The 121,896-nt window shown below is 26.1% G+C and overlaps 13 protein-coding genes, 2 non-coding genes and 1 pseudogene across 23 annotated transcripts; 4 read left to right on the top strand and 12 right to left on the bottom strand.

The window, feature by feature from the left end:
- Positions 1-706: 706 nt before the first annotated feature.
- LOC113550602 (double-stranded RNA-binding protein Staufen homolog 2) lies at positions 707-9,718 on the bottom strand. 2 transcript variants are annotated; one of them, XM_026952541.1, is made up of 13 exons: positions 9,527-9,718; positions 8,958-9,127; positions 5,582-5,742; positions 5,292-5,499; positions 5,028-5,217; positions 4,872-4,941; positions 4,596-4,791; positions 4,359-4,528; positions 3,845-4,168; positions 3,640-3,783; positions 3,311-3,565; positions 1,182-1,280; positions 707-1,007 (listed from the first exon to the last, which is right to left on the bottom strand). In XM_026952541.1, the coding sequence occupies exons 2-13, from the start codon at positions 9,079-9,081 to the stop codon at positions 873-875; spliced, it is 2,076 nt and encodes a 691-aa protein (XP_026808342.1). In that variant the 5' UTR covers positions 9,082-9,127; positions 9,527-9,718; the 3' UTR covers positions 707-872. The 2 variants fall into 2 exon arrangements, with proteins under 2 accessions (XP_026808342.1, XP_026808343.1); XM_026952542.1 differs by having other exon boundaries at positions 708-1,007; positions 5,301-5,499.
- Positions 9,719-9,881: 163 nt separating this feature from the next.
- On the top strand, positions 9,882-12,822 carry LOC113550604 (cilia- and flagella-associated protein 20). The gene is made up of 3 exons (XM_026952544.1): positions 9,882-10,494; positions 10,566-10,859; positions 12,530-12,822. The coding sequence occupies exons 1-3, from the start codon at positions 10,219-10,221 to the stop codon at positions 12,554-12,556; spliced, it is 597 nt and encodes a 198-aa protein (XP_026808345.1). The 5' UTR covers positions 9,882-10,218; the 3' UTR covers positions 12,557-12,822.
- On the bottom strand, positions 11,944-18,159 carry LOC113550603 (THUMP domain-containing protein 1). Its single transcript, XM_026952543.1, has 6 exons — positions 17,728-18,159; positions 13,161-13,322; positions 12,974-13,084; positions 12,813-12,901; positions 12,500-12,738; positions 11,944-12,159 (listed from the first exon to the last, which is right to left on the bottom strand). The coding sequence occupies exons 1-6, from the start codon at positions 17,902-17,904 to the stop codon at positions 12,029-12,031; spliced, it is 909 nt and encodes a 302-aa protein (XP_026808344.1). The 5' UTR covers positions 17,905-18,159; the 3' UTR covers positions 11,944-12,028.
- Positions 15,331-16,105, bottom strand: LOC113550606 (UDP-N-acetylglucosamine transferase subunit ALG13 homolog). The gene has a single exon (XM_026952545.1). It carries the CDS (start codon positions 15,820-15,822, stop codon positions 15,331-15,333), a length of 492 nt encoding a protein of 163 aa, XP_026808346.1. The 5' UTR covers positions 15,823-16,105.
- Positions 18,160-20,923: 2,764 nt separating the features above from the next.
- LOC113548526 (disks large 1 tumor suppressor protein-like) lies at positions 20,924-30,289 on the bottom strand. Of its 4 annotated transcripts, XR_003404891.1 has the most exons (20): positions 29,807-30,272; positions 29,437-29,568; positions 29,115-29,230; positions 28,494-28,574; positions 28,351-28,425; positions 26,840-27,091; positions 26,526-26,765; positions 26,316-26,403; positions 26,154-26,247; positions 25,872-26,085; positions 25,636-25,796; positions 24,688-24,937; positions 24,520-24,625; positions 24,309-24,392; positions 22,643-22,786; positions 22,407-22,579; positions 22,163-22,272; positions 21,998-22,089; positions 21,745-21,929; positions 20,924-21,667 (listed from the first exon to the last, which is right to left on the bottom strand). XR_003404891.1 is itself a non-coding variant. In XM_026949461.1 (19 exons), exons 1-19 carry the CDS (start codon positions 29,826-29,828, stop codon positions 21,820-21,822), a joined length of 2,535 nt encoding a protein of 844 aa, XP_026805262.1. In that variant the 5' UTR covers positions 29,829-30,285; the 3' UTR covers positions 20,924-21,819. The 4 variants fall into 4 exon arrangements, 3 of the variants coding, with proteins under 3 accessions (XP_026805262.1, XP_026805261.1, XP_026805263.1); XM_026949461.1 differs by having other exon boundaries at positions 20,924-21,929; positions 29,124-29,230; positions 29,807-30,285; XM_026949460.1 differs by having other exon boundaries at positions 20,924-21,929; positions 29,807-30,271.
- Positions 30,290-33,869: 3,580 nt separating this feature from the next.
- LOC113548699 lies at positions 33,870-35,394 on the top strand. Its single transcript, XM_026949714.1, has 4 exons — positions 33,870-34,186; positions 34,246-34,417; positions 34,477-34,602; positions 34,699-35,394. The coding sequence occupies exons 1-4, from the start codon at positions 34,068-34,070 to the stop codon at positions 34,954-34,956; spliced, it is 675 nt and encodes a 224-aa protein (XP_026805515.1). The 5' UTR covers positions 33,870-34,067; the 3' UTR covers positions 34,957-35,394.
- A 1,883-nt stretch (positions 35,395-37,277) lies between these two features.
- LOC113560789 (AMME syndrome candidate gene 1 protein) lies at positions 37,278-40,042 on the bottom strand. The gene is made up of 4 exons (XM_026966857.1): positions 39,437-40,042; positions 39,084-39,194; positions 37,770-37,975; positions 37,278-37,633 (listed from the first exon to the last, which is right to left on the bottom strand). Exons 1-4 carry the CDS (start codon positions 39,661-39,663, stop codon positions 37,467-37,469), a joined length of 711 nt encoding a protein of 236 aa, XP_026822658.1. The 5' UTR covers positions 39,664-40,042; the 3' UTR covers positions 37,278-37,466.
- A 2,783-nt stretch (positions 40,043-42,825) lies between these two features.
- LOC113560282 (very long-chain specific acyl-CoA dehydrogenase, mitochondrial) lies at positions 42,826-48,553 on the top strand. The gene is made up of 8 exons (XM_026966050.1): positions 42,826-42,905; positions 44,229-44,430; positions 44,498-44,716; positions 46,546-46,667; positions 46,732-47,302; positions 47,370-47,726; positions 47,785-47,997; positions 48,077-48,553. The coding sequence occupies exons 1-8, from the start codon at positions 42,826-42,828 to the stop codon at positions 48,212-48,214; spliced, it is 1,902 nt and encodes a 633-aa protein (XP_026821851.1). The 3' UTR covers positions 48,215-48,553.
- Positions 48,554-54,543: 5,990 nt separating this feature from the next.
- Positions 54,544-68,397, bottom strand: LOC113549605 (androgen-dependent TFPI-regulating protein-like). 2 transcript variants are annotated; one of them, XM_026950989.1, is made up of 5 exons: positions 67,850-68,397; positions 62,662-62,802; positions 58,825-59,042; positions 55,972-56,140; positions 54,544-54,747 (listed from the first exon to the last, which is right to left on the bottom strand). In XM_026950989.1, exons 1-5 carry the CDS (start codon positions 68,021-68,023, stop codon positions 54,727-54,729), a joined length of 723 nt encoding a protein of 240 aa, XP_026806790.1. In that variant the 5' UTR covers positions 68,024-68,397; the 3' UTR covers positions 54,544-54,726. The 2 variants fall into 2 exon arrangements, with proteins under 2 accessions (XP_026806790.1, XP_026806789.1); XM_026950988.1 differs by lacking the exon at positions 54,544-54,747 and having other exon boundaries at positions 55,728-56,140; positions 67,850-68,023.
- Positions 68,398-76,262: 7,865 nt separating this feature from the next.
- On the bottom strand, positions 76,263-76,466 carry LOC113550747. The gene has a single exon (XR_003405056.1). It is a non-coding gene; the product is annotated as a small nucleolar RNA U3 (small nucleolar RNA).
- A 4,797-nt stretch (positions 76,467-81,263) lies between these two features.
- On the bottom strand, positions 81,264-86,605 carry LOC113557040 (clavesin-2-like). The gene is made up of 5 exons (XM_026962725.1): positions 85,911-86,605; positions 85,125-85,311; positions 83,124-83,322; positions 82,617-82,953; positions 81,264-81,906 (listed from the first exon to the last, which is right to left on the bottom strand). The coding sequence occupies exons 2-5, from the start codon at positions 85,300-85,302 to the stop codon at positions 81,757-81,759; spliced, it is 864 nt and encodes a 287-aa protein (XP_026818526.1). The 5' UTR covers positions 85,303-85,311; positions 85,911-86,605; the 3' UTR covers positions 81,264-81,756.
- Positions 86,606-88,530: 1,925 nt separating this feature from the next.
- On the top strand, positions 88,531-97,975 carry LOC113556279 (annotated as a pseudogene).
- On the bottom strand, positions 89,056-89,259 carry LOC113550746. Its single transcript, XR_003405055.1, has one exon. It is a non-coding gene; the product is annotated as a small nucleolar RNA U3 (small nucleolar RNA).
- LOC113554269 (procollagen-lysine,2-oxoglutarate 5-dioxygenase) lies at positions 93,436-103,789 on the bottom strand. Of its 4 annotated transcripts, none has more exons than XM_026958411.1 (16): positions 103,409-103,789; positions 100,125-100,213; positions 99,925-100,058; positions 99,687-99,853; positions 99,352-99,528; positions 98,765-98,964; positions 98,546-98,677; positions 98,345-98,463; positions 98,168-98,269; positions 97,983-98,108; positions 96,544-96,682; positions 96,304-96,486; positions 96,128-96,232; positions 95,591-95,740; positions 94,153-94,281; positions 93,436-94,069 (listed from the first exon to the last, which is right to left on the bottom strand). In XM_026958411.1, the coding sequence occupies exons 1-16, from the start codon at positions 103,506-103,508 to the stop codon at positions 93,914-93,916; spliced, it is 2,208 nt and encodes a 735-aa protein (XP_026814212.1). In that variant the 5' UTR covers positions 103,509-103,789; the 3' UTR covers positions 93,436-93,913. The 4 variants fall into 4 exon arrangements, 3 of the variants coding, with proteins under 3 accessions (XP_026814212.1, XP_026815031.1, XP_026816142.1); XM_026959230.1 differs by lacking the exon at positions 95,591-95,740 and adding an exon at positions 95,910-96,056 and having other exon boundaries at positions 103,409-103,784; XR_003405402.1 differs by lacking the exon at positions 93,436-94,069 and adding an exon at positions 95,863-96,056 and having other exon boundaries at positions 94,154-94,281.
- A 3,203-nt stretch (positions 103,790-106,992) lies between these two features.
- LOC113554914 (guanine nucleotide-binding protein subunit beta-2) lies at positions 106,993-113,750 on the bottom strand. Its single transcript, XM_026959015.1, has 7 exons — positions 113,531-113,750; positions 110,303-110,448; positions 110,029-110,162; positions 109,594-109,759; positions 109,080-109,284; positions 108,766-108,982; positions 106,993-107,703 (listed from the first exon to the last, which is right to left on the bottom strand). Exons 1-7 carry the CDS (start codon positions 113,597-113,599, stop codon positions 107,597-107,599), a joined length of 1,044 nt encoding a protein of 347 aa, XP_026814816.1. The 5' UTR covers positions 113,600-113,750; the 3' UTR covers positions 106,993-107,596.
- LOC113554906 (nucleolar MIF4G domain-containing protein 1 homolog) lies at positions 113,615-117,902 on the bottom strand. The gene is made up of 12 exons (XM_026959004.1): positions 117,684-117,902; positions 117,209-117,600; positions 116,610-117,112; positions 116,397-116,537; positions 116,174-116,339; positions 115,844-115,968; positions 115,107-115,300; positions 114,801-114,988; positions 114,541-114,719; positions 114,298-114,462; positions 114,098-114,229; positions 113,615-114,035 (listed from the first exon to the last, which is right to left on the bottom strand). Exons 2-12 carry the CDS (start codon positions 117,591-117,593, stop codon positions 113,766-113,768), a joined length of 2,448 nt encoding a protein of 815 aa, XP_026814805.1. The 5' UTR covers positions 117,594-117,600; positions 117,684-117,902; the 3' UTR covers positions 113,615-113,765.
- Between the last annotated feature and the right edge of the window lie 3,994 nt (positions 117,903-121,896).

Below are 121,896 nucleotides of genomic sequence, written 5' to 3'. Positions count from 1 at the left end.
AGGATGTGTGTACAGTATTTAAAAAAAGGTTTAAAACCATAAAGTTTGACATCTAGCCATAGTATAATGCCCAATGTTATAGTGATACTATGCAAATACTATTTCACAATGTTAAATAATAAATAAAAATACATTAAATAGTAAAAGTGTTTTAATGATTTTACACTAAAAGCAAAACTAAAAAAAATAAAAAGAGGACAGTAACAATTTACCAACGTTATACAAGCATAATGGCTGTAATGAATAATAAAATAAACAAATGTAATATTATTGTTTTTATCTTAAGTATGTATAATACTCAGGGAAAAAAATGCTTAATAACTGTAATGATAACACTTCAAAGTCACATTTCAAAATATACTTGGAACATTACACCTACTAGAAAATTAAAAAAAAATTAAATATAATGGAAATACTTATATGTAAATCAATATGATTCAAGTTATACCAAAAAAAAAAAAAAGATTATAACAAAAATAAGCATAAAAAAAGTTAAAAATGAAAATTCTTATGATAATTAGAAAAAAAAATAATAATGTGACAATAACTTATGGTTTTATAGAAATTATATATTCAAATAAGTAATTGTGTAATATTAATACACATAAAAAGGCTTAAAATTTATAAGTTTGAGTCAATATAAATTATTTTTACTTAAGTGGCCAAAACGTAGTTTTAAAAATTTAAAAATATTTTATCATATTATGGTTAAATAATTATTTTTAAAAGTACCTGCTTTTTCAAATAAAAAAATCAACTATAACCAATATTTTTTAAAATAACAAATTTAACATAATATCAAGGAAACTACGTTTTTACCAGTTAACTAAACAAATAAACATAACTAATATATATCCGAGAGAGGAGAATGATTAACTAAGCCTAGTTATAGGATTGCTATTGTAATGATTTTGTTGAATAGAAAATCCATTCACAGGTCCTTGTTGTTGTGTTGGTTCTGCTGGAATATTAAGGTTTACCAAGGAACTGATGGCATTTAGCGCAGCCTAAATTAATATGAAACAAGATCATAAATTAACATGGTAGTAATTTTTTTGTGGAAATTAGATTTATGGTTAGTAAAATATTATATTAATAACTAATAAGAATAATTTTATAATAAGTTATCATTTATCTCTTGATAAAGTTATATAATATTAATTATAACAGGATATACTCACAGCATTACGAGAATTTTCCAAAGTAGAACCAGAACCTTGGCAGATCTGAGGAGGCATGGTTGATAGGGATACTAATGTGAGGTAATCCTTGTGGCTCCCCTAAAATTATTTAAGTATTTAAGAATAAAAATAAAATTATAACTATTTAAATGAGTTATAAAAAAAAAAAAAAATAGATTCAATATCACACATGCATCAATAATTTATTATATTATAGCCAATGTGTTAATTTACAATTATATAGACAATTTATTATTATCCAGGCATAATCTACACAATTTATTAAAATAATATTTATGAATGTATTAGGTTATAGCATAATTTAGGTAAATATCATAACTGTTAATCAAAGTTGATTATTTTAGATTAGACAATAATAAAGAGTATACACAGTGTTTTAATTTTTTAACAGTTAGAAATGTTAAAAACATTCATTTTTTTTTATCATAGTTATAGCTATGAACAAAGAAAAACAATTTTAGTTATTTAAGAATATTAGTGAATACTTCTAACTTTTATTATGTATTATTATATTTTATATACACAATGACATTTTCAAATGTAATGTTTTAGGCAAAAATTTATTCAACCTACTACATGATTATTAAGAAAATACATTACTTTAATAGCAATATAAATATATTAAAAAATATACTTAGTAATGTAGGCTGACGGACCACATTCGCTCATAATAGTTATTTGTATGCAATAATTTACTATTAAATGTAACGCTAATATTATAATGATTTATTCCTCACTAATAAGGTACACTCTACGCTTACTAAACAACAGAGCGGTTACCTATTTTTTCCTAATATAAATTTTTATTATTTTATTATGTGATAGAAAGCATAACAAAAAATATTTAAGTAGCATGTTCATTAATCTAAACTAAGTTTAGCTAATATATTGTAAGATTCTAGTATGATTTATTTTTGCTTTTAAATAGGGTTGGGGACTTCTTGCTTTCACATGTTTTTTTGTAGTGGCCATAGGTTATTCTAGGTCAGTTAAAAATTTGTTTTATGAAATGGCAAAACTAAATACATAGTTTAAATTTGCATATTTCGTTATATTTTGTATTTTTTAAATTTGTATGTATGTAAAATTGTCAGAAAAAATCAGAATTGGAAAACATTCAAAAATATTTTTTTTAAATAAACTAAGATCATAGTCTGTTGTATCTTACTAAGATAGTTTCTTTGTTGCTTAAGAATCAACCTTTATATCGACAATTGTTTAGTTGTGGTAAAACCTAATGACATATAGCCCTTTCAGTACCACTGACACGTCTTGTATGTTTTGTTGCTGTTAAATTTTGGAAACCAATGTATTTTGTTTCAAAAACCTTGAATATCTTACAATAAAAAAATGAAAAAAAATAAAAACAAATTCAAGTTCCGAACAAAATGAATACTTCCAATAGTTTTAATTTTAATTTTTGAACACATTGATTTTATTCAGTCCAGGAAGGTAATAATTAAAATATGCATATGGTACTGAAAAGGCTAAATTCTAAATTATGCGACAAAATGAAAAGTAGTATGTGTTCATTTGTTAATCACGGTTAAATGATTGCATATCACTGGTTTACGTCATTTCTTATTAACTCAGTATGTGTGCCAGTTTCTTTTGTAAATAATAAATTATAATAAATTTGTTTTTTTTCACAATTTTTATTATGAACCTACCTAATATTAAAAATTTTATTTTTATAATTATACTATGCATTTTCAAAAACAAAATAAAAAATTAGCTGCAGATTTTAATTATTTTGATTACATAATTTTAAGTGCAATAAGTCCCAAATCTTACTTATAAATATGGTATAATATGATCCTTCACTTTAGTATGTAAAGCAAACAAGTGTCTAATATTTTATTTCTGTACACTAATTTTTAGTATTAAGTTGGTCAACATAAAATTCCAAGGTTGACTGATAAAACTTGGAAATCATGTTATTCCAACTGGTATTGGCAAATAAAGAAAAGGTTGAAAAAGTAATCTTTTATGTATTATAATACTTATTGGTTAATTTTATAGAAAGAAATTCAAAATTCATTAACACTAATGGCTATATTCAATATTTATAAGATTAAAATCAATATAAATTTTAATTAAATACCAACCTTTGGGAACTCAGAATACTGCACTTTAAAACCTAACATTTGTGAAAAGTAGTCCAATTGTTGAGTTGGCTGGAAATTAATGACTGAAAAATCACTGGCCATGTTACTAGCAACTGACACTAAAGGAACTCCATCGTTTCCTTGACTAGGTTTATTGGCTATTGATGTGTCAGGTGATACAAGTAAAACACCAGGAGCAATTTGCCGTCCATTTTTTCTCGGGCTGTCAATATTTGCTTTGTTTTCATTACTTGCCTAAAATTAAATTAATTAGTAATTATTTAATACTCATATTATAGAACATAAGTAAGCATAACATTAGAATTTACCAAAGGTAAATCATTATTTTTAATAGAACGTCTTTTAAGTTCACTCTCATAACCTAATTCCACTAATAGGTTTTCAGCTGCATTACGTTTAGCATCTTTTTTATTAGGTCCTTTGCCCAATGCGGAACTCTGTCCAACTGAAACCTAAAATCATCAATAAGCGAACAGTTATTAAGTTTTAACACTTTTTTAAGTATATAGTTACTTCAAAAATAAATTCTTTTTTGCGATTTGTATGAATGATGTCTTCCTTAAGAACGTATAATGGTTCCTTTTCTTTTTTTGTTGCTTGTATTTTAAAAAGTTTAGCAACTGGATCAGTATCCTCTGTTTTATAATTCACAGGTTCAATATTTTCCGAGTTTGGTTTTGTTTCCTTGATAAGATTTTTATTTTTTTTCCTGGGCATTTTATAACGGTTCTTTGTTGGTAATGGAAGTGTTGGAGAACTATTGTCATCTTCTAAAAGAGATTCATTTGCTTCTTTCAAAGTTTGAAGCATTTTCTCTGCTGCGCGACGTTTTGAAATCTATGTAATATAATATAACTTAATTTCTCTGAATATATTTGCATAATAAATTATATTACTTAATAGCTTACATTATTTACATTTGATATTTATATTGCTTTCATTAATAATAATTTTATTTAAATAACACTTTGTAAGTACAAAGTATCGATTGTTCTAGATAAAATAAATGTATAAACAAAAATATTACCTTTTTTCCGTTTCCTTCACCAGTAGCATTGTAAGTACCAACTGTACATTTAGTGATATAGGTTTTCATGTGTGGTAGTCCATCTTCTTTCAAAACTTCAAATTTGATAGGTAGCTTCATTTTTAAAGCCACTTCATAAACTTGCGAAATTACTGATTTTGAATCACCAGCTTTAAAAATAATTATCGAAATAATGTTTAATAAACATAAAAATATTAATTACATTTTAAAACATACATTTTAAAACTTCTTTGATGTTTTCATTTTTTTCTTCATTTTTAATTTGTGTTAAAGCTTTTAATGCAGCATCATGTCTTGCTGCTTGATTAGTATTGCCATGTCCAATAAACTCATGTTTACCAATTTGAAGTTTAACCTTATAAACTCCTACAGGTTTGACTTCAGGCTTGATATAAGTATTTGGCGGAGGTACCTACAGTAATATGAAAATTAAAAAAGCAGAATAAATGCAATCATAATAAAAATTATTATTTTTTTAATAACAAAAATTACCTGAGATACATTGAAGCGTGGATTATAGAAATTTGGTATATATGGCATACATCGTGGTCCACCTCTAGTACTGTAAGAAATCAGATATATTTAGAATCATTTGAAGTACATTTACTAAATTTTTTAATATTGTGTCTATTCAAAATTTGTTTTTACACTAAATTATTGAAGTTATTATAAGGTCCTGTTGTTCTTGTATGTGAGTAAATTTCTGGTTTAAAACTATTAAACTGGTTAGGAAGTTGTGGCGTTGGCAAATATTGAGGTGTTTCAATAACAGTGTAAACTGTTTGTTCTCCACGTTTCATTGCCAATGCATTTAGCTCCACAGTTGGAGTAATATTATCTATAAATAGAAAAATTAAAAGTTAATATTAGTTATTTTATAAGCACTATTTTTGGCAGTATAATTTGTATTACTATAATGACCAGAAGCTTTTAATTTCATTTTAGTCTGCGGTTGATTATAATTGGTTTTTGATAAAGCTAGAGCAGCTGCAGCATGTTGAGCTTTTTTAATGCTCATTGCATCTGCATTGTACTCTTCATTTCCTAACTGTAAAGTAACAGTAAATTTTTTTTTATGTGGTGGCCCTTGTTCATTAGTTAGCTTGTATTGATGCTTAATCTGTTTAAAATTCAAAAAAATATGTTAATATTTTAAATTATGACTAACAAGTAAAGATGCATCAATAATAAAAAATTGATACCTTATTAAATCTTGCTAACTCATTTACAAGACACATGGGGGTTTTATCTTTATCAATGGATGTACTGTTTTCTGCTGAATAATCATTTTGTAACAATGCATTCAATTGTGAATATGAATTTCTATCTGAGTTTAGTACTAGTGCTCCAGCCATCAGATAGCCTGTAATATTATATGATGAAAAAACATAAATCATTGAGATAATAAATAAATTCACACATACATATCAGATTAAAATAAACACAAACATGGATGCATAGCATATTTACTTATTTTTATATCATTAAATAAATCTTTTATAATCAAAAATAATCATACAATAATTTTATAAACATACTTAATAGTTAATAATAGGTATACCTATCTGAAATATTCTTAAGTATAATTTAAACATAGATTATTATTTCAAAACAATAAATATTTTTTTTACATTTTCCAAATGTATTTAAATTTATTTTTAATAAAACAAAATTAAATACCTACTAAACTTCTTTTTTTTTTTTACATATACTAATTAATATATTATACCTATATACTTTTATTTTAAAATCCCAATATTTAATTTTTAACTAAATAATTTGTTGATAATTAGATACATAATTTATGCTTTTACTTATTGACCAATATTATTTGATAATAAATACAATATTAATTTATTAGAAGTCTTTAATATTTAACAATGAGTTAAGTTAAATCTAAAAAAAGACAGTGACAAGGTATACTCGTCTCTTACTGTATAGCAAAATGCATACCTACTTCTCTCCTTATTTTTCTTTTTACCAGGTATTTTACCGGCAATCTTTTATTTCTTTTAATCCTTCAAAATACTAACTAGATTAAGTTTTCTATAAGAAATCATTCTCAATGTCATTTTAACTGACAGAATAAATTATATAATTGTAAAATCAATGTATTTATTGGTTCTACTTAAATCTTAAAGTTTTATGTTAAATAAACAAAATAAATAGTATTAAAATAAAATTATATCAACAACAAATAATTAAATGTTAGTGATGTTAAATCAATGAATATAATCCAAGCAGTAAAGCAACAGATATTTACACAATGTTACTTATATTTTCAGTATTAATCTCCTCCAATCACAATATAAATAACATTTATCTTTATACTTCTATGACAGTGAATTTTTCATTTTGCTTATATTAGATTAAAATCACTAATTATCAAATTAAAAAACTGTAACTTAATTTATTTTATTTTAATAGTACCATGACAAGTATTGTGATCTTCTATAAGTTTATTTTAAATTTATTAATTTGAAAACAAGGTTCTTTCAATCATAAAAGGCTCATTATAGCTCAATAAATTATTTTTTAATTTGATAATTGGTAATTATGCTTAATATTTTAGCTTTAATGAAAAAACTGAACAAGATCTTCAAGGAAAAACAATACATCAATATGGTACAACATTTTTATACATACATGAACATCGACACATATTAAATTAAATATTAACTCAAAAGCAGAACACTAATTTTAACTTATTTTTTATACAACTACCCACATTTGAATTTTATTTCAACAAATATTGAATGTACAAAAATTAAAACAATAATACACTATTTACCTACTATTCATTCAATATGATATGAACAGAATCAAATTTTTTATAAGGGATGAAACTGGATTAAAAACCATCTTTACTGACTGGATTAACTATTCCAATCTATTCAGATCATCCTCAAACAAATAAATCCAATACACAAACCTGGTTATGATTCTCAAAATCTATTATAACGATAATACAGAATAACTAGGGTCTAGGACTAATACATAGGTACAAATTCAATACTATTAGACCAGAATAGAATACAATTTTATTCTAAATTAGGATAAAAAGAATTCAACAAGTTAGACTCTAAAATAAGATAGAAAAATATTGTGAATTAGTCAAAGTATAATATCAAAATTGAATACCAAATCAAAGAATAATTAAATCAAATTAATTTTTAAACTATATTGCAATATTATGAATCTCATAAAATTGATTATAAGATCATAAATTGAACATAGTAATACATACTTATATCGACGTTCTAGTAACATTTTATAAAATTGTTATTACCAAAACAAATATTATACTAGGATATGAAGATTTAGCTGAATATTAAATATTTACTATGCAGATACAAAAAGTTACCTATCTAGTTATCAATTAAAAAAAAAAAAAAATAGGCAATGGAAAAATTTCAATTAAGCAGATATTAATTATTATTCTTTCAATTTTATCAGAAAATTAATTTTAAAAGAATAATGAATACGTAATTATTTGGATAAAATCAAGTAGGGATAGTTATTGTCAAAATACTAACTATTTCACAATAAACTCATCACTGAAATAACAACTTATAATTACGTACATGTACATCCAATAGAGATTTTTTTCAATGATAAATAAATTAAAAAAATTGATAAATTAATTTTATGTTTAAATATTAAAAATATTTGAATTATATAGTTCCTAATTTAAACATTATATTACAAATTTACATTAAGTAATAACTGTATAATCTAAATTAAAATAAATTACTTAAAAATTTTTTTTATAAATAATAATTGTTTAAAATAAAATTATAGTAAATTAAATGTAATTTTAAATTATTCGTGGTTCTTTAAAATATTAAACCTAATTGAATTTTATACATAATTGGTTAGATTTATTATGCTTTTGTATGATTTTCAATAAATTAAGCCTAAGAGCGTTTGAGCATAATAATTCTACAGATATACCTATAATTAATACAAAAAATATACCTAATAACATTGATTATAAATACTAGTATTTATACTCAATGCTAATAAGTATTGGAATTATGTGAATTGTGAAGTTTGATAAACTGATCAAATGACGAAAAACAGATTAGGTAGGTACCTAACCTAACCCTATTAGATACATTTTGTAAAACTTGTACTCAAAGTTTTAGATATAAATCAAATGAAGAACAATAAAGAACAAAAACAAATATTAGTATAATGATCCCTGTAATATATTTTTAAACCACAAAATGCAACATAATTTTTTTGATATTGAACCATTCACTATTTTAAAATGTTTATTGATTTTTATAACAAACATTTAATTAAGTTTTTGGTTGTTCACTGGATGTATAAATTAAAATGATTAAAATATGAACATGTATAAAATTTCAAAAAAAAAAAATTATAAACGTTACTAAATCATAAATACTGTAAGACATTATCTAAAGAATGGTTCATTAAAAAAAAAATAGATGAATTAAATAGACAAGCGAAATTGAACAGTCGTTCAATTAAAAAAATTACCCGCAATTTCAAATGCTGTTTAGCTCAGCAGACACATACAGAAGAACCAAGCATGGTCATAGAAAAATTTACCTTCAACGCAGTTTGATAAACCAAAAATATCTGTAAGCTCTTCTAAATCAATTAAGTCTTTGTACATCAAACCGCTAGAGCTAGCAGCCAGTAGGACATGAATAATCACTACTAACCGTTTCATTGTCTTGTCAGTTGTCACTAATACGGTGGTGTGTAAACTGCTCAGCCTATACAGAGAAAAACGCATAATACTTGTTGTTACAATCAGTGGCGTACACAGAAATTTCAAATGGATTGGAAATATGTGCGTATATGTATGGATGTTCTATAAAAAGTTTTCGGTACATAATAATCAGTGATAAAAATCCAAGGGTTTGAACACCCGAAACCCTTGGAGAGTGTCCGCCACTGGTTACAATAATTGTGGGCGACCTTAAAAACAAAAGGAAAATCTTTGTCTCATCCGATATCAGCACTCCATACGTTCGGACCTGTTACGCGCGGTAAGTAGCACACGGCGGGGCACTGCCCTAGTTTCGCGTCCGCCGCAAAAACGGCCGGTGCGTATCCTGTAACGCGGCTCCGTGTAATGGCGCGGTGCGCCCATAAACGGTTTTCACACTTACCTAGCACGGAAGTCGCTGGCAAATGGATTGGTTTCGTTCGCGAAGTGTCGCGGCCTGCGCTAACGCAGATGGTCGAGGTCCGGACAAAAAAAAAAAAAAATTCAACTGAACGATAAACCCGCGATAAGCAACGACGGGACACGGCAGCTGTAGGCGTCTGACGTGCGTTAAATAGCGGATAGTGACTGACTGGCGAGTACTCGATGATTCTGCAGCGGAACCGCGTAGGCGTTCGTTAACGATAGATAAGAAAGGAAAAACAACACCGGATTGGTGACCGCGATCCTGGTATACCGCTGTTTATAACAGACAATACAATAATATCACCGCTTATCACAGTCGGCTACATTTCAAAATATAAGAAAATAAACAACATTACTTACTTATAAGTTTTAGGCTATAACAGTATAAAGGTACGACAATACAATAATTTAAAAAAATATTAAGTATTCGAGTGACGTTTAGAATCAAGATCGTTTATCCTGCCAGACTTCTACAGTTGTTTCGTGACCGTGAATCAAGTTTACTATTAAACTGCGTCCGTTTTTCTTCAAGGCACGAATCGTATTCGGACATTTTTGAAATGTTACCTTAGCAACTGTTATGTTTCGTTTGCATAAACATTGATCTAACTTTTTCTTCTTCTACTGCGCGAGTGATAATATCGTTTTCTGTTTAGCGTATCCGTAAATATGTTTAAAAATACATTTCAAAGTGGTTTTCTGTCTATACTCTACAGCATTGGCAGCAAACCCTTGCAGCTCTGGGATAAAACTGTTAGAAATGGACATATTAAACGCATTACGGACAATGATATCCAATCTTTGGTGTTGGACATTGTAGGCACAAATATCAGTACGACATACATTACATGTCCGGCCGAAAAAACCAAAACTCTGGGTATAAAACTACCATATCTAATTATGATTGTCAAGAACATGAAGAAATATTTCACTTTTGAAGTGCAGGTTGGATAGAATGTTAAACAATTCCAATTTTATTATATTATATTTCTACTTGTTATATTTTATTGTTATAGATTCTTGATGATAAAAATATTAGACGTAGATTTCGAGCCAGTAATTATCAATCAACGACTAGAGTTAAACCATTCATTTGTACAATGCCAATGCGTCTAGACGAAGGTTGGAACCAGATACAGTTTAATCTAGCAGATTTCACTAGACGTGCTTATGGTACCGGATATGTAGAAACATTGAGAGTACAATTACATGCCAATTGCAGAGTTAGAAGAGTTTATTTTAGTGATAGATTGTACTCTGAAGATGAATTGCCTGCAGAATTTAAATTATTTTTACCTGTTCAAAGTAAAGTAAGTTATTAACTTTGAAAATGATAATATATAAAGGGTAAATCAGGATATAAAGTTTTTATGCTTAGCTTTAAAAAATAATAATAATAATTTAAGTATATAAATAAAAGAAACTTCTTTTGATAACTAAAATATATTTATTCCTAATAATCAGTATGCTCTTGATTATGTAGATGTTTCTACTGAACAAGATTTTTAACATCTAGTAATAATTACTCCTTTCTTTGTAACTAATAGACAATATATTAATATATTGTAATTTATAAAAAAAATTTAATCATCTGCTCGGTGATGAATACCAACAAAAAATAATTGGAATTGCTGTCATCTGGCATACAATCCATTAGAGATCTTTTTTATTAAGACGTATTTAAAATATTACCAATCAAATATTTATTGTTTGAGCTTTTCTTATAACCCACGTTACATAATATCATTAATTTTGAAGCATAATGTATAAGAAATAATTGAGTCGACGCATTAATATATTTTCCTTACCTTTTTTCTAAATTGTTGATAAATAGCAAGTTTATGAAAAACTAAAATAATACAAATTTGTGTATTATATCAAATAATTTATTTAAAAAACAAAACTTAGATTATATTTAAATGAAATTAAAACATAAATAATCTCCCTTTGATATTGCAGATAAATCCTAAACCAGTTCTGAATAAAATAATGATTAAATTAAATATAAATGCATGAAAAATGTTAATATAGAATAATAAGTGATATATACATAGGTATTAGAACGAAAGTAAAATTAATAATTAGAAATTATTAACAGCCAACAATCCTGTTTCAAACTTGAAAACTATGAATACTATACTTAAGAAAAAACACTTATTATTATACTACAAAACATTTTTAAATGCCAGAATATGGGTTTAAAAAAATGTATCTGGAATAAAATAATACATAAAGTAGGGTATAATTAATTAAAATAAAATTAATATATTTACTGAAAATAACTTTGTGAAATAATAATGTTTTACTTATATGCTTTAGCTTTTTAATAATAATTATTCTGTGTTTACTTTTTCATTTCTGAAAATACTATTTAACTACAAAAAATTTATAATAGAAAATTTTTTTTTAATTTTTATAATAATAAGCAAAATTCTTATTGATGCTTTTTAATAAGTAAACAAACATAAATAATAGTAATTTAAAGTTCAGATGTTTCATTAACTTCTTCCTCGGGTTTACTTTTTGTATTTTCCTCTTCACGGTTTTCTTTTACTTGATCATTCTCCTCCTGTTTTTTAACTTTAGGCGAAGAAGTTTTTTCACCATCACCTTATAAACAATAAATTAATATTTCATTAATAGATTTTTTTTAATAATATTCAATAAAATATATTATACTCTATTAAGAATGAGATCAGACCTCGGTGGCAACCAGTTTTTATCCACGGTGGTTTGATGCTTTCCCCACATAGCTAGCTCATAGTACCAGTACTTAGGAACAAACCCATTCCCATTCGCACAAGTTGGATGCCGATGTCTGATCTCATTCCAAAAGAGTATAAATACAATATTTTATATTTATTTAGTCAATATTTTATATTCAAAAAAAAATTATTTAAATCTCCTAAATTTATATTATTTATTTATTGAATGTTGAAGAAATGTTTACCATTTTCACCATCTGCTGTTCTTTTTTCAGGTCGACCACAGACAGAGAGTAGATTGAACTTGCAGAAGCGCCCATAATCTCTTACTACTGACAAACAACAAACAGATTTCACCACCTCAACAATAATAGTCATTTTAGCTCCACCAGATAAATCCACAGTATGCTGTCCAAAACTAACCACTTGGTTGGCCAATTCCTTAATAACTTCATCACGCCGCACTGAATTGTTATATCTGTGGCTATATATGCCATTCAATTAAAATAATTTAAGGTTTTTGTGTGAAAATTGTATTTAAATAAATATTTTTTTTACTTGAACATAATTGCAAATGTTGTTGGTTCTGTAGAAAAATACTTAGATAATAGATTTGTGCAGACTGATTTTATAGATATTAAATTGGCCTATGAACACAAGTGAAAAAACAACAATATTGTAGTAAATCGTAACAAAATATAGCTTGATTTTTACATTACTTTGCAAGTAATTAAAATTGGAAGCATACGTAAAAGAAATTTTGTCTTCTGCACTTTGGTTCTTTCTATGTCTTCGAGTATTTTATACATTAGGTCACATGGATCTTCAACCTAACAATAAATCCTCAATTAATTGTAATAAATCTATAAAATGTTTGTTTAGTTTAACACAATATAAATTACTCACAGTAGTGCTGATGAAAATACAGTTTCCAACACCTGTAACTGATGGATTAAATTTTTTCCAATCAGCATTATCTTTCTTGGACAAGCTTTCCAATTCAGTATCTAATGAGTCCATAATATCTGTAGATTCTTCTACAGTACTAGAAATATCTTCAGATGATTTCTAAATCAAAATTAATTTAAGTAGTTACATGATTTTGTAACAAAAATACTGTATGGTTATTCATATGCATTAACACAAGCATAACATTTATTGTTAGAGTATACAATATAATTCATGCACCCAAAAAAATTTAATTTGTTCTTACAAAAATAAAATACTTATTGACGAGTTAGAGTAGACTTAACTCCTATAACGATTGTGAACTATTTTATTTGTTTATAACTTCATTGATGTACATTTCTATAAGTTTTTTAGAAATTTTTTTTAAAAATAATGAGTTTTTTAAGACAAAAATGCAAGGGTATATAAATAAGTCTTGAATTTTAATGCAAAGAAAACAAAATAATTAATAAAATATAAGTATTGGATAAACTATATTAAATTTAAAAATATGTTTAATAAATAGTAATAATTTAAAAAAAATTATCATAAGCATGTTGGGGAAAACTTAAAATGTTGGGTATTAAAAATCCCCTTTTAATATTAATAATATATTTCAATAATAAAATAAAATATTATACATTTCACAAATTTTAAATTAATGTTGGAGAGTTGGAGAGGTAAACAAAAAAAGAATCAATAGAAGGTACTTTCCAAGACTACCTATTATGATCACCCGTGTTATCTCGACTACCGCAATTTATTAAATAATAAAAAAGTATATATTTTAAACTATTCTGAAACACGATAAAATGCAATTAATAAAAATAATTCGGAGTGTCCGAATTGGTTCCCGAGTTGTTAAAAATTGTAGCTTTATAAATAATTTAATTTAAAAATATAAAAAAAATATAATAAATATAGGTATATCGTTTTTTTAATTCGTACATTTTTTTTATAGTTATTATTTTCTATTATTGAGGTAAAAACTTATAACAAACATTTAAAAAAAATTCAAATCTATTGATTTTGTTATTTTAATAATTGTCCATTTCTGTTTTTATGAATATTTCCTTCTTTTTAGACTTCAGGTTTTGTAGTTTGTTCGAACTTCGCAATTTTATATAATTTTCAATTTGAACTTCCTTTAATACATCCATAAATTGAAATATATTCAGATGTGCAAAATAAAAGCAACCGTTGAATTTGCTGTGAAATGTTTCACAGCAATTAGTAGTTCGTTCTATTCGTATTTTGCTTTTTCGTAAGTCTTTATCGGGAACCAATTCGGATGCAGCCAAATAATTAATGGATGTAATAGAATAAAACATTTAGTTAGGTTTAATAATTTTTTTTAGGGGGAAATAAGTTAAATATCTATTAAAATTTTGTTAAATAGTGGATCGTTTGTAAGATTTTGTCGCCAAACAAATTCGGTCAGGTATGAATCCAAATGATATCGAGCTCTTCCCCTGTTTTATGTTTCGCCACTTTAACGATCCCCAAAGGCGTTCAATCGTTTGAGTGAATTAAAAAATTCATATTGACTTGAAGTAGAATAATATGGACAATAGGACGACTGTCGACTGAATAACGAAATAAATACCGACATAAAATGGTCAAAATACTTAAACTAATTGGCTTGTAGTAAATTGTACATCGAAAACAAAATTAAATTGTAAATTACGATGATATAGATTGCAACGCGGAAATATACATTTATAAATAGATTCCTATACGGAGGTAGGTTAAGTAGTCTTGAAAATATTCGGGTAATCGAGATAACACAGATGATTCTAACAGGTAGTCTTGGAAATATTTTGGTAGTCGAAATAACACGAAAGTACACAATAGAAATATAACTTAGGAATAATCTATAAAAAATTATTTGAATATAAATAAGCAAGACCAATTTTAATTTATATTCAAGAGGATACTACACCTGTATTTGTGGCATCCTCAAGGAAGTCATAAATTAACTATCTTATAATTCATAAAAATTTAACAACCGAAAAAATATATTTATAAACATAACATGCCAATATGGTTAATTATGAAGATATGTTCCTATTTTAAAATTGGAAATACCTACATCAATAGAAAAACTAACAAAATATTACACAAGTGTTTATATTTTTAAAAAACATTCAATTTGTTTACATATTTTTTTTGAATTATCAATTTTTACTGAATTTAATAATTTAAAATCTAAATTTTCAATACAATTACATAAATTCTCACAAGTAGTATAATATAAATATTTTTCTTCGCATAATTTTTCTGCCAACTCGTATTGATGGTTGTCCATTAACTTTTCATTGATTACCACTAACAAAGGTTTACCATAGTCTAATGCTTGCATTATGGAACCAGCTCCTCCATGACTTATTATTAGATCACTATTAATCATATCAGGTCCAATATCTGGCTTAAATGTATAACTTGAGATTTCTATAACATCAGAAGATTCAAGAACAAATGTACCGTTTCCTATTTGAAGTATCATTGATGTATAACCATTACGTTTTAGAGCTTCGAGGGTACGACGATCAGTGACAGTATCAATTAGTTCATTAAATTTAGTGGTACCGACAGTGACAAATACTGTTTTAGTAGACATCTCTTTACTTAGAGATGGTAAATAGAATGTCTCGATTTAATAGAAAATAAGTACTTAGTATATATGTATTTACAATAATGAATACAAGAATATTTTAATTTGATATTGTGAAATAAATGATAATAAATAAAAGTAAATAGTAAAGTTTTATTGAAGTACACTCTCTTGTGAAATAATAAATAATAATATAATCAATTTACTATTTAGTGATTTTACTATCAAATAAGTGATAAATAAGATAATACCGCTATGGTCTTAGTTCTACCAAAACCGTAAATACCACAGTGGTAAATAGTGGTTCACAAAATTTTCAAAAACTACGTTATGATAATTTAATAAGATGTAGATTGAAATTTCAAATTTCAATTCACAGAAAATTAAGTTTGAAATTCAGTCTAATAAAAAAAATATTATGATATTTTGTATATTTATCTCTTCTAAATATAAACTGATATAATTTTATGGTCTATACACAGAATAGTCGTGTGGTATATTCTTGAATACCTAATTGGGTGATAGGATTTGATAAAACAAATTATTAATTTACAGTGACAGTACAGAAAAAGTAGATTGTACATAATGCATACTACAACATAACATTTTGAATAGATTAAATATATGAATATACTCGTATAATGTATATTTTATATTTATATTCTAATAATCTAATTATATAATATAATATTACAATTAACAGTACCTAATTCACTGGTGTAATGCAATTGATATTTTTAATTATCTAAAGGAATAAAAGACTAAATAGATACATTAAAGGAATTAGAGCCTTGTTTAATTTTAGTAATTCCAACTGGCTACCGTCAACATTAAAAAAAAAATGTATATTTTTGATTAATCATTATCATTATTTTATCGATTATAATTTTAAAGTTATATCTATATTTCATAAATCTATAATATTTATTGCTTGTATTATTGAAATATCGAAAATAAATAAAAACATATTAATTATTAAAAGGATAATGGTATAATGCAGTAAATAATATTAATTTTGAAATTAATTTTACTAATTTTAATTTTTAGACAATGTACACTCGTCCCAGCAAAAACAAGGAAGGTTATAAAAAGATTGATCGTAATTTTTTTAGTTTATATTATTTTTTTGTCAATAAAGTTACATTTGTAGTAAACAGTAAACACGACTCAATAATAATCCTGCAGGCAACGAAAATCATAAGAACATAGGTTAAGTTAGGTCTACTGTCCTATCATGTAAGGCACTAAGGTGTAACGTAAACTGAAGCTAAACAGTCTTTGATGAACATGCTTAAATATACTATAAATAAAATAAACCTATCTAAATACATCGGTTAGGTAAGAAATAAAAATAAATAATATTATAACTACGTAAGTACTTAACTATTATTTGTAAACAAATTACAATCTATTTATAGGAATTAGGAACCTACCACCTACTGGACCTATTAAGATTATTAAGATAGCCTATAATATAATATTTAAATTTATTTATAAATAATAAAATTAAAAACATATTACGAAAACAATCCTGATAACGGGCTCGTAGGTTCTGAATAATATTAAATCAAAACAATCTTTGAAAAACAATTTGGACTCGGTACTTTCACCAATAATTTAAAAATTAAATTAGCCTTCCCAAAATTTTATAATTTTTTACACCAATGTCTAAACCTCAACTGAATTCATTATCTAACAATAATTACCAAGTACCAACTAGCATCTATAAAACATATAATTCTCAGGTTACAACTTACTGAGCCTCGCATACCATTAAACCAAGTACTAATATTATACTGTCCTACCTCATAAGTTTTTTTTCCCTTTTACTACTTCACCTAATATACTACAAATCAATGTACAATTTGAATAACAATATTTTCAAAAAGATTTTAATCCAATCCAACTTACGTCTTTTTCTTCGCTGTATTCTCTTAACAAATTTATCGCTTCCTTCTGACAGTCTTTTTCTCCGTAATTGCATGTACACAAAAATCCTTTCATATCAGGCTGGAGTTGATTACGACTGTCTTTAAAATTGTACTTCTTTTTACCGTAGTACGATGATTTGGATGGACGAGCTGCCATGATTTTAAGGAAAATGTTATTGTTTACCAATATATAATTGTTCAGTTTTTAACGATCAAATATCGCCAGTTTTTAAATAATTTATAATAGAGCTATTTCCTTAGAATGTGTAATTATAAAGTATAGATAACGTATAACTACAATTTTAAATCCATAGATCAAATTTACAATACACAATAAGCAATAGGTTTTGACAATACGCACAACTACACGAGCCGTAAGCACGTGCCGAAATGACAAATTATTAATTAACTTTCCGATTCCGGCACAATTACTTTATCATTGGTAAATGATAAGACGTGATTAGATCTCATTGGTAATATCACAGAACTTATCTGCTAATATCACGAATTAAGATGTATCTATGTATGGATATACCTATGTATATCTTAGTTCGTGGTTAATATGTAACCGCGCTTCTTAGTTCTTGATAGAATTTAAAATTAATTAAAATTAATTAATTAAAAATTTTTTTTATAACATTGATGATTAAGATTTTTATCTTTGAGGTAATGAGGTCCATGGCTATTTAATTATTTAGCCATGATGAGGTCCACATTCCTCAAATTGTAGGTATTATTATTTATTACAGACTACGATGTAGAAAAGATAATATAGTAACACTGCTTTTGTATATTTTATAAATTATGTATTGTAATGGAGATTTCAGATTTATTCTATATATTTGTATTTGTACAATGCCAAATAGCTAACTATAATAAATTAATATTAAATCAATACAATATTGTAATCTAAGCACTTCTTCTTCTTCACCAGCTTGTCAGCCCATTAAGGGCCATCGCTGCCATATCTAAACACTTACCAATAATAATTAACAATTTTAGTTTTGGGAATACAATTGTTCTATTTTATTGTACAAATTAATGTTATAATAACTATGTACAATAAAAATAATAATTTTTATACTGTAATAGGGTAAGGCGTTTAATTTTTAAATTTATATAAAATATAAATGTAATTTTTGTTTTAATATTAAAAAATAAAACTGTTTTATGTCTATGGACACCTATTTTAACCTCCAAAAACATCTTGAGCGTAACATTGATATTGTTAATATAAAAAATAAAAATATTTTTGGAAACTTATAAACATTTGTATAAAATACTTTAATCAAAAATAGGTTAGGTTAGGTCAGTCCCTATTTTTTTGTTAATTTTGCAACTGCGCATTTTACCAGTTTCTGGTGTAAAGATCTTTTTGAGGGTTTTAACTATAATTATAGTAAACATAAATTTTTTTTCGTCTATTTGTCATTTACTACTGCACACAAAAATAAGGACTGGGTTAGGTAATTGTAATACCTACAATTCAGTTTATATAGTAATGTTTTCAGTAATTAACCAAATTTCAGTAGTTCATCACATCTATAAAGCTATAGTGCTAAAATATTAGTTGAAATTTAAATTAATTTAATATTATTCAGTTTAATAGTACATATACAATAACCTATATTTATTTTCTCGGAATCTAACATTGGGCATAATATAAACATTAAATAATACCATTGTTACTCATTGTAAAAACATTGTTGAATAAAGTATTACATGATTTTTCTGTATTAGGTATGTAAATTATTATTCATGACCATACATTTTAGGCTTTAGGCCCTACACAAGTCTTCTCAGTGGGGCCCAGTATTCATATGTATATTAATTTAAATTGAATAAAAATTTGATTGCAATATGTATAGAAGCTATGTGGAGAGATATCAATTTGATCTCCATTAACATACCACTAATACGTTGTATGTGTTAACATGACACATGTATTGAAGGATAGTTGTGAATAAATGACTGAGTCTCAGTAGCTGATAGGTTGAGAGGTAACTCAAATCTCCAGATGCCATATATTTGTAAGGAATATATTATACATATTATATAATAAATTAATGTGAAAAGTGAACAAAAGACAGAAATTCTTTTATGTTACATTCTTGATAAATAATTTTATCGTTTAAAAATAAAGTATAAGTTACACTTGAAAGTTGATAAATATATTGTCTAAAAACTTATAAATATACAATTTTACAATAAATCATTATATTTTTAGTACATTTTAACAAATTTGAATATAAATTACTTCAACAGTTTAACAATGACTAGAATAGTTATAGTAATAAATCTTGATAGCAAACCTAGTTAAATATAAATCTTAGGTATTGATTAATCATTTTTATTCACTAAATGTTAAATAAATAAAATAATAATAAATATCTATTACTCAATAATAAGTTAGTTTCTAGTAATACTCATAAGTTCTGTTTAAAATATCAAATAAATTCAATTGAACTACCTTTTATCCTGTTTAACATCATAAATAAGATAAGATACATGCTAACTAATATTACAACAATGTATATTTAATATCCGATGAGTGTAAATCAGTAAAAAGTCATAATTTATTTAATATTTTCTTATTTGAATGATCAAAAATAAAATTAATACAATAATCTGAAAAACTATTATTATTAGTTTTTTTAAAAAAAAATACAATAATAAGATTAATCTATGTTGTAAGTTATATTAGTTAATATTAATTTATATTAAAAACCAGATATTTATCATCAGTTTTAAAATATTTAGGTAAGTTACGCATTTTAGAATTTAGAATATTAAAATAAACATTTTTTGTTTATGCATATAAACATGTATTGTTTATTTTATTTTTTTTCGCACATGTCGTCTAAAGGCCCTGGAAAGTTATAGTTACTTTTTACAAAAGAACACTTACTTATAGTGGTATATAAATAAAATGAATTTATCTATGATATATTTTCAAATAAGGACCCACAAGTCACATAAATTGTACTTAAATAATTTGGTATCATCAAACATTCCTTATGTGGTTGCTCCATAACTAGAGAAGTAATAACAGATTAAATTAATTATTAGAATAAAATAAATTTCATATATGTTTTAAATATATAAATATTATGGTCTATAAGTATAAACATACAATGAGTGGTCATTCGGTAGATGGAAAAAAATGACTTACAAAAGTTGACTAGTATAGATATATTTCAATCTAAAGGCAATGATGAATCATAAAAACAGTTCTAGTTAGAACTTTGTTTACCTAAAAATAATCAAAACTAATATTAGCTTACATTTCTTCAACACAATTTGTTGTTTCCAAAATTTCTTTAAAGGTAAGACCAGCTCAGAATCTAAAAAACACATACTATTCACAACCATTGTTAAATTATTAACATCTTTGCTCATTTCTTCTAAACCTAAAATTTACTGTAAAAGTTTTAAAAAAAATACAATTATTGTATCTATACTATATAATTTAATTTAATCATTTTCAAATCAATGAATTTTGCTTTGAGCAACCACTGAATAGTTATTAGCAACCATATTATTGGAAAGTTTTTGGTTTTCAGAGATTATAGTAAAATGATAAATACAATTATTTCAAATGTGGCCATTATAAAATACTTTTTTAAAACTATACATACTTTATAGTTTATAATAAGTAGTGGAAGATAATCATTATATTAAGCTGCCTAAAACAAATCACTAAAGTAAGTTTTGTAAGAATTAGTTTTTTTTAACTAGTTTCAACTTAAATTCCAGAATTCCACTGGTATTAAAATATATAATTATTATTTTCCCTACTATATTTTTAATTCTGTAATTTGTTTCTTAGTAGTAGAATTAATGAACAAGTTATGTGTACATGCCGAGATTGAAATAATGTTTTTCTTTTGTTGTGCGTGTATGGTTAAAAGAACCTGTAACTGTTACTTGTATTATTATTATTATTATTTTGTAGAATAAAGTGTAGTTTAAATGATTAAATTTGAAAATTCTATACCTAAACACATCTAAAGTAATTAGATACTTATGCTTTTTTCAATTACAATAATCACTACTTTCTAGTATGATCATTTTAGATAGTTAAATCTTTATTTGGTAACCACACATCAGGTCCTGAATGTTCGTCGATAACATTTTTTACTTTTTCAAAAATGTCTTCAAATGAATCACCTTTTATAATAGCTATAAAATTTATTAAAATATATTCAATGAAATAAATATATATCTGAATATTATTTAAGTCTGTTTACCTGTTAAATATTCATTATAATCTTGTTCAACTTTCATTTCTTGATCATAAATTTTCTTTGCCCGGTCTTCAGTCATTTTATCGCTGATTTTCCTGAATGATTTAAAAAAAATTTCAACATTATTTATATTTTATAAATTAACAAATTAAATATTTAAATACTTACATAATAAAGTCAAGAGAAGATGCTTTAATAAATATAGTAATAGGATACAGGTCTGCTGCTTGTAAACGTTTAATAGCATTGGAGCTTACGTCAAGAATGCAATGTTTGTTCTATTTACATTTAAAGGAAATAATTAATAGATAATATAAAATGTATAATTCATTACACTTTATACAACAATATTGTATGTATATTATGTATACTATATTGATATATTACATATGGTATAGAATATTAATCATACTTGTTCAGCAACTTCTTGGACTGAAGCTAGAGATGTTCCATATAAATTATCATTAAACTGGCCAGCTTCAATAAATAAATGTTCTTTAATATCACGCTCCATTTGTTCACGTGATTTAATAAAATGATAATGAACACCATCAACTTCCCCATGCCGAATTTCTCTCGACGTGTCTATAAAATTGAAAACATTTTATAATGTGTACAAACAATAGCTAATAATTTATAAATTATTACGAGGTACACATGATCCAAACTCTTCTGGATATTCTGATATTAGATGATCATTTATTTTGTCTTTGTAAATTCCAACTACAATGACAGGGCGACTATAGTTCAACGTTTTCTTAACAACAGATTCATATGGTAAAGTTGGTTCTTCTAAAATATATACATAATATTCAATTAATATCTATCAAATAAAACAATTTCAATTTAATGTAAATAAAAACAAATAATATTGTATACAGTGTTTCACTCAAAAAAATAGCTTAATAAATTTCAGCTGGATTACCTTAATTGAAATGAGAATATTTTAAAGATAGATAATATTAAAATATTGGTTCTGGGTCAATTTTCAAAATGTTATCTCTTTTGGTATTTGCATACACAATAAATCTTGTACTTTTTTTATATAACAATACATATTATTTAAGCAAAATTTAAATAACTCAATTTTCAAGCAATTTTGATGATTAAACTTTTTTTCTATCTTAACAATTGACTCGCGGTAGTTTTAACAGAACCACATTTATTTTGTCATATTTTATTAATTTTAGTAATTAAAACACATTTTGTAAGAATTATAACCAGAATTATAAAAACAGTTATAGTATGCAGGACAACAGTGTTAGTATTATTGCCAATAATCATTCTGCTTAAAAAAAATAGGCTTCTTTAATTTTTTTAAAAATTAAAAAAAACCCATTTGTTTAGGACAAAACTATTATAAAGAAGGGTTTCAACAGTCCAAGTCTTTTCATTGAAATTGTGGTCCTGGCTTTTGGCTTTTGTTGGAAAAAATTGTATTTATCAAAGTTGTTTGAGAAGAATAGGTTATTTGAATTTGGTAATAAAAAAGAATTTTTTATTGCATATCCATTAGCATGTATCCCAAAATGATTAAAATTGTTAAAACTGGTTTATATATTCCTTAAAAATTATAATTTCAATCAAAGGCTATTCAGCTGAAATATTTTGTAAGACTATTTGTGTGAAACAAACTGTACAAGATACCTAAAAAAGAATACAATTTAATAAAAAAATTACTGATGAAATAAAATATTCTAAAGATAAAAGAATAAAATGTTATATGTCATAAATGTTGATGAATACTACTTTTAATTTAAAATATTTAAAATTTATTTAATTTATTATATCAAATAAATAAATAGATTGTTAATAATCTAAAAATAATTTCTATACAAAACTACCTATTTTTTTTTAATTTATTGAGATATTTCTAAGGTATTTTTTACTTAATGACAGCATAATGCAATATTGCCAATATTCAAGTTGAGGTTAGAAATTTCGTAATATGATTTATTAACACATTTGACCAATGGAATTTAAAAAATTTATAACACGTACAATTTTATTGTATTTGAATATGAAACGTAAACCAAATAAAATTCTACATATTATTATACAAAGGGGAAAAAATTAATATTAATAAAAACTAGGTTTCTAAAATGGATTAATTGTTGTAATTAATGTGTAGGGAAAATATTTAACACATGCTAACTGCCGTTATCATGCAAATAGATGGGCACTATTAGTTTTAAAAAGCATAGTATAAGAAAAATATTAAATTATAAATTTGTCATGCTGTTAAATGGAAAATAATAAAAAATGGTTATGAAAGGAAAGAAAGGATGTATATACCTAGTGAAATATCTCTTACCAACAAGTAGTTCAATTATGCTTATGCTGCTTAAATTAATACCTTCAGATGTTGGATCTTCATGAGTGTAACAAAGCATATAATCTGTAAACCCAATGTTTACTGTACAATGTGTATAAAAGGAAGAGAGAAGAATAATTCAACCAGTTTCAATGGGGAATCATCTTAAACCATTTTTAAATCAAATACTGGAAGGAAAAATAATACTTACGATCTTGGTCTGTTCCAGTGCATTCCAAACGATCTGCTTTACTACGCATAAATGGAAACATTCGACTTAAAGCAAAATTTTTCTTTTTCTTTTCCAAAGTGGAAGTCTAAATAAAATAAATGTATTGTAGCTTGGATAGAATAGCAGAATATAGTAAAATGGGTTTACTTTATCAATAAGAACTGGAACATGTCCTTGAAATTTAACTGTACGATCCCTTGACTTTTGTTTTCGTTCCCAGCGCTTTTTTGAAGGTACAATACCAATACGATCCTCTTCACCAGCTGGAACCAACTTTTTAGCTTGCCACCATTCGTCGTCATTAGCATTAAGTATGTGTAGTATGCTACCATATGTAAATGATATTCCACGACTTGGTAGGCCATCATCTCGGTTTGGATCGTAATCAAACAAAGCCCTAAATGTTTTATTTTTTATAAGTTAAATGGCTAGTTATGAAAGGTTATTTCTTAATGGAATACATATATTTTAGTGTGCATAGACTTAAAATTAATTATAATCCATGTTTTTTTATGTATATACTGAGTAATCTACCATGGACGCTCACTCTTTTTTTTTCTTTAATAATAATAAGTTATTTAAAATCTGATTTTTGAAATTTTTAAATATATTTGAAGATCATATTTTCAAATAATTGAAATGTCTTGTACCTCTCAAGGATGATCCTATGGTAATACAAACTTTTGTTTCTTAAATGGTAAAACTTAACAACAAAGACGAGGTGAAAAAAGCTGCAATCACAGACGACATCTTTCTATGATGAAGGAATACAAAAACTAGTGTCTCATTATAAGTGCTTAAATAATGGTGGCAACTATGTTGTAAAATAGCTGAATATTTGTACTTAACATTCCAATTACTTGTTTTATTAAATATACATTTTACTTATTTTTATTTCTTAACAGAATTTACTTTCTGGACATACCTTGTAATTCAAAATATAAATATAACTGTAGTTGGGACAAGTGTAAAAAATAAATGCCTATACATTTTTTATGGACCCGTTTCAGTTATGAACATAAGTAATAAGTATACAAGTAACGGAAAACTATATAAAATATTTTAATATTGTAACTTTATTTTGAAATTAAATACCTGACGAATAACTGTAATTTTTGTGAAGGTCTTGGTAATGTGCTTGAAGACACAATAGCTTTTTTCATTATTTGTTCTTTAATATCTGCTAATTTAATTTGGAGTCTATGATATTCTTCAGGCCGTTGTTGAGCTACAATAGTAACAATCGGTCCATCACCCTAAAATTTAGATTTACATTTTTAAAATTATATTTAACTAATTGTTAAAATTCTATATAAAGTAAATAATATTACTTTTAAAGCTATAGCAGCATCATCATGAGTGGCATTTAACATGTCAATTGCATTAACACTTAAAATACGATCACCTGGTTCTAAAATTCCATTTTGATCAGCTGGACTACCAGGCGCCACATAAGAAATAAAAATACCTTCTTTATCTTCCCCTCCAACAATGTTAAATCCTAATCCTTCATCAGACCTTCGAATAGTGGCTACTTTTTCAAGCCTAAAAATCACATATTTTATTTATATATTATTCATGATAAAATTTGTTTAAACAATAATTAAACATACATTAATGATATATTTTCACTGCTTGATTTAGACGAAATGCTGGATTTAATTGGTATTTTTGGTTTTATATAACGCATGCTAAGAGACTCTTTCACTAAAAGTTATAGTAATAAAATTATAAGCACAAAAGTATATATTACAAAAACAAATAAATTTACATACCAATGACAAGTGTTACTTTATCACCAGTTTCTTTAAGTGCAGCAACTGCTTCCTCGTGAGTAACATTTTCTAAGTCTACATCACCATTCTATAAATAAGTACAATAAATAGTCATTCATAAATAATTATTATAATTTTTGTAAAAGAAAAATGTTCAATTAATACCATCGATTATAAATATTATAATTTATAATTAATGTTAACATTTACCAGTGTGTTTTTAACTGCAATCAATTTATCACCAACTTCTATACGACTATCTTTATGAGCTGCACCACCTTCTAAAATCTTTGTAACATATACTCCACTATCCCCAGGTAAATGAACATTACCAACACCTCCAGCTATTGTGAAGCCAAAACCACCATCCTCTTTTTCTAGTTCAATCTCTGTAACTGTATATGATTTTTCTGGTTCAACAAATGCATCCTTTTTGCGTCGTTTAACATGCTAATTGTTTATAAAGTTTAAAAATTAGTAATACATATTTGATAACCAATTAATAATTTAAAAATAAAACATACTAGTGTAACAATATCTCCAGCATTTTTAAGAGCAGCTACAGCAAAACTATGAGGAACGTGTTCCAATGATTGATCATTTACTTTTAAAATAATATCATTAGCACGAAGACCAGTTGCACCGATATCTGGACTAACTCGAGTAACAAGGACTAATGATTCTGAATCTACACCACCAGCAATGCTGAATCCTAGGCCACCAGAGCCCCTTTCAACTGTTATTTTATCATACTCCCAATATTCAGTTTCATCATCCTAAATAATTATTAGAAAATTATTTTATATAGACACATCTGAGGTAATAAATATTATAATAAAAATAACAATAATATCCTTTATCACGGAAAAATAAATTCTGATTTACACGAAGTAAAATAAAAATTACTGTTAAATAATTGACTATAAAAATTGTTTAGACCAATCACAAATAAAAATATAAATACATAGGTAAATATTAAAATATTCTTGTTAATTGAATGAACAACTAATAAAAATAAAATCGATATCATTCAAAGTTTTAATGCTAGACATCAAATATAGGAAAAATAAGCACATAATACAGTTTTAAGAAATATTCAGTAAATATACCCTTATTTCTAACACTCAGTAGATTAATTTAAAAAAAATAAAACGCTCAATTAATCCAAGATAATAATTTAATAATTTATGCAAAAATACCATGCACAATATCATAACCAAAATGGGAGTTCTTTGTATATTACACTTCAAAGATAATAATTATAAAAATAAATTTTAAATTTTTGAGAGGCATAGTAATTGGTTTAATGAGCTATTTTGCCATAACAAACTTTTTTAAATTTTTTTTAAATTTTTACTATCCTAAACAATATCATTCTAATTAATACTAAACTAATAAAGTAATAACATTCCGGAAATTTATTTTATTGATTAATATTATCTGTTTTTTTGGAATTCCTATTAATATAATTTCAAGAAAATACTATTGTTGTATACAATATTTTTTATAAATATTATTCCTCTTTATGATATCATTCCTAACAAATATTTTCCCGAAAAAATACTGATCCCTTTAATATTTTTTCTAGTTAGTATATGTAATCCCAAAATAATAAAGAGGATAGGAAGACCAAATGAAACATACATTTTGTGTGAGATAAAATTTCCATACTTTACATTATTAATTTAGTCAGTTAAAAATGAACTAAACTACAAAAGAAAGTAATCACAAAACCTATAGTTAAGTTATAATAATTAATTAAGATTTATTCTATCAAAAGCCGTATTATTATCTATATTATGTGGTATTAAATATAAAGGTTTTTAACAATAATTTATTTTATAATAATAAGTACATAATTTTTTAATATTTAAGTTTCTAGTATTAAAACTAAATAGATTAAAAACAAGGTAATGTTTTAGGTCACTGCTTTCTAAAAATTAACTTTCTGTAATCTCATTTCAATTAATTTATTTTCTAATTTATTAAAGTTCTCATAACTAACAATTATTTAATTAAATTAAGATACACTTACAGTTTCAAGATTAGATTCTTGTTCAGTAGCATCTCCGCATGACTGATTACCAGTATGTCCACTCAGTCCATTAATCTAAACAATAAAAATAAATATATATATATTTATAAATAAACACTAAATACTATTTTTTAAGTACATACTTGACAACTTATATCCACAAATTCTTTCTTTTTATAATCACGTTGACATTCAGTTTCCAAAGGTTGAAAATTAAGATCATTCTGTTACAACACATATTTAATAATTAGAACTATTAACATATTTTAGTTAGGTATATAAACGTGATATTTTTAATTTTAAATAAAATATTTAAAAAATATTTGATATTATCAGGACTTTAATAAAATTTATTAGAGTATGTTTAAGATTTATGATGCATTGATGCATGTTTAAGCTGGTATATGCAACAACACTATTTAATAAGTAATAACAATGATTGTTATCTGTGCGGTGACTAAAATTATACCCAAATACCAAATAATTCATTGATTGTAATTTTTAAAATATTGAATAATCATAAATTAAAAGTATTTTTTTTTTTTTGAGTTCATTATTTTAGAGATCAATTTTACTCTATCACCTAATAAACACTTTGAGCTCATGTGGACTACTTAAGGTTAAAAATCTATCATTATTCATTAACAATATTTTCTTTAGATGCAATTATGCTTGTCATTTATTTATACACATGAATATATTTCTAAGAATAAGACTGAAATCTCATTTTTTTATTGTAAACTAAGATGGTAAGTTGTAATTACCAAACCAACTTTAGCATCAAATTGATCCATGATATATTTTTGTGCAATTGATATATCTTCATCTGTTACAGAATGACTTTCGTCTTGAAGTGCCAATTCATAAAATTCTTGTATATCTAAAATAATAAAAAATAATATAAGCAGAGATAAAGGATCATTATTGCATGCAATGCCCACGTTACCCCGCTTATCACAACTGTTAATATATTTATCAGTTTTGTGAACAAATGTTTAGTTAAGTCATAGACTAGGTTAAGTGTAATTAAATAGTATACAAATCAATTGTAGTTGATGTGTGGTTAATATCATAAAAATAAATTACCAACGAGAGCCTGAAAAAGCCTAGACTTAAAGACGCTGATCACAATTTTCATGACGACTTGAAGATCATTGTCGGGTACGGTGGAGAGTTTTGCATGATAGTCTTCCAGGAGGGCTAAAGCCCTAAGGGTTTCTGTGATGAAAAAAAATAGAGAATAAATAAATAAAATAAAACAGAACCTTATGATAAAAAAATCATCAAATGAAGAAGATTTATAGTAGCATAATATAGTACATAATATTATATTATTATTGTTGTATTTCACGAAATCAATAAACAATAGTATAAAAACATAAAAACATCGACAGTTTATTTATACTTTTTACGAATATCGGAATATACAAATATTAATGACATCGTCAATACTTACCGTCTTGTTTGCAGACTGGCATTTTCGTGGCAGAAGCCTCGTGTGTAATTGTATGTTATTGTTACTTCGCACGGCGGAATATTTTTTTTTTAGTCCTTTGAATAATAGTGCCTTACGAGGCGTCAACGACAATGGCCAATAACCCAAAAAGAATGAAGGACGCACACACACGCACGTATAAACTTAGGGGACTCGATGACGGCGACGCACTAACGTTAAGCGCGAGAGTGCGAGACGTCGCGGAAAAATCGATCGCGTCAGCTGTGTAACGTTAGTGCCTTAGTGGGTCACGTTGGTGAGGGTAACGTTATTGCAGTTACAGCTACTTGATTTTATAACTGTTTTTTTTTTTTTTGTATGTTCTCGAGTTTTTGACGTCGTACACTCGTAGCATCGAATCCTATATGGCCACCTAGATATGACAATAAAAATCTGGTGATGATGATAAAAATATACAATTTAAATGTATGAAAATCAATTGAAAATTTGAAATGTTAAAACTTAAAGTATTATACTAATGTGCCGGAAACGGGTCATTCATCTCATTCACTCTACTGCGATCCAGATTTCCGATGACTGACGAAGTGACGAGAGTATAAACGAAACCTTTATAATTTATAATTTATATAATAAATTCTAATTGTTTGTTTGCGGAAAACTCTTCGGGGTCGGGGGTGTGGCGAATGCTGGTTTCTTAAAATAGACGGCGTTTAAAAATACACTATAGATACATGTTTCCCCCGCCACACGTCTCGTCGCCTTGTCATTATTATCGCCCGTGAAACCTACCACAGATGGCGACGTATAGTGTACTACAGTAGATAAATCACAAAATTAGAAATATACTAAAATATAAAAATAATAAATAATCTTATTTATTTTCAATTTTGAGATTTAATGACTTATTGACATTAGTGGTTTAGCTGGAAAAAACGGTGCCACTACGGACGCTGCGTTTCGAAAAATAATGTACAGGATACAGCGTAGAGTACATAGACACCCGGAGGAGGACAACTGGGGCATTTTTCCCCTCCTGGCTTTTTCAAAATATTTTTTTAAATTGAACTTTTTAAGATTAATTACCATTTACTATGCATATATCAAATTAAAAGTAGTTATATGAATAATAGGTAAACTATTAAAAGTTAACTTTACCTAAACCGGCTATACCTATGTATCTATACTTATAAGTTGTACAATAATAAACTAATTAAACAAATATACGAACATAACAAAAAAGGTTGTTGTTTTAAAATAGTAAAATTATAATAATTCTCCTTAAATACTAACATTGCCTCCCATAGAAAAATTTATGCGGGGGCCTATGGTAGAGTAGTACTTATACCACAGATAAATATATGTATATGTGCGTGTATAAATTATGCCTATACTATAGGTATATTTATACACATATAATTTTGTAGTTTACCAGCCTACTTGTGCCGATGTAATCGAAAAAACAAACAATTTAATCCAGATAGTCAATTCAATTTGCTCAACGATATGATCATAACTATTAGGGAATATAAAATTCGATATACGTATACACCTGACCTGGTAGTAAGAAATTACACCTTCCAAGAAATTAGAAAATAGCAATTAAATTAACTCCAAGTACCTAGATACGAATTTATATAAATAATTTAAACAATATAAAATAATAAAACAAAATAATGTCGAGAATCTCAGCGTCAGTAGTTAAAAAAGAATATTTTATTTCAAAGTTCAAATTTGTATTGTTTCCAACCCATGTTGGCACTGTCAGCAGCGATCGACTTATGTTTAAAACCAATTATTCATCTGACATCTGCATTGATTTACTTTTTATTTATATATAATATATATATATATTAACGATATACCTATTTCATATTTATTTTAGTTGTTTAACACATCGTTAAGATTTAAAATAAAATATTTTTAAGTTATTGAAGTTTTCTTACAAAATCATAGATACATTTAAAAATTAAATCCAAAAATGTTAATATTGGTTCTTTAAGTTTGAAATGATAAATTCTAAACCAACCTTTTCATAGCAGCTCATATCTTTACACATAATATTACACAATTTTATAATGTAATTAGTTTTAATTTTGATTATTAATATAAGCAGTGAAGGATTTATCGGAATATAGATGGTACAATATACACCGAGGCCTCAAGCTTACATTGTTTTAGGGGCGACTTCACTGCTTCAGGTTATAATGTCCCAAGTTTGTTACCTTTTAAAGTGATAAATTATCAATAATATTGTCTATTGAATAACAACGGTAAAAAAATGTACTTATTTTGAGAAATTACTTGCACCCGTTTATTTTCAAACTATTATGGACTTCGCAATCAGGCCAGTCAGCTATAATTATAAATAAATTTAAAAAAAATATTAGGTATGGGAGGGGTTGGGGTACCTACCGACTATATCATTAAAATGTTTTCTTTTTTAATTCATCTTCACTTTAATATCAAATACCAATATTTTATATAATGAATTAAATAAAAAAATAGTATTTTTTTAAGGGGTCTTCAATATTAGAAGTTTCAATTTCAAACCTGCTTTGCGATAGTTGGATCCATCACTGGGTACAGCCGACAGCTGTATAGCCCATATAGGTATGTACCTACTAATTATTTAATTAATATTTTTTGACATATTATTGTTTAATATTATTGCTTAGTATATAGTCCTTTTCTGATAAAATTAAGTCAAATAGATACTTTAGAAATAAAAAAAATTTCAACCATTATGTCATTATGGCTTGGATAGTGAACTAGTGAAGACTTACCGGCGCACAGCTTCGTCCGCTTTTACCCAGTCGCGGCCACTGGCAAATATCAACCATATATACTAGCCACGAACACAAAACCTCTTGTCCTTAAAGACATCGGCCGGTCATAACTAGTCAATTACTATGGTATTTTAACGATAGTATGCTGGTCCTGGTTTCATTTGCTGTATTTCAATGTAAGCACTGAAACATTTTCTTCTGATGTGCTCATAAAAGCTACACCTGAAACAGAAATTTTCTTTACAAGGAAGGTTTTTATAATTCTTTGGTAATAACTATATACCTCGCCATAAAACCTTCACCAATTTTTTGCCATTTTTTTGTACATCTTAAAATAAAAGTGATATAATAATAGACAATAAAACTAACATCATACATTCATACATACTTTGGTCCTAACTACGATTCAAAAGATTTTATTTCTTGTTGATTACACGCTTCAAAAATGTAATTTCTGGCTTTTTGATTTTCAAGATCAATATTATACTAGTTATTATACAAAAGTTTTGAAAAAACAAGATTATTATTGTGATTACAAATCATCAAATTGTATTCTAGATTTTATAAATAATAAAATATATTGAATTGGATAATTAATTTATTATTATTTTCTTTTTCTTAAGAAAACGTTATACCCGCGTGTGTTGTTTCTGTCTTACATACATACATACATACAATATGGACAATTTTCGTTCAGCATAATTCATTTTATGAGCATAGCCACATAATACGTATGAGTATCTATGTTTTTTAATGTTGAATTAAATGTTATATCGCTTTGAACTTTTAAAAACTCATCATCTGATTTTTGAGCAGAATGAAAATATTATATTGTTTGAATTGCGTATGTCTGCAAAATGTGTAATTATATATGCACAAACATTTATTTACTTTATTTACTACATAGCCACATAGACATAGGTATAGACGTATAGTTGCTTTACTAAATATAAATATAAAAATAGGAAAGTAGGCGACTGCTCTGCTGTATAGTAGGTGTCGAATGGAAACCTGTCAAAAGAATAAAAGATATTAAATTGAACAAAAAAAAAATCAAGAAAATATTTGCCAAAGGCATAAATAGATTGTAGAACAGTTGGTTGTTAGAACAAATTCACACTCTAGTATTAATTTTATTTGTACAAATTGCTTTTGGAATAACTATTTTGAAAAACAAAAAGTAGTGATCCTCGCAGATCATAATGGTGATAACGTTATCTGGACTATTATAGATATGAATATTATATGAATGAGTCGCGTGCGACAAGAAGACAGAGAAAAGAGTACCGGTGTCTTGTGTGCGCGCAACAACCTACTGGCTGTCCTGTTCCTGACTGACTGATTTTTAAATTTTTACTGTTTCTCTTTATTTTTGTCCATCATAAAGGACCTAGTAATCGTTTTTAGTTGATAGTAGTTTATTTCGTATTTTTAGTTTTGCCTTTAGTCCGTGCTCTGTGCGCCGTCGAAACATTATGTTTATCGAAAGGGGGAAACCAGAAGAAATCCCCAAGGGGGCCATACGTCTCACAAAAGAGGAGGTCATAGAATACATGACCGACCTGATACATAAATGGCCAAATACTATGGAATTGTGAGTGGCGATCACATTGTATAAATATCTTTTATAGAGCACTATTTTATTGTTTTTAGATGGGCGCTGAAACATGGTAATCCAATTTTATCATCAGCTGTTGTTATATCGAGTTCGGTCATTTTAAATTTTTACCGCAAAAAATTACAACTTAGAAATTATGGACGTTTTACATTGTTCTTACCAGTTGTTCTTATCCCGTCAATTTTTGATCAAATATATCAAACTTCAGTATGTATACTCGTATAATAACATTACAAAGACTACAATAAAACCCTTGTATTTCATAGATTACTACTAGATCAATAATTTTGCAAGAAGATTGTCCTATTTGCATTAATACACAATCAATGTTCATACAATTGGGCACAGGAGTTGTTTATCCGTTGATGAGCACAATTGGTGGAACATACATGGTAAGTATATATTATTTGTATTCGAAAAATCTTTTTAACATTCTATTATGATTTTCATTACTATAAATATTTTACCATAACTATTTATAATTTCAGTTTGCCCAGAAAATGAACACGTTTAGTTTGGGATCCAAAGGACCTGATATTATTAAAGAATTTGCTCAACATGTAATGAAAATAAGTCGTCCACTATATAATAGACTTACAGTATTTGTTATTGGTCATGTACTATTAAGTTATATGATAAGTCATTATCAAATGGAAAATTTTGAATTTTTAAGGATTAAAATGTTGCAACAACAAAATGAAGACATAGAAGCATTACGTAAAAGTAAACAAATTAGTTATAAATAATGAACCATTATGTTACTAGTAGAGTAATTTAATTGTAACTATTATATTATTCTGCTTGGCGAGAGAACATGCTGATTGTGCACATTTCTATTCTACACTCTGTTATCAAGAATGATTTCATTATGACAGGATGTTATCTGGGAATGCGCAGAAGAACTGATTTTATTTGGACTTTAGTGTCTTCTCGCTGTGCAGAGTATTAGAAATTTAAAAAATGTAGAATATTTTTGCTTATAAAAGTGTTTTATGCTCTTTCATATAATATAACAATGTTAAAATTAGTTTCTATATTTATGTGGGGTAATTGTTTATTATTGTGTAACTATTACATTCTAACATATTGTCTATAGAATATATAATATGTACATAAATAAGTATCTGTTACTGGTTCAGATTACATATTAGTTATTTGATCTAAATGGCTAAATGTTTATTTAATCGCTCTACAAAGGTCTTTGTAATTGGTTCCTAGATTAGACTTTATACCCTTGGTATTCACAAAAGAATCTGCACTTAGGTAAAAATGTGTCAGTATATAATGAAATGAGGCGAAAAACAAAAAAATTGTGATTTGAGGAAACCAGTTACTTCTATTGTGAGGAGAAATTATATTTTTAATACCATACATAGTGAATTTAATAGAGTACTTAAAATAAATATGAAGTGATATCATTGTTTTATTTAAATTATATAATCTTTTCTTAAAAGAGATATCTAAATGTTAGGTGTTCACTCTAATGAAGTATTGATCTTAGTAAAGGACACAACTTTTATAAGCCCTAGTGCAAATAAAGAAGAAATAATTGAATATAACGCATAGTTTTATCAGTAGTTTCTATATAATTTTTTAACTCTCAACCAACATATTTTAGTTTTTTTGTTAGTAAAATTTAATGTAACGACTTCTATAACAATAAAAATTACAAATATTTTTTTTTGTATAATAATTGTATATAGTATATCATAAGACAGTAAATACCTAGTTATTGTATATTCATATTAATTATAAATGAAATAAATTAATAATTTTAACTGCAATATATTTAGCAAAATAATATAATTAGTATAAAATAATATAATACTTTATAACTAATGTCAAACAAAAACTATGTTATGATTATTGATCAACTTATAATATAGTCACATTATCTGTACTACATTTATATTAGTCTCCAGCAAGCAACCAGATGTGTTGAGTGGCAGTTAGGCAATGAACAGTTGATCTGCCTGTCATGAAATAAAGCCACACCTCTGCAAACAGGTCAGCTTCTGAAGTATCTTTTAAATTTAGAATATATATACAATTGATATTTAATAGATTAAAAGTATATAATTTAGTCAAATACCATAATTCTTTGAAGTTAGTGAACACATAATAGGTTTTATAACGCATTTTAGAAAATAAAACTATTTTTCTTCTTAAAACGTTAACATTAAAAATTGATATATTCTGTTTTTAATACAACCAAGATTAATAAAATGAATTAATAATATTATCATATATTAACTCAATGAAAAAAAATTTTAAATTGTATAAACATATTAATTATTAATTAATAACTATCATATAGTTTTAAAGTTTAATACTTAAATGACTTTAAATTAAATTTTAAAAGCTCTTTGATTTTTTTTTACTTATTTAATGCATTATTATTAAACTTAAAAATAATTGATATTTCTATTAACAACATTAATGACATTTTAAGTTTTAAATAATAAATTATAAAATTTGAAGGTTTTAAACAAATGTAGTAATAATGGAATAGTTTCATAAATTTACCTAACCTAGTTGAAGAAAGATGCTAATTGTATACCTAAATAATTGTTGAATTTGAATTATTAAAATATCAGAGAACTATTTGTTTCCTTTTATTGATTCATGCACAATAGCAAATTTGTGACGGTTAGAAGTAATCTTGTATTGTTTGCTTTCATAGAGTGATTAAATTCATTATTATGATGATAATATTTAATATAATTCATTCTAATATTAAAGATAATAGCAAAAGATTAGTTCTGCTGATTACAAATTTGCTATGTAGTGTATGGGTTAGAGATAGAAAACAAACAGAGCAAGGATGTTCTTTTAAGAAATTAAATAAATTGTCTGTTACAAGCATAGTTTAAAGTAAAATGGAAATAAGAATTCATTTTAAAATCGTAATTAAAAGTTTCAGTATATTAAATAAATAATTATGTTTTGAATGTCAACTCCAAAATCTTATTCATTATTAAATTATTACACAAAAACCATCAAAAATGGGAAAATAAAATATCTTTTATATTAAAATCACAACAGTTGGGAAATTTTCATAAACTTATTTTTTTTTTACTGGTCATCTGATTTTATATTATATTGGATAGTTAAAATAAATTGGTGATGCTTGTAGTTGGAAATACTTTGATTGTGATAAGGGACGTGAATGAGTTAAATACATGTTTGGGTGTTTAAAAATCGGCAGTGTTGGTATTTGAGGGGCCACTATGTCTTGTTGGCCCCAAAGATGCTGTTAGCAACGTTGAGTCTGCATATGATTCATATAATCTTGAAAACTGACTGATACAGTTTCGCTTTGGTATCTAGTCAATTTTAAAGAGCGACGAGTCTCGGGTGTTACATGTCCTCGATAACCTCCTTTGCGCAAGAGTGAATCGATAGTTTGTATTTTGTCCCAGCCTGTGAAAAAATTAATTTCTTTATAACTATTTTATAGAGAAAATGGAGAATTTATTAAAATTAACAAGTTTAGAACATTTTAGTACAATAAACTTTAAAAATAGGTTTGATTATGCACAACTATTATTTGTATTACCTTGTTCTTCAGCTACTTCTGGTAAATAAGTAGCAGTTCGCCTCATTCCACGTTCATTTTGAAATTCAATGCGAATACCGTGAACGCCGATTTCCCAATCGTTGTAATCTTTGCCTTCCTCGAAGTGTAACAATATCGATATGGTTACATGTAATCGGTTCAATTCGTCGCTTGAGATTGGTTTGAACCGCGAATCTCTCAGTGCACTGTTAAAGAAAAAAAATTAAATTTAGTATAAAAATACATTAATTATTAAGTAAAAATATTGTTTTTAAGTTATATACTAAATTATCCATATTGTAGTTTTTTTATTTTTTTAAAACATTTTATTGTGTTAATAATAGTTTTCAAACTAGCCAGTCAGTTACTTACAACTTTAATATTTAGTCCCTTAAAAACAATAAAATCAACTTTTTTGTTCTTAAGCATTATCATTGATCAACCAGGTAACCTAACTCACAACTACTATGTCTACTAAGGGAAAAGACAGCAACTATAAATTTATAAATCATCAGATTAGGTGATATTAGTTGTATTGTGCCTATAATTTAACCGTGGACATATACTTTTTATCATAAAAAAACTGTTAATATTTTATAAATTTATATTAATACATTATATTTTGTTCTTTATTACCAATTGTTCAATACCTTTTGAACATTCATAAAATACTCAAAATCAGCCTAATGTTAAACTTAATTTCCTGTTAGATCAGGCACGTACACAGGGGAGTGGTTTTGTGTGTTCAAACACCCCTCGGAATATTTGGGTTTTTGTATGGTTGTTTACTTATTCAATTTTAATGTTAATTTTGTTATATCAATGTTTGTATTTAAATAAATTTAATAAAAGTATTGTAAGTATATCTAATTTACAAAAATTTTTTTTGTATAATTATTAAAAAAAGTTCTACTTTTCATAACTGATTTTCAAAAACACTCCCCCCCAACTTTTTTCTGCATATGTCGTTGTGTTAGATTGTATGAAACAAAAAAATAATAACCAGGCCAAAGCAAAAAAAAACCTGTAAATAAATTAAAATTTTTAATTTTTAGGCCTTTTGATTACTAAAGTCATAAAAAAATTTAATTAGCAAAAATGCAAAATATTAACCTGTAATACTAAAAATATAAATAGCTAATAGAATTCATACTAATATTATTTTATAAGCATTTTATATGGGCAAATAATAAATTTGAAATACATTTTATGTTAAAATAAAAAATCTAAATTGTTGGAAGAACTTAAATTATTTGATTTTAGTATTTTCTGATCATGTTGAGTAATCTTTTAAAATTTAATGTTTATAATTACCTTGTTATAGCGTATTCGCGTAAGCCACTGTGTAAAGCAATTGAATTGAATGTGCCGATACACCCCCTGAGTTTCTTGTCTATTCCGGTCTCCCATGTTACAAACAGAGGACTGAAACAAAAACAATCACATTACCTATATAAAAACTAATGATTTCGGAACAATGCCCCTACTATAAACAATAAAAAAAAGCAGAGGAAAACCTAATAGTAACACATCTTTATTGCAACAGGGTATGATCACAGGTGACAGTGTTAATAGCTATAACTACCTCCACAGGTGCACAGAAATGTTACCCAATGTTTTCCAATAATTGCATAAGGTCTAATATTACCTTTTCCCATTGGACTTACAATGGATCATTTGTGAAATCTGGTTTCTTGGGAGGCTCCAAACTGTTCAGATAGGAGTATAGTGTATCAAAACAGAAATACCCCATTGCTGGGGTAGTGATCTTTTGAACGGCACCATCAAGTGGAGCCGTCGATGCACTGCCGCTACCACCATTGACGTCCAACGACACCTGATGATGGTGATGGAGTTTCTGTTTCTTGGTGTTCGTTTCACAAGAACCAGACATTTTAGGCGTGTGGATAGAGATCGTATTAAAAAAAACTACCACACGAAACAATTTCTACAACGATAGTATCGAAGTTAAACAATACTAATCGTTTTAATTTTAAAAACGACTACCAAAGTCGAAACTAATAACAATTTAGTAAAAAAAAAACAAAATTCGACATTTCTAGTAATAAAAATACGACTTTTGTTTTCTACTATTTACTACTATTTAGTATCTACTATTTACGTATTTATTAACTGGAAAATGAGATTTTGGATTATTTTATCACAAAGGAAACAACAGCTGACCGACTGGCTGGTACTAGTAATTACTATTATCATGGCTGGGCTACAATATTATTGAGTAATTGAAATGATATTCCCTGATCAGTTGTTTTCGTGAAATCGTACATTAACCTTAGGAAAATAACTATATGTGAATTATCACACTGTTCAGTGTCCACGACTACGAATTAGCTCTAAATATGATATATATTTTATGGTCACGATTTAGATTTTTTAAACATCGTGTTCATGCTTCATACTCGCATATTGCCATTTTTTTCATTTATTATATTCTAAATAATTAATTCATGACAATAAATACCGAACGAACGGCTGCACTGTACTTTATCGTAAATTCCCAAATGTGGGTCATCTACAGTCTACACTGTCGTAAACTTGTAATTTGTAAATGGTTTTAAATTTTTAACAATTCTTTTTATACATGTATAGGCGCAATTTGAGTTTTAAATTTTGGGAGCTATTATAATTTGCATGTATATACTGAGCGTATGCTCCCTGAACCTGGAATATATTTAAAGGTGGAAGGGGATATATATAAACCATTTGAGGAGCTACGATTGCTTTTGGGGGGGGGGCAAAGCCCCCCTCAAATTGCGCGTCAAATATAATATATAATGAAAATATTATAAACAATATGTATTCCCAGCAAGGAAGTATTATTCAATACAATTATAAAAAATCAATTTTAAAAAAAGTCACACAAAATGACAAAATAAATAATTTTGAAAAACATTTTAATTTTAAAATTCATATTTCATAATATAATTCCGTAAATTTTGTTATTTTCCACTTACCAAGTAAGTAGTAACGAAAAATTTATAATATAAATTGATTTTGAATATACATACAAAAGGGAGATTCAAAAACATTGACATAATATAATGATACAACAGTTCAAAAAAAGATTTTAAACAAAATATAGATAATTTAGATGAAAATAAATTTAATTTTGAAAAAGTCCTTGTTATTGGCGTGATTATGAGACACAATAATAATTCTATGGATTACAAAATGTCAATGGTAATTATTTCAAGTAGACATAACAAAGTAAATTAATATTTGGTTTATACATTTATTAACAACAACTTTACATTTAAATTATAATTAGTAGGTATTATACAAAAAATACATTTTAACTATATTATATACATTAACGATTAACACAAAAAAAAAAAATTACTGTTTGAAAACAAAACAAAAAAAAAATAAAAAACTGCGTATAAGTACTTAATAGACTAGAATAACATGGACTTTTAATAAGAAACTTAAATTTAATTAACAACGTATTTTACGTATTAGAAACATAACGAAAAAAATTAGCCAATTATTCAACATTTAAATTTGGTATTTAGCGATTATCATAATCAACGATTAAAAATCAATCTCTTTTTCTTTCTTCAAAACAGTAACCAACTTTCAAAAATTGAAAGCAAAAATGGATTTTATAAAAAAAAAATTATAGATAATAATAACAAACCAACTTAATATCGACTCTTCTATCTTCGTCCCATATTTTAACAAAACATTAGTAACATACAAACAAATTTTGAATAACTTTGAATATGTACATAAAAAAAGTACAAATTTACCAAAACACTTTTTTAATTTTTTTTTTTTTATAGTGGTGTACTGATGTACTAGCACTCGACTATTAACAGTATATACAATCCTATTTTATAGTATTAACCACGATTAAAGGGGCATCGCCTATTTACCTCAAGTTTACCTAGTATAATTATAATAAAGCACCTAGTATATTTTTTTCTCAAATAATAATAATAATTAATACAATTTTATTTTATTTATAGTCAATAGTACGCATTTTTGAAAAATAATTAATCAAATTAATCATAATAAATTATAAATAAATACATCATACATATCATCCTAATCTTTATTGCACCTACTTAATTAAATACAACTATTAGCATATATTCATAACGCGTTAATTTTTTGTTTTTATAATTTTCAATTGCCTTTAAAGTTTTTTTTTTAATATTGTTTTAACTTGTGCAATCACATTACGCTCGTTCTTTTGACGAAGAACGATACCTAGCTGTATCCGATAACTGAGTACCTACATCTTATAACATAATAAAACTGATATACAACTTGTTTTCAATCTTTCTACACATACACAAACACAATAATTTGTATTTTAAATCTATAGACTTTTAAAAATAACTTTATTGTACGTTACAGGCACGACGTATTTTAAATAAACGAATTAACCAAGTTGTTAATGTAAAATGTTTACGCAGGTAAGTTTGACACAGATGGACTTTCGGAAAAAACATACCTTTTTTATTTTGGCGCAAATGGGTAACCCCCGTCCTAACCAATCTGTTTGCCTGCTGTGTTTTTAAGCCACATCTATGTCCAGTAGTCGGCCGCCGACTGTGTTTCTTATTTTGAATAGACTATATTATCTATTTTCTATGGACTATAGTACATAACACCTGTTAATTAAATACGTTTTATATACGGTTGTAGATAGTACTATCAACAGTATTTATCAATAAGGTCTTATCTTTGTTTTGTAATATTGAATATCATAATCCACGACTATGTTGTTTTTGGCGATTTGACTTGGCCTCTTATTGTTATTATCGTCAACGGTCGACCTTGCGTAGTGTAGTCGTTGTTGCTTGTTGCCTTGGAGTACCAACAACTGTGTTGCCGAGTAGTGACGGAACTTAGCAGTTGGCACAGTGGCCAGTGCGTAATAGCCGTACGCAATACGTGTTAGTAAGAAATTTGCTATTAGTCAGTACTCACAGACGTTTCCTTGTTATAGCTCGCTCGTGTTGGATAGTGGTTGCTCTTAAATACCTTTTTATTTTCGTTAATTTTTTCCCCAATCATCAATTTAAAAATGTTCAAAGTATGCAATAAATTAAACCGTAACCAATTAAAAACACTAGAAGAATATAGAACCTTTCAGAAATCTAGAAGGTAAGTCATTTTTTTATTCTACAATTTTATTGATATTTGTTGCACAACTATATGTAAAATGTATCTGTAGACTGTGCGGATTAGAATGCAGCTAGCATATTAACAATTATTTATAAAAATAGAAAACCTGAATTGGGTAAATAAACAGATATATAATATTGATGCTCTTTATTATGCATTTTTAATTTAATTTATTTTGTTTAATTGTAAATCGTTCTAACAATTATAATAATATAATAGTACTATTTATTATACATGAAAAAATTGATTTATCTCTATGCATATTGAGTTTATTTAATTTTTATGACTAAAGAAAAATAATTTTAATAAAATAGAATAACCAAATACCTAGGTATAATTAAAATTAATTTAAAGCAATTTTATGACTTGCTGCTATTATATAAAAAATATTTACTTTTTATTTTTTTAATACTTATAACAATTTTGGAATATTAAATAATGAGTAAATATAATATTTTTAAGAAGCTTATTAAAAAAAAAAGAAAAATAATTATCTCACTTAATGACGTAACATTGTCCTTTGTACTCAATCTCATACATTGTTAATGATTAATTTGGCTTTGATGCATCTACTTTCAATATAAATAGAACAATGTCAATTTAATAATATTGACATAAGAATCAGGAAGTGAATTAAAATTATTATTTTATTTATAAAAATTATGTTGTTAGGACCTACATAATTAAACCAAGATATTTGAATATTTTAAGATTTATCAATTCATCATTAATATTATAAATTTAATTAAATTTTAATTGTTGAGATTTAAAATTTATTATCTGATACATTTTATTATATTTTGGACTTAAGTACTTAGGCTACACAGAGGCTTTGTTATTTTTTTAATATATATTCTTTTTATTACTTGATGAAAAGTTGAACATAGTTACTGACAATTTTCATATAATTTTGTTACTAAATCAAAATTCTATGAAACAACTGATAAAAAATATATTAACTAAAGAGTGGGTACCTATGTGATAACCTTTTGTTAACTATTATGCCATATAATTTAAAAACATCAATTAAACTGTTTGGTATTGTTTTACCTATATATAATTATTTAATTATTAAAATTGTTTATATTTACAATTGAATAATTGAACAATATTGTAAAAGGATGAAAACAACTTTGAGCTCAAGTAAAATAAATTTAAATTTCTTTTTATTTATATTTTTATTATTGTTATGGTAGACTGCATATTTTCTCGTCAACCACACATTAGGGGATAACCCAATTTTGAATAGTACCTACTTGGATGTTTACTTTTAGTTAATTTATTATTAAAATGTTCAAACAGATTGTTGTCAACAACTACTCCACATTCTGCAGAAAAATCCTCAGATTCAAAAAAAGATGTTAAACAATCAAAATCTTTCACCATGAACTTGTTTCGTGGTCAGCTACAAACTTCACAAGTTTTTCCATACCCTAATGTATTAAATGATGAACAAACTGAAACGTTAACAAGTCTAGTAGATCCTGTGACAAAGTTTTTCAAAGTATTAAGCAAATTAAAATTTTAAAAATTTGTAATAATTTATATTTATTGATTTTATTTTTTTTCAGGAAGTTAATAATCCACTCAAGAATGATGAGATAGAAACGGTAGAACCTAACACTCTTGAAGGATTATGGGATATGGGTGCTTTTTCTTTACAAGTACCTCAAGACTTAGGCGGTTTGGGTCTCAGCAACACTCAATATGCTAGAATGGTAGAAATTGTTGGTGCTCATGATTTAGCTGTGGGTATTGTTTTGGGAGCACATCAGTCCATTGGATTTAAAGTAAGTATTATTTGCAACATATTATATTATATTTGATATGGTTTATAAATCAATGATAAAATAATACAATAACTTGATGGATGCTATCTAGTTGGGATAGATTCTCAAATTCTGAAAATTCTTAAACATCTATAGAAATTTAAAGATATTTGAATAGTTCAAAATACAGTATACTAAATTATGCATATATTATATTATGTAAACACACATAACATTCATTAATATTTTAAAAAAACTAGAGGAAATATAAAGTAACATTTTAGTTATATAATCAACTTCTATATGTATATTGTATAATGTATATTTTAGGCATCTATATTTGCACTTTCTTTTGGACATAGTTTTTACAGTTTACAATTTCCATTTCATTCTACATAGACAATTGATTTCTTTAATATTTTTATTTACTAACCATTTAAATAAATAATATTATGTTTAACTGATCCACTATCCAGTGTATTTACTATATAACTTTAGCTGTATGGCATGTATGTTAGATACTTTTTCAATAGTAGAACTAGGTTGTTCGAGGTCAGCAGATAAATGTTTTTTTTTTTTAATTTACATTTTTCTTATGATAACTAATAAACATACACACATACATAGCTATCTAACAATACATAATATGATAATAATGTTGTGTTCTACAATTTTGTGGTAAAAGTGGAAATTATAAAATAATTTTTATTATTATAATAGTTTTAGACAAAAAAGTGATATTAAATATCAAGTTTTTTATATTTTTTAAATGATGGTATATAATAGTAGAAAAAAAGTAATTAGTTGTATTGAAAGAGTGGGAGATTAAAGACTCATGACAAAAATGTGTAAGATAATTTAAATTGTGAGGTTGTAAACACATTAAAAACTAAAGTTAATACAAATATGGAAATCTTTTACTAATTTATAAATATGTTTTGTATGTGTTATAACAAAATAATTGAGTTATTTTGCTGTGTATATAAAAATAATTGACTTAATACTTTGGTATGGCATGTTTAGCATGACTTAAAATCTAAAAAAAATAATCTATATAAATTCTTTAGATCAACATTTTAAATTGTTTTACATAATTGTAATTATAATAAAAAGTTTATAACGTACAAATAAATTTTCTTACATGATAAATTTATTTTACAATATATTCTAGAAAAAATCTTTATAAATTCTTTCATTCAACTTCAAGATTTTTCACAATGATCATATTGTTTGTTTACTTTTTGATTTCTAATAAACCATATGAACTGAAAGTGTCAATAATATTACTTTGAAGTTAGAAGTTAGAGATGTGTACATAGTATATACCTAGTAAAAATATGTTAGTGATTTCAGTTGAGTAGAAATGGTTTTATTTGATATAGGTATTTGCTTTCTTATATTTTTCTACAGTTATTTTGCTATATTTGTTTATAAACTTCAAAGATATTCTAAAAATGATTTTTAATGTTTTGGTTTTATTTAATATTCAATCTTAAAAAATGTATTGCACTGTTGAACACTTGTAAAATAGTATGGCATAAAAAAAGAACAAATTTATGTTAACTTTTCTATTATTATAAATGATCTGTAATAATTAAATCATATAATATTTTGAGAATTCTCCAATCATTATTTGTATTTGTATATTTACTCTCTTTGTATATTAATTAACTGTTTGCAATTACTATATTGTTTTTTGAGTGTTTCCCGTTTTTATGTAGAAAATAAAATATAATATTATTAAATAAAAATCAGTTCATAATATTTTCAAAAAAAAAATTATCTCTTAAATTACAACATCAAATATTTATCTACTTGAATAATAAAATTATGGTTTTTAATTATAACAGGGAATATTGCTATTTGGAACACCTGAACAAAAAGCTAAGTATCTACCTAGAGTATCCAATAAAGAATTTGCTGCATTTTGTCTGACTGAACCGTCATCTGGTAGTGATGCTGGTTCTATCAAGTATGTTTTTTCAAGAAATTATATTATCTTAATAATATGATATTTTATAATGTTTTAATTTTAGAACTCGAGCAGTTTTATCTCCTGATGGCAAACATTTTATTCTAAATGGAAATAAAATATGGATTAGTAATGGAGGAATGGCAGAGATAATGACAGTATTTGCACAAACTCCAGTGAAAGATGAGAAGACTGGTAAAACAGTTGATAAGGTGACTGCTTTTATTGTGGAACGAGCATTTGGGGGTGTATCAAACAGTCCACCAGAGAAGAAAATGGGTATCAAAGCTTCGAACACAGCAGAAGTGACTTATGAAGATGTCAAGGTACCAATTGAAAATGTTTTGGGTGGTGTCGGTCAAGGTTTTAAAGTTGCTATGAACATATTGAACAATGGACGATTTGGAATGGCTGCTGCTTTGTCTGGTACTATGAGATCAGTGACTGCCAAAGCCGTAGAACATGCTACCACCAGAGTACAGTTTGGTAAACGTTTGGACTCATTTGGGAGCATACAAGAGAAACTAGCTCGCATGGCTATGCTGCATTATGTGACAGAGAGTATGGCTTATATGATATCTGGAAACATGGATTCTGGGTCTGTTGACTATCATTTAGAAGCAGCAATATCTAAGGTATAGAAAAAATATTTATTTTAAGAAATACAAGACTGATAAATAAAGTTATATAATTTGTCAATAGTGCTTTGCATCCGAATCCGCTTGGTATGTGTGTGATGAAGCTATACAGATACTAGGTGGAATGGGCTACATGAAAGGTACAGGCTTGGAAAAAGTTATGCGTGACTTAAGAATTTTCAGAATATTTGAAGGTACTAATGATATATTAAGGCTCTTTGTGGCCTTAACTGGTATCCAGTTTGCGGGCAGTCATCTTAAAGAATTGCAAAAAGCGTTCAAAAATCCAACTGCAAATTTAGGATTAATTCTTGAAGAAGTCACTAAACGAGCTCTCTCCTCAGTTGGATTTAGTTCTGCTCCGTCTTTATCACACTTAGTGCACCCAAAATTATCAGATGCTGCTAACCTTGCTGGCCAAGTAAGTAAATGCTTTGAGATTTCTTGATCAATATAATTGATTTTATTGTTATTTTTAGAGTGTTGGTCTTTTTGGTCCAGCAGTAGAATCACTTTTAATCAAATATGGAAAAGGTATTATTGATGAACAGTTCCTTTTAAATAGATTAGCTCAAGCAGCTATTGATACATACACTATGACTGTGGTACTTTCTCGTGCAACAAGAGCACTCAACTTGGGTCTGCCTACAGCTGACTACGAAGCACTTCTGACCCAAGTCTACTGTTCTGAAGTATGTCTCCTAGACATTTTATGTATAATATGCATTATGCACGTACATATTTTATTTATAATTTATTTTTTATTTTTAGGCGAGTGACAGAGTAGCTAGCAATTTATTGCAACTAAAGTCTGGCAAGAACTTGGATAACTTTTCAAAAATGAGTAATATTGCTGAACAAATGTGTGAAAGTGGTGGGTTAGTTCAACCCAATCCTCTAAATTTGTAAACTGTTTAAAATGGAGTATTATATTCCGTAATTAATTTATATAAACATTGAGTCGCTTAAGTTAGGGTAAGGTGGTTATTTTTGTATATTTCTTGTATCTGAGTAATAGAAATGAATTAAACTTGAGCTTGTGTACAATTTGTTTTATTAATTCTAAACTATATCTTCATTTATAAAAAATACTAAAATCTGACTTGATAAAATTTTAAAATTTGTTAATAAATTATCATTGTTTGTCTTTTTTAATTTATGTGATTTGATTTTTTTTTTTGTTAAGTATTTTATATTTTATATTGTGTGTATTGTAACTTGTTTAATAAATGAATATTGTCAGTCTGGTTTGAAATAATTGATTTAAATAATTAATTTTGTTTATAATTATGTTTTGTAATTGCATATAATATATATATATATTTATTTATTTATGTAGTAGTTACTGTATTATAAAAATAATTTATAGTGTTGATACTTGGTAATTGTATGTACTAAACCCTATATGTTTTATTTAAACTTATGATTATTTTATATAATTTAATTTGTTCAAATTTATGATCTAAAGCAGATTATTTTAATGAGAACATTGATAATCAAATATTGAACAATCAGCAGTTAAACTGTTCATTTATTTTTTCAAATTTATTAGAGCTCTAGAACAAAACCTAAAAATGAATGTAATGTAAAAAGAAGGTATTGGCAGTCATATAATTCACAACTTACATTTAAGTACAACCCATATTAAACATGCCACTATATGTTAATTATACAACATTTTTTGTTTACTTCTAAACCAATAGTGGAGACTTGTTTCCTAAATATTTTATATCATTTTATATTTTTTTTTAACCTAGATTGTTCCTATCGTCACATATTTTATGTATTTACACATATAGAGTGATTTATCTTGAATGATCTCCTACACGTGTTCATTCATTGATTTGTTCAAATTTTGATTTTTGAAGTTGTGAAAAGTTTACTTAAAAACCATGTTTTCAAATAAGTACTTTTGTTAATTGTTATAGAACTAAAAAAGTTTCCTGTGTGGGCGCAAACATTGCAAATTTTTATGTTCTATTGTTTTTCAATGATAACAATATTTTTTGCTGTTTGTTGAGCATATGATTTACTTTTACATGTTAATGTTGCTAAATTGAAATTTGAACAAGCAGTTTCTGAGTTAATACACTTTAAAGGAGCATATTCCATCACGATTAAACATAAAATAAATATTTATATAATATTCAGTCTAGTAAATAGTAGGTATTTGACTCTAGTTCACAATCTAGGAATTTTCATAACCTATTATCATGTACCTACTATTTCCTTAGTATCTAAAGAATAATGCACCATGGTTTTAGGCCACACAAATCGACCATGACAAATTCTGTTGCATTCATTTCTTACCTATTTATCAAAAGTTACCGAGCACAGAAGTTAGGAGGTGATCCGGTGATGTCATCGTAACAGATTTCAAAAATCATTTGACACAAGGAGTATGGACCATAGTTTTCTAATAATGGTGCTCAAGTCTTTAGGTATTGGAAATCCCCTTCTTTCCTGGTTGTACAACACTGGCAGACAACGATTTGTAAAAATAAAAAAATGCTATCTCTGACCTATCAGTGATACCACCCGGTGTCTCTCAAGGAAGTCACCTTAGTCCCCCCTTCAGGCTTCATTTATTCTATTTGTGAACTCAGTTTAGTAAGTGGATTGCAAAGGTTAAATTTCTTCTCTTTACACTTTGCAGACGACATAAAAGTTTTCTTTAAAATGTACATCCCCAGTGGCGTGTTTAGGGGGTGGGCCTGGTAGGCAAGTGCCCATCCACAATTTTATATAAGTACTAGACTAGTATAAGTCCGATGCTCAATGAAAAATGAAAATATGATTTACAGTTAGAAAGAAAATTGTTTTGATTAGGTTAGGTATATTTCAATAAAAATGTAAGATTTAATATTTGAAGAGTTTATGTTTTAATAAAAGGTAAGCTACCATTTATTATAAAAATATTAAAATTAGTCGTTTAGAATAAAAATACTAAAACTTAAATAGATAAAATTATAATATGAGGAGGGGGTAAAACCATTCTGAACTTATCTTTTGTGGCCCATCCACAAAAAAAGTTCTGGACACCCCACTGTACAACCCTAATCAATGTCTTATTTTACAATCTGAACGCGAAATTTTTGCAAGCTGAAAACACGGTACCCAGGTATTGGTTTTAGCTTTAATAAATAATATAAACAAATATCATATTATGGCTTTTTCAAGACAGGAACAGCGGTCTCCTATTCACCATAACTACCTACCTATTATTTTTATTTTAGCACCATATTCTTGACCGTGTTTTCCGTTATAAGAATCTCCGGTACCTATTCACTACACTCATTTATCATTAAACTTCGAGCATTGCATAAATGCACGGCAGATAAAGCTCTAAGATACTTGGCATTTATTAAACGCAATACCATACAATTTTCCTCTGCTCGTAGTTTCAGTACCTACTACCTATAGCTACGTTAAATTAACGGAATACGGAGCGGTTGTGTGGGACATCCTTACTTGGCTATAGATATGTACTGATACGAGCCATGGCTCTAACGTAGAAATTCTTATATAAAATACTATAATAGTTGGTGACACATATTCTGCTTGACAAATTAATAATACAAACACGTGAAGGCCAGAACGTTATCGACAGAACAATGTGTACTATTTAATTTAAAGGATGATCACACGTCGCTCAAATCCGTAGAAAAGTCGAAACTCATAAGACGGATATCAATGTCAGCGACGTGAATCACTATAGCTTATAATTTGCTATTAAAAATACAATTATTTTTAATATTTAAAATTTTAGACTCGAAAGTCTTAAAAAAATTAAATAATTACTTATAAAATTCGTTTTTCTACGTCATTGGACTATTTAAAATGCTGAGGTCTGAGGTTACATCATTATTATAGTTAATACTTACTTTTAGCATTTTTATTTTATAGTACCTATATTGTAATTGTATAATGTACCTTATTATGCACCTATAATATATACTGTCGTAACTGTATAGACGGAATAGACGGACAGACGATTGTTAACATATAATAATACAATATATATTTAGCATAAGGATATAATATGTATCATAATCTATGTTTCAGCCTTTTAGTCACTAATATAGTAATATATAGGACATAGGTAGAGGCCAAGAAGCAAATTTTGCCGAGGAAACACAATATACTCGTATATTATAATATTAATATGTCTTTTAAACGCCATCACGTTGCCATGTGTGCGAAGAGAGTCTCGTTACTTGCAGCTATCAGCAGGAGTGCGAGTGTATGTGTAACAGGCGAATGACTATCTCAAGGGTTACAATAATGTGTAAAGTATTATAAAAATAAAATGTTTGTTTTAATGTAATTTATGTGTTTCCGAGCATATAAAATGTGTATGTGTTATACTTTGCCTTGCGAATTTTAACGTTCAACCTTTAATTATTGAATTAGGCTATACAAACCATGCATATGAGTCGTTAAGGTCTTAAAAAGAACGAGCATAGAGCGATAAACGTAACTACACCATCGTACTTCAGTAAAAGTTAACGCTTGTGGCCAAATTTAATTTTGTGCATGGGTCATAAACTTAGAATGTACTAGGGCAAGACGTTACAGGTTTTAATGCGTATTATATACCTAATAATTACTTATAATCTAGATACTCAATATATAATACGAGTGATAACCCTATACTGGTTATACTATATTATTATGTACCTTCATACATATGACATGTGGATGTGTATAATGTACCTATATATAGCGCTATAGTATAATACATAGTGTATAATATTACATGTAGATACATATAATATTTATAAGGCTTTTGATTAAGTGGTATATAATGATTAATGATTCTATACTATACACACATGTAGTTTTCACTTGTCAGCATAGCAATTCGTTTTTCAAATTATATTAAACGGAAGTCATAAAAATACGAAACTGTTGCATATTGCTATTGACAGTTATATTGTATAATATTATTTGTTTAGCATTTAAGCAATAACTTGACATCAATTCAAAAGAACAATATAAATAGGTATTATAATATAATATAAATATCATGATCCTCAATTATCGACGTTTTCCAACCGAATAATAGATCGTCGTACGCAAAATAAACGAGCACCTATATTATATTACATTAATATACCTATCAATAGCTTAATATCTAATACATAATAATTAATAATAAATATAAATTGGCAAATTCAAAATATATTTGGTATTTATGATATATTGATATATAATAATTATTTATTAAGCACTACTAGTGCATTTTTGCAATTATTTGTATATTAGATAGGTACATGCATACTGCATTGCCACATTGTATTTAGACCATATTATGTAGGTACCTAATACCTACGTTTCCATAATAAATACATGTATATTTTTTGTAGTGAAAAAATTATATTTAAAAATGTATATCTTACATTTATGATTTATTTACAACGTATCTAAGGCTCTATAATAATCGGCAGAAGACTCATATCTGACCTTTTATGTCATATCATGTGATTTTAATTTATACTCATGATAAAGAACACTAACTAGTCAATCGTCACTTTCAATGCCATGCAAGTGCACTTTCTATATGCGTGTAATGTAATTTATCATGATGAAGATATCGCACCCACATATTATGTTTTGACTCTATCTATGTAACGCACAACATATCAATATTTAAATTTAGTAGTTCCAGTTTTATTAGCTTAAAAAATATTAAAGTTAATAAATCTATAATAAAACTTAATGGTACGAACGAACATTATTTGTGTTCTATCGTTGACTTTTTACAATATTGTAATAAATTATGATACTATGTAGAATATAAAAATGTAATAATGTTCATAACTTGTTTAAAAATGAAAATGTTGTAAAAATCCAACGAGAGAACACAGATAATGTTCATACCTTTAACTTTGATAATAAATCACTACAATTAAAAACACAAAACTAGAATACAATAATAATATTGTAGATAATATTGACTGCTACGAACTACATTGTCGCATATGGCCATAACAGACGTATATTAGGTAGGTAATATTGTAGTATAAGCACTATTAGATGCCTAAATTGGACATCGTAATTAATCGGAATATTAAGCTGTAGAAAATCATCATTAAAAATTATTAATTTTCAGATTACTTTATGATATAATACTACTAATAAATACATAATATAATAATAAAAATACATATAGTACTGATTCTGAATCGTCATGTATTAATAGTATATAGATATCAGTTTCAAGTTTGTTTATATTTATTTAAATAAACTCTTAATTGTTGAGTTCGATTTCTATTAAATTAATGAGTTTTAAATAAGTGTTCAGCTATATAGATATAAAGATAAATATAGGTCAATTGAAAGTATTAATCTAATTTTTAATTGCAGGCAAAAAAAATATTCACTGATAAATAATAATACGTTTTACTAATTGATCTCTATCTACTAATGTAAACGTTACTAAACTAAATAAAATTGATATATGAAAAATATTTTTTATTAGCCATAAAGTAATAAATATAATATAATAGGTAAATAATATCAATATTTTTGCATAATATGGTACTTTGTACTTTCATTCATCTAATTTTCTATCTGAAATTTAGGTCGTAGATACATAAGAGTAAGCAAAAAACAAAAATATTGTCTTTCCTCGTTTCAATAAACATATACATTATTATCATTGTATTATAATATTAGCCACTATTAGATTGTTGTTTTATCATTAAGATCGTTAAATATGCTTATTAAAATACCGTTGAAACAATAATAGGCGTTTTATTAATTGTAGTTGATAAATGATAAATCAGATTGTCCTCTCATATATACTTTATAAAGATATTATTATACAAACTTTAAAATTAAAATTTGTAATCAATTGAAAATGACTTATTGACAACACCGGAACGTTCAATTAACAACATAGGTTAGATAGGTTAGGTATACTATACTGAGCGAGGTTACAAACTGCGTATTAATTGTGAGGTATGACTAATAAAGGTAATAATAATAATTATGAATTATGAATTTGAATTTGTCTAGTATGTTGCTCAGTAACAATTATATAAATAAATAATAAAGATAATTAATTTATATATTACACAACCAATAACAACAATTTATTATGAGTTAGTATATAAATTATAATTGGTACAAGATAATTATGCTATAGAGTATAGATCATATCTAACAAGTTAAAATTATTTTGGAACAATGTTAATATGTAATATACAATTTGTTAAATATATAAATATGAGTGCATTACAAAATCAGTCAAACCAAAACATTAAATTAAATGCATGCATTTATAAGCAAATTAAGCGTTGATAAGAATATGTACAACGGTGAAATGGTATTGTTATATAAGTATATAACTTTATTATATTATAAATGTAATGTGTTTTTGATCAACGACAATGAGTTTGTATAGTTAAATCATATTATTGTCGTTTTTCTTGAACCTGTGAACAGATGTAACATCCAAGTATGTTAGAATATTGAATTAAAACGTTCTGGTAAAATCTAATAATATTGTCTTTGACCAATGGAGTACATTTTAATATAACTAATTGGCGTATAATATATGATACAAAGGTGAGCGTTAATTAGTAAAAAAGCTATTTTTCAAACTTTTTAATTCGATTAGTTAGTTATTTTATTTTTATTTTAAACCTGATAACTTACCTAGATTAGTTGTTCATTCTAATAAATAATATTTGTTCAATTAGTTTGAAAAAATATGTATACATTAAATGGAAATCATGTTTATAATAATCTAAAATTGTAGTTAAAATAAAAAAAAAGTTCTTTTAATCATGTCGTAGAAAATATTTTAAATAAAGGAAAAATAATCAATACATTTTGAGTTAATAATTTAGTATACTTAAATACGAACAAGAAATTTGCTTAAACCATTACAATATGCAATAAGAGAAGCAAGTAGTTAGGTTACCGCTTAATAAAATGTTTATAATTATTGAAAAAAATTCATAGTTGCACGTATATTAAAGTACTTTTCTAAATGATAGTAAAATAAATATTAATTTAATATTTTAAAATTTAAAATTTTTTTTTTATAACTTTTAACTTAGAAGTTGTAACGTTTTAAAAGTTAAGTAAACTAACTCTAGCTATTTTTTTTTATTAACATGCCCACCTTTGATGTGATGTATATGATGAACGTGATAAATATAATGTTCATAAATTAAAGGTAAAATTAACAGAAAAATCATAGAATTGAAATGTAATACAGTAATATTATTTTATATCCAATATATATATATATATATATATTATACACACATACACACGTGCGCACATAAGCACACAAGCGCGCGTACACACACACACACACACACACACATACACATACACACACACAAATAATAAAAATATTAATACTAAAAAGACAATAGCAATAAAGTAGGTAATAAAAATAAAATATTTCACACGTCCATACAATATAATAATCACATTATCTTATACAATTTCGTCTTAAGATCCATTGTTGTACAGTCTTGAATCGAAAGATAAACTTTTTTTATCGAATATCCGTCATCAAAAAAACAATCATAGTAATAATTATAAATTACAATAATAATGATAATAATAATAATAATAATAATAATAATCAGTATTGAGAGAGCTTTTCAACTTCTTGTCTAAGGATCGTACTGGTTTTGTACCTTTTGAGGTTGATAGCCCCAGACAAATTTGTTGAAATATTCGCCAACTATGTATAAGACAGATGTGTACACAAATGTGCCCAGGAAGAAAAGGCATCTCAATGGCAGGTTCAGCTGAGTAAGAATCGGATATACCCACATATGGCATTGACTATACACAATATGAATCCTGTAAATTATACAAAAAAGTCTTTTTAATTTATAGGTGTAAACTAAACTTTAAAATATAATAGTAAATGAGTAATTTACTATATTTTCTTAGTCCTTATACAAATAATAATAACTAACTACTAGAGTCTAGATTACTTGTACATTATTTATAAGACTATAACTATTGCAAGCTATATAAATATTATAATATTTATATAATTATATGACTTAATGGATAAAATTATGCAAAATATTTCTAATAAAATACGAGTACTTTACATTATACAATATAACTTAACTGTGCTAACCATAATTTATTTTGTATTTCAATGATTTTAAAGTAAGAGTTTAATTTATTAAACGTAAATACTAAATCCATATCTTATATTTATTTGTAAATTTATAAGTAATATTTAAACTATATAAACGCAAAATAGTGAATTTTTCACATTTTATGAGTCATGAATTGTGATAAATGTAATAGGAAAAAAAATATGAACATGACTTTATTAAAATTTGAAATATTTTGTTAACAAGTACCGCATACTATTTATAGTTTGAAAAACTCTATATGTAATTGCGAGGCAATACACAGGTTAACTTAATAGTTAAAGGGTTAATACCCGTTTATTATACATAAATAAATAAATAGCTTTCTAATATTGACCCTGTTTAAAACTACAAAAAAAAGAAATGTTGTAATCTTATATCTATGTAGTATTATGTAATATATTTTATAAATTATATTCATTTATAGGTAACGGTAAAAGGTTATCTCTAGGTACTTAATTTATGTCATTTCGTGTGAGAATGTTTAACCTTAAAAGTTTTTATAAATTAATGAAATAAAAAATTGGACATTGGTTTTACACTCTTACAGGGCATAGACGAAAATATCAAGGAACTAAGAAGGACTAATCATGTTCTAAAAGTTGTATAATCTAACTCCTCCCCCACCCACAAAAAAAACTGAAGATTTTACATATTTACAATATCTTTTAAGACATATTTTGATGCCGGATAAGTATCATAAGAGTTCAATGTAGACCTAAGCTTTAGCCTCCAAAAATTGTAAATACTATTTGCATCTATGCTTACAAGAATTGCAACACTAACTTTAAAGTTAAAATATTGATTTATTAATTGTTTCTAAGTACCTATCTAATACTACAATATAGGTGGAAATAGAGGCACCGCTTGAAATACTCGTACGTCGTTCAGTATTGTAAAAATATAATTATGGTTAGTGTTAAAAAATTATTTAGTTTTTTTTTAAATTTAATATCTAGGTATTTAAATTTTAAAAATTTACAAATTATTTTGAATTTAAAACGTCATTTCATTTTTAATTTAAATATCTAAGATATGAAATATGAAAATGTAAAACAATACCCCTTCAAATTCTAAAAATTCTAATTGATAAGAGTTTTAAGTTAAAATTGTTCATCTCTTCTTTGCTCAAAATTGTTTTTTCATATATCTACAACGATTTATTGGATTTATTATATTCAAACCCATATAGCGGATTCAAGCTCTCTGAGTTTTATAATGTATTTCTTTATTATGACAGTCGGTTGCTGTTCATAAAGTACTTCAAAGAAAATAAAGAAATTTTTTTATTCAAAATACTTAGCAATATTATCATAGAATTATTCTATAAACATAGTACCCCTCCCCCACCAATTTCGCCATTACACTACACACATTGAGTTTTAAAGTATGTATTTTTAAAATACAATTTTAAAAGGTAATTATATGAATATTTTTAGGTCATGTAAAATCGTTAGTAATAATTCACAATATCAACTTGTTACATCAATGTTAATATTATAGATAAATGAAATATTTATTAGTTGTATTTGTTATCATTCGTTCATATTTCTTGTTTTTTAAATTATAAAATAAATAAACATAAGGTAACAAAAATATAGAAAAAATAACCAGATAACTGGTAAAAAAAAAAAAACTGGTAATACCATTTAGCGTATGCAATAATCACTAAAGCATGGATTTTTATATATTAAAAAACTGAAGTATGAAAATATTTATGTTGTTATTTTCACAAAATATACATTAAAAAATATGTTAATTATTTAACAAAATGTTTTTATTCAACATTATAGTTTAACATTTATAATAAAAATGAAAAGTACCAGTTAAAAATTGGATTAACGAACTATAGAGTAACAGATTATATAATTGATATGGCGATATCAAAGATCGCTTAACTATTTTTCTTATATTATATTACGACGTTCTCTATTACAATTTACGACAGACTCACAGATTGAACATAGGTATTCTTATAGAATCGTGATTATTATCAATATCAAAATACGAAATACTTAACAAAATATTAAAATACTTATTCGTACAACATTTAAGAAAATGTATTCAAAATATGTGAAAATATCATGTTATAAATAATAATGAATACGTTTTATTTTACTTAGAGTATTGAAACGTGCTAATTTTTAATCTGAGTTAATAAATTATGCTGTATTTATACACAATTCAACGCCCTAGTAGTTAAAAATTATGAAATATTTAATACAAATTATGAATTATTTACATTTTTATAGTAGATTATGATTCATAAAATTAATTTGTAATTTCTACCTAACTCTATCTAAGTTATAACAAGTAAATTGAATTTTGCATATTTTACCAGTAGGTAATCTTAATAAAAATTATTGTACTTACCATATTAAATAAGATAACTGCAGACAGATATGTGTAGTCATTCCGAAAATACGGGATGGATATGGTCGGTAAGCGGTGACCATTTCTAAGCAGGTGAATACGAATACGAATGTGTGCATTGTGTGGTTCAGCCAAATTGGGAAATATAAGTCTATATCTTTAGGCATCACCAAACTACGGTCGATAAACCACAAGCTCCAAAAGGTCGTAGACACAAACTGAAATAATTTTAATAATTTTTAATTAGGCTAAATTGTTTTTCTATTATAAATAACATACAGACATAATACAGTGGGATTCATAACAAAATTACAGTATATTGAAAAAAATAATTAAAAAAAAATAAAAATATTTATATTTATACCAATTTATTTCGAAAAATTCGATACTGTATTGATTATAACATATAAAATTATATATTAATAACAATATAATAGGACTATAGTTAATTATAAATATAATATAATATTATTATATGCGATGTTCTTTTGTAAAAATTGGTCTAAATAACAACCATGTTAATAAAAATATTACAAAAATATTAACTACTTAAAGGAATAGAAATAAATATAATTATATTTAAAAATGGAGGAGGCTGGGTTCAGAATTGTTTTTCGTATACAATGATTTAGCATTGAATTCAAAATATAGCGCATAATCTATTACAATGACTTTAGACAATTACTACTTAACGACAACACTCGAAATTAATCGGCTGTATATTGTATAGTACCTATAATAATACAATAGAATTCTTCTAAGTTTCTGACTTCCCATTTTTTTTTAACTTTATGAAATGAGTTCAACGTTCAGCTTTAGATATTAGGATATACCTGCCATTTGGCGTATTATACATTTACACTGTGAATGTTCTTAGCGGAAACAAAGTTTACAATCAGGAATAATTTTATTTTACTAAAGTATATTGTTTTATTATATGTCTAAATAGTATTAATAAAAAATAATTATAAACATTTAGAATGCAATAAATATTGAAGTAATTTAAAATTGGAATTGTTTCAAGTTTGAACTTTCTTTTTCGAAATTAATATATATATATATAATTAAATCTAATATGGAAAATAATAAATAGCTTAGTAATATTTAAATTCTTAATATTCATAGTTCTTAGAATCGAATAAATATTGAAATTTGATAAAATAATGTTTCTAGGTTTTTTTTTAAAAGATTTATGTATGTAAACATCACTGGCAATTGGCAAAAGCACAAAATAAAATACTGAGTATAGTTTGTTTGATTTTATCCTCGATTTATTTTTAAACATATGTATATACACGATATAAATAACTTTTCAATGCTTCGCAACTTAGGTTTCAAACATTACGACAAATTTAGTGAAGCCAATTTTACATCTATTTATTTTTGAAATGTATGTTTCAACAATATGTCACACTTGGGATATTTGCCAAATACTGTGACAATAATAAGGAAGAAAACACTTCCAAAAATTATTATTTATAATCATAAAACTCAAAACTTTAACATGTATAGATGTAAGATGTAACAGCTTTATTAAAAACCAAATGTTTTATTTATGGATACATTTTGTATAAGTAATTATTATTTAAAAAATTGTGACCAATAACCGACAAAGAATAAATTAATAAATACTTTATTAATCATATCAAGATTCAATTTTCATAGTTTAAATTTAGACATTTAGTATATAAACATATGTAAAAATTTTCAAGTCCTTATAACTATGACTATTAGCGGAACTATAACTTTAATAAGTATAAAACATTTTAGTATAATTTTAGTTAGACGTTATATTAACCGTATAGGACAGTAGACGAAACTCAGATAAATTAAAAACACAATTTATGATTGGCCGATTCCAAACAATAGAGAAAAAATTTGAATTAATTTTCTCCGAATCGGTAATACGAAGTAAACATACAAGTTTCTAATGGCCTGAAAACAGGAACCTCCCCAATGTATAACTAGAAAACCTGTGGTATTAATCTAATAGTTAAACACAACAATAATAATGCTATAAATATATCAACAGTAAACATCTAAAATACGATCAATTTCTTAAGAACTGATCTTTATAATAATATTTTTACAAAACATAGTTTTAAGTAAAAAAGTAATAATATAAATTATAATTGTACCTAATTGGCTATTTAATCATCATTAAAAAAAAGATACAACATTTAATAATATTCAAAATCTAAAACTTCAATAGTATTTTATGTAACCACCATATGATTGTAAACCCTTTCCATCATTATTGAATATTCTAAAACTAATAGAGTAATAACCTTTAACATTGATTTTTTAAATTCAATAAAAAAAATACAATACATGCATAACTATAATATATTCTTTGCATATCTGACTAATTAATATTAAATTAGTTATTTGAAAATTTGTATGAAGTATGATGATAACCAAGGTAAAGCGATATTTTCTTATTTTTCTTTATATTATTTCGAAGGACATATAAAAATGATTAATAAACCATAATTAATAAATAATAACCACAGTCCATAACCCAAATAGTCATGAATTCACTAACAAATATTAAATATTTTTACTTAAGATAGTAATTTATATTATATATGTCATGGTTCAATGTCGAGGATTTTTACTTTTTTATTCTTTTATTTTTTACATGTGAATGCTCTGTATTAATTTTTCTTTACTTATTCCTAGGCTCTTAATTAATTATATTTAATGCTTCAATCTATATTTTAGTAGATTCAAAGTAATAAGAACTTTAATACTATACTATCGAATTATGACGTATTATGATGTATATTATTTGACGACGTAAAATTAATAATATTTATTTAAACGCATTTTGTTGTATTAGTCCATACAATTATAGGTCATTGTAAGCTATATAAATGATAAAAAAAAAATACTTTGTAATATACGTCATACTATGAAGTGAATACCTTCATACTTCATCAATTAAAGTTTAAATCATAAATACAAAATACAATAACTATACTCATTGGGCAGGTTACTGTAATTTGAATTCAGCAATAAATCATTGCTTACAAAAAACGATGCTAAACGGAGATTATCTACCAGCTTATATATTTTTAAGGATCTTTTATTATTTATTTTGCTATTAATGATTATTTTTTTGATTAGTTATACACTTTTACATCTATACAGTAAAGTTGAATTAATTTTTTTCAAAAACAAATCGGTTCTTCTGTGTACGAGTAAATAATATGTAGAATCGGCGCGTTTTCTCATTGAACAGAATATGATATTACTTAATAATACTCGTATTTTGTCAATCGACGTACCATGGACAGGTAAGTTAATGGTATAAATAATAAATTAAAAAGAGCTAAATATTTTCGAAATTATATATTAGTTGTTTTTCGTGATGTCAAAAATTTAATTCAAACGCGTATTAAAAAAAATTGTGCTAATGTATTTTTAAATCACTGCAAGTAAAGCTTATTATATAATGGACATTGTTATAGTTTTATAATAATTGGTCAGTTTTTATACATTAATGGTAAATCATATAAACAAATTTTTTATGGTTTAAAATAAACTTTCTAAATAGAACGTACATATATAATATAATCTGAGGGATGATAAATAAGAAGAATCTGCAATGATTTCCATTACGGGAAGATAAAATAAATATCAATGTATAAGTTATAATTAGTATTAACAACATTCATATTTGAATGGCATATTGGCATGTATTTATTGTCGATATGTATATTATGTACTCCTTATCCCAAAATATATTAATAATATTTAAATTATTGATTATTATCTATACAACTTAACACTAAAAATATTAAAATTATGATTAGATTTAATAGTTTTACTTACCATACTTAATGGAAAAGCAACGCTGGCGAAGAAAAAGCTTTTTACTTGAACTAAGGTTTCCAAGATCGATGATTTAGAAGGGAAAATCAACGGGAAAACATCCACGATCAAAGCATATAGGAAAAACAATGCTTGAAAACACTATACAAATAAAATAAATACAAATTAATGCAAAGTAATTAAATTAAACATATTTTGTTTATATCATAATAAAAAAATCGTAATAAGTAATTAACAATTAAGACATATAAAACATAATTGTAAAAAATATATATTTATCAAATTTCTGATATTTAATAAGATTTTTAGATTTTTAGATAAGCAATTTTTATATTTAATGCTTTCAAATGAAAGAGTGCTTAAAAATTTCACTTATAGGACTAGTATAAATTGGAAACTAAGTCTAGGTGGTATATTTAAAATCATTTTTCAATTTTATTAATAATTTATCTAATCTACTGCTAAGTGTGGTTATTACTGAGCTTTACTCCAGTAACGTAGCTTAGTTTTTACTTTGAACCAATTTAAAAGATTATATTCAATATTAATAGTAGTATTAAAGCTAAGTTCTGGGCTATTGTTATTTATTAGTTATAACTTTTCCTATGAATTAACCAACTAAAGTAAATGTATTTTTAATTCAAGGTTTTAAAACCGTGTGAAACTAGAATACAATTATACGATATTATAAACAAAATAGTACATATACGATTGATTTGTCGGAGGTTACGAAAAAATGCATATACTATGTATCTATAAAATTGGTATTCTTTATTATTAGGTACTTATGTTTTATGTACACGTTTATTTAGTATTATACTAAGTAGCTATATGCAGTATTGCAGTATGACGTATTCATACATACGATATTTGTACTGATTACATACAATTTACAAACTATTTTGCTCTATGATGAATAAAAAACACGATTATACTGTAACGAAACAAATTACTTTAACACAGCAATATACGAAGAATTTATATATATATATATATAAATATGTTTATTATATGTACAGTATATCATATACGGCTATACAGTATAACATATATTTATATTTTTTTCGAATGTTATTTTGTAATTCCATTATTTCATTATTTTAACTGTTTTTTTTTTTTTTTTTTTTGTTAACGCACAAGCACCTATAGCGTGCGTGTGTTAATAAGTACACTGCAATTATACTATATTTAACAAAAAAAAAAAATTCGTTAACTTTTCAATAACAATTTAATAAACACCGTGGACATTTGGAATCAATCTTTAAACATAATTTAATCACCAAATAACAATCATTATTTTAATTCTAATACAGACACGCTGCAAAAACCACAACATCGATTAATGATACTAATATATATAATATATATACTTATATTTTTACACTGTCGTCTACTCGTCTGTTATCAAAATTTGAAAAATATATATAATATTTTAGCTAAGTTAGTTTGTGTTTTATAATAATATACTATTATATTGTCTGTGAATCGTGAGTGTGTCCTTGGACATTCTTAAATTCGTAATATAATAATTTGCCATTCATTCGCCTACTCGAAATGTATATATTTAAACATAGACAGTTGTAATGACTGATAAAATACTATTGAATTAGGATGAATAGAATATAATTTACCTCAACCACTACATTTTATTCATTATGATTTATTAAAAATTATGTAATAATATACGCATGAATAATAGGTAAGTAGGTAGATTGTATTATGAAAAATAATGAATTTGAGACATATTTATAAAATACAGAAGTATAGCTAAATAAATTAATAAATAAAGATAAAATTGTATGTAATATTTTTTTTTATCAAACACATTGCACTAGTCAATGTTAAACTTGATACATAACAAAGCGACATATATAAATTAGTAAGGTTAGTTTGAAAATGATATACGACTATACGAGTGTAGTCTTATATTTAAAAGTAGTGAAAATGCTTCATTATTTTTATCTTTAACATTCCTATATTTCTAAATAGAATAATTTTATAATTCCAGATCGATTTTAATGATTTTTCAATTATGTTATTATAAGGAGGTTACTGTACCTATAATAATTTTCAAGTAGGGTTACCGTATGGTAAGTAAAGCTACTGCATATTTGCATGTGTAAATAGATTTCGTTTAATTAGTAGTCATAATAATTGAAATAGATTAAGTATATACAAACCTACATGTGATAGTATAATGAAACAAGTAACAACTGACAACATGGTATATTAAAGTGTTTATATTCGAAAAGTTATACGTACCTAAGCAGTATGTAGATCGAGTATAATAGTACCAACTATTATTGCATTATATTTATCTGTGGGTCATGAATATTTATAAAATTATAGTATCTATTAGTTTTTTACTCAAATATATTCTGTAACAATTTATTTTAAAAAAATAATCAAATAATACACCAAACTTATAAGTCTGATTCTCGTGATCGAAATCAATTCTTGGTGAATCGAGATTAGAAGAATAATGTATGTATTGTATATATGAGTAACATATTATTACTTTCACTACATAGTCGTCTTACTCGTTTTTGCGTTATGGCAGTTGTTATGATTATAAAATAAAACTATTACGTATACGAAGACTGAAAATTAAAAGTATGTTTTTAAAAAGTAAAATCACCATTTAAGTTATAATTATAACCTAAATTCAACCTAAACAAATGTTTAATAGTTGCTTTTAAATTTTAATTACCTACTTAACAATTTATCAAAACAAAGACCAAAAAATAAAATAAAATAATAATAACCATAACATAAATAATAAATATACTAATATACATATTACATGTTATAATCGAACAAAAATTATAGGACTTTTAGTAATAGTGTAACAATTTAAGTATAACTTGATTAAATAAGTTTATCAAAGAAATTTTTAAGAAGAGTATACTTTATATGTCTTTTGTCTACTTATAGTTTTCGAAAATATGTTGATTTCTGATAACCTGTTACTTATTAAGTTTAAGTGCATACCCGACAAACAATAAAACCTTAAATATTACTATAACTAAAATTATTTATATATTTAACTAATATAATACAGTTATACACATACACATAATTTGCGTACATAAACTTGGCTTCAAATTATTAAATGAAGGGTTTGTTGCAAAATATAATAATATAAACTGTCGAGTCAGTTTGAACACCGTATAATGTTGAACAATTTACATATCGTAAGTCATGTTGGACCTTGAAATAGATTATTATAAACCGTAAAATTATTGAAGTCTACTGATTGATTTTCTCACGTGTGGTACATTTGAAACTTATAAACTTATAATTAACGATTTTACATTGTTAACTTATGTAATGAAGCTTGAAATTTTAAATGGGTATAGTATTTACTGTTCATATAATTTCCCTTAATAGTGACCACAACATATTACGGTTCATGATCACGTATCACCACTAATAACTGTATGTGATTGATTAATTTTCAATCTAAAATAAACATAAGCATGCAATATGCATATGTACATATAATAAAGATTTTTGAAACAGATAGTTCGCTTTTACCTCAGATTTTACACATTTCTTCTCCCTTATTACTTTTTAAGTTTTTGCAATATTCCACCAAATAGTGAGAAATTCGAAAATTTAGGTATACATTATGGGAAAAATTGCTAATTTATAAAGGCGCTCAGATGCTTTATGAAAATTTTAAGTTTTTAATATATTATACAGTTCAAAAATTTGATTTAAGTAATACATTTTAAAACGAGTATCAATGTGATTTAAAATCCGTCGATTTTATAATCGACGTGTATATCCAATAATTGTTAAATCATATTAGACTAATGTTTGAATCAAACATACTTTTAAATTACATTAAGCTAACAAACAATGATTTTTCAAAAATATTTACTTAAATAAACAAATTAAACATTTATCGATTAAAAGCCAAGATTTCTGATCTGTATACATGGGATTATTTTAAAAGCATAAAATTTGTGAGATTTTATAAACTAGAGTCCTATATTAATTAGGAAGCGGCTTTTATAAATTATTTGAAATTTCCGAGTTTCTCGAATATAGATGGAGATTATATGAAATATTAATGATTTTTAGTACCTATGTATAGGTATATTCTCGAGGGTATTTTTTTTACCTGAAAAAACTTACCACTTACACTTTTAACAGTGAGATAAAATTCAGTGTTAAAATATTATTTATGCGACTAAACATAATAGTATTAACTTTTGAGTCAAGATAATTCTCATTTAGATCTAAGCCCTAAGACAATTTCCTATTATTAATATTTCAACTTTTTTTTTATTTATATCTGTACGAGTGTCTGTATATCCGTTGATTAAAACAATTAAAATGCAATTAGAAATTTCTGGTTTAACTTAATTTAAAAATCAAAATAATTAAATTTAGAATTGCTTAAAACAAAAAAATATTGTTTTGAATATATACAATATTTACTTGCATTTTTCGTGGTCAAATGGAAACGAATCCGAAATTTATGGTCGAGGGTACCTCTACAGTATATACATTTATATATATATATTAATAAAAACTCACATACACACAAATACCTAAAACTTAAATTAATTTCCTAAATTTCTATTATTAACTCCAAAAGGGTCGATGGAGAGGAATTTGGCAAGGATCTCGGATTCCAGTAAAAATTTCTACCACATTTTATAAATATCTGTTATTATTTCCTTAATCAACCCTATCGCACTATTACATAGTGTTTACTATTAACGTTAATAAATAAATCGTAATCTCGACTCCTGTAAAGATAAGTCATTTAAGGGGGAGGAGGGTTGAAGTGTATGTATTCACACTATTTTGTTTTGTACTATAAAATAGCAAATGACAAAAGACAAAATATAAAATAAGTAAGCACAATATTAGATATGCCTGAAAATAATTTTATAATTATCTGCAAACACGTAAGATCCAACAATTGAAGAACTTAAATGACGCACCAACCCTTATTGTTCAATAATAAATTCGAATTTAAGACAAACGAAACAGTTTCAAAAATTTCTAGTTGAAAAATGAAATGTAGGTACCTACACATAAATGTTTCACACACGATATTTATGACGTTTATGTGCAACAAAAGTGCAAAACATGATGCGTGTGAAAACGGCAAAGGCATTATACATTTATATAAAAGTATAGTTTATCATTATAAATTCGATTTACTTACTCCGTCCAAAAACGTGAGGTATTTGAATTTACCGCCGAACGCGTCGTCGATGGGATTCACGTGCGTGGGTATGTTGACGTAAACGTAATTATAGTAGACGGAGAAGACGAACGTGATAGTGCCGAGCACGTGCACGGCGACATTGGCGATCGTTAGATACGACGTCAGACTCATGACGGCTATCCGTGTTTATCGGGTGTATGGAAAAAAATTGGTGGAGTCGGGTCTAAAGCGTAGTGTATATTATGGATATGATATGCGATTTAATAATATCGTTTGGCCGTAGACGTCGATAATATTATACGGTTACGAGCAGAACGGAATTCACGCCCGTGCACAGCACGCAAAGTCAACGGGCAAGTATGTGATTATTTGGGCCACAAAATCGGAATAATGTACACGAAAATACGATGTACGATCGAGGGAGTATCGCGGCACGGGATAGGAACGAAACGATCGCACCCAACGAACGGACGAATGATCACTAAACAGTAAACACTAAACTGCAAAATGACCGTCGCAACTCGCAACCGCCTTCAAATAACAGTCGTTGGCGAGCGTGCGTCGCGCTGCGCGCGCTCGTGTTTATGTCATGTGTGTGCGTGTGTATGTGTGTGTGTGTGTGTGTGTGTGTGTGTGTGTGTGTGTGTGTATATATGTGTATGTCATGTGTCGCTCGCGCGCGCGCGTGTGTGTGTGTGTGTGTGTGTGTGTCTGCCGTCACAATCGTCTCTGGCGCCGTAATGGTCGGGTGCGAGCGAGAGGCCGCGCACGCGCGCTGCGGGCGGAAGGACACCTCCCGGAGTCCCGTCCGTCTGTCGCCAATCATCTCTTTACGTCCGTTGTAATAATAACATTATTATCGTGTAGGGAATATAATGGAAATTATAAGTTGAATATTTTAATGTATTAATAAATGTAATGTGGCCAATTAATATTGTATAAATTAAATGCTGAAAAATTACCATTTAATAATTACTACTAATTTTGTGTATTGTAATATTATTATTATTATATTACGTATGATGGCAGTGTACTGTGATACACTTAGACGGTATACCATAGACTTCTCCAAAATCATGCCATTGTTATTGATAATGATAAATAATAACTATGATTATAAACCTTTAAAATTCTGTCAAGTTTTGTTGGTGAGCCTTTCTTCTATAAAGAGTAGCATTTTACTAAGACATCAACCCTGCATATCAGCATCCGCATGTTGTCTAAGTTGTACAGTTGTACAAAGTAGCAAGTCTGAGTTTAGCAAAACCAACTTTTGTATTATTATTTATTAAGTATTAACTTTTAAAGGTAAGAACATTATCTATTTGTAACTTTGTAAGTTGGTTTGCGTGATATTTTAATTAATTAAGGTATAAGTAGGTTATTGGTAAGTATGTACGATATTACCATAATTTTGAAATGCTTATAACACGCTTATTAAAAATTAAAATATCATAGAAAACCAACTTTGCAAGTAATTTTCTAATCATTAAGTTAATTAACAGATCAGTTAACTCTAATGTTATAGCTAACAACACAAAATTGGTTCTGTTGATTGCAAATTAACTATGTTGAACGTTTATAAGTTTGAGACAACACAGGGCAGTGGCGCAACTATACCGGTTGCGAGTGTTGGATCACTGGGACCCATATAAACGGACATAACAAGTGGCCCCCGTCCAAACAATAGTTTGTTTTAGTATTGCATTAAAATGTTTACAAAAATCAAAATATTTTTATAACTGAAAAAAAATTACGAAATACGTAAGTCCAATATATATTATTTAATAATAATAAAGTACATTTATCCTAAAATTATAAAGAGCACAATGTAGAAAAATAAAATATAAAATACAAGTAAGTATATATAATATTATACTTAATATATTATTTACTATCTGCAGTGATCGGCAAACTCATATATTATTGTAATATTGTTTATAATTATTGTAGTTAGTATACAGTCAATTTATTGCTAAAAATGTGTGGGTAATCACCAATCGGTATAAGTTATGACTTATGAATATATAATATTATACTATGCAACACCTTTTTCACGTATGAATCGGTGTTAATATTAGTAAAACCTTATACATCATTAAGTATTTGACGTGTAACTTATACTTTGTAGGTGTTCTTTTGAATTTAAAAAAAATCATCATACACAATCATTTAACTGATTTAAAACAATTTACTTTGAAATTTTCAGACATAATTATTTGTAAGATAATGACATAGCATTATATCATAATAAATGTTTTAGAAATTGGAAACAATAATAATTAGTAATTATGTATCAAATTTTTAAATTCACAGATTTGATTTATCACTGCATCAAATTTAAAAAGATATAATATAGGTAGATATACATACTTAATTTATTTTTTTGTTAAAGTCATGCTTCTGGTACTTAAATATAGCATTGCAGGGTAACACATCATTACTTTTTTTACACAGAATGTGTACAAAACAAAAAAGTCATTCAACAAAGATCTTTATAACTTTAATATTATTATATTTACAAAGTAATAGGTACTAATTTATAGTAGTAAAAAAATGTATTAGTATAATATCTATTTACATTGTAAATAAAATATTAGTAAACAATCACCTAAAACTTAACAATAAATGTCGTGATTTTTTTTTTTTAATATTCAAAAAATGTATATTAATTTTATATTATAAAATATGTTAGAATTTTATTAATTAATAATTTATCAACCTCAAATTTTGTTTACACGGATATAAATATAAAATACTAAAAACTTTAAATTAGGGTACTTTATTAAAAACAATACTAGCCTGGGTCCCAGATCTCAGTGGCCCACTTTGACTAGTTATTATACGCCACCGAGTATATTGAAATTATGAGTGTGAGGTATTCTCTAAATACATTATTATCATTATTATTTATGCCTATTGTACATTATTTATTTTAGTTTGGAATAGTTAAGATTGCAAAATTCAAAATAATATCATAAAAAATATTCATCTTATCGCGGATATTATTTAATTATATAAAAAAAAAAAAAACAACAGCACTATACAAATTACGTATATCATTATATTATTATGCGTTTATAATTTTATATAATAATTTGTACTATGATGTCTATCTGTGTTATAATATTGATATAGAAGTACACTGGTTCAAGCCAAAACTGGTTTCATATTTTTACACATTTTGTTTTGCAAGTCCGCAATGTTGTTCAACGAGTTAAACGTGGCGTGATTTATAAAAAAAAATATATTGTATCAATTTCCTGATGTATTTAGCTTATATACCAGATTTCCGTGCGTCATATACTCTTATAAAATAAGCACTTATACTGTAGTCAATAATATACATTATACGTGTATGTTATACTACTTATACAGAATATTATAATACAAAATCTCGATTATAGAGTCTTGGCAACGATGTAAACATAATTGTTATAACTTGTAATAAGTAATAGCCAATAGGTAAACATATTTTGTTATTTGATTATAATCAGATATAGACAAGTGTTAAATGTGAACACGTAAGAAGTATAATAAGTATAACTAGATATTTTGTTTTGCGTCACTTAAAACAAGTTACATAAATAAAGCCACAATGCCGATGGGCATCCAAGAATTATAATCTATAGGAAGACTTATTAATATTAAGAAACTATCGTTTTTGTCAAAACATTTTTTATTATTGTTTTATGGCCTAGCTATTACTTTAAAATAATTCTGTAAATGGATCATCTGGTATTCTCATACACTTGTTGATGTAGCCACGTATAGGTTAATTATAATGGGGGTGATTTCAAATAGTTCATAGGCATTGTATATGTTACCATGTACGATATACCTTGAACTTTTTGATGAATATAGATTTATTATTCTTTTATAGATTTAACATTATAAAATGTTTAATAAATGGTACAGCAATGAATGTACAGAATTTATGGCAAGAATTTAAAATTTCTTGGTAAAAATAAAATTTAGAGAGCTAAAACCGTTTGCGACTTTATTATTAGTTATCCATTAGATGAACGATAGGTATATACTATTAATATATAAATTGTAATTTAAACTAATATTTTGGTGATATGAACATTTATTTGAATCACTAGAGTATTTAAAAAAACACGAGAAAAAATAAATTTATTGGATGTAGTGGATGGACATAATAATATTATAAATAAAATAAAAATAATATAACATATTACTTTACTATAAAAAGAGTCAGGAGATCCTTGGATATGTCAAGAAAGATTCTACTAAGAGAGGCTTACATAGTTTGTCTGGCCTATATAGGTATAATAAGAAGTTATCCTTGACATTTATAGTTGAGATTTTTGATCTTAAGGGCGCAAAATGTCTTTAGTGAATAATAAATAATATATTATATTTTATGTTGCAGTGAATACTTACTCGAAATCAGATTAAATCAGAATTCAAACCAAGAATAACTGGTGAGTAAAGTTATAGGTGTTTGTAAGAATTCGATTTTTCTGTATGGGGACACCTAATTTTTACTAATTGATATACCTACACTAAAAATTTTAAAAATTTTATTCATAGGTAAGTACCTAGTTATTACTAAATTTTCAGTAACAACTAGTTCTTACAAATGACCTCGCAGTAAATACTAGTTTTATTTTTATTTTTAGGTAGATAGACAATTTTATTTATTGACAATTTTATCGAGTATACGAATAATTATATTAGTTTTTATAGCTAGTTTAGAATGTTTAGATATAGCTATAGATAGCAATGACAAATGCAGTTTATGGTCACACTTTATTGATAAATTTAATTAGTAATAAATATAGTAATGTTATCTTTGAATAATTGAATTAATTACTGCTGTATGTGGGTGTTAACTGTTCGGTAGTGATTTGACAATTGATATATCACGTGCATAGCTGGATAAAAAATGTTTATTCGATTATTCGTCGTACAATTTTCTATGAGTTCATCAAAATACTAATAAATATGAACATTTAATTGTAAAGAACGATTTTTAAACGAATTTATAAATATGGAATATTCTCATTTTTTATTTTAATTTATAACCAAATACAACGATAATGAGTTATTCAGGAAGTTAAAAAGGCCAAAAACATATAAGTTAAAACTACAATGCAATATAAGCATAAAAAATGATTCCATAGAATATAGATTAAATATACTATTTATAAATAAATAAAACATTATTCGTGGGTATAGGTATCTAACCTACTTTATAGCTTTCATGTATATTATTTTATATTTTTGATTTATTTAAAAATGTTATCTATTTATAGGTACTATAAATCTATTTTTACTGCAGTATTACAGCATTTGTAAAAATATTTTATTATACATTTTGAATTAGTTAGTGCTGGACATAGGTTGCGGATGTGCGACAACCGTGACCGGTAATGTGACTAATGATGACTGCGAGAGCGACCCGTGCGATGATGTCGCGCACTTGAATGACAGCGGTGGCAACGGGCGATGACGGAAACTCGGGCGAATGCACTTACAGTAAAGTACAACAGCTGGAACGAATGATGGCCGGCCACTCGTGCTCGGCCGACGGGGATGAAAATTTGGTGAACCAGTGCGGTGGTCCGTATCCGATACGTCGTTTACGCCCCGGTGTCCCGCGAGTCGAGTTATTCGAACGATCGACCGTCGATGTCGCATAACGATGCACCCGGAAACGCTGCAACCAGTCGCAGCGTCAACTGCTGCCGCCGTCATCGCTGACATCCGCGAATACCGGTGAGCCGTGTCGATGCCTAACAGCCGGTATCCGTGGCGCTGTCCAATCCTCGTGTCCGTCCCGCCGACAACCAAAGCCGATCACAGTCAAGCGGTTTCGATATAAAATAAATGTCGTCCTGCATCTGCCACAATATGGCTGATGAAAAATATGACCGCGGAAATGTGATCAAATAACATACAGCCTTACACGATTGTGCACTATCGGTCTCCTTCTCATTTTTTATGTCCATAGATCTGAACGTCCGTCAAACTCGACTTTTCTTCGGTTTCTTCTCTAACCCCGATCTCGGTAGCACGGCGTCGCACAACCATAATATAATATGTTCCTAAAGACCTTTCGGAGGAGAGGGTTCGACAGGAACCAGCGTATGTTCTGTTGCGGTTGTACGTATGCCGAAATAAATGACATCGTCGCATCGATGCCCACGAATAACGGACATCTCTTCCTTATCGTCCTCAATCGTGGGCTCGGTTAGGTACCATCTTTTTTGCGGACTCGATATCTGTTGTTGGAAGTTCGAAAGGCTTTAGGCTTTATGACCTCCATCGTCATCGTATGCTCCATGGAAGGCTCCAGCGTTAATGTCTGCTCTTCTGGGCAATCCGATGGGTTTTCTCTGTTTGGCATACATAATATTTCAGGCTATTTTTATTTGACGTGTTTACCAGAACGTTTTCCATAACGGTTTTTGTCTTCGTTAGAAATAAATATAAAAAAAACAAACTAATAACTAAAAACTCTTTTGACAGTCAATCTACCCATTATAGAGTATGAAAAGTAAATAACGAATTAAAAATGGTATCAATGATATATTTATGAGGATATCGCCTTGACATCAATTAAAAATGACATAACAAAATGTCAAAATACTATAAACAGCTAATATAAGTGTAATATAATTATGAAATAAAATACTGCGCATTTTTAAATGTTACCATTCATCTTTTTGAGAAATTTTATTGGAAAAACATTTGTAATTTTGTGACATAAAATGGTGAATGTCCATTCACTTTTATAAATTTATAATAATTTTTTCTTCCCAAACGATTTTTATTTTTTGTTGCAATTGAAAAACAAACAACTATAAATACTTGAAAATTAAAATATTCAAAAATTTTTATATTATCATTTTATATTCAAAGTATAGTTTTAAGAATAATATGATTCTTTTTGAGCTATTTATTGCCATGCAAAATGTTCGATTTTTTTTTGTCTATCAATAAAAAATTACACACTGTGTCAAAATTCTTAAAATGTAATCCAAGATCCCATATACGATGTTTATATATAGTTATATATATAAATATTACAAATACATAGGTACGATTATATGCATTTTAAAAATTTGTTTAATAACAAAAAATGAACCAACTATTTTGTAGTTAAAAATTCATAAAAAATTATCTTTATACATCTAAGTTTTGAAAATTTATTACTCACAAGTCATAAGTAACATAAGTTTAAACTGCAGTCATAAAATCTAAAAAATATATATAGACACTTATTATTTTTTATAACATATTTTAAAGCTTTTTAAATTGATCCGTTTTTAAGGGGTTGAAGATAAGCAATATTATACTATAATTTTGGGAATTTATGTGTGTGAGTTTTTGAGCTCAAACTTGGACGGAATAACTTATGTAAACAATAAATAACGATATTAATAATTGTTTATAATTTAAAAACATTTGTGGGAACTTATAACTTTTACGTGCATAATATTATGAATTGAACTATACTCAATGAAATTTTTTATTAAATTTAAGATATTGTCTATTTAATATTTATTTTATACTATGAACATACTTTTACTGTTTTACGGTATTTACAGAAACATGTTATTACATTTTGAATTAAATTAGTTGATATAATATAGTAGAAATATTTATACATATTATTAAATAATAATTAAATTTTAATAATAGAATAAATTCAACATTTTCGGTAAAAATTATTCAGCTTTAGAATATGAAATTAAAACTCTATGATGTCATTCAAAAAAGTAAAAAACTTAAAAAAAATATGAGAATTAAAAATATAACTTTTTAATTAAAACGTTGTATTTTAACAACTTTAAGCTATGTAAAATAATATTTTCAAAAATATGAATACTTTTTGAAATAATGAGAGTTTTATGGAATAGAATCACCCTTTAAAAGTGAACCATTCAGACTGTTCACCCACCATCCGGTGAACCGTAAGCGATCGTCGTTGCTAAATTATCATAATCGCGGAGCGATAGATAACCAGCCATCTGCGTCATATTTGCGATTTGTTTTACATATAAAAATTAATTCAAATCTATTGTATTAATTATAAAAAAAATGAATCTTATAGCATTAGAACTCCACGATTAATGAAATATTCTTAGAAATATAAATATAGTATACCGATTGACTGCTGTTAGAATAGTTTTTAGTTGTTAGACATGAGGACTGATTTATTATCGAGTTCTAACTAAAATATCCATATTAATTACTGTTATTTAATCAATAACAACAATGTAATTTGACTCTTATAAATTAGTACAACTTACTTCGGTTTCATTTTAGGGAAGTCAAAATATAAATAGTGCCCCCCTTTGATTATAAAGACTAGTAGTACATAATAATCAACGATAATTTCTTTTAAATCTTAAATTAAAAAGGATTATTAAAGTGGACCACTCAGACTGTTCACCCACCATCCGGCGAACCGTAAGCGATCATCGTTGCTAGATTATCATTACCGCGGAGCGATAGATAACTAGCCATCTCACGCTCAGGTGAATGAACAAGTCTCATCATCGTGGCCGATGACGACTCCAGATTTGCACCTGGAGGGGACGATGCATACTACAGAAATGATCCTGTGAAGTATGATCTTAATTTCAACAGCCGATTTGCACGCACTTATAACAAATACCGTCTCTTCGATAAGTCACTCGAAAATTTATTAATCCCGTAGATTAAACATCGAAATGACAGTGTTGTCCATTCTACTCCTTAGTTATATTATGCGTATAAAACTGAATTGGAAAAGTATACAATAGTTTTTTGTTTTCGAATATTATTGAGGTAGAATCACGGATTAATAACGATTTTCAACAGAATATAATAACATTATATAAAAGCGCCATCTGTTGAACGGAAATGTACCATACACGTCAATTGAATAAATTGTTCGAAACCTTCAATTTTTCTTTCAAATAAAATTTCTGTCATTTTAAATCATTATTCGATTGATATAATATCATAAAATATGTCTTGATTAAAATCTTAAATTATAATTCTTGATAGTTTTTAGGTTTTTATATAGTCTTGAACCGATGAGAAATGAATTGGATTTTTTTTTTTTTTTTGTAGTATTTTTTATTCTGAAATCCACTGAAAAGATTTACTCAAAACGTTCATATAGTATCACAGTGTTTGAAATATCAATATATAATTACATATAATGTATAATTATACTATTCTAATAATCATCAGATCACACGTCGGAGTTTAGACATTAGCTGAATAAGTTGTCAGAATTATTTAAGACCACGACGGTTAACAAAATCCTTAGGAGACGGATATTGCACTCGCTACTTTCTGCACTTTGCGCAATTTATTGATCAAGGTGGCGAGGTATAAAAAATATTAATTATTTATCAATCTTCAATAACATCATAGAAAAGAGTAAATTTGTTCTATGTTCTATTATGTGGTTAAAATTTAACGATAACAATTTAACACTGTCTTTATCATGATTTTGAATTTGAAACTATATTACCTTTTACCTATATTATTTACAGTGTACTTTGTACTTTTAAATTATAATGCAGTAAATTGTAATTTGTATTTACCTATTTGTTTCTAGTTGTTATGTTCTTGATTAGTAATTTAAATAATTTAATTGATTAATGCATAGTTATACAATTACATTATTTTTAAAAGAATGCATAGGTATTATTTAATTTTGTGCTGGTATTTCATTTGAATATTTACCCTGTGCTTAGTAAATACTTTGCATAAACTCATTTTATTACTTTATAGTCTTAAACCAATGAGAAATGAATTGGATTTATTTTTTTAGTTAGTGTTCTTTATTCTTAATCCACTGAAAAGATTTATAGACGTTATATTACATTATTCTTTCAATAATTATCAAATTGCTGCCTTTAATTACTATGTAATTTTGAAGTATTGTAGAATTGTATTGTATAGGAATATTATAATAAGTTTATTGCACTAATTAGTCACTATAAGTAGGTATTTCTACTAACTTTAGTTAATGCTTCGCATTTTCGCAATCTACATAATGTTTAACACTTACTATCAAGACAAAATAAAGTATAATTACATAACAATTAAATTAATAATTATTTTTTTTATTATAACATTTAACAGATAATAATACAAATGAAAGTCATGGCGTATCCAGCACGAAATAATTGGGTAGGCGGTAGGCTAGTTTTGTTCTGTAGTGTATGTTTAAATTGTTTATAACTAGGTATTAGGGAAGATTAATTGTTATATCACATGGGATATGATAATAATATTCAATAATAAAATTAATAAACATTAATAATATTAATAGTAACATTTGTATTTTTGATAAAAAAAAAAACCAAACAGTCAAATAAAAATTAGGTAGGCTCGGGCCTAGTCGGCCATCCTGTAAACACGCCACTGACGAAAGAGATAGGTATGAAAAAAACATTATTCATACTGGGCACCTATATTATTAGTGATTCAAAATGTCTACTGTTGAATGTTCATTAATAGTTTTAATAATGATATATAGTTTTTAAATTAGTAGAGGTGTCTTTAGGCTATAACTATTATATTATTGTAATATTATATCTTTTTATTAAAATAGAAGTGAGATATTTACTATTTCGCGGGCTAACACAAAGTATTAACGATAAAACAATGGACCCGATCCAACGGTAGGTCGGAGATGCTCTGCTGTAGTGCAATCGTGGCATTCACATGCTTAGTAGCTTTGTATGGTGCCAATGCTCAAATGATGGATTTACGTCATTAAATTTTTTTTAGTTACTTTAACTGAATAGTTGAAAGATGCTTCTTTTTTAGGAGACTGAACTGTAGCAATACGTCTACATATTTTTAATGTTGGTCATGGATCTTTTGAATAGTTTGAACGTACCTAATAAAAGAGATTTCAGGGATTACTATTATAGTATTATTACAGATTAAATAAAACGATTGTATTTAATCTATGTTAGTACAGTATCTGTATTCTTTAGTCGTTCCGCATTTAATGATGGATGACTTTCACCACACTTGACACACCGATCAATATGACAACAGATATGACCGTTTTTTTGGCAGACTTTAAGTGGTTTTAAATGGATTTTCTGATTCAGCGTTCAATGTAGTGTTTATTTTTAAAATGTCGAATTTATTGGTCAACCAATAGGACCACATACCTAAAAATATGGTGAGAATATTTGATTTTTTTTTTAAAAAATTGTGATATGCGTTTGACTGGTTCAAATAGGTCAGTAAAAATATAAAATGTACGATGAACTTATGTAAATAATGATGTACAAAAAGTTCAGATTTAACTGTCCTAGTCAGACAAAATATTCTGATGAGGCAAATTAAGTTTTAAGGGCAAGGGAATTAGAAAAAAAAAGCTTTTTATGACTATTTTTAGATTGTTATAGGCTATTCTAAAAGTATTATTAAACAACGAGTTAAATGAGAAATATCTTTAATATAATTAAATATTAATAATATTGGTGTAATTCGAATAAATTTGTTGGACACACGTACAGATGAATCCCGACCATCTAATGTGATAACTATAATATAATAATAAGTATTCTTAATAATTTGATATTTTTTTGCTATAATAAATACTTATTATAAATATGAATAACCTATTATTGAAAAATACAAAATTCATAGACAGTTACCACAAAGGATTAATATTATATTTATTTTAAATTTTTATGATTTAAGCTTTTTGTTTAGTCTAGAAAATTGACTGTTGACTCCGATTTAAAATAAGATGAAGGCCGAAGATCGATCGACGACGACAATAGTCCCACCAGTGGTGATTCTCTACACGGGTGAATATTAATTGCGTTAGTCGTTTATGGAACGGGTTTGATCAGAGTCAGATGTAAAATGTATTTGTACATTACGAAAGATGTCTGATTAGTAACAGACACGTTGCAAATTTGCAATTCACGACCGAATCAAAAACGGTCTAACAAGTATACCAATCGGGATATGGTAGAAATCAGGCTAGATACGTGATACACGTGTCTTGGACGTACAAAGGCGTGTGATACTGTGATATACCGGAAGTTTCAGAAATACGTGAAGCGGTTAACACTGAGCACTGGAAAAATGCCGTCGACATCATTGCAGGCGAGAAAGGGGTATGGAGCGGTCAGTATATATTATATATGTATTCGTAATTTTATAATGTGCGCGAACAGTTTTGGTTACATTTTTTTTCATCAATAGTGGTCAACAGTAAGAGTTTCGATGTAAGAAAATGTATTAATATTATATATTTCGATATTCAACTGTCCACCACTAATTTATAAGGTATCCAAGTACTTTTTTTTTCTTATCCCTGTCGAAGATTTCAGAGTAAATCCATTGACATATCTTTTTAGGTCTATGTCTATTATTAAATCTACATTTTTTCAATAGTTCAAATTGGGGAGGAGGCTGAGCCCCTCAAATGATTTGTATTTAAAATAGTTTATTATTGGATAGACATACATGTACATAGTAATAGCCCATCCAAATTGTGCCTATGAAGACCTATAGTTTGGTTTTGGTATATTGATATATGTACACAAAGATATGCAGGTATTTTGGTAAAAATTTTGTTATAAAAATGAGAATACAATTTAATAACAATATTTTGTGCAATAATAAAAATATGTATTTATAAATATAAAAGAAAAATATATAATTACATACAAACATATAAAAATATAATATAATAAAATATGTTTACATATAAATGTCATAAATTATATAATATAAAATAATATCAAGACTCGATAAAATCATAGAGCTCAGATGTTAATGACACAATTTGCACGTAGTAAATTTAATAAATATGTAATTACATACTTTAAAATATATCAAATATTTTTTCAATACTTATATGCAAAAAAAAAAAAATCAATAATAATTATTAATCACAAAATGTATTTTATGTTCTTTAAATAATGCATCTTAAATCCTTATAATAAAAAAAATATAAAATAAATAGTTTTTAATTATTCAGACTTTGTATCAAAGTTAATAAAATACAACACTAAATAGATTGATTTAAGTAAACGTGTATGTATTTTAATTATTTAAAAATTTGCCTTCTTTGATATAATTCTGGTTACACTAATAATATAATCAGCCAAAAACATCTCAGCTCTAGTTATAATTACCAAAAAAAGTAACATAAAGAAAATAAAAATAAAAATCAATTTTAATATGATTTGAGTGTTATCAGAAGGATAAAAAAACATAACAGACTAGGAAGTAGGAATCTAAGTCCTTAAAAAAGGTAACATTGTTAGATAATTTTCTTATTAAATAAAAATTATAATCAATAGAAGATCTGTTTATATTTTAAATATAAATTATAAAAATTATAATATATATTGAAAATAAAATATCTATTGAATATTAATAGTAACTAATTTAAAGCACCTGTTGGTTCATTTATTTAATATTATAATACTGACTTATTTAAGTAATTTAACAATATTATTAACTTATATTTGGGTATCCAAACATTCTTGGAATAGACATACTATGTATCACAATTTTAGCCTAATGTTATTATAAGAAAAATAAAAATGTCTGTACAAAATTATACTCAATAATAAACATTGTGATGTATTAAAATCAGTTTATCACTCAGTAACAATACCTTATAAATATTTTCATATCTGGAAATCAATTAAACCTCCACCTATGTTTAACATTAATAAAGTACAAAGTATAAAATTTAAAATTGTACGTGCAACATAACAAACAGAAACTTAAATAAATTGATAGTTACAGAACAACAATGATCTGTATTAAATCATATAAATATATAATAATATATTTGTAGTATATAGTTATAGATATTTAGTCCTGTCCACACTAAGAAAATAAATGTACATTACGTTTCAGTGTTATAAATAAAATTATAAATCAACACCCAAAGAAGACCCTAAAAGACTTTTTAACCAAATCCTTGAATCATATGGAGGTTGTTCGCCACCAAGTTCTGAAGGCAAAATATCTCTTGGAAAGTATTTATGTAGAGTATTTAAATTCAAACCATGTAAAATTATCTGTGGAATATAAAAATAAATATTAATTAATTAGTATATTCAAATTGTATTTTATTTAGGTAATATTCATAATAAACAAAGGGATTTACCTATCAATCTCAACTACAGTTTTTCAGAATTAATTCAAATTTTGATTTTTAGAATTCTTAAATATATATTTTAACGATCATACATTCATATGTTAAGACTTTTATGAAACGTATAGAATGTACATTATACAAATTTCTTTTTGTAAAACAAGAAAAACTAATTTATTATAAATTGTTAATATGATATTTTTTTAAATCCTGATGTATAAAAATTAAAAATTCAACTTATGTTTTCTAAGTTATATTAGATGCACTAAAGATAATAGATTAAAAGATATGGAAGGAATAATATTTAAAAATAAAAATAAATTATTTATTAATTATTGAAATAATATTTGTAAAAATTATCAAAGTACAATAAATAGGTACTACTAAAGTTTTGATTTAGATGCATTAACATTCACCAGAACATTAATGTAATACCAAATCTAAGTATTTAAAAATACGGTCTTTATGATCAAAAAAAGGTAGTTCTTATAAATATACGTCAGAAAATCAATTTTGAATAAATATATAATTAAAGGAGGATAAAACAGCAGGTTGAGCATGGTTGGTAAATTATACTGTATAAACTATATTATATATAATATTATTATAATAATAGCTCATAAATAATCTTACTTTATTTTTTGTTTTTTCTTTTAAAAATGGTTTAATAACAGACATTAGACCATCAATATACCACGGTTGATTGATAAAATGAACAGCTTTGATTTTTGCAGGAAAACAGTCTTGTAACCCTTGTAGCATAACATGTAACAACCTAGGACTGATGTTCATTGTTTGACGAGCAGTAAAGTTAGTCCAATCAACAATAAATACAAAACCATTGTATTGAGTATTCACATCTTGGATCAAATGTTCTAGAGATACTAATAGTGCTCTATATATAGTTAGTAAACAATAACGTTCAGTATTCCATTGGGAGCAAACCATAAAAAGAACACGACGACTTCGTCTACAAACAAAGAAAAATATGTTTAATAAAATTTAAATTGTTTTTAAGCCAATAACCTGAATAGTTAAAGCTCTAATAAATAAAAATTAAAAAAAAACTTAAATTTAGAGATAAGCTATATTCAAACTAAAAGTTAATATTTAAAAAAGAAAATAATTATACATATTAACCTATCCAAATTTGACAGTACAGAAGGGAAACCATCTTGAATAGCCATTTGAATTTTTGGATCAAAAGGTTCTAATCGACGAAACCATGGATCATGTTCCTTTCTAAATTGATAATAATTTCGAATTAAATCAAATGCATTATTCTCATTCATTTTCCGTGCATATAAGAACATTAATATGAATGCTTCTTTATTATTTTCTAAATAAACATATATGAAACAAACAATTTATAATTAATCATATTTATATTTGCATGAACTATAAGTTTTATATTTTTAATGATAATAATAATAAGTTGTAGTGATAGAATTCCACCAAATAATATAATTAAAATACTACTAGGTACATACATTAATAAGTAATAGATAAAATAAAGTACTATAAAATCCAAAATTTTTTTTTTTCACAGGGAAGGAGGTTGGCGATTAACTTTATCAGAATAGTTGAAGCTTAAAAAATGTTTATTTTTTATTAATTATTAGTTATTACAATACTATCTTTGGAAGGGGGCGATCTTCAAATATATTTTTCCTATCACACTCCCCCTAAATTACGTACCTGTTTTCAGTATTTAATTTGTTTAAAAAGTAATATGTGATACACTGATAAGCCATGAATTCTATTTATCCAATATTTAACAAAAATCATAGTTGAAATGATTATAATTATTATTTTTAATATTATTTATTTAAATATGTTATAAATAAATATATATTTTATAAATAGTAAGTATTTGGTGAATATCAATGCAATTAATTAAAACATACATTCCTGAAATCTATGAACTTTTCATTTATAATTTATACAATTATTTATGTTATAGTATTTATAATGTTTATAAGTTCTAGTTAATATTAACTATTTTTTAACAATATTATATTATTTATATTTAAAATACTTAAAATGTGATTCAGTAAATAATTCAAGAATAACCATGAACATTTAATCTATTTCACTAAAATTCATAATTTAGGTTAGGAGTATTGTTTAATATTATAAAATAAATGTAAAAATTATTATATAAAGGTTATGTTATGCACACTTAATGTTTGTTCATACTATAAAAATTACAAATACTGATAAAAAATTATATAAATTATAAAACCATTAACTTTTAGAGCAATATATATTTATAAATTAATAATAATTAATTATCAAAAAGTTCTTGATATAATATGTGATAAGGTAATTTAAAAATATACAATTGCAATAATAAATATAATATATTATGTTATATAATATAATTATGTGAATCATGATTTCAACAATAACATATTTGACCTATTAAAATCAAAATATTAATTGTTTTACTTTTTAAACAGGCTATAAAATGCAAACTACTACGTAAATGTTACTAGATGTTTTATATCTAGGTACAACAAACTGTAAATAATATTAGAAAAAAACAATAAAGTATTAATATTGAAACATTCATAGATATTTATTATAAATATAAAAATTAAGTTATTAACTACAAATTTAAATTATAATTTAAGATTAATTTTATAACTATAATGTAAAATGTATTGTTACTTAATAAGCCTTAAATTCTTATTCATTTTGGTAATAATTCCATGGTAATACACAATTTTTCTACTAAACTTAAAGTAGGTACTCATACCCTATTCAACAATAACTGAATAAAATTGATGATATTCAATAAGTAGAAATTTCTAAAAATACTAATTGTGAATTACCATTCAATATAAAAGTAAAACAATCATTAGTTATTTATGAACAACTATTTTACATAATCTATAGATTAGTATATAATTAGGGCATTTCAAAAAGTGTACAAATATTGTTTACCTCATTATCTGCATTAAGTATTTAACACTTGAAAGTGTTCAATTATGATTATTATTACAATTATTAGTTTATTAGTAAACAGTAAATTTTATTGTTAATGTTAGGGTAAATTTTAATGCATAGAATTAAAAAAAAATATTTGTGATTGGATTTCATTAATTTGTATAATAGTATATTAGTATTATAGCTTACCAGCTAGAAAAGCAAATCCATTATTCCTGAGCAACCTTTTTAATTTAATCAACGCTACTTCTGGAGTATTTTTCTTGATGACTGGGTTTTGACCGGCGCTTGGGAATAAATCAACACCATAGTTAAAATTTAAAATATTGTCCATGTTATTTTGCCGGTACTCTACGTATTCTGCCATTTTAATCAACTATAAAGTAATAAATATAAATGTGACTATTTAATAAATTCCAAATGCATAATGACATCTAAGCAAACAACTCTTAACATGTTTGGAAAATCACTAACAAAATTATACCATAATATAAAATGAAATAATAATATGACATGATACATTTTAATAATATAATTTAAATAATTATTAATTTATGACAAAGATTTATCGAGAAATATATGTGCGACGTGCGTGGGTATTATTATCAAAGTTGACCTCTTATTTTTAATATGGAGTAAAAACTAATAAATCACATTAGTATGATTATAATATTAAGATTAAATTGTTTTATACATTTATCAAAACGATGAAAAGAATTATGGATACATTTTACAATGTGACGCCATGATGGTCATTGGTTATGCGCATGTAACGTTATTTTTGTACATTCCATATTAGTATAATAAAACGATTAACGAATCAACAAGTGGTTTGACTATTTGACGCAACAATGTTGTAGACAATATACATTACTACAGTGGTAATTGGTGGGCAGTGTGCTTACCTTTACCTATTATTTATTTATGTTATACAGATATATCTGTTAAAGAACAATACGAGTACTTAGTACTTACTATACTTATCCAGGATCACAACAGATGTCAATAACTAATATTATGTCGACATTCAACAGTTATGGATTAATTCATTTAGTCCTACGCGTACGTATCGTTCAGGATATACATTTAGTGTTAAGTTATAAATGTTTCGAATAAGATTCTGCCACAATCTCAAAAGTATAATAATAATTAAATAGGTAATTATTATTAATGTAAACCTTTAAAATAATTTACAAAAAAAAAAAAAATCGTCGTATAATATTGGGTGTGAGTGTGGGATTCACCAACTACAACGATATTGACAATAGAAAAAACCTTTATATTACGTTAATGTTTTAAGTAAACAAGACGAAAAATGTTAACAAAACAAACAATATTTATAGGTCACAGTTTATGTAATAGAAAAAGAATACACGATAAAACCGTAGATTAGACTATATTTTTTAATTCTTTGTTCTTATCATGGGATGTGATAACTCCAGCTGTAGCTGCTGCTGCTGAACGAAATAACATCGTGTATATTGCTGTGACCTTTTTTCTTTTCTATGGCTGTGACTCAGTGACTGAACTACTGTTGTGGTAGTACTCTTAGATCAGTTAGATCATATACTGTCATATAGTGACGGCGCTACACGGAGACAAGGGTGGACAAGTGCCCCCTCCCAATATTTAATGTTAAAAATATATAAGTAAATAAAGAAATTGTAAATCATCATTAATATGTGAAATAGTATTAATTAATTTAAAGAGTTTTTAGACTTAAGTTATATTATTTTAAGTTTGATTGTTATATTCAAATTAAATATGCTTTTTATTAGAAATAAAAATTAAAAGTACTCAATAAAATTAATACTAACTGCGCACTTTCTAAAATAGCATACATTAAAAAATAAAAAGATATATATATTTATAAACAAATAAAAGAAATTTGAAGTTTTACTGTAGTACACTTGTGATAATAATAAACTATGAATATTTTTTGACTATTTAGAAATATAACATATTATACCTAAAACATTTTTAGCAATACTTATCTGAAAATAGGGTATAAACAAATAGGTGATCAAGTAGCCATACATAAATGCTCCCTCTCCAATAAAAAATATCTGGCGCCACCACTGCATAAACATTAAACATACATTATATAAGGTAGTATTGCAGTATAATACCAGTATACTAGTATAGCATAGTTTTTATACTAAAGAGTAAATACTATGTTAATATACTCGATTATGTAATAACTAATAATATCAGAAACCACTAACTACTTACAAAATATTGTATTATATTCAGGACTAAGATTTATATGCATTAAAAATGTATAAAATATGGAGATCCATTTCATAAATATGCAAAATGATTTTTTTACAAATTAATTAACTTTATGATTTTGAATAAAAATATTATAGATACACAATCTAACTAAATGTAGAATATCCACGATTTTCCGACAATGTAAGTTTAGATCTACCGGAATCTATCCTTGGCCAAATTTACCATTAAAAAATCCAATTCGTCATTTGCCGATAACTTTTCGATGTACATTATTATGGGACATGGGTTATTTATGAATTCATGATTGACTTTAATGAATAAATATCAGGATTGAAAATAAAAACACGTTTTTTAAAGATGTTTTTTTTACATATTTAAAACGTGTTTTTTTTTTTTAAAGAAAAAAATATGCAAAAAAAGTTTTTAATTAATCCATATAAATTATAATAGTCAATTATAACCATTGATCATTGTCCTTTAGGTAATAACACTAATAACTAATGATTTTGGTAAGAGACACCATTTTTAAAACTTATTATTTTTTATTGATTTACTTATGTAGTTTTTGACGCTGAAGACGGTGGTCCAATCTAAATATAAAAGGTGGCCAAAGGGTTATGCTTATTTTCAATTATGGAGTTTTGCTTCAATAATTTTTTTGGATGTCGTTGTTTTTAATTTTTAAACTGTTAAAATTGTTGATTTTCAACTAAAAAAGTCATTAAAAAAGTTATCTCACAAAGTAGAAAAAATCCATGGATTATTTTAATTTAAAATTTACTAAAAATACTGTTTTAAACACACGTTTTTTATTGACGTTTATGTATTATATCAAACAAATCAAAATCTTAAAAAAAGAAATCATTATCATTTTATAACTATAAGAAAACAAAGAAAATAATGAAATAGTTTAGACACCACGCAATAACTCGGTCAGTAATAATGAATATGAGTCATGACAATTTACTGATTGCAATTACTCAGGACTGCAGGATATCGAGCCGTTATATAAAATTTACGGCACCATTGCGTGTCAATATTTTATAGACCATAGTTCCACGACTACCATGTCTATACCATTAATCACGTTTAAAAATTATTAATTATTGGTTTCTAAATAGTTCACTTTTACGTGTATTATGAATTTTATAATATATGCAATGCGCAATAATTTTTTCAAAATATGTAGATTGATTTTATGATAATGGTAAAGTGATCTACCATAGTTTTTGTGATTTAAATTATATACACCCGCAATTCGTAGATATGATTAGATATTAAATTTGAAATACAATTTATCTGATACACCACATTCCTCTAATCCTCTAGCAATCTCCTTTCAAGTAATGAGGAAGAAATAATGAAAAACTTTGTTTTTTAATACGCTATAATAATTAGGTAAAAAAAAGGTTACAATTTTAAATTACCATTATTAGGTAATATGAAATTAAATAATATATATTTATAGTTTATGTATGATATATTTGCGATTTGTTTTACATATAAAAATTAATTTAAATCTATTGTATTAATTATAAAAAAAATGAAACTTATAGCTTTAGAACTCTACGATTAATGAAATAAATATTCTTAGAAATATAAATATAGTATACCGATTGACTGCTGTTAGAATAGTTTTTAGTTGTTAGACATGAGGACTGATTTATTATCGAGTTCTAACTAAAATATCCATATTAATTACTGTTATTTAATCAATAACAACAATGTAATTTGACTCTTATAAATTAGTACAACTTACTTCGGTTTCATTTTAGGGAAGTCAAAATATAAATAGTGCCCCCCCTTTGATTATAAAGACTAGTAGTACATAATAATCAACGATAATTTCTTTTAAATCTTAAATTAAAAAGGATTATTAAAGTGGACCACTCAGACTGTTCACCCACCATCCGGCGAACCGTAAGCGATCATCGTTGCTAGATTATCATTACCGCGGAGCGATAGATAACTAGCCATCTCACGCTCAGGTGAATGAACAAGTCTCATCATCGTGGCCGATGACGACTCCAGATTTGCACCTGGAGGGGACGATGCATACTACAGAAATGATCCTGTGAAGTATGATCTTAATTTCAACAGCCGATTTGCACGCACTTATAACAAATACCGTCTCTTCGATAAGTCACTCGAAAATTTATTAATCCCGTAGATTAAACATCGAAATGACAGTGTTGTCCATTCTACTCCTTAGTTATATTATGCGTATAAAACTGAATTGGAAAAGTATACAATAGTTTTTTGTTTTCGAATATTATTGAGGTAGAATCACGGATTAATAACGATTTTCAACAGAATATAATAACATTATATAAAAGCGCCATCTGTTGAACGGAAATGTACCATACACGTCAATTGAATAAATTGTTCGAAACCTTCAATTTTTCTTTCAAATAAAATTTCTGTCATTTTAAATCATTATTCGATTGATATAATATCATAAAATATGTCTTGATTAAAATCTTAAATTATAATTCTTGATAGTTTTTAGGTTTTTATATAGTCTTGAACCGATGAGAAATGAATTGGATTTTTTTTTTTTTTTGTAGTATTTTTTATTCTGAAATCCACTGAAAAGATTTACTCAAAACGTTCATATAGTATCACAGTGTTTGAAATATCAATATATAATTACATATAATGTATAATTATACTATTCTAATAATCATCAGATCACACGTCGGAGTTTAGACATTAGCTGAATAAGTTGTCAGAATTATTTAAGACCACGACGGTTAACAAAATCCTTAGGAGACGGATATTGCACTCGCTACTTTCTGCACTTTGCGCAATTTATTGATCAAGGTGGCGAGGTATAAAAAATATTAATTATTTATCAATCTTCAATAACATCATAGAAAAGAGTAAATTTGTTCTATGTTCTATTATGTGGTTAAAATTTAACGATAACAATTTAACACTGTCTTTATCATGATTTTGAATTTGAAACTATATTACCTTTTACCTATATTATTTACAGTGTACTTTGTACTTTTAAATTATAATGCAGTAAATTGTAATTTGTATTTACCTATTTGTTTCTAGTTGTTATGTTCTTGATTAGTAATTTAAATAATTTAATTGATTAATGCATAGTTATACAATTACATTATTTTTAAAAGAATGCATAGGTATTATTTAATTTTGTGCTGGTATTTCATTTGAATATTTACCCTGTGCTTAGTAAATACTTTGCATAAACTCATTTTATTTCTTTAGATTTTCTAATAAAAAATGGAACTGCCAATGTTTTACTAAATGCTTCTGGGGAATCAAGTATATATAATAAAAAAAAATGGTGAGATATATAGTTAGAATAACATTTTCCTCTGTTATTAATTTAAGTAAATTCTTACACAATAAGCTTATATAATATGTTCAGTATATTTGGAATCTGAACTAAAGTTTTAATAAAATTCTTAGTCAAAGAATGCTTAATAATTCACCAAAATGACAAGTGAAATTAATACTATGTGCTGTTCCCACAATAAATATTATATACACAAGTAAAGAGAATGAAAATAAATATATACTTACTTGTAATTATAACAAGCACTTAAAATTCAAATTACGTAGTAAGTTAGATTGTTTTTCTTAATACTTCAATGACTATATGACTACATCACTGTAAAATTTTAATGCATTTCATAAAATATTGTAGTTAGATAATAAATGTCGATTATAGTAATGACAATATTAATATTATCATATAACAGTCAGATCATGAGATATACTTAGTGCTATTGAAAATATTTATTTAATCAAAAATATATTTAAGATTAGTAACCTTTTTGATGAGTTATTTTAATACCTATTCTTTATTTCTGGAATATTTAATATTTGTCTTCAGAAACATACCCTACTATACAGTATACACAATACCATATAACCATGAGTATGGATCAATCTGAATTTGCAATTAAGAAGGAAAGTTATAGTTCCATTAAAAATGAAAATGACATTTATTTTGATATTCCTCTTTTAAGTTCTGTAAAAGAAGAAGTTGTCCGGTGATCAACTTTTCCTTATTGATAAGTAAGGTTTACAGTAATATATTTTATATTATAGTATTATATTACAGTATTATATTTTATAATAAATATACCTTATAATGGGCTTAAATTTTGAATCAGTAAAATGTATATTTTTATTATTTCAGCAGTATTAATAAAAATGTAGAAAAATCGAAAAATGTACAGGAGTAAATTGTCAAATAAAAACCAAAGTTTGTGTGTTAAATTATCTAGACTTTGATAGTCGTTTCTCTAAAGCAGAACCTGAAGATTTAGATAATAGTTTTCAACCATAGTGAGTAAATTAACATATTTTAACCTCTTTTGTAACTTTTTTTTTTCTTTTTTTGATAGTATTGATAGCTATAAGCTTATAGTGTTAAAGTAGCACTTAAAATATTTCACCCAAACAGTGGCATATCCTTATTGCCTTGTATGGATGGAGGGGATCAACAAAAAAATATACATCATCCCATTTGTATATACACATATTACCGAAGGATCCTAATTAAAAATTATTTTGTAATCTGCAAGTTGTTTAATATTTTTTGCAGGTTAATCATACATTCACTTTACAATTGTTAAAATACTGTATTACTGTTAATACTCACAACATATATTTTGTAAATTATTTATATATTGTTATCTTTCAGTGGTACTGATGAAACTGATAAATTTAAATTAGAAATAGAATACAATGATAAAACAATTATAATTGAAAAAGAAACGCTTGAAGATACTGTATTTGAGAGTGAAATCGTTATTGAGAAAAATGAAATACTTTCAATTTTGAACAAAGAAAAATGTAATGCTGATTATTATTCTGAATTTGCTGATTTACAAACTACAATTCATAAAGATTTAATTAATTCTAATAATAAATCCAATATAAATGCGAGTAAAAGTGAAAACAGCTATATTTGTGATTTATGTTATCAACCATTTATCAATAAAAAATTACTAACTTTTCATATAAAATGTCATTTTCCTAATTTGCCCAGATAATAGTTTCAAAAGTTTTTGTTCAAAAGATACTAAATGTAAACGACTAAAAAAATGTAAAGAAAAAGAAGAAAATATATTTGTGTGTAAAATTTGTTGCAAAGAATTCAATGATCTGTCTAATTGTCGAAGACATACACTAAATCACATTAATACGAATAAATTTAAATGTCACTTTTGTCAGAAACAATTTACTGTTGAATACAATCTTAGAGTTCATATTAGATTACACACTGGTGAATTCCCATATAAATGTGACATTTGTCATTTAACATTTTATCGTAATGACATTATGTTAACACAGAAAAATTCATGAAGATCGCAAAATATACGATTGTAAGGATTGCCACAAACAATTTTCTTATAAAAACACATTATTGCGTCATGCTAAAATTCATCAAATGGAAAATTTATTTTATTCGTGCTATCATTGTCAGCAATCATTTACACGAAAAGATGTACTTACTTACTGTTCATTTGAGATCAAAACATACTGGTGAGAAGCCGTATAAATGTTGAATTTGTAAGAAAGATTTTTTTGAAAACAGTGTTCTAGTACGTCATATAATGATTCACAATAAGAAAAAAATTTAAAGTTTAATGATACAAAAAAAAAAATTGCAAGGTTATAATTATATTAACAATATTAGAGTTTGTTATACTAATGAGAATGAAAATAATATTCGTCTAAGTAGTCAATGGTATTAAATCGTATTTATTTCTTATTTTTCTGACTATTAACATTTATTAAATTGCATGTTAAAAATACATTGTATAATAGTAATCATAATAAATGGAAAAATGTTAAAACTTGATATTTTTCTACATTCAAATCATTTAATTATTTTTTGTCTTTAATTATCTTTATCTGTAAACACTTAAATTAGTGCCCTTAAAGTTTATATCTTTCTTAATATACAGATCCTATCTTTTATTTGCTCAATATTTTGCTAAAACAAATATATTTTGAATTGTCAGCATGTGCTGTGATCTGTGGTAATAAAGCTTTGCTTAAAATTGTTTTATAAATGATATGAAATTATAGTATAATTGCTCGCAAATTTAATATTATGGCCTATAAGGCCACTATACTACTATTTTACTTTGAGATGGAAAAATGATAATAGTGAAGGACATATGGACTGTTTTCTGTCGTCACATATTCTAAACATTAAATGAAAAATTATATTTAACTTATACATAAAGAATAATTATAACACAAAAATATTTTTAAAAGATTATTTGGTAGGTAATTTTTATTTTAAACTTAATTACAAAAATATTAAATTATTTTGTCTGTAAATTATTTAAATAATTTTATAATAGAATAATATTTTTAGAAATAATTCAGCCCTCACAATAACTCAAATCTCAAAGATAAACATATATTTGTTTTATGTATTTTTGATTTATTAATCGAATATAATAGTTAATAACTAATAGATATTTCAAGGAGCAAGAAAAAAATTTGAGTAATGAGTTATCACAATTTGACTGTAACATATAATAATTTATATATATTGTAAAAAAAGTAAAAAAAGTTCTGTGATTATAACATCACCTATAATCTAAATGACTAATTATTGTTCGTGAGGTTGGATAAAAAAAAAAAATTTCAACAACTCTAAAAATCTAAACACAAAATATATAATATATAAAAAAATAATTTGTTCGTGGTTGAATCATTTATCTGCAAAAATGCAAAGGTTATTAAGGATCAACAAAAGATATCATGATATATCTGGTGCCATTGGTGACTTCAAGTCCCTCGTGGTAATGTGTGAGTCGTCCTGGATGCATTAGCATCCAACCAACTTTCATATCTGTGACTTTACACTTGTATCTCAAAAAATGGCAGCCTCCTCCCTATATATATATATAAAAAAAAAATAATAAATACTATGGAATGAGTGTTTTGACAACACTAATTAGTGTGAAAAATACTTTACATGATAATCTTTTCCTGGAGAATTTAAAGCTATATTGATGGTGTAGGTAGACGAATCATGGTGTGGTCTCAAAGAAGCCTGACCAAGTGGGTTGTACTTGACAACAAAGTTCATTACAGAACGAGGGGGCTAAAAAGTGTTTACAAAATAATATTAATCATTGAAAATTATTTGTATTTAGGATAATAATTAATCACAATTATCCAGGGTTACATGCATTAAATTAATAAAATGTTGTAATGCATTTAAAATAATATCTATATAGGTAATACAGAAATTAGAAACATACATTTTTTCTATCAAAGTGCCAATTTTTACTTGTATAGCATTAATTCATTTTTTTTGATTTAAGTGAAAAGATTAAAAAATAAATTGTTCTTTTGTGTAATTAAATTGTTTTCAATAAGTTTATACTTAATGTTCATATTATAGTGTTATAACTTATTATTTGATAAAATAGTAAAACTAATTATTATGATTAATGACTCAGTCAAACGCAATGGCAAAACTTAAAAAGGTAAGATTAATGAGTAATCTCATATAGATTCAGGAGTTGATATTCATGCCATTTAATATTGTCATATATGAGGCTGTAAAAGAAATCATTTAAATAGGAAGTACGAAGTATTGTTACCAAATCATGGCTAATCTGTACATTTAAAAATGATATTGAATACTGAATTAATATAATATAATAATATAGTTAATATCCAGAAGTGAAGCCATCATGCAAGGCTTTGTACTCAAATCATTTAGGTTTGGGTGTTGGATACTACATTTACTCGGAGGTTTAAACACCAGAATATAAAATTTAAACCAACATTTGGGTATTAATAATTCAATCAGGTTACATGGATGTCGAGTAGTTCAGACAAAATTAAAATAATATAAAGAGTAATTAGATATATGCTGTAAATATATACCTTAAGAAAGACATTTCTTGTGCATCTTCAAAATAATTTAGCCCCCCAAAAACGATGAGCTTATTTGTGCATATGTTATGAATAATACTTATTTAGTCTATTATTAAATAACTATATGAAACAAAACTAGTTTTTGCGTATGAAATTTGTAAGATAAGAAGCTATTTGAGTTTTTGGTTAACTGGAATGTTTTATTTGGGTTTCAGTTAATTTTAGCATTAGTAAAAATAATCATTCATAAGCTAGATTAAGTACTAAGCATTTTATTTATAATACCGTGTACTAATTATACGATATAATAAACTATTGTTTCAATAAAAAAAAAAAATCAAATCTAACTATAATTTGAATTTTTAGGTTTAATAATTTTAATTACTGTTAAAATATATGAAACTAAAATTGTATAGTAGAACATTAGCTAGTTAAAGCAAGCAAGCATAAACTAATATTTTATAAAAATATAATATACAATTAGTTTATAATTAATAAATAATTAAAAGTAAAAAGCAGCTTACGCCATCTGAGTAATAGCCAAGATACACATGCTCCTGTAATCGGGAAACAAATAGTCTTAAGAACTCTAGCCACACATTTTGTAACCCCACTTGTTTCATATGAATGTCTCTTGTTGGCACAGCTTCATATCCATTATCCAATCTGGGATCCTATGGTTTGAGGTTATCATGCACTATTGTTAATATATTACTCATACATATTACTATTTAGTATTTTTATACATTTAATAATATTATGTTTATTTTTTTAATGTCAAGCAGAGAACACACACATGCTATTATATTGTTTAAATTTTGTTTGGTTTTCATTCCCACATACGTCGTGAATGTAACCAATAAACGCTTTCTTTTGTATAGGCAGAACATATGAGCGAAGAAATTCGAGCCAATGCTTCTCAAGTCCAACTTGATTCATGTGTATGTCTCTGGTTGGAACAGCTTCATAACCAGTTCGAAGGCGTGTGTCCTTCAATTCAATTTATGTCATTTGCTGTTCAAATTTCAATATCACAAATATTATATTTATTAATGACTTACATTATTTGTACCATCTGACCATTGACCGAAATTCTCCATAATTTCAATGAATTCTCGACAAAACTGTTCAGTTACAATTGGGAACCAAAATACATCTGGACATGGCTTTAAAGTAAAAAAAATATATACATTAAGAATATTTTCAATATATTGTTAAAATTTAGTAAAACAGATACCTCAGCCGGTTTTTTATCGGGATTGAAATTTTCCATATATTCTGGATGAATATAACGCTGTTCCCAGTCATATCTGTTTTCAAATAATTGATATACTTCAGGATTCTTAAGAGTTATATCAAATGTTTCTGAATCAATCAAATGTCCATAAGTATATTGATTATCAATATACATAAAAACTCCCTAAAAATAACATTTTCATTCATCATTTTCAACTTTAAAATTATGACTACAAAATACCTTTTCTCTTAATGATTTACTAAATGCCATATCATAGTCCAAATTATCTTCTTTGTACGATGGTCTGGTAAATTTATTTTCTAAAATTGTACCTTTCATTAAATAACAAGTACTTATATAAGGTACATTCCAAATCCCCCTAAAACATTATTATAAATTTATCATCAATATATTAATTTTAATTTTGTTTATTTTTAAGCAAATTTGTTATTATAAAATGCAACAGGGGAATTTAATAGAATTAGCAACTTAAAAGGAAGTGCCCTTTAATTGATCATAAACTAGGATAGGGTCAGAATTGCATCTACTATGACGAGGACACAGTTAGTTTTTCATTGTAGTCAACTGAATAAAGTTGTGCTAAGGAATAACAAGACAAAAAAAGGATATTTAATACTTACTAAATTTAAATACGTATCAAAGTTATTAATAGAGAATAAAAATACAACACAAGTAAAAAGCATTATATTTTAGACTTCTTTTAACAAATTGTTTAATAATGTAGATTAGTATTTTTCAAAATTAAAACTTAATTTAAACAACTATGCTATAAATATTTTTTTTTTGATGATTTCAGGTGTAGTGTACAATGGGATTTAAGAATATAATAATAGCTGTATTAATAACAGCAAGTATATTTGCAATGGTAACAGATGTCTGTGGTAAACGTGGCCGTGGGAGAAGTAGATCAAAGAGCAGGGTGCAAATTGGATTACCTATTACAGGAAAATATAGAGACCCAGAATCTGACCAATACTACAATCATAACGATGTAATGTGCCAAATATTTGTTAATAGAGTTAAGAAGATTAATTATTATTATCTATTTTATTTTAGGGAGCTAAAATAGTCATGGCATCACATTTTGATTATGAGTATGTACTTGGGCATAAAATAGTATTTGTTTGTGTAGCCAGAGGAAATCCGAGACCTCAAATCACTTGGTATAAAGATGGTACTGAATTGTACTATCATTATAATCACCATGTAAGTAAAATATTTTGAAAAACAATTTCATAGGATCAATTAAGATACTATCTAATGATTATATGAAATAAAATAATTACATAAGTAGCTGTTAAAGAGCTTACATATTTTGAATAATTTGTTGTTATTTTTTTAAATAATAATAATATAAATAATATTATATAAAATATATTCAATTATTAATATACTTTCATGTAATGGGATTGTAATAGCTTGTTTTATTTAAGGTGCATGAATGGAATGTTGCCGAAGATAGTATTAAATCTAAATTAGAAATCGACCCAGGAACACAAATGGATGCTGGTGTGTACGAGTGTTCAGCTGACAATAAATACAGTATAGACCGAAGAAGTTTCAAAACAGATTTCAGTATAGCATTTGAATCGTAGTAAAAAATAATAATAAATAGATGTGTATCTTAAATAAAATAATTTTTCTTGATTAATACTTACGTTTTATTGTAATTGACAATATCCATATAGTCAAATGATCGAGCATAGAATCCATCTTTAGATAAGGCTCCCCAAAAATTAGACCAAGCTTTAAATGGTCGCGTGAGCATTGGAGCAATGATTTTCCTAAATACATAATAAATAAAACATGATATGCTGTAAATAATTGACAAAAATATTCTTACTTATTACGCTGAATTAATGTTTTCAATGTTTGTGGATTATCTAAATGTGCTTCATTCTCAATGTAAAACAAATAGTCACACAGTTTACTAGTGCATAATGAACTGATACAAATAATATTTAATAAATTAAGACAATTAACAAATATAAATAATATGAATATTCAAAACAATATTTACAATGAAAAGTGTCGCGCATGTATGCTTTCTTCTGCAGTCTTATGAAACACAAATGATGCATTGTATTGATCACCTATCCTAGAAATAAATTTATCCACATGCTCTTTATGATATTCCACCTAAATGTTTGAAATCAAGAGTAAAATAGTTAAAAATTAAGAGTATAAACTAATTTAGTTTTGATGAATATAAAATATTTACCAATGTAGTCATAGACAAAAACAGTCTGTTCTTTGGATAATCAATATTTTCAATTTTATTTAAAAACTCATCAAAAAATGGGGTTGGTTTATCAACAATTATAGATAATAGCACTTTTGGGTAATTTTCTTCCTAAAATAAATAAACATTAACCAATTATAGCTTGTACATAAATCTATTATAAATTTGTATGGAAGAGTAAATTATAGTTGAAAGAACCTTGAGTGTTGAAAGATCCAAATTGTTGTCATAACATGTACTACAGCCACTTTCAGGAGACCATTTATTTGGAATATAATTTGTGTAGCTATTGAATGTTATTTTAGATAATCCATTTCCATGGACAACAGCCGGTTGAGTATTAAAATTAATATTCTCCAATACATATGATTTGTTTACAAGTTTCAGTTTTATATCGTCTGAAATTACAAGTAAAATACATTTAGATTAATTGATAAAAAAATAAAAGCAGGCATTTTTCACATATTTACTATATTACTAATATATATTAGTTGCAGGAAAATTCTATTAAATTAAAAAATTATTATTACATTCTAAAAATAGTAAAGAACTGTGGTTGCTTAAAGAATTTTTCCAATATTAAAAATAATAATTTACAAACTGTACTTGAAGAAATTATAAGTTAGAACATCATGTATTTACCATGATATTTAATAAATGTATAATATAACATAAATATAAACAGTGTACATAAATACTATAAACTTTAAGATTGATTAATAATATAAAATCAATCTAACTGAATATTTAAAATTCAGATAGAAAAAATTTAAAAATGTTCTAACCTTCAGCAAGATAGACATTTTGAAACAATTTTGCATAATTATCCAACTTAATGTTAAGCTTTTCACGTAAATCAGTATTTAAATACAAATTTGTCAAATGTAATTGGTCATCTCCAAGATTTTTTATTGGCTTCTCTGATAGAAACTTATACAATTTGCTAGCATAGCCAATTATACCTGTTTTTAAATAAAAGTTTTAAAATTAATAACATTTCATAAACATTTATTTTTGCTGTGAAAATTTAAACTGTAATAATATTAAATATTATACAACCAGTATTAATTCACTATATTTAAAATTGTGTATTGAAATTAACATGTAATTGTAAACAAACCTCCAGAGTTTAAAAATCTATAACCATTCTGATCAACAGTAGGATATTGATCTGCTAATTTTCTATCTGGCCAACAACTGTTTTCGGTTGAAATTACTATTGAAGAATCAAACTCAGTGAACTTATTTAGAATTGTACTGCTGTTTGCTAAAATTACAACATCATACCTAAAAATGCATGATATAATTTACTAAGTATCATAGTTAATAAAATATTGTTTTAATTATAAATATATTACGCATCGGTGAGTAATACTGCTAAGTTATCATTGTTTTTATAAGGCTCTAATGCTTCAAGATACAAATTTAGTTTGTAACCACCGCCAACACTATTCATGTTACCTCCTTGCCATGGCTTATCAAAACCAAGCACCTATATAAAAATGCATAAATTAAAAATTGAAAAGAAATACATACAGTTTTAAAAAACTATATTTACTTTAGTTTTAAGGCCATTTAGGTTAGCAGAATCGATAAATCTTTTGTAACCATCATTTTTTTCAGAAGCTACTGTGAGTACGAGCAAATCTAAAAATAATTATTTCTAAATTTTTATACTTGTAAAAAAAATTTAATTGTTTGAAACTTTTATGTAATTTAAAGTTGTAATAACTTGATAAATACCTGTAATAAGTAAATACAAACCTATTTATTTCTTAAATTATTTAAACAATTAAAACGTCAATTTGTATTAATATTTTTACCTTATTTACTATGGACCTATAAAATACATATAAGGTACCTAATTATGCTACTTATTATATTTAATATTGAATTATAATAATATTTATTTATCTATTGAACATTTTTAGGCTTAGCTAAATTAAAATCATGTAAAAAATGAACTTTAGTCAATATTGACAAGCAAAATCAATCCAATATCAAATGACAAACATTAAAATAATAAATAAACATAAAAACATAATATTGTTATTTATATTTTAATCTTTTTCAGGTTTCAATACAAAAATAAAATATATACATATTAATATTTTTGGTGGATTGACATTGATAACTGTCGTATACATCATGCAATGGCTTGATGTAGATTAGGTATCTCGGTACCTGATTCCCAAACCGTCAAACAAGTAGTATCGATACTTGCGGTAAGCGCTTACTCAACAATTCTTTGGTGACCACGATAACGAGTACTACGCAAAGGAAAATTTAATAATACCTCGCACAACATAGATGTTGGACAAAAGTTCTATACTTATATAGAAATAATTAAAAACCTAAGATTCAATTATTTAACTCTTTATATATTTAATATATTTTAACTATATTGTGATTTATATTTTAGTTATAGTAGTAACTATCCTACCAATTGTGGACTAAATTTAGAAATTTTTATATTATTATTATTATACCAACGTATTTTTTTTTTAAGTATTTTCATCATCAAAATTCTAATATAATTAAAACAGATATTAATAAAGTTAATAACAAGTGTACAATATTTATATATTTTACTTGAATTTATAAAAAAATATTATATTCATTATTCTATTTATATTAAAAAAATATTCAATTTTATAATCAGCATATTTCTTAAAAAATTATAAGATAATATAATTAGTGTGCATCAGATTTATAGATTACACAATACACGTACAACAAAAGATAAAAATTGTTGTTATTAATAGTATATAGTTGCAGTTTAAATAAAATAAAACATTATATAATATGATTAGATAAAAGTTTGTGAATCTAGAAGTGAAATTAACAAAATATTCATGTGAACATATGTAAGGAAGAAAGAACAGAATGACATTTCCGACTGACCCTAGTAAAAATAAATGATAAAATGCAAACAGGAAGCACACATTAATGATTAATATTACAGATAATAAATAATATATTAGAAAAATCATACAAAAATGTATTTTATTTATATGGTAATATTAGTTAGGTAATATAATACTTATTACTTATAAAATAAAATAATTATTTAATAATAACTGTAGGTATGTATTAATATTTAATTTTACATCATAGTAATAGTTGATAAATAACTATTTTTTTCTAAGAACTAGAAACAAACTATTAAACCTAAGAGAAATTTATGAATTAAATGATAGTGATAAGTAAAAAATATAATGATTAAGCTATATAACAGTTCCAAAGTTTGATATTTCCAATGCTATGTATCATGTATGTTAATATTAATTAATTAGACATGTTAAAAATGTATTATTAATATATATTTTAGTTAAATTCATACATGTAATAAACTATATTTTTCCCCAGGTACCTATCTATTTTCTTGAATTTATATTATTAAATAATACATAATATGCTCTTTTATATTTTGACTAAATATATTGTAAATAATACATTAGGGTATATATATATACTTAAAGGAACCATTTATAGAAAAAAGTTTTACAAATATATTCAAAACTAATAGATATATTTTATTACAATATAGTTAATAATTAAGCTGAACATGCTCAATTTGATTTATGAAGTATTTAGAATAAAGATTCCACATAACAGCTCCATACTTCAAAAAAGACCTCATAATTTTATAGAATCTTTAATTTAAATTCATAAGTCATTACTCATTAGGTACATATTTTTCTTACTAAACTAAGAATTTGTAATGATTTATTTTAACTTTAAGTAAACAATACTGACTATATTTAGTATCTAAAAAAATTTTATTTGGCAATTAAATAATTACAAGCCAATAAATAATGACAGTGCATAATATCAAAAATTAAAAATAATATTTAGCAAAACGCCAAAACATAATCGATACATGTACAATGCACAATTGTATACATTTGCCCAATACTAGTATCTTTAATAAAAAAAAAACATTTTAATTAAAACTTGTTAATTAATTTGTTGCAATATACAACAATTAAGATAATTTTAAGCAGGAATTAGAACTTAAAACAAGTGTTTAAACTAAACTAGAACAATTAAAGTTAATTAGAGTTAGAAAGATTACTCCTACTTCAAAACAAAAAAAACAAAATATAATGGTTATTATATAAATAATATATAATATGTATTAAAATTGGAAAGCTAGAGTATCAAACTTCTGAAACTTTAAGCAAATAAATAACACCTAGGATTGACAGGTATATTATTTGTAAATTAGTTACTTTTAAATATGATACCAATTAAAAATATTGGTAAATTTTAATAGAGTATCAACTTTTTACAGTAACACGTTGATGATTCAATACAAATTAACCCAGTAGTATAAAAATAATATAGTCAAATAAAAAGATAACGGTAAATTTTATTTTATAAAATTATCAAAAAAAAAAAAATAAACAATTGGTATTTAAATTTATTTTATATTTTGAATAAAAATATTGTCAAATAGTTTTAAATAAAAAATAAAAATGATGAACTATTTATGAGTTAGTCTATCTACCGAGTTTAATAAATGAAAAATAGAATAAAAACTCTCCCTGTGAAAAAAATGTATCTAAACCTCTGTACTGTTTAGGCTATTAATTATTATTTGTCAATAATTCCATATAGATTCTTTATATTTTATATATTGTTTACTGAAATAGGTATTACCTATGCTGATTGCTGGTACCTATACTCAATACTGTACCTACATAAATATTGAATTAAGTACCTATTTACTATTTTATTTTTGAATCTATGTTCTGGAATACGAATTAACTAAGAGCTGCGGAGGCGTTGACAAAAATAACACACTAGACGAAGTAATAAACAATAAATTATACTCACTAAGATCATTTTTGGCGCTCACGTCTTTTTCGGTGGACGCAGAGTCCAACGCGAATAACAATCCGCAGACGGCTATGCAAACGCCAAATGGGATTTTCATTGTTTTTGAGGCCTATTCAATTATTTATTAAATACATAACAGTTCGTAACTCGCTCTGCAAGTACTGGAGTTAATAGTTGATATAAGTTAAATCTACGGCAATTGCAAATTTGAAATTACTGCACTGATCAGTAGTCAACGCGATAAAAACCGCTACCGGAGAACCGCACATGTACGATTACCAGAGGACGACTGAACAGTAAACCGCGTTCACTTATGAGTTCAGATCCACAATTGAATAATATATCATACAGGATAATATAGTACGGGGAATACGAACCGCACTCCACAGTTCCCCGTGTGGCGTGTGTGACTCGCCCACCAGATTAGTTTATCGCGTTACCGGAAGAGCATGCGCACCGGACATGAACAACACAAATCATCTCGCCAGATGGCGGTACGAGTGTGAAAACAACGTTATTTTGGTAAGTATAATATAGGTATATCGTATGTAATATATATATACAATATATCAAAAATAAAAAATCACACAAAATGAATCAAGATGGAGAAATATTTCGTGTATAAATTATTATCATATTAATTATTTATTTATTTAATTTTTAAGGCTTAGATAGAAATAAACTTATAAGAATATTATTATGAGGTAGGTAGTAAACTAGTAACTTAGAAATGAATATTATGTTACATTATATTATTGTTGTGGATGTATAAATTAAGTGATTAATAATAATGTGTATTGGAATCGTATTTTATACATTTTTAAAAGCAAATTAAAAACAGTTTTTATTAATATACTTTTAAAAGTTCGGCAATGGTTCTAGGTGTATACAGAGTGTTCCACGAGGATTTACCCATTGCGATATCTCCTGAAATAATCGTATTAAATAATTCGCAGTTTTTTTCGAAACTAGAAAAAATATTAAAAATCAGGAAATTGATGAAATTAAAATGTTAAAACGTCAATATTTTCAGAAAAAAAAAACTACAAAATGGCTATCTTCAATTTTTTTTAAATAATTAAATAAAAAAATACATTTTTTAACTTTTTTGCCAAAACATAAAAATAAATTAAAATATGAAATATTTGTAGTTCTTGTTTCTGTGAATCTTATTAAAAAACCAGAATTATGATATCTCCATTATTTCAGAAGATATCGCAATGGGTAAATCCTCGCGGGACACCCTGTATATCTGAGTTGTTAATATCATCGACAGACGACAGTTCAATTCAATAAAAAGAACAAAATAAAATATGTTATTTTTGTTTGTTAAACTATAATAAAATGAAATAATGAAATTATTGAAATTATTGTCATTTCCTTTTAATTTCTTTATATTTCTATACACTTCTTCAAACAGTTTTGGATCACGATTTCAAAATGTATGTAGATACCTCAGATACAGCAGATACATATGAGTAAGGAAGGGCAGAGGAGTAATCTTTAAAATAATTTAATAATTGTGTTGCTAATTTAAAAACGTTGAACAAATTATGTACCGAGTGCCACTGCCGACTGTAAGTTTAATATCGCTTCTGAGTGTCACAACCCCCATTTCAGTTCGTTTCTAATATGAAGGTAGGTACTATACAATAAAAATTAAAGAGTAAACTGGTCAACAAAAAGCAGTGGCGGTCAAATGATTCTGTTGAAAAAGGGGGGGGGGTGTGGCGTAAAAAATAAAACAAAATTTAATACATACTATATTAACATTATAGTACATTATAGTACAATACGTATACATATATTTATTTGTTATAAATATTAAAGAAAAATAGTCATGGGGGGATTTATCCCTCTCATCCCCCCCGCTTGACCTTCACTGCAGACAAATAGTCAAATAGAAATGGTGAACAACTTTTAAAAAATGTATAATTTATTCACAATTCAAATTTCAAACTCGACAAACAATCTACTTATAGCTTCATTAATCATTATTATTTCTTACAGAAGTTAGAAACAGTTTATTTGCCGAATGACTGAATAACTTTCTCTAAAAATAGTAAAATCTACTTTTTCATTAATGCACATCAAAATTATTTTACAGAATCTTGCTATTATCATAGAATAATTTGGTTAAGGATAAGCACTCACCATTTTTAAGATTGAAAATGTGCGATCTATATATATAAATATTTAATATTGTTACGTAGTCAATATCGTACTCGTATCTTGTACTATATATATATATTTACGTATAACTTATTTATAACTTAATAATTATGTTATAGTCTCAAAATCCCTATAACATTTTGAATAATAAAGTGTCAACATGATGACTTGCTGTTAAAAATTTTTAGTTTTAATTCATATTCATGTTTATATGATTTCTAATGGCTTATGATTATGGCTTTATGTACGTCACATATATACCAATATACCTATTTACAGTAGTACCTACTTTACTTAGTCATTTAGAAGTGGTGGATCCAGTGGTAGGCCAAAGGGAGCATTTGCCCCCCCCCCAAAAACCACCGTAGTTTCCCTATGTTTTTTCCACTGTAATGCAGTAGTACATTTTAGTTTAGGATATTGTGTAGATATTGTTTAGTTGTCAATTGTTTTGTACTTTTGCTCCTCCCAAAATTAAACACTGGGTCCACCACTGTCACTATTAGTTTTAGGTATTAATAATATTATATTCTATACAGAAACCATAAATTAAGAATATATTGTATTGTTATATGGATATTAATTTATTAATTACTTAGTCTGTTTATGATTTATTATATTAAATAAGTATCCAACTATTCTAAGGTGATTTTAAAGGTAATAACTCATTTTCCCTAAAAGTGTTATTTTTTAAAAAACGTTTTTTTTATATTCTGAAATTATAACCAAAAATCGTTTCTAAAAAAATGTATATTTTTACTTTTTTAATAATAGCATACAATTATAATGTCATATTCTTGAGCAGAATGATTTCTTAGAATTCCAATATTGATGTATAAAAATTGAATTTAAAATATTTAAATCAAGTTAGTGAGCTTAGTTACATTAAAAAATTATAAATTTATAAGTTATAACTATAATAAATTATTCATTTTAATAAATTTTATTTAGTTTTTATAAATATAAATATTGAAATTCCTGGAAAAATATTATGTTTAAATATATGAAATTAATTATGTAAAATTTAATTTAAAAAAGTTAAAACCTAAAACCTTAGATAATTTAATAATAAAAAATATAATTTATTTCAAAAGTGTAATTAATACTATTTCTATTTGTCTATTTAAAAAAATATATTTTTTCCTTTAAATACCTTTAAAAGAACCACCTTTTCATTGGTAAATTGTTAATAACGGATGTATCGATGTATGATTTACAATAGAATTAGGTATCGATGGTCAAAGAATAAAAAATACATTGTTAGATGGGTATATTACTAATTAGTATTATATCGTGATTACACCTTATACAATATATACGAAATATCTATCTACATAATATAATATAATATAATAAATAATAATTAACATTTAACATTATGATTACTATTTTAAGACAAAACGTATGCTTATAGAATAAATATCTGTATAATATTATAAACTAATACTGACCAAAGAAAATGACATTAATGTAAATGGGATTAAATAAACAAAACTTAATATAACTCAAAATCATAATAGTTCACTTAATATACTATACGTATTGTGTTTAATATTTTAACAAAAATAACACTGTGTACGGTAACAAGACACTATAAACTGACAGTTTATTCTGTTAATAGTTACAATTATAAAGGTACAATGAACGATTTTTTTTTTGTTTTTTTTTTCGCAATACCTCAATATTATATAGTATGGGTAGTAGAGAGGATGGAAAGCGTGACAAATAATGATGAAATGTATTAAGGTCGCGTTATCGTTGAATAAGCATGCAATTATACATTATATAGTTTTCCGATATTTTACAAAACATCATTTGTTTTAGGGTTTTAATTATTTAAACGAATACAATATATTTTAGTGTAACTATATTATATTATATTTAATGTTATTGGTTATATATATAATATATATTATATATTATAAATTATATTATTGTATCTACCTATAATTAGGTGAATTAAAAATAAATCATTTTAGGTGATCATAAGTACCTACGTAATAATTTCCACGTTTAAACCCAAACACGTACATTCATGTCCCAGGAACTTGTGACCACGGACATTCCATTCGGCGATACACTCAAAGAAGTCACTCTGTTCTCGTGTCCATTCAAAGTACCTGTTGTAGTAAAACATACCGTATATTATTATTTATTAGTAGGGCTCGGATTTATGTGTATTTATGAAACCAAAATATGTATTTATGCTACCAAAATATGTATTTTACTAATATGATTAGTAAAATTATTTAAAAAAACGTATTAAAAGTTATAAAATATAAATAAAAAAAAGCTAAAAAATAAAAATATTAACTATCTTGATTACAAATTATGATAACATGTATTTTTAAATTTTCAAATTAAAAAAAAACATAATAATTAGTGACATTTAACCAAGTTTACAATTGGTTGTGGGAGAGGCTTAAATCTGGGTACATATTTTTAAATATTTCGATACGGCTAGGAGCTTTTAAAAATATTTTTTTAACTGTAAATATTAATTTGTCTATTTTTGTAAATTTTGATTGAGTGGTTTCTGCTATTCGGTGAAATGCGCGTGCTAAATACGTTAATAGATCATTTAATGAACAAATTGTCGAAATATGTAGAAAAATTTATATAAATTATTATTTTGAGAAATATATATAAACATGTACTTATGGAAAAATATGTAAAAACATATAAAATAAAATATAGTTAATTTCATTGAAAATCCCTCGAAACGAACTTATCACTCACCTAAATTAATTTATCAAGTCACAGTAAAAATATGTATTTACATATAAATCCGAGTCTTATTTATAAGGTACAGTTATAAGTAAATCCATAGTTTATAAAATTATCATGGCTGGATTTTGAAATATATCGAAGTTTGCGGGACTTGCATCCTGAGACTTGAGAAAAACTCTTATATTCGCTAAAATGAAGATCCCTTTCACCCGACACCACAATGTTTTAGTATTTTATGGTGGCCCACATTATTGATACGTATGGGAGAGTATGAGTTTACGTGTAGGTGTGATACCTCGGCAGATAGGTAATAGGTATGTACATTTACATAGAGTCTATTTTATTCAATATTTAATAACTGAACTCATTAGATACATCGTATAGATTAATCGTGTTATGAATTCATAACTAATGATTTGCGAATAATAGATAATATATAGGTACACACTTACCGTTGTGTTGGACTTTCATCGTGTCCCACACGTGAATCGAGTTATCGTCGCTACCAGCCAACAGAAACCTACCGGACACCGATAGGCCACACGAAGTGAATCCCGAAGTGGTATTTGGAGGCTTGTACATAGCGATTTGTTGATCAGACCTAATGTCGTATAGACGCGCGGACTTATCCTCCGAAGCTGTAGCAAATCCATATCCACTGTTATGAAACTGTAAGAAAACGCAAGTTTATTTTTTAATAATTTTAATAAATAATGTCCGTTAACATTATAATATAATAAGTATAATAAATTAAGAAGAAACATACACAAACAGAATTCACGTCAGCCTCGTGTCCGAAAAACACTTGTTTGCACTTTAGATCCCTGGTATCCCATAATTTACAAGTCTTATCTACGCTGCCCGTTACGAACATATTTTGGTCAGATGACAGCGATAAAGAAACAACGTCTCCACAGTGAGCGGCTTCTATTTCATTTTTTCTCTTACCAGCTTCTAAGTCCCACATACAACTGTGTAATTAAAAGACGAACAAATTAATAACATCTTTAATTATATTAATAAGGTAAGGTACGTATATACAACCAATAAAATCAAATCCAAACAGTTAAACTTGTAATTTGAATTGATTTCTAATATAGCTTCAGTATTAGGGTAGATACCTAACTGGCTGACTATATATATCTACCTACTAAAGTATATTTTATCATGTATTCATATTATGTTAAATAATTTTACGGTGTGTGCTATATATAATACAAGTAAGTACCTACTACAATATATACATAATATACTTATATGTATAAGTGCAAAATAGTTACAGTTTCATGTCTCCAGATCCGGTGATTAGGGTTTTGTCGTCGACAAATCGACACGATGACAAAAAACCCTCGTAACCTAATAATTCGCGTATCATTTTCGCTCCTCCATTCGAGTCACGATTATTTAAATCGTAAACAGTACACATATTATCCATCCCTCCACAAGCTGTAATACACATATTTTTACGTTAGAGTACAATTTGAAAACAAAATGACGGTGTCATCATATTTTCGAGATTATTATTTTTTGTCGTTATATTTGTGTTCAATCACCATCCTCAACACGTTTTATGACCTTCGACACACCCATCCATCTACCCACCCACCTTTTAATAAAAATAAGTAGAGCCATCGTTTCAAGCCATCGCTTGGTGTATGTACTCGATGTCTGATTAATAGAATACATTGAAATCTATACAATATTTATATACTAACCGACGAAATTGCCCGTAGGTGCAAAAGCCACAGACATAACCCAGGCTGAACGTAATGGTATAACTTGTACTTTATTACCGGTCCATGTATCCCATATGATAAGTTTGCCGTCCAGCGATCCAGAAACTGCGTGTCTGTAAAGTAAATTATTTCATTAGTGCGACATCGTGTGAGTGTTTTATTCATTATAAAACTATAATGTATAGATTACGAGAATAGTGGTAGGTATTTAGTATATTATGTTTTGGTTGTTATTTTTAAATATTTATTTTACCTACTATCGCCGCTATAGTGGACAGAGTTCACTTTATTAATGTGTCCTTTGAGCATTTTCTTAGTGGCCAATTTACACTTTGGCGCATCAGCCATTCCGTTAGATATTTCTTCAATGGTTGTGTCTTGTTTACTTTTTTGGTCTTGCTATAATCACAGTAAGTATAGACAATGTTGAGTGTTGATACTCAGATATAATTTAAACAATGAAAGATATTGTAAAAATACCATTTCAAAATATTTTATATAGTAGAATTGTAAAATTAAATAATATTTATAATTTATTTTATTGATAAATTTCTAAAATATAGATATTTTTAGTAGGTAATATAGATATTTTAAGTTGTAAACTTTTTCAAATATATAACATCATTCAGACTTACCAATAAGATAACACCGGCCAAAAAAACTGAATTTGCCAAAATAAAAACAAAACAAAATCCTAATCTTAGAAAATGTGTATGAGTGTAATTTATTTGTGAAAATAGTGAATTAAGACAATTTTTCATTTTTTAAACAAACAAGAATTTAATTTATATTTTACATAACAATTTATTAATACTTAAAAACTTAAAAAAAATAATTAATCCTTTACAACAATCATACAATTTTTAAATTATTTCGTACCATATCATTACAAATAACGTTTAAAATGTTAAAATCACCACACTGTCGCGCGATGTGCTCCCCTCACGGCTCCCACTTGGGAAATAAATTCAAAATGATAATCATCCCCTCATAATTCCTATAACGCTGTTTTATATTTTTATTTCAACAAAATATTATTGTATTAATATATTATGTTGCTATGAGGCTAAAAAGTTCCTTACTGTATTATATTATGTACGTATACATATATCAGCTGATTACCAGTTATAGAGTACCTATAGGCTATAGCTATATATTGGTGTGCCTCACAATTTTGTAATGAAAATTTCATGTTTGAGTAATATTAATTTGTTATAATAATTATGTGATACTGACAGGGAGAAATATTATTTATTTTTAAAGATTGTATTGAAATTTAAAATATTTTTGTATTCTTAAATTTTCTAAAACATCTTAGAAATTGCCTACACAGAGTCCCTTAAAAGTCAATATTCATTGGTTCGGATTTCAATGCAAAATGTAATATTTTTGTGGTGCTTTAAAGCATATTATTCCAAGTACATAATTCGTTTCATGGAACGGATACTTCAAAGGTGTAACGTTTTATTTATGAATACGAATATAACGTATTTATTTTATTTGTCTACTGAGACTTATGTGTTGTCTTATCGGGAATCAAACAAATAAAAACTAATTGATCAGTTGGGATAATATTCTTACATCACGATCTTGTTTATTTATTTATTTTGAACGCTTATAACAGTACGTTCAGTACTTTGTTTATGCATTTTTGTTAGATTAGTTAAAATAAAGAAGTTTCAAAAATATGAAAGTTTAACCGTCGTGTGTTTATTAAAAAAAGAATTGGGTATTTTTAATAATTTTTAGGACATTTAACCTCAGGCTCTATTCACAGATCGTTCACAATTCAAATTCAAATTCCATTTTTTACCAAAACACTGCTTTCCAATTATTACAAAATTCGTTTTCAAACACCAAAGAACTTAAAAACCAAACTTTTATTTTTAGTTTTTAAATACTTTTCTTTAACTGAGAGTACTAACATTTTTTGTTTATTGTTAATATCTAATAGTTAATAATTTTATAAAAATATTTAAGATTTGATGAATGTTTACTATAAATTAACACCAATAGAAAAAAAAACCTGAATAGGTGTTATTTATTTTGAACCATCATATTATTTTTATTATACGTATCTACCTACGTATTATAGCCGCAACTAACCCTCTAAAACCGTTAAAATTGGTAAGTAAATTATTTTGTAATTAGAAATCTTTTTATACCTAAAATTTTAAAAATTTATTACAATGTTCTTTATTAGTTGTTTAATTTATAAGTGAAAATAAATTCTATCGAAAAGACAAATTAATATTTTATGAAGATTTCAAGTTCAAATTTTTACGAAATTCTGCATTTGATATTCACCCCTAAATAATTATTTATTTTTTATAGTATTTCAAAAATAAATAACAATAGTTACTAGACATTTTTACTTAATGTTTACATTACCATTTTCATTATATGATCAAATTTTCAAATTTGTTTCATTCTACTTGAATTATTTATAGTATTTAGTTATAAATGCATATATTTTTTTTTTTTTTTGAATTCAAATGTAATAGATTTAACAGCGACAACTACAGCAAAGCGATACTCATTTATTTATCTTTTTTAAAGATAATTTTCTTGTTTTTTTTTTTTTTTTTAGTACATTAAAATCTGCTTTTATACTATGTTAAGGTCATAACAGCCTAATAGGCTTTAGAGTTTAAAGTCAATACATTTAGTGAGATTTTTAAATGGAACTATAAAATATATTAATTTAATTTACTTTGTGGTTACAATTATTAGTTTCCACCATTCCGATAGGGCAGTTATTGACAACGTGCAGGTTTCATTATAAATATATATAATAAAAGGTATATGCTCATATACAAGAAGAAACTATACCAAAGAAAAATCATAAAGCAGATAGCTCTAACTATGACAATAATGTTAGAATGAAGAAATCATATGGGCGGTTTATAATCCTTGAAACTAATGATAATGTAATGTCTATATACATGCTTGGATTCTTAAAAATCAATAGTTGTCTCTCTTGTACAATATGAAACCTTAGTACATAAATACTTTTTAAAACCTTATACTGGTAGTTCTAACAATTGTATAGCGGTTTGTTTTATATTTTATTAGTAGGTTCTAACTTATTATTTTGTCAAATATTAAAATACATAAATGAATGTAATTTTTTTTTAAATTTTTCAAGTATACTATACCAATGTCCTACACATATAATACTATTGTAAAGTTGATAAATATTTATTAAGTGGTAAAGTAATCATTCTACTTAAAGTTAAATATGTTTACAACATTATTTAAATTTATTAGGTATCATGTCAAAATGTGATAAATTTTATTACTTATAACATGAAAAATTATAAATATTTATTAAAGTAATGATAGGAAAAATTAATACAAATAATAAAAATGTATTTCAAATTAAAATATAATGTATGTTTATTTAAAAAAAAAAATTAAAATTAACATAACAAAATAAATGTATTTATATACATATATACAAGTAAACATGTGTTATTACCTGGCATTTTGCAATTAAATCTTCTAGTTCTTTTCTGAGAGCAATTAATTCCGGATCTTTTGGAGGCATTATTAATAACTACTAACTAGTAATAATATAAAATAATGAAATGTTACGTTCACAAAAGACAAGAATAAAGTGAATCATTAACAATATGTTTAATGTCATTAGTAAGTTTAAATCCAATTAGTGCAAAACAGGGCTTCTAGATGAGTGTAGTATACACAAGCACACACTAACAGCGATTTAATGCGGCTTGTGCAACTTTTACTCTGTTTGTTAGCAATTCTAATTTACTATCACTAATGTCTTTTGAAGCATTTTTAATAAGGAAATGACTTAAAAATAATGTAAGTCCTTCGCGGAAAAACTGCAAAGTAGGATTTTTTGATGCTTTTAGAAATATATTGGTTGTTTCTTCTTCATCAATATCTTGTAACACCTTGATTAAAGTTTGTCGAACAAAACTCACCGTCAATTTGTTTAGGCTTCCCCAGTCAACATTCTAACAAACAATAATATATTACATACATGTATTACTTTAAAAATGTTGTATATAAATATTACTTTTAAAATTGTGATTGGTAGTGAATGATTGCGTAACATTTGTGCTAAAAATGATGCCAAAATTGGAATTTGATTTTTTTTCAAATTGTCAATTTCTTCTAAACGCACATTTATTGATTTTTTGAAAAATGCCTAAAAGTAAATTTAATAATTAATAATATTTAGATTATAAAACGTGTTTTTATTGTTTTTATAGGTACTTGATATTTTCTGTTGGATTGACATAATTGTTGTGCAACATAAGCAAAAAATGGATTATACATTTTATAAACTAATAAACAATGAATTAATACACTGACTATTTCTTCTTGTTGAAGGCCTTTTAGACCTAGTCGAACAAGTTTGTTAAAAGCATCTAAATAGTCCTAAAAATAAGTTTAAATGAACAGTAGTATAATAACATTATTCTTTTTATAAAAAATAAACATTTATAATAAGTATACCTCAGCAGTGAATAAAATACAAAAAATGTTTTTTCTTGTATCAGTATTCATGCGATATTTTTTTGCCATATCCAGTAGTTTTTTATCATACATATCTTTTTTCTGAGGGTTATTTGTATTTTTTGGTTCATCACCTTTCCACGCTGAACCAACAATCCACCAGCGGCCTTTATTATCAGCTAATGATTACAACAAAAATAAAAGATACACATATTATTTTTGATTGTGTCTTAATGTAGGTTTTTTAAAATTATACCAACCATTAAGTAAATCTTCATAGGATATAGTTAATTCTGCTGGAGTTTTATTATATTTGTAGTAAGTACGTATAACTTTTTGTATATGCTCAATGTATGTTGAGTAACATTGCTCTGAACTAGTAGGTATTTTATTCACATTATTATTTTTAATTGCTGACAGAATTTCCAACATAAATTTAACTCTAGAGCTGATAATACAAAATATTAAAATATAATTATAATTTATACATATAAAAAATTTAAAAAATACAAATTATAAATGCTTTAAAAAAAAAAAATTGTATTCAAAATAACTTCTAATGGTACCTTGTTGTTGATTCACAAGTATCTGAACTTTTTTTTTGTATGTCTAATAATAATTGTTTGATTAATGTAGGACTATCTTTTCTAAGGTTAAATCCTATAGTTTTTAAAATACTTAGAATAAGATCAATATGCTTTTCTTCAAACTTAATAAGAAGCTTGTTTAAAATTTCAAAAATAAAACCACTATGGAATACCTAGAACATAAAATAATAATTATAATGCAATTGAAAAAAACTTAATGGTAACAGCAATTTAAATATCAGAATTGAATATGTGTTTATAATAAATTGTTACGATTGATATTATTATAAACAACATATTAAATCTAGATTGAAGTAAAAAAAAAAAAAACAATTATACAAAAACTACCAGTTATCACTAACATGAAATACATTTAAAATATGCGATAGAAAAAAACACCAGCAGAAACGTCATGCTAGAATGGTAATAGCTGGCTTGTGTAATACAATATGTCACTATACATTTTAAGGATTATATTTTCTTTCACAGGTGGAGTACTTAATTAATATTAAGTAATATTTTATTCGTACATATTTTATAACAAATAAGGTAATATCAATGATATTAATATATTGTACCCACTTAATGTAAGTTTTTGCATTTGGCAATTTAACTTAATAAATACATTTTTTTCAGGAATAAATAGGTATTTAAATTCCAATCTAATTTGTAATCAATTGTAAATTTATTTAATATTCAGATGATGTATTACTTACTTTAAAAGCATATAGACAACACAACAATAGTACAATATTATCCAATTCTTTATCTTCAACTTTTATATTATTACTCTCAATAAGAGTATTTAATCTGGTTGCCAAATTTTGTAAAAAAAATGCACCTAAAAGTTAATATACAATTGAATATTACATTTTAAGTAATAATACAAATAATTTAACTTAACATAAGTATAACTCAACAAAGTATATTATAATCAGTGAAAAATATAAAGAAATTTTTTATGATTGAATTACTGTTTTATACGTCTATTACAGTATTACTATCCCAATACATTTAATTTTTAAAATAAAAAGAATTTAAATTACCTATCTCACTTCCAACATTTGTATGTAGAACTGTTATTAATGTGCTACTTTCTACAATAATTCTGTACGGTGATACACATTCTGAATTTATTATAGCATCAGCTATACATTTATATATTGTTTCGTTCATATTATTTCGGCTGTTAACTTGGTAAAGGTCTTCAATCTGTAAATAAATAAAATAACTAATGTTTTAAAAATTAATAAAAATTCCTTTATTTACTTGTCTACTAATGTTATGCATATTAGTTTCTGCTAATCTATTTAACAGCCCTTTAACTTGTTGCCTGAGACGTTTAAGTTGTTCAGATTCTTCACTTTGTTTTTTCCTTAAATGTGGAGGTACATAAGCTATTGATTGTTCCTATTATTAAAACACATGAATAAATAAAAAATTAATTTTGTTAATATGGCATACTTAATTGAAGTAACTTGCCACTATAGTGCCATCAGGTTTCCTTATTCTACCATAAATATCTTCTTTCATACTTATAGATTTTGTATCATCGTTATTATCTAATGAATCTTCATCGTCAGGTTCACTGCCAGAAAATGTTTCTTCTTTTTCGTCATTATAATCAAATTCTTCTTCATGATCGTAATCAAATGTATCACTTTTATCACTATCAAATTCTTCTTTGTAGGACATACTTTCATCATCACATTCTTCATCAAGAGTTTCTTCACCAGATATACTTTCATCTTCAAGCTCATCGTCCAAAATGTCTTCATCAGATACATTTTCATCTGACAAGTTATCAGGAAATTCAAATGTAACTTTTTTTTTGGATTTAATTTCTGGCTGTTTATTTTCTTTTTTCTTTTTTAAATCATTAACAGTATTATAATCATCATCAAAATTTGAATCAATATCCAACAAACTTTCTTTTAAAGATGAACAGTTCTTACGTGTCTCGGGATCACACACATCCAACAAGTCTAGTTATAAGTTATTAAGGTTTATTTTATTTATGAAAACTAGAAAAAATACAAAATAGGTACCTACCAAATATATAATGATTTAAAAAAGGATACAATCAAGTCCATCATCAATAAAAGATTTTCCAACCGTTTTCCTCTTGTCTAATTTTAAATGTTTGGCCAATCTTTTGATTTCTTTATCTTCATCTTCATTAGCATGTTTCATTTGCTCACGACGAGTTTTCTCAAATTGTTTTTGTAATTTAATTTCTTCAACTTTTTCTTTATTTCTATCCAATACTCGCCAGTCAGTGTTTGGAGTTTTTGGTAATTTCTTTTTGGCATTTACCTTTTGTACATTAACTTCATTAGTTATAACTTGTTGCAAGTGTCCTTTCTTCTGTTTTTTCATTTGACGCATGGCTTTACGTTCGGCTTTTCTTGATTTGAAAACAAACCGTTGTTCTGAGGTAGTTTTTACAGAAGATTTAGTCTTCATTTTGAAACTAAATGGTAAAAATTAAATACTGTTAGAAAAACACATACAATTATTTTACCGAAACTACTAGTCTACAATATTAAAACTTACATTTCGTATCACGATGCTATTGATGGAATTGTAACTTCTACAAAACTACACAATTATTGAATGATAAAATATCTTATATTCTAAGATAACCGAATAATGAATAGTCGTCTTTAATGATTTATAATTCCTAAAATGAATGAATATAAATAGGATTATGAATCTAATCAGTAATTAAAGTAGTAAGAATATATAAATTCATCAGAATTTGGCAGTTGAGTTGCTGCATGCCGGTTTGCTCTAAAAAAGATTACTAATGTTATCAACTTATCAACACTCAGATATCGTTATCAAGACAAGTGGGCCACGAGGATTTTATCAAAACAAACAGGTACCTAGGTATGTACAGTTTCACCTATACGATATACATGGTTAAGGCATTTACGACAACAATAATTATGTACCTATGTCTATCCACCATCCACATTGAACAGGCTACATTCTAGTTGCGGTCATAGATGATTTTTAAGTTAAGTATATGTAACAGTTGCGGTCACTGCAATTATAGGTAATTTCTAAGTTGCGGTCGCAGCAAAGACTGAGGTTTTACAGTGATAATAAAATGAGTTAAAAAATTTAGAATTGAAATTATATTAGTATTAATTAATATAATATTATAATGAGTATACCTAAAAAATTTAATTTTAAATTTGAAGCTCACGGTTTTTAAGTAGCCCAATCTGGGGATTGTTTTTGTTTTTTGTATGTACAAGTTCCATGCTTTTATATTGGAGTTGACTTTAGAGCTATTAAATACCATGTTATGTAAGTTTATACTATTTAATATATTGTATAGTAATCTTAAATGATTATCAACCGTCACCGTAGTTTGTTTCATAAAAGACGATATGATAATTATAAATGCATATTACTAAATTTCAACTGAAGTTGATTACTATTGTTTTTGAAATATAAAAAAACAATATATTTAAGAAATTAATTTAGGAATTCGAAGACCACGATCTACCTATAAGCTACAGAAGTTCTTTTGAAATGGTAAAATATAAAAATTATAAGCTTAATACACAGGTTGGCTAAATGTCAAATGAGTAAATGACTAGTCTAGACTCAAAATAATGTGTTTATTGTTTTATAACTAGTCATTAATGATTCGTTCAATATTTTTATAACAAGTATATTAGGTATCTTTTCAGTTTTTTGTTTATCCTAGGTAATAGGTACTTAACTGCTAGTATTGTTAATTTTTCGCAAGTATAAAAATTGAAATTAATAATATTTTTCATGCATAATAAAAAAATAAATATAATTGTAGAAAACGTAAGCTCAAGCTTCTTTTCTATTATAAGTAGGTAAATAATTTTTAAATTTTTCCAAAAATAAGTAAATAGAAAAATTATGTAGGTAGATAATATTATTACAGTTGTATAAAAGATATTGCACATACTTATGCTATAGCTATAACTCTATAAGTACAAGACAATAAAGGTTTACCTATATTGTTTACTGATTAATGTATAAATAACTGTATAAGTCATAAAGCCATAGATAAAGCGTAATATAGGTAGACTAAAGCATAAAAACATTTTGAACTTCGCCCCCTTTTTTAATGCAATTTCCTACAATATTTACTTCAGCATATGAAAAATATATTGTTACAATATGTTTAAAAAATTAACTTTTAAACACATTTTTATTCAATGGTTCATAATATAAGCATATAAATATTTAATATTTATTTATAAATATTTCCACGAACATAGGAATATTAACTGTTGAAATGTCTAATTACAAAATTTCAAATACATATCTACAAATAGCTCAAAAAGCTAAAATATTTTTGATGGTATATCATATTTGGTAAATGTCATTATGAATATTTTGTGAACCAACATTTTAAGTCAATACTATTATTTATTTTTGTTACAATAAAAAAACGATTAGTCAGAAACTGGTTACACATTTAAACGTTATTATAGGTATAAGCATACTGCATACCAACATACTGTATACTTTGATTGATTTTATTGAAGTTTCTATACTCATTGTGGAAGTAAATAAATTTTTGGATTGTAATGATATGTTCACACATCATAATTTATTATTAATTTATTAAATAAATAACGTAAAGTTGTCGCACGCAGATAACCGTTAATAAAAACCAATAATCCCTGTTGATCACTGATGAAAGAAACGATTTACGATTTGGTCACGTAGTAACTCACACGTATTTGTGACAATATGGCGCAAAGCGTGTGATCTATTTCGTGTGCCGCCAGAGACAAGGGATGGTCCAATAAGGCTCTTCGTCGTCGGGGAGAAAGACGATTTCTCTAAGGACGCGGAGGCCTTTGATGGAGCCGCCTGCGACACTGGCAGGCTTGACCAAGTCGTCTTCTCACCAGTGCAGGCGTATCGCTAGAATTAGTAACATCTCTTAAGAATGCATGAGCGCTAAACACTTTAATAATATACCCTTAAAGAGTACACGAGCACCAGATACACCCACAACAGCGGAGACTGACTGCGAGCGACAACTGGACCATTTTCACTCCAACGAAATACTTCAGTGTTGTTTTTTATTTGGATCCGTGTGATTAACCCATTTTAGTTTTGTTAAGACAACTACAGGTTAACGAGTTCAACAGCGAATAAAGTAAGGTGCATGAGCATCATTTTATTTGCGTTAATTTGTGTAAATCTGCTTTTCTACACTTAATTACTACAGTGTATTTGATCATATTCTCGAATCACGATCTCGAGAGCCCTCCGACCATCAGGAGGAAGGTAATAGCGTAATTTTAAATAATTTCAATATTTACATCTGATAGGTGATTTTATTCTTCAGCATTTATAAGTGTAGAGAAGAAGGTTCCACAGATCCGACATTTATTTAAGGCTTGGGTCCTTTGTATCTGTCACTTTAGAATTATTAATATACTCTTACTATACCTATTATTTATTCTTTTTTAAAATTATTTTATTTTTGCGTTATTACAGGATTTTACAGGCTACTTTAAAAATTAAAAATTTGATTGAGCATAGGTACATATTATTAATAAATACTTCAAATCAACCGATATATGGTTATGACTTAATGAGATACAATCAAATAATATAATATGTAATATAGCAGACAGACAATGGCATAATTAAGAATTTGTCTTGAAAGAGGGGATTAATTTTTTTTTTAGTAGAAAACTGTTAACTATAAAAAAAAAAAGGTTAAACTCTATTTTCTAAAAACACTATTATTTATAATATTATAGTTGGATTACTGTTAAATTATAAATATTAGTAAAATATGGCTCTGGCGGGATCCCCTTCATCCTCCTCTTAATTACGCCCCCGTGGAAGTAGACACTGACGTGAAGTTAATCGTCCTATGTAACTAGTTGTCTAACGACCATTTTATTTCGGTTTGTTTAAACAAATAAAACGTGGCCGATTATGTGTTCAATCGCCGTGAAGTTATAATCAACAATTTTTCACATCCTTGGCAGCCGGGGCCAAGTGTATTTACAAAAATCAGACATAGTATAATTATCTGAACAAAATTCAAAAGTAACACACTTCTTTACTTCTTTTTTTTTCACGGGGCATATCGTACTGATAAAAGGTCATGGTGACAGTTTTTTATGGCAGTTGTTATAGATATAGAAAGATTTTTATTGAATAATTACCATAATATAATAAAAAATGATAATTTTAGATTTTCAGCGGATCGGAAAACTTAAATAGGTACCTACTACCTATATTGGTGTCTACCTATACTGGTTTTAGTTTGGTGCAACATGTTGGGAATTTGATATGGATAATGAACACGATTAATGATATTTTTGGGGTATAATGTTTTTAGTTTCTAAGTGACTTGTTAAATATAGTCACTGAGCGGCGACTATGTAATATAATAATTAGTAATTAGTCGATACTTTTAGAATCTTACCCTGAACGTATTGAATTTTAATTGATGTGTGAGATAACAAATAGATTATAAGTAATTAGATAAAAAGTAATGACTATTTTTTCTACAATAATCTAATATTTTTTTTCTTACTAAAAAAACTTTGTTTTAGGGCATTGTCAAAACATGTTATCAGCCACTTTACCAGCCACTGCAAGGTCTAACACATACTGTACTATTTACGGTAAAATACCAGTATAAAGCATTATTCAATAGCTTATTATTATTATTTTAATTTTTTATCGTTTATAGTACGTATACAAATAAAATCTAACTTCTGTATTGTAAACAAAT

This window comes from Rhopalosiphum maidis, chromosome 4, assembly GCF_003676215.2.
Source record: "Rhopalosiphum maidis isolate BTI-1 chromosome 4, ASM367621v3, whole genome shotgun sequence".
NCBI classification, from domain to species: domain Eukaryota; kingdom Metazoa; phylum Arthropoda; class Insecta; order Hemiptera; family Aphididae; genus Rhopalosiphum; species Rhopalosiphum maidis.
The sequence above is the reverse complement of the archived record's forward strand: the minus strand, read 5'-3'. Positions and strand labels throughout refer to the sequence as shown.

Excerpts from the sequence above, each read along its gene's own strand:
- LOC113550602 (XM_026952541.1), bottom strand. The coding sequence starts at position 9,081 with ATGAAACGGTTAGTAGTGATTATTCATGTCCTACTGGCTGCTAGCTCT. Across the intron at positions 4,792-4,871 it reads CACGCTTCAATGTATCTCAG|GTACCTCCGCCAAATACTTA; the intron begins GTAATTTTTGTT and ends ATATTACTGTAG. Across the intron at positions 4,529-4,595 it reads CATCAAAGAAGTTTTAAAAT|CTGGTGATTCAAAATCAGTA; the intron begins GTATGTTTTAAA and ends TTATTTTTAAAG.
- LOC113550604 (XM_026952544.1), top strand. The coding sequence starts at position 10,219 with ATGTTTAAAAATACATTTCAAAGTGGTTTTCTGTCTATACTCTACAGC. Across the intron at positions 10,495-10,565 it reads ATTTCACTTTTGAAGTGCAG|ATTCTTGATGATAAAAATAT; the intron begins GTTGGATAGAAT and ends TTATTGTTATAG. Across the intron at positions 10,860-12,529 it reads TTTTACCTGTTCAAAGTAAA|GTCGACCACAGACAGAGAGT; the intron begins GTAAGTTATTAA and ends TTCTTTTTTCAG.
- LOC113550606 (XM_026952545.1), bottom strand. The coding sequence starts at position 15,822 with ATGTCTACTAAAACAGTATTTGTCACTGTCGGTACCACTAAATTTAAT.
- LOC113550603 (XM_026952543.1), bottom strand. The coding sequence starts at position 17,904 with ATGGCAGCTCGTCCATCCAAATCATCGTACTACGGTAAAAAGAAGTAC. Across the intron at positions 12,902-12,973 it reads CAATTTTAATTACTTGCAAA|GCCAATTTAATATCTATAAA; the intron begins GTAATGTAAAAA and ends TTGTGTTCATAG. Across the intron at positions 12,739-12,812 it reads ACATTTGCAATTATGTTCAA|CCACAGATATAACAATTCAG; the intron begins GTAAAAAAAATA and ends TGGCATATATAG.
- LOC113548526 (XM_026949460.1), bottom strand. The coding sequence starts at position 29,828 with ATGCCAGTCTGCAAACAAGACG. Across the intron at positions 22,580-22,642 it reads GTTTGGATCATGTGTACCTC|ACACGTCGAGAGAAATTCGG; the intron begins GTAATAATTTAT and ends TCAATTTTATAG. Across the intron at positions 22,273-22,406 it reads TCCAAGAAGTTGCTGAACAA|AACAAACATTGCATTCTTGA; the intron begins GTATGATTAATA and ends AAATGTAAATAG.
- LOC113548699 (XM_026949714.1), top strand. The coding sequence starts at position 34,068 with ATGTTTATCGAAAGGGGGAAACCAGAAGAAATCCCCAAGGGGGCCATA. Across the intron at positions 34,418-34,476 it reads ATCAAATATATCAAACTTCA|ATTACTACTAGATCAATAAT; the intron begins GTATGTATACTC and ends TGTATTTCATAG. Across the intron at positions 34,603-34,698 it reads CAATTGGTGGAACATACATG|TTTGCCCAGAAAATGAACAC; the intron begins GTAAGTATATAT and ends TTATAATTTCAG.
- LOC113560789 (XM_026966857.1), bottom strand. The coding sequence starts at position 39,663 with ATGTCTGGTTCTTGTGAAACGAACACCAAGAAACAGAAACTCCATCAC. Across the intron at positions 39,195-39,436 it reads GATTTCACAAATGATCCATT|TCCTCTGTTTGTAACATGGG; the intron begins GTAAGTCCAATG and ends TTTTTGTTTCAG. Across the intron at positions 37,634-37,769 it reads AGAAGTAGCTGAAGAACAAG|GCTGGGACAAAATACAAACT; the intron begins GTAATACAAATA and ends ATTTTTTCACAG.
- LOC113560282 (XM_026966050.1), top strand. The coding sequence starts at position 42,826 with ATGTTCAAAGTATGCAATAAATTAAACCGTAACCAATTAAAAACACTA. Across the intron at positions 46,668-46,731 it reads AGTGATGCTGGTTCTATCAA|AACTCGAGCAGTTTTATCTC; the intron begins GTATGTTTTTTC and ends TTTTAATTTTAG. Across the intron at positions 47,998-48,076 it reads CCCAAGTCTACTGTTCTGAA|GCGAGTGACAGAGTAGCTAG; the intron begins GTATGTCTCCTA and ends TTTTATTTTTAG.
- LOC113549605 (XM_026950988.1), bottom strand. The coding sequence starts at position 68,023 with ATGAGTCTGACGTCGTATCTAACGATCGCCAATGTCGCCGTGCACGTG. Across the intron at positions 62,803-67,849 it reads ACCTCACGTTTTTGGACGGA|TGTTTTCAAGCATTGTTTTT; the intron begins GTAAGTAAATCG and ends TTATTTGTATAG. Across the intron at positions 56,141-58,824 it reads CAGTTATCTTATTTAATATG|GATTCATATTGTGTATAGTC; the intron begins GTAAGTACAATA and ends TATAATTTACAG.
- LOC113557040 (XM_026962725.1), bottom strand. The coding sequence starts at position 85,302 with ATGGCAGAATACGTAGAGTACCGGCAAAATAACATGGACAATATTTTA. Across the intron at positions 83,323-85,124 it reads TGGATTTGCTTTTCTAGCTG|AAAATAATAAAGAAGCATTC; the intron begins GTAAGCTATAAT and ends ATGTTTATTTAG. Across the intron at positions 81,907-82,616 it reads AAGAAAAAACAAAAAATAAA|ATAATTTTACATGGTTTGAA; the intron begins GTAAGATTATTT and ends TATATTCCACAG.
- LOC113554269 (XM_026958411.1), bottom strand. The coding sequence starts at position 103,508 with ATGAAAATCCCATTTGGCGTTTGCATAGCCGTCTGCGGATTGTTATTC. Across the intron at positions 99,529-99,686 it reads TAGATTTTTAAACTCTGGAG|GTATAATTGGCTATGCTAGC; the intron begins GTTTGTTTACAA and ends ATTTAAAAACAG. Across the intron at positions 94,070-94,152 it reads CTCCAGGAAAAGATTATCAT|GGAGGAGGCTGCCATTTTTT; the intron begins GTAAAGTATTTT and ends ATATATATATAG.
- LOC113554914 (XM_026959015.1), bottom strand. The coding sequence starts at position 113,599 with ATGCCTCCAAAAGATCCGGAATTAATTGCTCTCAGAAAAGAACTAGAA. Across the intron at positions 110,449-113,530 it reads ATTTAATTGCAAAATGCCAG|CAAGACCAAAAAAGTAAACA; the intron begins GTAATAACACAT and ends CTGTGATTATAG. Across the intron at positions 107,704-108,765 it reads GATGAAAGTCCAACACAACG|GTACTTTGAATGGACACGAG; the intron begins GTAAGTGTGTAC and ends TTACTACAACAG.
- LOC113554906 (XM_026959004.1), bottom strand. The coding sequence starts at position 117,593 with ATGAAGACTAAATCTTCTGTAAAAACTACCTCAGAACAACGGTTTGTT. Across the intron at positions 114,989-115,106 it reads ACTTGTGAATCAACAACAAG|CTCTAGAGTTAAATTTATGT; the intron begins GTACCATTAGAA and ends TTGTATTATCAG. Across the intron at positions 114,720-114,800 it reads CTATGAAGATTTACTTAATG|CTGATAATAAAGGCCGCTGG; the intron begins GTTGGTATAATT and ends TGTAATCATTAG.